This window comes from Amblyomma mixtum, chromosome 7 (genome assembly GCF_055824585.1).
Source record: "Amblyomma mixtum isolate Tamu chromosome 7, ASM5582458v1, whole genome shotgun sequence".
Taxonomy (NCBI): Eukaryota; Metazoa; Arthropoda; class Arachnida; order Ixodida; family Ixodidae; genus Amblyomma; species Amblyomma mixtum.
This window is the reverse complement of record NC_143018.1, coordinates 29204380-29348558: the sequence shown is the minus strand read 5'-3', so window position 1 is coordinate 29348558 and position 144179 is coordinate 29204380. Positions and strand designations below refer to the sequence as shown.

General features: G+C 45.9%; 4 protein-coding genes and 1 pseudogene across 8 annotated transcripts; 3 read left to right on the top strand and 2 right to left on the bottom strand.

Annotated features, from left to right (window-relative positions):
• Window positions 1–3993: 3993 nt before the first annotated feature.
• On the top strand, window positions 3994–5061 carry LOC149335490 (kelch domain-containing protein 3-like). Its single transcript, XM_089553932.1, has one exon. It carries the CDS (start codon window positions 3994–3996, stop codon window positions 5059–5061), a length of 1068 nt encoding a protein of 355 aa, XP_089410058.1.
• Window positions 5062–41864: 36803 nt separating this feature from the next.
• LOC149335489 (calcium-activated chloride channel regulator 1-like) lies at window positions 41865–80192 on the top strand. Of its 5 annotated transcripts, none has more exons than XM_089552157.1 (14): window positions 41865–41998; window positions 53841–54003; window positions 56625–56922; window positions 58420–58526; window positions 59777–59950; window positions 61196–61317; window positions 64784–64898; window positions 66656–66883; window positions 67675–67974; window positions 68843–69064; window positions 71136–71412; window positions 74079–74240; window positions 75827–76135; window positions 78441–80192. In XM_089552157.1, exons 1-14 carry the CDS (start codon window positions 41973–41975, stop codon window positions 78893–78895), a joined length of 2958 nt encoding a protein of 985 aa, XP_089408283.1. In that variant the 5' UTR covers window positions 41865–41972; the 3' UTR covers window positions 78896–80192. The 5 variants fall into 5 exon arrangements, with proteins under 5 accessions (XP_089408283.1, XP_089408287.1, XP_089408285.1 ...); XM_089552159.1 differs by lacking the exon at window positions 41865–41998 and adding an exon at window positions 47695–47830; XM_089552158.1 differs by lacking the exon at window positions 41865–41998 and adding an exon at window positions 47736–47835.
• Window positions 80193–82627: 2435 nt separating this feature from the next.
• LOC149335488 (kelch domain-containing protein 3 pseudogene) lies at window positions 82628–83161 on the bottom strand (annotated as a pseudogene).
• Window positions 83162–88226: 5065 nt separating this feature from the next.
• Window positions 88227–117646, bottom strand: LOC149335487 (calcium-activated chloride channel regulator 1-like). Its single transcript, XM_089553821.1, has 13 exons — window positions 117491–117646; window positions 115588–115885; window positions 112432–112538; window positions 111062–111238; window positions 109944–110071; window positions 108248–108362; window positions 107301–107528; window positions 99038–99340; window positions 96030–96248; window positions 94225–94498; window positions 92144–92323; window positions 89169–89456; window positions 88227–88901 (listed from the first exon to the last, which is right to left on the bottom strand). The coding sequence occupies exons 1-13, from the start codon at window positions 117644–117646 to the stop codon at window positions 88276–88278; spliced, it is 3099 nt and encodes a 1032-aa protein (XP_089409947.1). The 3' UTR covers window positions 88227–88275.
• A 13137-nt stretch (window positions 117647–130783) lies between these two features.
• Window positions 130784–134078, top strand: LOC149335486 (uncharacterized). Its single transcript, XM_089552156.1, has 2 exons — window positions 130784–131025; window positions 131211–134078. The coding sequence occupies exon 2, from the start codon at window positions 131676–131678 to the stop codon at window positions 132948–132950; it is 1275 nt and encodes a 424-aa protein (XP_089408282.1). The 5' UTR covers window positions 130784–131025; window positions 131211–131675; the 3' UTR covers window positions 132951–134078.
• Window positions 134079–144179: the final 10101 nt, after the last annotated feature.

Sequence of the window (144179 nt, the reverse complement as noted above, 5' to 3'; positions counted from 1 at the left end):
CTCAAATCTTTTTTTGTGCGAAGGAGATGAAGCCCGTACCTCAACAACATTTCATTGAAGGAGCTGGAGCCCTTTTCTCAAACTTTTTTCAGAGCAAATACGCAGCTCACTGCAATTTCTTTTCCAAACCTATCCTAGGGTTGCTAGCAAGTTTTTCCTTATTGAAATCTTTCACCGGCACAAAACCGGTCCTTGGGTCCATAGACGGAAGTAACAATCTGTTGAAATATGGAGTGGAAGCACTCGACCGGTTTACACCTAGCAACAGAAATACGTTTTTTACATAGGTGTCGAAAACAGCACAAGGAAAGGGACAAACACAGCTCTGATCGCCAGTGGTCGCTTGAGTACCGTGGTTACTAGGCCGTGGTAACTAGCTCGTGGTAACCAGCCCAGTCGACCACTGATCGCGGCAGCCCAGACAACAACGACACTGAAACCTCGTTAAGAAACAACGGTTGACGTTTCTGATCCCTTCATGCTTCTTTTCGCTGATATGGACATTAGTTCTCAGGAAGCAGAGTGCAATGAAGAAGGTATTGGCGGTTTAGTATTCATCCTTTAAGGGTGAGCGTGCTTCTTTTGAGTAGTCACAAAAAAACGGGGAAATAATCTCTTTTGCGTTTGATAGCTTAGTTGCATAAAGTGGCTTGCAAGCTTCCACGAAGTCAAAGAAAACAGTTATCCTTTTTCGCAAGGCCATCACCTCGACCTCCGCGCAGCTTCGCAAGCGATCATATAAGTGAATTTCTTTTAGGATAGGTTCCGTTCTTTTCTTCATCATTAACCGAGCCCCTTCAGGCAGTTCGACAATCCTGAGCGCAATGAAAGCATCGAAGGCGTCCTTCACGAGGAGTACCCCTATCTGTGATGATGATGATGATGATAGTGATTTTTTATTGCTCAAAAGCATCTGCGGCTAAAGAGCCCCTTGGCACACGGTATTTTCGCTTGCTCAAGGCAGCGTCACACATCGATTTCCCAAGAATTTCACCCTGAGTAAGCCGAGCACCAGACCAGGGGAAGCGTTTAGCCATTGTATCACCGGTCGGTAACCTGCGGCACTGGGGATTGAACCCCATACCTCCCGCATGCGACGAGGATCCTCAACCACTAGACCACCGGTGCGGTGAGTATTCTTATCTACTCACCGGAGTACTCTCAAGAGTTACGAACGCCTTTACGAACTGCCCATGCCCCTGAAACTTGTAAAGGCCTAGCATGAAAATCTCTTGTGCGAACTGATTCCGCACTGGGCAAGAGATCTTCAGAGTTCTCTTTACCTTGGAAAATTGCATTGCCTTTCGCCTTTCATAAATGACTTGTATTTGCGCCCTAATTCTGAAAACAAACCACCTTAGTGCTGTACTGATACGTAGACTTTATTGCAGCTTTACTGTACATTCCTTGGTTTGTCTCTGCAGAATCACAAGGAAAGGCTCGCATTAGGCTTAAGGCAGAAATGTGCCGGATTAAAAGCGTCACAGCGAAACATATCAGCGTTCCAGCAGAGGAATTCAGAAGATGCTTGGTCCGCAAGCTGCTCAAATTTTCATCCTTCCAAGTAAACCGCATTAATCCTAAACAAAAGAAAGGCTTAGCTTGGTTAAGCTCGGTAATTGCGAAAGCAATATCCGTACCTACGCCATGGTACAGCTGGTAGTAAAGCTGGTGGTGGTGCTTGTGGCTAGACTTGCGGTGATGCATCGGTTATACAATCCAATCCAAACCAATCCAATCCAATCCCATCCAATCCATTCCATTCCATTCCAATCCAATCCACTCCTATCTAATCCAATCAAATGTAATATACTATAATCTAATCTAATCTAATCCAATCCAATCCAGTACATTACAGTCCAATCCAATTCAGTCCAATTCAATATAATGTAATCCAATCTATATCCATCTAATCCAACTAATGAAGTCAAGGTCAAATGAAGGTCAATGATGGTCACAGCCGCGGCACGATTGTGGTCAACCAGCAAAGTGCAAGTAGTATTGCTTTCGCAATAAAACAGCTCTTTAGACTCACTGACGTTTATGGAGCTTTGACAGAGGACACGCTGAAGATTCCAGAAGCGGCTGCCCTCGTGGACGCATACACGGCACTGAACAATACCTCACTTCTTCTGACAACCTGGAATGACCCCCAATTCAAAACTAGAGAGGTGGACACTTTGCTCATTCCTGTTATGAGCACATACCTTATGATTCTAACCCTGTTTAGAGATGCGCAGTATCCTTCCGCAAAGATAAACTTTTTCTTCACTCAGCGTGGCACTGTCGTCCAAGTAGACCTATTCGATTGATGGATGTCGTTCACGTGGCTATTGGTCACATTAGGGGGTCTTGGGGCCTTGGTCTGCCTAGAGTGGACGATCAGAAGGAAGGTTTCTTTCAAGTCAGACCTTTGTTTCCCGGTCTCACGTTCGTCTCTTCCTACTCAGTGGTCTCCTGGGTAAGAGCCCTGCAGTGAGGATGCGCGACCAGAGCCTGATACTTGTGGCGTGATCCATCGGTACGCTCTTCGGTCCTTCGGTATGCTCAAATTTCCATCACGGCGATTCGGAGCATCCATTCGTTGTCCTCACTATCAAAAAATAGGACACTGTTTTGCCGCGGCCGCTGTATCAGGTTAATGCACAGAATATCTTATTCTCAGCAAGCATGAACGTTATTTTGTCATGACTCTGCCTTTCTCTTCACGCTTTTTGCTCACAATAAATTGCTCTTCAGTAGAACTTCAGTGCAAGAAGTCTGTTTGACATGCGCGTCAGCTACGAGAAGAAACTGGCGAGATGCGTCATACACCCGTGACGCCACCTCAGAGCAACCAAAAGGCATGTGATCGATGCGCAGTTCAACATACCTGTATAATCCGGGCACCATTAATTCTGCAACCGTAAGCGCAGTGCACAAACCATGACAGGCTACCAGTCACAGTTGTTTCGGTGCAGAGCCGCTGCATTCTCCTAAAGTCGGCTGGTGTTTACCTGTAAGCGGCTGCTTGGGCGAAAGAGGTCTGCGGTGTAACGAAAGATGCCGTAGTGAAAGGTTCCGGAAATTTTGACCACCTGCGGTTCCTTAACGTGCACTGACATCGCACAGTACATGGGCCTCTAGAATTCTGCCTCCACCGAAATTCAACTACCACGGCCGGGACCGAACCCGCGTCTTTCGGGTCATCAGCCGAGCAACACAATCCCTTAGCCACCATAGCGGCGCAAGAAGTGACTGAAAACAATGTTCGGGAAGAGACGAAGAACTTAGTTGAAGTCCTATAAACACACGGGATCTCGCACAACAGGTGTCGTGAAACATCAGAGCAAAGTCGTACATTTCTGCCCCAAAAAAACTGAGCAGGCTAGCAGCAGACACCACCAAATTAGGAGAGCATGCGACGGGTGCCACCGCCCCGATTGCGTACAGCGCAAAGTTAGCGTAGTGCATCGAAAACCGTTGAAGTGTTACATTCATTTGCATGCGACAAACGGGAATGAGCGTAAACGAACGCCTTGAGGAAATTTTAAAATCAGTGGAAAACTCACAAACTGAAATTCATTAAGTTCACTAGGGTTAATACTGGGCAATTCTGTTACATCCCCACAATCATCAAATTTTGCGGGAGTTGGTACAAACCATCCATATTTACAAATAACCAGATATGACTGTGCGCAACGCTTCTCTAGGGCTGACTGCGCGCTAGATTAGTCTCATATCAAGCGAAAGCCTGTATCAAATCGGGCGTGCTTCTTTTGAGGTGCTTTCATACGATGTTTCTTTTCAAGGTTAAGACGCATGCGTGGACTCCCACAGAATAGCATTTCAGTATGAAGTTTGCTATTAAAAACGGCAGTTCGCGGTTGCCTGCGAGTACGTTAGCTACTTTCGGACCGAGACACGCTTCAGATTTACGCTGAGTAGTCACGTGCTTTAAGCCAAAAAAATATACCTGAACCGCTTTTAACGGTGAATATTTGCTTCCTCGAAATGTGGACGTTGAAACTGCAAGGTGTTCCGAGAACTGTCAACCACACGGCTGTCGCTATTAATGGCAAGATATACTCTTTCGACATCAGCAGCCCGGAAGTGAACTTCGTCGACGTGCACATTTTCTGCCCTGCGCGTTACCGCTGGCATCTTGTGAGGACGCATCCGCAACCCCGCGATAGGCCGGTTCTGTTTTTTGACATTCAAGTTGTAGCCTACGGCGACTGTGCGTACGTGTGCGGTTTTTGGGGACAGGCCCAGCGACATGCCTCGCACGGCAACGTGTACCGCTTCGATACCTGCACAATGGCGTGGTGCCGTCCTCAGGTGTGCGGTGATGAGCCGAACTATCTCTGCCGCGCCGCGTGCGTGGTGCGGAATCATATGTACATCGTCGGCAGCCTACAGGTAGGTACGTTGCACTTCCTTGACCTGGACACCTACATGTGGCATCGAGTGCACACAACTGGAGACGTTCCACCGTGCCCGCCTTATAATTCGTGCTGTGCCATTGGTAGCCGGATGTATGTTTATGGAAGCACGCCTGTGAGCAATCCTGTGCATTACCTGGACACTGTGAACTTGACCTGGGTGCGCCCGCACGTAGAAGGCGTAGCCCCAACGGTGCTCCTCAGTCATAGCGTCTTCGCGTACAACGGAGAGATGTACATCTTTGGGGGTTACAACACAGAGCAGCACACACTCGTTACAGACCTGCACAAGTACGACCCAGGGAGGTCTCGCTGGACGCAAGTCAGGCCAAGGCGGTCGGGCCCTTGTGCCAGATTGCTCCAGGCCTGCTGTGTGATTGGAGACCGGGCGTTTCTGTTTCGTGGCCTTACAACGACGAGCATCAGAGAAGGTCACTCGCCTCCACGAAATCGGCAGCCCGTCCCGCCCTACCACTTCGCCCAAGTGCCAGTGAATGATCTGCACGCGCTAGACTTTGCACCCACATTGGAGACGTTGTGTCTTGCGGCGGTCATAGATGCCCGTTTGGAGATCGGCGTCGTGGCGCCGACCGTAATGGAGACGTATAATGCCATGACAGGTGAAGGCAACAGATGAACCCTGTCGGACTCTACGAGCAGACATTGCAACTGTGTTTGACAAACCCTATTATAGGGTGCCTCGGTAAGATGGATATCATGTGGGAATAAAACTTCTGTTTACCTGTCTAGCCAAGAAATGGCCTATTTTAGTTCTTTATTGAGCAAGCTTGTTGCTCTTTTATGTGCTTAGCGGACGTTATTAATTCGAGAACAGCCGCCGCGGTGGCTCAGCGGTTATGGTGCTCGGCTGCTGACCCGAAAGACGCGGGTTCGATCCCAGCCGCGGCGGCTAGAATTTCTTTGGAGGAGGAATTCTAGAGGCCCGTGTACTGTGCGATGTCAGTGCACGTTAAAGAACCCCAAGTGGTCGAATTTTCTGGAGCCCTCCACTACGGCGTCTCTCATAGCCTTAGTCGCTTTGGGACGTTAAACCCCATAAACCAAACCAATCCTAATTCGAGAACATTATATGGCTCTGTTGCGTCAGCAAAATGTGTCCGTAATTTCATCCGCACTTTCAGATCGTTCTCTTACGATAAATGTACGAACGTGTGACTGTGACGGATAGTGTGTGATAAAAGCCGGGGACCAGTGTGTCAGCCCACCTTTTCTTTTACTCAAAGTCAAGGATAACGATTTCCTCGAAAGCTGTTTATTATGTCTCAGCTTTGGGTTCTTGTGTTGTCTCTGCATTTCCGTTATACCTTTTTATTTTTTACTCCTTTTGGCCCGAACAGCCCCGTGCCTGTTGTTATGCGGAGCACTTATGACTCAGCTTTCGCTCTATTCTGTTATTCTTTTAAGGAATGCTTTCGTTTCGTTATCTTTTTACCTGTACGATACTGCTAGCTTTTACTTTTGACTTCACGTTTTTTTTTTTTTACTGCTCTGAATAGCGGCTTTCATTTTTTGCCCATAACCGCTGTTTGCTTGTTTTCTACTGGTCTTTGTTTCGGCTCACTGGGCCTGCTGCATGTGGAATTCTGGATGTACACGTGCCAAAGGTTTGATAAGACTATTGATCGATAGTGTTTTGATATGAAGATTGCCTTGTGTGCTGTTCCTGTTTTTTGGTGTCGCGTGGGTTCTGTCTGACATTTAAAAAGATGCTCATTGCTCTCAATAAATTTGGATGTTCGGCTCCTATGATGTTAACTTTAGTGTTCGTCCTCATCTTTTCGCGCTGCTTTCATTAGCCATGCAAGAAGACCAACAAGCAGAAACCAAAACTTGAGCAGATATAACTATTAGCCGCGATTCTCTAGCGCTGACTGCGTGCGAGATTACGGTTTTTTTATCAATTTTAAAGACTTTGTCAAAATTTCTCTGCATCTTTCGATGTGTTTTGATATGATGTTTGTTTTCAGGGTTATGAGGCATGCGTTGTTTGGGGCGGGATAGTATTTAACTCTGAAGGTTTCTAATAAGAACGCCAGTTTTTACTTCGTGTGTCACGTCTGTCAGCTTATAGGAAACTGAAACCTACCTCTGAATTATACTGTGTACGCTCCTGCTTTCAGCCATAAAACAACGGACAAGATCCAGTCTGAGAGTGAATATTTGTGTTTCCGAAATGTGGACGCTATAGCTGAAAGATGCTCCATGAACTGTCAATAGTCATGCTGTCGCTATTAAGGGCAACATCTACTCCTTCGACGTCAGCTACGCAGAAAGACATTTCATCGACGAGCGCGTTTTCAACCCTGCATACATTGTGTGGACGAAGCCGCTACCCGGCGGTAGACCAATGATGTTTTTAGACTTGAACGTAGTACCATATGGTGACTTTGCGGACCTGTGCGGTGGCTCGGGAGCCCAGATACCTGACTTGGACGCCAGCCTTTACCGATTCGATACCAACACAAAGACATGGAGCTGTCTTCAGGTGTGCGGTGATTAGCCGAGGATTCTGTCATTCGCCGTTTGGGTGGGGCACCGTATGTTCATCATTAGTAGCCAACCGCTGCGTTCTGTGCAGCATATCCACATTGTTGACCTGCATACCTACAAGTGGTATTGAGTTCAAAACTGGAAATGCTCCAATATACCCGCATTTAAACTCGCCCCGTTCCACTGGTGACCGGATGTACGTTTGGGGCAGCACGCCCTACAACAATTCTGCGTTTTACCTGGACACAGACAACTCGACCTGGGTTTGCCCGCACGTAGAAGGTGGGGCCCCTCAGATACGCTTAAGCCTCACTGTCTTCGTGTATAGAGGACCGGTGTACATATTCGGGGGATACAACCGGAAGCTGAGTATCCTATTTGCAGATCTGCGCAAGTACGACGCAGGGACGCCTTTCTGGACGCAAGTGAGACTGAAGCGGACAGGCCTCTTGTGCCAGTATGCTGAATGCCTGCTGTGGGATTGGGGACAGGGCATTCCTGTTCCGTGGCCATTCTTCGAAAGGTATCAAAGTTGGTCGATTCCCTCCAGGAGATTGACAGCTTGCCTTGCTCCAGCACTTCGCCGAAGAGCAGTTGGCTGATCTTCACGTTCTAGACTATGCACCCACCGTGCAGACGTTGTGCCTTGGTGCACTCATAGATGCCTGTGTGGCGTGAAGACAACAGCTCGCACCCATGGTACGCCACGGGCCGACGTTGCAACTGTGTGCAACAAAAATCTTAGATGGTGAAACAGCAGTTGGACATCATGTGTTAGTTAAAGGGTCAGTGAGGAGACCGCTATCAATATTTTTTTATTGCAAATACTGATAGTTCTGCATTTCAAGGCTTTGTTGCCACTTGGCCGGCAGCGAAAGATGCATTTATTTCTAAGAAATTGGGATTCGAATTTGAAAACGTTTTTCCCGCCGCTGATTCAAACTTGGGACTCTCTTATGACGACATAGGACTAGGTGACGTGCACATGACGTAACGCAGACTCCGTGATTTCTGGCGGCTAGCGGTGCGGGATAGCAGCCGCCGAAATGAAAGCTATCGCCGGCCGCACGTTGAAGGCATCTATCGGCTATTGCGGCCGTATCTACCGTCGCTTCGTTTACGTTTGCACCGGCGTTTTGCGAGTGTTACGATGGATCCTGTTCTCGAAGTCGTCAACGAAGTTCTCGCAAATAGACACTTTAAGGATACCATGTACCTTGTTACAGATAGCAGAGTACCGGGAGCCCGCCTACCGCCGGTGAACAGGCGCTGATTGGTCCCGATGCTGCAGGCGCGCGCGTAGCTGTTGGGTACGAGGCGCCATCTGGCGATGTCAAGGAGATTTGCGCATGCATTGGCTGCGCGCGGGATCCCGGAACTCGGGTACCGGTAACAAGAACACGGTACACGGTATGCTAAAAGTGTCTAATAACTTCGGCCTGCACTGCAGCGATCTCCGCCCCACAGAGCGTCAATTAGTTGGAAGTTCACTTCAGTTCACTTCACTTTATTACCTTAAAGGCCCACAGGATATGGGGTATTACATAAGGGGTGGGTTACATTGAAAAATCAGATTAAAAAAACAAAGAAAAACATAAGATACAAATATTATTCGCTGTTAAAGGTAGCAGCTAAACAGTTCGCTAATGTTGATGGGCAGGTGATTGCGGCGATGTCGTGTGGAAGGCTGTTCCAGTCCTTGATTGAGCGTGGAAAGATTGACGATGCAAATGTAGTTGTACGCGTACATGGCCGGGCTACTTGAAGGGGATGACCAATGCGGAGAGAAATGCGTGCCGGCGCATTGATGTAGGGAGGACGACGAAGTTAGCTGAAATAAAATTTGTGAAACAAGCCCATACTAGTAATACGACGCCTACCAGCCAGGGATGTTAAGCCTGCCGCTGCTTTTAGTGCTGATATACTGACATTATATGAATAGCACAAATGTATGAGTCTTGTGGCTCGATTTTGTACTGATTCTAGGGAATTTATTAGATAATTTTGGTTATGGCTCCAAATAGCAGAGGCATATTCTAATTTAGAACGAACTGATTTGTAGGCCAGCAATTTTAGGTTTTGTGGCGCATGACGTAGATGTCATTTTAAGAATCCAAGGCTTCTGTTAGCGGATGATATGATTTTAGTGACATGCGCGTTCCAGGTTAGATCATTGGACAATGTTACTCCGAGGTATTTGTAAGTCTGAGCTAATTCTACCGTGACGTGCGAGATTTTATAGGAGAAGAGGACAGGATTACGTTTTCGGGGAAATGACACGAGTTTTCATTTATTGGGGTTTATTTCCATGAGCCAGTTGTTACACCAGTCATGTACGCTGATTAAGTCATTCTGGAGGGCGAACTGATCAGAGGCGTTGTTGATAGTGCGATAGATGACACAGTCATCGGCAAAAATAAGGACGTTACAAGAGACATGCGTTGGAAGGTCATTAATGTATATTAAAAATAAACGCGGACCAAGGACTGATCCTTACGGTACACCTGATGTTACCGGAACAGAACTAGAGGCTTGATTATTAACGTAAACAAACTGGATGCGGTTAGCCAGGAATTCGCTTATCCACTGTAATATGTTAGGATGTAGGTTTAACCAGGACAGTTATAGTAGTAAGCGTTTGAGGGGTACTTTGTCAAATGCCTTCGCGAAGTCCAGGAATATTGCGTCAGTTTGTAGGTTACAGTCAAGGTTCGCATGCAGGTCATGGATGAAAATAGCCAACTGTGTATCGCACGATAGGTTCTTACGGAAGCCGTGTTGAGCAGGATGAAAAAAATTTAGAGTCAAGAAAGTTCATTACATGAGAATAAATGACATGTTCCATGATTTTGCATGGCACACTGGTTAAAGAGATGGGACGGTAATAGGACGGTGAGATGGGACGGTGACTTTTGTTACCTGATTTGAAGACCGGAACAACCTTCCCCACCTTCCAATCACTGGGTATGCTACCTGTGGAAAGTGATTGTGCAAACAGTTTTGACAGATACGCTACGGAAGCATGGCAAGTATTTTTTAGGAACTTCGGGTTGATACCATCAGCACCCGCAGAAGATGACATCTTGATATTTTCAATGATAGATATACTGCCGTGCACAGAAAAGATGATTGAAGGCAAGTGCGAACTCAGGTTGTCAGTGTCGGTACAAAGTGGCATATCAGTTTCGTGTGTGAAAACGGCTGAAAAAGCGGCGTTAAAAATATTAGCACATTCCATGCCACTGGTCATCTCGCCAAGTGAGTTAGCAAGTGTGATGACCAGCGCCTGTTCAGGGTTTAATACTTTCCAGAATTTCCTCGGGTTATTTGTTAGGATCTTGGGGAGGTCAGTTTGGAAAATGTGCGTTTCGCATCACGGATAGACTCCAGGTATGTTGACTCGGCTGCGTAATATTTGTTCCATGCGCATGCACTTGGGTTACGTTTAGCTGCGCGGAAAAATCTCATCTTTTTGTTTTCAAGTGTTTTCAAATGCCTTGTGAACCATGGTTTGTTGGGATTGGCACGAAATGTGATGGTGGGAATAAACTTCGCTTTAAGTTCTATAATTTTAGTTTTAAAATTAGGCCAGTTTTCCTCAATTTATCGATCACCGAAACCTGTATCAAAGTTTGGAAAGAACGCCATTAAATGATTATTGATTTCCTCGCAATTCGCTCTGTCATAAAGGCGAATCGTTTTATGGAATGTTTGGCGCGATTCGGGGATGAAGGTGAAAGCAGCGTGTAAAACTTTGTGGTCACTAATTTCGCGGAGAGAAGTAAGCGATGATAAACTTTCCGGGTGGTTACTTAGAATGAGGTCCAGGATATTGGAGGATTCATGCGTTACGCGTGTGGGTTCAGTTACTAACTGGGTGAGATTGAAATTCAAACGTCGACAAAGTTCTTCATTTCGGCATTGCCTGTTGGTGTTGGGTTCAGCCAGCCAATGGATGGGTAATTAAAATCACCGAAAAGAAGAATGTGCGCGTTGGGATATTTGCCAGTTATTTGATTTAGACTATCGCTTAACTTTGAGGAAAAGATTGGACTACTGGAGGGGGGTCGGTAGCAGGCGCCTCGTATGACGATTTGTGGTACGGAACGGCAGATTATCCAAAGTATTTCAAGCTCTGATTGGATGTTAATGATAGAACAAGGCAACAGCTGGTTAGTGGCAATAAGAACACCTCCTCTTCGTGCGCCTTTGCGGTCCTCTCGGAAAACGTTAAAATTTGGTAAATCAGCTAAAACTTCTGGATCGGTGACGTCGTCTGTTAGACACGTTTCTGTTAGTACAAGTATATTGCTGGAAGATGATGAAACAAGATTACAAATGTGTTCACGCTTGGGAAGGAAACTACGTATGTTGGTAAAGATAACAGAAAAAGAAAGATTTGCAAGTTTACCGCGTGGGCTGTTACGAGGAAGATTAGTGGCGCGACAATAAGACTTATGCTACGAGATTTCGTGTGCAGACTATGAAGACTCGTCGAATGCATAGCGTTTAGAACCGATACACAAAGTTTTGTAGCGCAAGGAAAATTTAGTGGTAGTAGCTTTGGCAAACTTTACGAGGTGCCTTCGCGCTTCTCGGACAGGGCGTGAAAAGTCCTCCCCTATGCTGTAATCGGTGCCTTTTAACTTATGGCCATTTGAAAGAATCATCTCCTTGGTTTTAAAAAATGTAAATTTCACTATTATTATTATTATTCCCTATTTCACTATTAAGTTGACTGGCACAACCGGGCACGTTTCGCCGGGCGAGCGTTAGAAGACTCAAGGTGTTCTTTACACTGCAAACTGCCTTGTACGATCACGGAAAATCGTGCCATCATAGTTTTTCATCGACCGTGGCGATCATGTGACCAACCTTAACAGGCTCCTTCGAACGTTAACTAGCATTTGGAGCGGCACACGGAGTTCCTCTGGTGTTCCGCGCTTGTAAATCGAGGCGTGTCAAAAACGAAGCCACGCGGGCATGCAGAGCGCATAGACGCGAAGCGCCATGATATACCGAAACTCATCTGGCCGCCTGTGCCGCCGCTAAGTATTGATTTTCTTCGCTTACAACATTCAGGTAGTCTTTTGTAGGTCTTTCTTGTGTGATAAAACGCACTCTTGGATTCAAAACAAAATTTACTTCAGTATTTAACCGCGCAACCTTCGTTTGTCAGCCTCAGTGGTTGGTGGCTTATCGTGCCCCAGTGTTGCTAGAACCATTGGTTCTAGCAACACTGTCTTGTCCTATGACGTCATCACGCTTGTACTCGCGAGTTTGGCCTGTGGCGGCGATAGCTATATTTTGGCTCTTGCTCTTTTCTACGTTACAAGGGCTTTGTTGTGAGTATGAGTGGCGTTTTTGTAATCAGGAGCGGGCAATTTATCGATACAAGCCAACTTCAATTTCTCCTCAGTGTCCCTTTAAGGTTTTGTTTCCCTGTCTAGATACGAAATGGCCTATTTTAATTCTTGACCGACCAGGCTTGTTGCCTTTTTTGTGCATGGGTATGTTATTGATTTCTCTTCTGGGCCTGCCTTTTATCTCGGGTAACTGTTCAATCTCTCCTCCAGTTTTTTTTACCATCTTTTATTTCATAATGTTCAGTCACCTAATCGACCATGATCTTGCGCTAACGCACTGACAATGCCTCGGGATTAAATAATCTGGGATTAAATATTTTTTCGGGGTTAAGCAGCACCGCAGTGCAGCTCGTTTCAAAGCTATAGCTGTTTGTGCCCAGACTGTACAGATCACGACGCCGTCGGGGTTCGGCAAAAAAGAAGAGAAAAGGAAAGACGAACCAAGCGCAGAGAACAACTGGCAAGGAGATGAAGTCTCTGAATATTAGAAACAGATATGTTTTAATGCTAGCAATTACCAGATCATGGTCGCTCGGTGAGATTCATTACAGTTGGACCAGGAAATTAATTATTTCAATGTAACAGCACGACATGAGCCACTAGTGCTCTGGAATAACCGCTCTTCGGTATGAGGCCGCTCTAGTTCCAGCATCATGATGGGTAAGGCTGGTTTCCTGTGCCTTACTGAACACCCAACAGAAAATGGGAGCGTATACTTGGACTGTCCAGCTTTGAGGTAAGAACTCGGTCATTCTTCAGCTAGTGCCATCGATGTACCAGTAACCAGCATGCCAGTGATTAACGAACATGCAAATAAAAGTCAAAGATATAAACTACGTCTGCACCAGGAACGTGAAAAATGTACTTGACCCTTATGAAACACGTCTGCTGCCTAAAAAATAAGCACTGCTCATTTCATCGCAGGTCGAGCAGCACACGAGGAAACGACCACACCGGCGCTATCTTTCCGCGCCAGCTAACTGGAGACAGCAGTGCAGCAAAAAATGTCCGTGGAATATGTATATATATATATATATATATATATATATATATATATATATATATATATATATATATATATATATATATATATTAAGCATTGAACAAGTGCCGAAAAAAGAAGAACACCGCGCCCGTTTCGCACAGTTCCGGCTCGTTACATAGTTCCTGGTTAACGGTTCCTGGTCCCACGTAGCGACTCAGGCTGCGTGGGACGCCGTAGTGAAGATGTCCGGAAATTTCGACCGCCTGATGTTCTTTAAGGTCTACTGACATGACACAGCCCACGGGCCTTCAGAATTTCGCCTCCAGCAAAACTGAACACCGCATGGTTAGTTTCTGTGCACTATTTCGCACTAGATAAAGATAAGTTGTGTCGATCATCAAGCGTTTTCTGATGTGTTTCCGTACCTCAATAGTTTCTTTGGTAGGAAACAGTCAAATATTTGTATCCGGGTTATATCAGCACCGTCTCTTAACTATCCCGGCTCGCAGCGTCTCGTGCACATCAGCAACCGGAGCTATCTGGCGGCTGTAAGAGGGGAAATGTTTTGAAGCTTGCCGTGTCGATGAGAACACCGCAATACACAGCCTCTTGGTCTGGTTTGGTTTGGTTTGGTTTATGGGGTTTAACGTCCCAAAGCGACTAAGACTATGAGAGACGCCGTAGTGGAGGGCTCCGGAAATTTCGACCACCTGGGGTTCTTTATCGTGCACTGACATCGCACAGTACACGGGCCTCTAGAATTTCTCCTCCAAAGAAATTCAACCGCCGCGGCCGGGATCGAACCCGCGTCTTTCGGGTCAGCAGCCGAGCACCATAACCACTGAGCCACCGCGGAGGGTCCTATCAACAGCCTCTTGATAGGAGGAATAAGATTTAGGCGCAGTCGTAGTGCTTTCCTACGCCACCTGCCTTCTCTTATAGCCAAAAGTATTCGCTTTATAGGCATTTATAGGCCGCAGGAAAGGGTGTTATCCTTTTTGTTCGCGACGCGAGAAGCGACCGGACTAATCTCGATTGATTACAGCCATGAAGAGCTGAATCTATGTTTTTCCAGTACTGTGCTATCAGCGTCAAATGAAATGCGAACAAAACACCTGAAACGCGAGCCCAAAAAATCAAGCATATTAGAGGCTGGAGGTGAAATAGAGGCGTGGCCTATTAACATTCCAGAAGAGCGGTCTTTTCGGCTTCGATGGGAAAATCAACTGCTCATGTATTTTCCTCCCTAGTATAATATCTGCGAGTTGTGCTGTTCGCGTTTCAATTGGCTTGTTCGCGTTTCAATTGACGCTGATAGTACATGATCTTGATTCGTTATCTCGAAGTTTCCTTGCCGGCTTTAATTTGAGCAATGCCGCGAGCGTCGGGCAATCGTAGTTCGGCGACTGACAAGCACGTTGTTGCTTAAGCGCTGCCGTGCTGTTAAGTTCTTTTGCGGGCGCAAGTCAGCCCAAATAAAGAGATTCGTTTGCAAATCATGTTGCTATCTTCCTGACCGCTGGACGGCCGTCACTACGACGTGAAAATATACAATACCATCGATCGCACATAACAATGAACACCACAACTCAGATTCGAAACCGGGGCCGCACATGGAGCGAGCACTCTTAACGCTACACCACAAAGCGGCAGGATGAAGGAGGTCGTCATTGCTTATTAATATGTACCCTGGTGCCGAACAGAATTGCGAACGGGTGAAACAAAAAGTATGAAAGACATGCACGCGCCAGCACGCATCTAATCTCATGATGTCAGTTCTGGGTTGCACACTGTGCGTCAGGCTTCATCCATCCGGTCACTGGGACTTATGAAGGTGATAGTTGACGCGGATTGCCCGCTTTTTGAGAGGCTATTGTCAAATCGTCTTTTGGAGGCCAGCATTCGTGTCCAATATTCTCGGACAAAAATTTTGAATATTGGAAAACTGTAAGACACTGTTATGGAAGCATTGAAGGCAAGGGTCCATTCTTCTGATAGGTAGCAAAATGTGTCTTTTAAATTGCTTTCATCGATCGCATCGAACAGTTAAGCCTAACATAGAAAACCAATGGCGAACGCTTTTTACGATAGGAAAAACGTTAACAGAAAAGAAAATCCAAGACTGCCGTGGGGTCACCTATGGATGTATGGAATGTTACAGTGAAATCGTGTATTAAACGAAAAAATTGCGTTCATAGACGTTTTAACAAACAAAAAATGCTGCCGTCCACCATTCTTGGGTACGTTCCTTCGCGGATTTCGCCGAAGTAAGTGGAAGCATAAACAAAAGGAAAACTCGAGGCATACAGATAACGTATTTCTCAAGAGAGTTGCCAGAAGAGTACAGATCAGAATTTTTAAGAGTAAATTATCCTAGCTCCATAGTTTTATGGCACGCTATATAATGCGCGATACTCTCCACAACTTATATTTACCGGCAAGCTTGTTGCAATAGTTAGCTGAGACCGTACGTTCCAAGATAACATAGATATAGTCGAACATAGCACGTTTTGTCCAGTTTTCCAGAACCTTATCTAAAGGCTTAACTAGGTTTCGTATTCCTTACTGTTGCCCAAGTAGTACATTTGGCAGGAACGAGCAACACTCGACAGCCGTGTTTTAAGACCATCTGCGCGCACGGCTTGTGCATATGCTTCAAACACGCTAACAGAGAGAGGACACACGCTGACCGTATTACCTTTCCAAGGCTTAAGAGATGAAGCGTGTGTCTTTGAATTTTTTTGTGCGTGACAGTAGGAAAGCAGTAGTCTCAAAGTTATTTTCAAAAAAAGCGAGATACGTCTCTCCAGCATTGATTTTTAAACTCATGTCGCTGGTTACATGTAAGTTGATCCTTATCTCTGTGATTGTGCGCGGAATCTCCCCGAATCAATACATGGATTCAATAGGGCTCATATGTTTGAAGTGGAGCTTGGCGACAGTTTCGATTGGCAGAAACAAGACACCGTTCCTTTTTAAAAATTATAAACAGCACACAATGACAGAAACATATAGCACTACATGTCCACTTTACGTCGCGTTGTCTGGGAGACGTGAGAGGCTGCGCCAGTTCAGAGTAGCTTTAAGAAAACACTCTCCTGGAGGCGCAAACTATAAGGGAAGTCGCAATAGTTTTTGCAAACCCTTCAGGCTGCCCTGATGGGCAAACCTTAATTTTCTCACCAACTTTTTCTATCCTAAAAAGGGGCTAATAGACGTACTTTCCTCGTGTGATATTTGGGTGGACTCGAAGACTTTTCGTAAAATGCATCTGTAAATGGTGTTTTTTGACCTCCTGGGGACACCAGATGAATAACTAGAAAAGCTAAGGAGTAGCACAAAGAGATATTTTTGGAGAAAAACATTTCCATGTCATACTGAGCAATGTTTCGTGAGCCATCGTCCTTCTCGTTTTTCTGTTTTGTTTTCGCCATCATTCCCCACCACACTCCTGCTAGCATAAGTTCCACAATGATTTCTGTTATGCAAGCATCGAAGGCTTCCCTTGCTAGAAGTATCCTCATTTACACCCCGGAGCACACCAATGAGCTTGGTGCGCGGCTTAACGACCTACCGATTCCACTGACTTTCGTAAAAGCTTCGTTAAGAGAGCTGTTTTGCGAATTCCAACCCTATAATGCAAAAGACGCCAAAATTTGCTTCGTATCGCGGAAAACTGCGTGGTCGTTTGGCTTTCAGAATAAGCTTGTATTTGCGCCCTGGTACTCGAGCCACAGCCTCGAAGTGCAGAAAGCTATCGAGGATTTTGCTGAAGGGGCTGTCTACGTGCGCTGGTTCGTTTCTGCTGAGAGACACGAAGATGCTCTAAGACTATTTCCCAAAGGACTTTGCCAGGTTACCAGCTTAACATCCACGGATATCAATGCTCCGGCTGACCGATTCAGAAGATGCCAAGCACGAGAAATCATGGAGCCTCATCAGCTTTTTATAAATCCAGGCGAACCAGGTGACTCCTTCCCCAAACAGAAAGACCTGATTTTGGGCACGGACTCTCTAGGCACTACGGTAGAGAATGCCCTGAGGACACCAGATGCCGCTGCCCTAGTCGACGCGCTTAGGGCGCTGAACAACAGTCTGCACTTCATAAGAACGTACGATGTAAAACTATTCAGGGCGGGAGTTGTAGACACTACTCTCCTTCCATTTCTGAGCAGCGTCCTTCTTATTCCAGGCTTGTTCATAGACGCCCAGTATCCTCCCGCAGAAATGTGTTTCTTCTCTCGGCAAGGTAGCGCCCTCGAACTAGCCTTCATTGACTCATGGATTTCGTTCATCTGGTTACTCATCGCTCTTATATCTATGGGAGCATTCGTGTCGCTCAGCCTGTGGGGCACCAGGAAGCTTTTCCTGAGACAAGCCCCCTTTTCAATGTCTAAGGTTTGTCTTTATCTAATTTGTTGCTTGTTATCCCAAAGTCCCCCAGACATGCTTGCTCAGCGCAGCTCCATGCTTGTAGCCTGGTCTGTCGGCATGTTCTTCCTCGGGAACTACATTCAGACGACGATCACAGCGATCCGAAGCGTTCCAACCATTTCAAAGGACATCGGTAGTTTAGCGGAGCTGAAGCTTCTCATCGAGAAGGGCTCCATGCTACCCTGTGCCACGAACCATTGGGCAGGAGTGTGGGATCTCTACACGTTCCGCGGCGAAATGTCACCCGACATAGAAGCGATTATGAAAGCTTTGGGGAAATGCTGGTATGGCTGCATTCAAGGAAATCGGGAGATAGACTACTGCTTCCGCTTGGGCGCCAAAGGCACTCACGCTGTGCTCTCCTCTTGTGGTGAGGACATTGTCGCCGAGGCGTCGTGGTGGAATCTCGTGCCTGGAGAGCGAATATTCATGGAGCACCAGGCGCTCCTCTTTTTAGAAACAAACCCACATCGGTAAGTGGATATTTCATATCATCCGGTGTGCCGCGGAATATGCCAAAGGGGTTTCTACACCTGTGCGTTCATGTTTGCTTTTGGTTTCTCCGTCCAGATAGGGCACCGTAAAACAGAATATGTCAACGCAGCGTATTCTGTGCCGCCTGCTCAAACATATTTACACCCCCCCCCCCCCAATCCACTCGGCATATGACATCGAGACTGGCGTCAAATGACGCGCACACGTGGAGATTTTATGTATCTGGGCAGGCGCTACCCTTAGGCAACGGACACATGCTCCTGGCCTCCAGGCTTTTAGACCTGCTTGCACGTGTTTTCTTTGTGGTCATATGAGCAACATTTTTGGACAAACAATTTGAATATTCAGAAAGAGTAAGGTACTGAAGATAACGGTCCAATATTCGCATACGCAGGAAAATCTTTCTTTTGTAGTATTTCCATCGCTCGCGTCGAACAGTTGAAACTGCCATAGAAACCAATCGGAAACACCTTGAGCTGTTTCATAACGGCTAATAGCAAAAGAAATGCAAGCCTTTCCACGCGCGATCTGCGGATATACCGAATATTAGAGAGAAATATTACAAATATGAAAGCATTACGCTCAAAAATTTTATCCCTTTGTGTGTCACGTCCACCACTGTGCTGGCTGCTGCTCGGCCGCTCATCTTCGCCAGTTGTGTCATGTGATGTGTCACGTGATTCGCTCTTGGGCTTGACAGTCGCGTCCGCCGCTGCGCAGACCGCTGCTGTGGACGCTCGGTCTTGCTCTTGTGGCGCCTGATGCATCAAGTGATTTGCTCTCGCTGAAACTATTCGCTCTCGCTGAAGTCTCGAAAAAATGACGATAAACCAAAGCTTAACTCTGTATAACAATGCTTAAAAGTGCTTTCGCTCTGTTCATCCTGGCTCGAGTGAGTTGAGCCACAGCCACATTTAATTTCTCTCTCTGTTAAGGTAAATTTGGACAACCCTGCAAGCCAGTCCCTTCGCAGCAATCCGCAGCGCTCAAATGTTGTCATTATTCTGGTAGCTGGGAGTGTGGTCCCCCCTGAGTATACTGCATTCTATGAACAGGAGCAAGTGCTACAGCGAGAGTTAGGTAAAAAGACCTCCTAGTGCCTCAGTTTTTTTCTTGTAAATATCCAAGGCGTCTTGCACGATGTAACTGTTCATTTTTGTCATCTTTATCATGCCAAGCAACTCAATTGTTTGTTTCAGAAGGAAGCTTTCTACCACTGCAACAAAAATAGAGTCAATAGATTACACCTGAAAAAGAGTAACGGTGAGCAAAGGAAAAGTATTGAGTTGTTTCTGCTGTGCCGTCTATACGAAGCACCGATTTCTAGTGCTACAGTAAGCACACTTTCCTTAGACATAGGCCATTTCGACAGTTTGGTGTTTTAAGACAACTGCGCGTGTACGCGTCTGTTCGCTGCTCTCACTCGGCGTTTCACTGCGTTGCTGCGTATCTGCCATCTTCCTCGCAGGTACCAACACCGTCGCACGCTGCGTGCCCTTTCTGAAGCCAGACTGGCCGCGCGACACCAAAAGCCGGCGGCTCCACGAAACAGAGAGCACATTCCCGCGCCGCAGCCTTTCCACGTGTACCTCTTCGTCTACGGCCTAGGCTGCGCGGCATCGGTCATGGCTCTGGTCAGCGAGCGGATATGGCATCAGCTTCACCGCAAGAGAGGAGAACCGGAAGTGACTTTTGTGCAGCGGAGGTTTCAGAGAGATTTGTGAACAGATTCGCGAAACCAACGCAACAGGTGTTTTCTACGAAATGAGGAAGTGCAAACTGACAAATCTACCTGATCTCAGTGATTTCACAGGGTCATTTTGGGCTCTGAAACACTTCTGAAGTGCAACCGGACGCTCCTATGGCGCCTGGAGCTATGTTCAGTGCTGGGAAAATTGTTTGTTTTTAAAACTATCGTCTGATATTGTTGCGATGAAGCAAGCCTGTGAGTAGGGGAGTCGCTGGTTACGCTCTTTCACAAAAAAAAAAAAACATGACATTAATATTGTGCCATCTCTTAAAAACCTCTGAATTTTTGCTGCAAAGTGCACGATTTATTTCCAAATGTCACTTCTTGAAGCCTTCATGAAAAAACATTACAACATGTTGGCGTACAATACTACATTCTAGCGTAAAGTCCCTGCAGAGGTTTCTTGGAGTTAGCTTCATTTTTTGTTATATTGTATTGGTACTAAATGACGAACATGTAATTAACGTAAAAATGAAAATTAAAACAACAATAACAATTTTTACGCTAATGCTTACAGAAAACTTCCAAGAACGCCGACAACAATTTGTAATGTAGCAAACAAGCTCACACGTCATCACCCCAGTTCCAGAGCGCTGTGGTTGCGGTGTCTCGCCCAGAAAGCAAATGGTGAGGCCGGATACAGAAATAGCATACAGAAATTATACAGAAATAGCGTATAAAAACAAACAAAACAAACTTTTTGCGATTTCGTCTGCTTTGCCTTTTTGTTTAGGCTCTGTGTAAGAAGAAATGAAGATTAATTTTGTGTGTGACACTGCTTTTGTGTGTGACACTTCTTTCTTCTGTGGTGACTACCTTCTTGTCTTTTCTGCTCATTTCACCAAGCATTTTTGCTGATATAAAACGTGTGACCTCCCTCGAATAAACCACTTGAGATTTGAAACTTTGTTTTTATTCGTGTATATTCGCGCTAAGTATTAGGAGATCAAATGTCTGCATTATATGAGTTCTTCTTTTCGCTTTCTATATTTACTGCGTAGCTTTTAATGAAAACTAAGAATTATCCGCACTCTACGAGTTTCAAAAGGCTGTCCCGACCGTATTCCCGAAGTGTTTCCCCATAACAGCACTGTAGCTCCTGTGATGCTCAGCACGACAGATGCCTGTCGTGGACTAACTCCTTAACCTCTTTTTGCATCACTCTTCTTGTTCGAAAAACTCAGGCGAGTAGTTTTCAGGTAATAAATATTTGCTTCTTCAAATATAGTATGAATGCTTCATTTTATATGAGCAGCGCATCGTCAACAATATTTTGTGCTCGAAAATAGTACCGCGGCGGGAAGTACCATTCGACATTAAGACAAAGAGCCCAGTGTGTTTGTCCATTGACACCTCGAAATAAAGTAGGAAGAGATAGACGACGAAGGGAGAATAACAAAAGGAGGGCTCACGCGATAGATTACCGTGATGCAAAAGCAACAAGACTAATTTGATCTAAAACATAGCTTTCATAACAAAGAAAAGCTCGAAAGCTCAGAAAGCTAAATTGAAATGCAGGTGTATTGTCACCACGGGCCGTTTCTCTAACCTAACTTTCCTGATATCAAAGCAGCTCATTGGGAACTAAGCCACATCAGTGGCGTTCGGTGCGCATGTGGTTTGAGAGGACATCATATTTTGTTGACTGTGCAAGCACATGAAGGACGGACAGGACCGTGTCACTTGTACCACAAAGCACGAGTATCAGTGCATACCCCGCGCTGCTCGTGCTGTTTGAAATATTGAGAAGCTTGAAAGATTTCGAAGTTAATCCTGATGTGCCGCTCAAATTGGAAAAAATCCCGTGTTCGCACTCTCTTTTCGTATTTTTCGGATATAGGACATGAGTTCTTTGAGTAGTATCGGAGCCTGCTCTCTTTGAACTGCCGTTCCATGCTAACTGTTTCCTGTCCAGTCAAATAGCAGCTCAAGGTGATTGTATTTTATAATTGAGAATCAAAGCTCGACAAACACACCTAGATAGCACCAGCATACTATGCGGATTTTCAGGTCGAACAACCAGTCGTAAGCGTTGACTGGACTGCCAGCAGAACACACTGAAACCAGGTAAAATCTGGCGCATGCTGAAAATCGGGTGAGTGGGCAGCGCAGGTAATCCAGTACAGTACCATTCATGTACAGCCTTTGTCAAAAGTTTAGAGCCCAGGGGGTCTGCTTCTGGGCCACACTGCTTTGCTCGTAATGCGTCCTGAGCGTCCCAAATCTCCTGAAGGTAAGAAGACTTTTGGTCCTGCTACCTCCGATGCGTAGGACTTCCATTAGTGCTACAGGAGCGCCACAATAGTGCTTAGAAGGAAACCCCCTGGGCTCTAAACTTTTGACAAAGGCTGTACGCTCTGACCGCTAGGCCATAGTGACGGTCAAAAATAGGCCTGCAGTTAACTCAAGTAGGAGAGCTTAGTTTCATAGACATCAGAACAAATCACCAACCTGTCGAAGCAGCTCATTTGACACGGTCATTTCCTAGGTGCAGTAGAGGTTCACGCAGACGCAAAACTAGTGGCGCAAATGTAGGTTTGTTTGGTTCTGCTTTGATTTGTTAGGCTTGAGTATCCGTTCCCACACTAATTATGGCTCTTAGCGCTCAAGTAACCCCGCGTCCGCCGCCCGACTACATCAATTTTCCCCAAGTCAATTTGGATCACACCCGTGGTGCGACCGCCCCGATGGTTAAATACATTCTGGACAATAATACCATAATCACCACTGTCGTAGATCCATATATTACTACCTGTAATGAATTTGTAGGAATTGCCTCCACTTTTCACAAAATCTTGTCTCCTGAAAACCCTCGGTGTGTCATAATGTTGCATAATCCTACCTTTAATATCTTTCCAACTTAAATTTTTCTGAAGTTGTTCCCATTTTATGTTCGACATCGACTGGTAAATTCCTTTTTATTGCAATATATATACCGCCTTGTGCGGATATCACAGTATCTCTGGCTTTGCTTACCCCTTGTATACAGACTTCCTTTACTGACAATTTTATCATTTGCGGTAATTTCAATGCAAAAAAAAAAACATTTTATTGACGGTAATATCACTGAGGCTAGAGGAATTCATGTTGAAGCTTTTGCGGCTTCTAATGCCCAGGTTCTTTTGAATAATCCGGACTCTTTACCAACCTACGAAACTCCGTACGCTTCAAGTTGGACTGACCTCAGCTTCGCTTCTCCTAATTTGCTTGCAAAGGGCTACTCTTGGTAGGTCATTCCTAATTCATCACTTTCCGAGCACAGATTTATTACATGCTCTTTTTTTTTTCAACCGTCGTCGCCGTTCAAGCGGCTCACCAGAGCCAGCTCCAGTCGTTGAATTTCCCAGTTAACTTCTCTGTCTTGGTTAAAATCTTTTTACAATCATCAATTTCCTCCAGCGCGTGCTCTTGGTCATGCCCTCTCTAAATTTAACGCCACCTTCATGACACTTTACAAGAAAAACTTGCGTTTGGTCAAACCAAATTTTCCAGAGGGTTCCATTTGGTGGACGGCTGATTTCAGCATGGAGAGGTCCTGTGTGTGCGCTCTTCGTCGCCGTTTCCAACGCATATCAGACCCACAGCTGAGAGTTATTCACCGTTCAATTTATTAGAAAGCTCTTGCAAAGTATCGCTCTAACATCAGAACCACACATGATAATTATATAAAACATATTGCTCCACAGCTACGCGTAGATATCTCTTTGGTAAGCCATATAAACATGCTTTTGGCAAGCTCAGGTGCCCTTCCATTATCCCTCCTCTACAGTCCGCCGATATCACATATACTGAAACGCTTCCTGACGCTATACAGTTGCTCCTTCGTACTCACACCGCTAAAGATGATTCTTCCCAAGATCTCCCTTTTCATGCTCACGTTAGGGACATTACTGCGCAGCCTTACAATAACTCAGTTCAAGATTTACCGTTCACTGCTGCGGAGATCGAAGCTGTCATCAATTCATTAGATTTGACTTCTTCTCCATGTCCTGATCTTATCTCTCCCCGTTTTGTTGTCGCCTTGTTTAGCGCTCACCCCTTCTTTTTCGTCTCCCTCTTTAATTCTGCCATGCACTTGGGTTACTTTCCTGAGACCTAGAGAATTGGCAGAATTGCTTTTATTCCCAAACCGAATAGACCAAAGCACCTTCCGAATTCTTACCGACCGATCTGCATTAATTCGTCTTTCGGTAAAGTGCTCGAGCGTTTACTATATGGTCGGCTGTATTACTTCCTGTGCCAAAACAAACTACTTCATAGAAATCAGTATGGTTTCACGCATGGCCGCAGTTCTGTTCAGGCTCTCTATCATTTCCGGGTGTTCTTGCATAGTTATAAAGAAAAAAAATTCCCGTGGTTATAATTTCTCTAGACTTCAGAGGAGCATTTGATAGTGTTTGGCACCCTCTGGTTGTACACTTTTTACGGAAATATAGTTGTCCCTGAAATCTATATTCCGTTTTGTCGTCTTTTCTTGATAACCGCCATTTGACCTATCAATCTCCTTCGTGTACTCTTTCTGTGCCTTCTTCCGTCGGCAGTCCACAGGGTTCACCATTTTCGCCATTGCTTTGGAACATTTTGCTATATGATCTCCTAAACCTTCCTGTCCCCTCACCTATCCACATTCAGGCATATGCAGATGACACCAATATACTCATCCCTGGCAAAACTAGCCGCGAGTTGTCAACGCTGGGCTCAAATGTTTTAACTTTAATACAAAATTGGTGTACTACATCTCGCGTTCAGTGAAACCCAGAAAAGTGTTCCTATGTTTTGTTTTTTAATGGAGTCTCGACGTTGCACAAGCGTAAGCCGGCTATTCGACTAGACACTTACAGTCTCAAATGTGAACCGAGTATTAAATTATTAGGTGTTGTCTTTGACTCTCACTTAAGCTTTATTTCCAATGTTAACCATTTGCAAACGAAAATTCTTGCATCTACCACCAAGCTGCTTAATCGGTTCCATTTCCATTTTCGTTGTGTCTCCTTCTCATATGCGCCAAATTTATCATCAGGTTATTCTTCCTTCAATTACCTATGCCGCCCCAGCTTGGTGGTTTTATCGCCCCATTTCCCGACCAAGAGATTACGTTTTATCGCTTCAACGAATGCCCCTTTTGGCTCTTACTGGTGCCTATAATATTACGCGAACCGCTGCTCTTCATGTTCTTGCAAACGTTCTTCCTTTGCCTATTTATCTAGACCAGTTATGTGCAGAGTTTATGCTTTTCACGTTACGCCAATCCGTAGTCTACGGCAATACCTTTTATGACCCCTCTCAAATTCAACCTTTATTTAATCCCTGGTCCGATCATCCTTCCTTGAAGTTCAAATTTCCTTTTGTTCAACAACTTAGTTCTCAGGTAGCTGTATTCTTTTCTTGTCAACGTGCGGCCTACAATACGTGCGGCCTACAATATGCTGTAATAGGAGTGGGGATCAAGCTGAGGGGTGGCTAGCGTGTGCGACCGCCCACTGCCCGGCGAAAGGCTTCAAAGACGAGCACATTCACTGAATAAAGATATTCGTCGTATTAGCGCACGTACTCAAGGAATAGATTTGCGTAACTTGTCATTTAAGCTTGTGTTTTACATGTGCGCTAGTTACGTATACGGTAAATTAAATATTTTATACAGCCACCAGTTCATTGTCTCGCTCTGTCGGGCTAAATCACGTGATCTCTTTTGGCAGCATAGTTCTGCGGTACATTTATTGATATCCACCAAGACTTGCGAGAGTTATGCAGTGTTGTGCCCAACAAAAACATATGGTGCGACAAAATGATGTGTATGATGCAGCATACTAATTGAACAAAAGGATGGGGAAATGAACTGAAACTAGAATAAGCTCCTCGCAGATAAATTTTTATTCACATAGTAATTTGGAGCCGAGTGGAATGTGGATGTTTTAATGCCTTATTTTATAGCCTTTCATTCACTCTCCGGCACCGATTACGCCTCCTACAGAAACTAATGCCTGCATGCTTGACATGCGTAAGATTGAGAAAAGATTACGAAATGCCTGGACTCTCGTGAGCAATGCTGCTTTAAGAACCTAATACCGCGCTGTGCAACCGAAGGCAGCATGCAGCATGTGACCGGATGTGTGTGAGGAAGAAGTCTTGTTCTGGGTGAAATGGTTTAGGCTGGTAACTCGCGAACTACCCTTTCCACAGATGTTCACGAGTTGTATGTATGTATCAGTGTGAAAATATCACAGTTAAAGAATTCTGGGCACTGTATGTCATTATTATTGGTTGCTAGGTGGTCCTCCCTGTGCAAGAATGGAAATTTCTGTGATAAAATGCCGTGTTTTCGTTTTGCGGCAGTCTTTCGGATTGAAAATTATATGATTAGACACAACACTGATGTAGCTAGCAATAGCTCCAGCTTTTTGGGTAACATTAGAAAGTTCTAATAAAGAGATCCATAAAGGCTCATTATAGCAGTAACGGGGGTTTGCAGACGTAAAGTATTAATAAGCTGAAACTTACCAACACCCATGTCATTTAAAGGAAGAAACAGCGCGACGAAACACGGACACACGAAGAAATGACACACACACGAGCGCTGGTGTGTGTCAGCGCTCGTGTGTGTGTCATTTCTTCGTGTGTCCGTGTTTCGTCGCGCTGTTTCTTCCTTTAAATGCATTACCAACAAGCCCGGAACCTTGCTCTTCTGAACCCATGCCATTTCTTGTGTGGCGCTGTTTTTAGCAACGATATCTAAATTAAAATGTTTAGAAAGTTTATAGCTGTAGATTAACTTAGCGTGATTTCCACTTGGCGGCAGATGTAAACTGGAAATGACATATTTCTTCACTCTTACTGATAGTATTTCAAAATAATCATTTTTGCATGTGTATTTTTTCATCAAATAAACTGTAATTTTTTTCGTTACCAAGTTAACCACAGTAAGCGACGACTTCAATGAACTAAAGACAAGACATTATTGCGGACATTGAAGAAAAGTCAGCATAATTTGTTTACGTTGTCCCAGCATAATGACGTGAATTTTGAAAGCATTCTCACTAAAAGGAATCTCCAAGCCTGCAACTTTCTTCATGGCTGTCCAGACATTTGAGTGGAAAAAAGTTAAGTCTGGTCTAATATATCCTTTTACTGGGATGTTTTCGCCAGGCTGTCTGATGAAACAGCCGTTGCAAAAAAACAGCAACAAAATAAAATATCAATGGGATGGGATTACCAGTCACTCATGCAGGCGTTTGGATCTGACAACATTTGCACCCCTTATTCGGTTCGCCTGGTAAAAACCTTCCCGTTGCTAAAACGGGCCAACCGAAAACTGTCACGTTAGCACAGCTTTCTGTCCAGCAGAAGTACACGCCTTTGTTTTGCCAGGTTTTCCTGAATGATCCCCGTCGACGTAGCATCCTTCAGTTTCAGCGGCTCTGCAATCATCCATTTCTCTCAGACTGCCTACTGAATCGTGCACTCATTCGACACGTTTTGTCATTCTTTGAAGGCAAGCTATGAATAGCTATGATGCTTGTTTGCGTAAGGTGCAGAAATTGGAAGATGCAGTCGCATTGACCTTCACAAGAAGGCCTCCATGATCAGTCTTGGAGATTCTATGGAATTCAAAGCTTTACTTTTTGTGGGTCATCCAACCTTTCTGAGATCTGATCTTATGGCACTAATTGTTTTATCATTGCTCACGTGCTCTTTCTTCTCCATCCGTCACTTTTTATTCTGTCACTGCGGTTTCTTGTTTGCCGTGACTAGTACTACAACTGAATTTATCAGATAACACACGATGAATTATATCAACAGCCGTCACTGTTTCTTTGACTTTTTTTCATTTTTCTTGGAGTATTGCAATGACAGCGTAATTAGGATTGTCGAGCACCTTTTTGCACTGTTCCCTCCCCCCCTCTCACTGAACAGCGGCACGGTGCTCTCACTACTAACCTTTTTAGTTTATATGTCCTTTCATAGACTACAGAGATATTTCCCATACGGTATGACCACAGCATTTTTGCATGTTACGTATTCAAACTCTAGGCCAAAAGACAACCCACAACCAAAACAGGAACCAAGAGAAAATCATGTTTCAAAATTTGAGGGCAGCAGACAGAAGTACAATGAAGCGAGGTAAAAAAAAAGCAGCCAGCCAAAGTAGCGCGCAATAAACACTAGTGTCAGTGCTTTCCTCTCCGTACCTCCTCATCTGCCCAAACATGGATCATGTCAATGTGGTCTGCCAGGTGTCACTGGCGTAGACTGCAAAGGTTTTGCGTACTGATCAGCTCCGCATGCTATGAGGTGTTCTTGGGCGCCTCGTAGGATATCAGCAGTCAATCCAAACAGGACAGCGATAACGAATACCGTTGCAGTGTTGTGTTCTGGTGCTCTTGTAACACGTGACCTTGGAAGCGAGCGCTGGTCGAACGAAAAGCGGGGTTATAAAATACAGATGTCTGCTGCCAGAGCTGTCCTTTTTCATGCCACCGTTACTGCCCAAATGCGTTCCTTTCTGCACAAATGCCTTTCATTCCTTCTCGGGGAACATGGTTTCGTTTGTTTTGTGAAAGCAAGCGCGAGGCCCAAGTCTCAGTATGTGTTGTGGGGTTTTAAATGGGGAGATAAACACGTTCTCCCCGCTTAACCACGGCTGACACAGTTCAAAGCCGCGCGGACCCCACCCCGTGGTCGCGTACGCTACCGAGCGCGCGGCGACCACGGCGGACCTTGCTCTGCGGGAACAAAGGAACGAAACACTGGCTGACACAAACAAGGCATTTATTGCTACAACAACAATAACGCCAGCTAGCAACAAAATACACTGAGGAGTCGAGGACGTCCGACTCACCAGCACGGTTACGAGCGAACGTTCGCCCACGCTAGGGCAAAGGCAGACTCCGAGGCCGGACGGGACGGGTTTGCGGGAACATGTCCCACAACGAGGTCGCCCACCGGCGAAGAGCGGAGCCGCGCGCGATATGTCCGCGTGCTTTCCCTGTCCGAAGGAGAAGAGAGCCGGCCCTCCCCCGCGCGCACGCAGCAAAACGCCATCCGTGGCGCTGATGTCGCTGCGACGCGAGCGCCCTCCCCTGTTAGTTAAATAACAAAACTGAGAAGAGTGCGTTGCGGGGGAGCTAACCACAGTTGGGGTGCATTGCGGGAAAGCGAACCACGGGGGGCGGCTAGTGCATCTCCACAGTGTGCACGGCGTGGTCACGTGATCGTGCCTCGAAAGGGTACCTACCCTCCTGCTTCTCTTCTTCCAGTCTCGTTAGGGTGCGTGACAGCCTTTGGACTACTACTGCGACTTGACGATGAGAAACAAGCTTTACCTGGTAACTTTTTCATTAAAAGCCACAGATGCAAAATAAAATATGCAATAATGGTTTTGAAACAATGAGAACTAGTCTGGTTGAAAAAACATGCCGATTGTCGGCAGTTATACAATAACCAGTCGCGCAGAAGGTAGTTAGTCTTGGCATATAATTAAAGTTGTTTTGAATGAGTATACCTTCCCGCGGTATTACTGGCAATGTTTTTTTCTCATTTATTTCCCACCACACTCCCGCGGAAAAGAATAAACGAGCAAAACAAAAGCTCCATAAACAGTACAAGCGTGGTCGGCTTGAGCACCGTTGGGTTATCATATATTATCAGCCGGTTCTGAGTGGGTGACCTGCACTTACAACATCCAGGAGCTTTCGACACTTAAGCAACGATAACTGAATAGAGCTCTACCGTCTAATTATCTGAAGTGGTCTGTGCGATTGTTCTACTGTTCCCTTAGTGAGTGCACGCTTGAATTGTTAGGTGCGGGGTTGACGTTAACCCGCCATGCGGGCACTTTCGCAGCCTTAGGCAGTTTTTAGAGGCGTGTGGTATTTGCGCGCACCGCAATTAAGACATCTGAATTGTTCCGTTTTTATATACCATGATAGTCTAGATGATTTTGGTCGCGTGTGCGCTGCTTTCTAGAGTCTTCAGAGCTTGAGTTAAAGAAAGCTCCTCCTAAGGAATAGCGTGTCCTTCCTTTTGGTAGCCCGGTTCAGGTCACTTGAGATGAATCTGCCATACGTTAGCCATTATTCCAATAGTGAGCTTTTGGCTTTAACGACCACAGAAATGCGCCCACTTTTCGAGTAATGTTTCCTGATTTTTCTACTTGAAAAGCGAATTATCGCGCAGTTCTGGGTGTTGTTTAAAAACTCAATTGACCTATGTGATGAGGCAGGTCATGCTGGATACAGCTGAAAAAATATTAAGCCCGCTTGGCCCTTGCTGTCGCGTTGTTTAATTTTTCGTGAAATATTACAGCGGATAATTATTCTGTCCAGCCTGATGGTAGGATATTGTAACGGCATACGACCTTCGCAACCAAGAGCGCGACGGTATACAAATAAAGAAGAGGCGCGGCGCGAGCGCGAGGGGAGAGCGCGCGGCGCTAGCGCGTGAGGCAGAGAACAAAGGTGAATCGCCGCGCCGGTTATGTCTGAGTCTCCTGTGTCTGAGTCTCTGTGCCTTTCTCTGCGCGGGCCCGCCGTCCCGTAACATTTGGTGGCAGCGGTGGGATCATGCCGCTCACCCGCTCCAAGAATCAAGTCCCCGACGTGCCAGTCGACAGGACTCCGCCACCAGCCGACGGCGCCGACGACGCCGCGGCCGGCATCGCTACACCTGGGCGCTCGGAGGGGCTCGGTTCTCCGCAGCGGCTGGACGCCGGTATTGAGCGCCTCCTCGATATTTTTACTCAGCGGATGGACGCATGGGAGGCCCGTCTGACTGTCCAGGCTGGGGAGATGGAGGCGATCCGGCGCGACTTCCGTCGCCTTCTGCCAGGCGAGCCGAACACGGGTCCGGTGCCTCTGGACGTCCCCGCCACCGCTGTACCCAGCTCTGCCGTCGCTGTACCTGCGGTCGTAGCCGCCAACAGCGTACTCGGCGCGGGCGCATCATTGGACGTCGTGGAGTTGCCCACGTTCGACGGCACCGTTTCGTGGGATGCTTACCGCATCCAGCTGGACAGTATTGCGGCGGCGAGAGGCTGGGACGAGCAGATGAAGGCACGGATGCTCGTTGCCAAACTGAGAGGCCGCGCGACTGAGCTGCTGCAGAACGTGCCACCTGACCAGCTGGGCTCTTATACTGTCCTGGCGGGCCTCCTCGCCGACCACTACAGTGCCTCAGGTCACCCCCGTGTGCAGTACCACCGCCTGCGAGTCCGCCGTCAAGAGCCCGGGGAGACATACCAGGACCTCGCCGCCGCCATTGAACGCCTGGCTCTGCAGTCGTTGCCGGGGGCGCCTCAGAACGCCGTGGCCCTGGTCGGCACCGAGGCATTCGTCGACGCCATCCGACTCCCTGAGGTGCAGCGCTTGGTCCGCTCTGGGCGTCCTGAGTCCGTCCGCGCCGCCATGGCGCTCGCCGTCGAGGCGGAATCGACTTTGCTGGCCACGCGGGGGTCGCCACCGTCTTCCGAGCACAGCGTCCCGGTGCAGGCTCCTCGGTTCTCAGTCCCCACAGCGGCCTCTACCCGACGCAGGCGTAATGACACCCGCACGACCTGCTTCCGCTGCGGCCTGAGGGGACACTACGCGAGGGACTGTGCTGGCCCTCCGACGTCGGAAAACGATTCGGTGGAACGGTGCCCCCGGATAAAGTCCGTCCCCGCACTCCTTAGTTCGCCGCGTCCCCTTCTTTCGTCGGCTTCGATGACAACGGAAGCTCCCTACGTGCTCGTTGACGTCGCTCTGCTTGATCGGCACGTAGCGGCCTTGGTCGACACTGGAGCGGCTGTTAATGTGCTCGACAAATCGCTTATTGTCAACGCGCCCCACCTGCTTCTTCCAGCCGCCAAAACCCGGCTCGTAGCTTTTAACGGCGCCCCGGTGGAGCAAGTCGGACGTGTTACCATCAACGTGACAGCACTCGGAAAGACCATCTCCACCGAGTTTGTTGTCGCGGACAGCCCTATTTGGCCAGTGGTCCTCGGGTGCGGGTGGTGCCAGCAAGCCGGAGTCGTTCTCAATTTTACCACCACAGAACCACGTGCGAGCCAAACTCTGTGTGGGCCGGGTTGGCTTAGCTGGATTTCCAGCGTCGGTGTCACCCTGTGGCAGTCCCTGGTGTCGGCGACCAAGCGTGCTTCAGGATCTGTGCGCTACCTCGGAACGAAGTGGCCACGTCGAGTCAAGCCAGTCGACGTCACTACCGTGACTGTGGCGACCGCCGTGACTCTGCCACCAGGTGCGGCAACTTGGGTGCATGCCAAGTCTGACAATCCGATCACAGCGGATGTGATTTTCGAACCTACCCGGTGTTCGGCTCCGGCCCGAGAGATGATCTCCCCTCGAAGCCTTCTGTCGGTGCTCAATGGAGAGGCCCACGTGTTAATGCTTAATATCAGCCGCGCACCGCTCGTGCTGACTCCCGGCACGCAATTGGGTGCAGCGTCAGTCTTGGACTCAGCATCACCGGTTGCGTCTTTGCAGCATGAAAAACCATCTCACCACACTCCAGCGCCGGCGGTCCTATCATGGGACGCATTTCACTTTGGGCCCACCCTGCCTGCGCGGAGCTCGCCTCTCTGAAGGCCTTGCTGCTCGAGCATCGCAGTTGCCTTGCTCTAAGCGCCAGTGAACTCGGGTGCACTTCCTGGGCCCAACACCGGATAAACACCGAAAACCGTGGGCCTATTCATCACCAACCTCGCCGTGTCGCGCCAGCTGAACGGAGAGTCATCCAGCAGCACGTATGCGACATGCTTGACCAGGGAATCATCGCCCCTTCTTGTAGCCCTTGGTCCTCCCCTGTCGTCCTTGTGCGCAAGAAGGATGGAACAGTCCGCTTCTGCGTAGATTACCGCAAGTTGAACGCTTTCACTCGTCTCGACGTGTACCCGCTGCCCCGCCTCGACGATGCACTTGACCGCCTGAAGGGGGCCCGTTATTTTTCCACCCTAGATCTGCTCTCGGGCTACTGGCAGGTGCCTGTTCACCCCGATGATGTGGAAAAGACAGCATTCGTGACTCCCGACGGCCTCTACCAATTCAACCGTATGCCGTTCGGTCTCTCAAATGCTCCAGCCACCTTTCAGCGCCTCATGGACCGCGTCTTAGGGCATATGAAGTGGACTATGGCGCTGGTCTACCTGGATGACGTCATTGTCTATGCGGCCACGTTTGATGAACACCAAAGGCGACTCAAACTCGTCCTCGAAGCCCTTACCTCTGCTGGGCTTCGCTTAAAACCAAAGAAATGTTTCTTCGGTTTCGCAGAGGTCACGTACTTGGGTCACGTTGTGAGCCGGCATGGCATCCGTCCCGACCCGGAGAAGCTAAAAGCGCTTACGGCTTACGAAGCTCCCACCACTGCCAATGAGCTCAAAAGTTTGCTCGGATTTGCTTCATACTTCCGTCGTTTTATACCCAACTTTGCCAAGCGAAGCGCTCCGTTGACCGCCCTACTGAAGAAGAATGCAGCGTGGAGTTGGACACCGGCCCAACAGCTCGCGTTCCTTGACGTCAAGCACGCGCTCCTCGAGCCTCCTACGTTGGCCCATTACAACGAATCGGCCCCCATCGTCCTCCACACGGATGCCAGCCAAGATGGGCTCGGCGCTGTCCTTCTGCAGGAAGACGAGTCTGGTGACCATAAAGTCCTAGCTTATGCCAGCCGCCAGCTTTCCGACGTTGAGCGCCGCCGCCACTCTTCAGAACTCGAGTGCCTCGCCGTTGTCTGGGCCGTCGAGAAGTTCCGTCCCTACTTGTACGGCCGTCACTTTACCATCGTCACGGACAATAGCGCTCTGACTTGGCTGCAGTCTGCCAAACACTTAAATGCCAAGATTGCACGCTGGTCCCTGCAACTTCAAGAGTATGATTTCACCATAGTGCATCGGCGCGGCTCTGCACATCAGGATGCCGATTTCCTTTCTCGCCACCCTTGTTCCGTGACAGCTTTGACGGACCTCAGGACTGCGCAAGCGCAAGATCCCGACGTTGCTGCCATAATCCACTCCCTTGGCACCGCCGTCGGCGCAGGTCTCCGCAAACTGCGCCGTGTCTATCAAATGAAGGATAACCTCTTGTGTCATGTGAAGTGGTCCCGTGGTCGACCACCCGTGTGGTTGCCAGTTGTGCCGGCAACACTGCGGTCGCAAATCTTGCGCGGCCTACACGACGCTCCCACGGCTGGTCACCTTGGTCGCAGCAAAACCTACGCACGAGTGTCGGAGCGCTTTTGGTGGCCTAATATGTCCAGAGACGTCAAAGAACACGTGGCGTCCTGCCAGACGTGCCAGTTCAGGAAGTCATCCACACGAGTAACCAAGCCACCCCCGCAGGCGTTTTCGCCGCCGAGTTCACCTTTCGAACTGGTTGGACTCGATCATTTGGGCCCGTTCCCGAAGACACGCGCCGGCAACCGGTATATTCTGGTTGCGGTCGACTACTTCTCCAAGTGGGTCGAAGCACTGCCCGTTCCCGACACGTCGTCCGCTCATGCCGTCTTGTTTGTGGAACAACATCTTGTTCTTCGGCATGGTGTGCCACAACGCCTCGTCACGGACCGCGGGAGCTGCTTTATGTCCCACGAATTTGAGCGTGCCCTCCGCTCCTTCGGCATTGCGCATTCCACTACATCCGTCAATCATCCCCAGTGCAATGGCCTCGTGGAGCGTGTCAACCGCACCCTTACGGATATACTCGCCTCCTACGTCGCTCCGTCCCACACAAACTGGGATCGTTTTGTTTCTACTGCAGCTTTTGCACTCAACACTGCGGCTCAAGAAACAACGCATGTCACGCCGTTCTCAGTCGTCTATGGCAGAACGCCCTCCATCCCTCTCGACGCGCAGTTGGGCCTTCGCCATCCTACTGCGTCACCGACTGACTGCGCCCAACGACTTCGTTCCGCCCGCCTCGACGCTCAGCGCAACCTTCTCACGGCCCATGCGCGTGCGCAAGTGGCCAATGCTGCAGCACCACCACCTCCCTCCTTTCGGTCCGGTGACTTGGTCCTCGTTCGCCGCACCATCCGCGCGACTGGCCGTGCCGCGAAGCTCTTGCCCCGATTCCGCGGCCCTTACCGTGTAGTTGCACGGCTCGGCCCCGTTACGTACCGTCTAGAAGACCTCCCCGAGCTTCGACCACGCGGTGTACACCACATTTTTCCGGAACATGTCTCCAACATGAAGAGCTATGTCTCCGGCACCCACCGTGATCCCGACTTGGCTCCCACGTCCTCCCTAATGCCGCCCTCCCGTACCAGCACCAGGCCTCCCTTCCTGAATGCCGCCCCTTAAGTGGAGCGCTGCTCCGTGAACGCAATCCCAAGTCCCGCGGTGCGAGAAGCCCTCGCACTTTTCGTACGGCGAGGAGTCGCCTACAAGCAGCCCCGGGATCTACCGGGACCGTCTCGTGTCAGACGACACTGTCATCACGACGTGACGATGCCTCCTGCGCACCAAGCTGCGCCGGTGCGAAGAACCTCAGCCCGGGCTCATCGGGACGAGTTCGATGCCGCCTGCAAAGCGAAGCACGCGCTAGGGGACACCAGCGGTGTCTTCCCCCCCCTTATCTTGGAGACCGGAAGAGACTCTTATCTTCCACCTCTTCCCCCCCCCCCCCCCCCCCCCCCGGTGGAAAGATGTAACGGCATACGACCTTCGCAACCAAGAGCGCGACGGTATACACATAAAGAAGAGGCGCGGCGCGAGCGTGAGGGGAGAGCGCGCGGCGCTAGCGCGTGAGGCAGAGAACAAAGGTGAATCGCCGCGCCGGTTATGTCTGAGTCTCCTGTGTCTGAGTCTCTGTGCCTTTCTCTGCGCGGGCCCGCCGTCCCGTAACAATATGGAGACAATAGGGTTCGGCAGCTTCCGCTCTCACAGCAGCTGCCCACCTCGTAACGTAATGATGTCATCATCCACTGCGAACGAAGGCATCTTCTCAAAACAAGCTTCTAACAGATAGCGTTGAAAACAAAACAAAAAAAAACAAAGTGCCTGGCCAGCAATGGTGACGCTGCGTTCTTACATGACTGCCCTCTAGCAACCACAATGGATCACGAGAGTACACAAGAAAGATTCTCGGAAATGCCCATTCCACTGCCCTTAGGGTACTTAAGGTAAGACACGCCCGGGCAACATTTCGCATCGGTCAGGAAATGGAGCTGGAACTGCCGGCTAAAATAAATTTCGAAATCGCGAGGCTAACGTTAGAATTGAATCTGGGTAGGCCAGCTAGAATGACGGGATATGGATGATTTAGTGATGCAGCCAGACACCTCCTGTCCGCCTCCCATTGTTCATGCTTATCTATCGAAACGTAAACGAATCAAAGAGCCATTCTAGCGGCGGAGCCTAAAATTATACTGGCCGTTTTGTGTAACTTGGGCTTTGATTTAAAAAGCGTCCACATTCTTTGTGAGCATTCGGGCAGTGCAAGTTTGTAGGCAATTGCTTTGACAAGGTTAAGATAATAAGTAAATTGACCTGATTTATAACTTAACAAAGCTAAATTATATATCTTTTTTATTAGTTTAAGTGAGAACTTTTCAAAGTAAAACCTATAGATGACATTGAGAAAACTTCGCATGAAAATACCTGGAAATAATAAACTCCACGAAACATGAAAATACCTCGCGAATAGGAGCGCCCGCATGGAAAACTGTGTATAATAATAGCCCGGGGACTTTTAAAGCGAAATGAACTAGGTAATTTTGTGAGACAGAAAGTGCATAATTCGATCAAGTGAATCGATCCAACTGAGGGGCGGAATGAATATCCGCAGGTTACGTAATGTGGAAAAACGGGAACAAGTGGCCCACTACACTCTAAACACGAATTAGCCTAAATAGGAGTGAACTAGCGCACTTCCTTTTAAATCTGCATAATATCTGGGGTAGATTTCAATCACTGAGATAATGGAAGATTTCCTGTCGGCAACACAATCAAATTCCTCTTCAAAACAGGAGAACCTTTAGCAGTTCCGAAGATATTAGACGAGGTTTTGATCCCCCTATTTTCTAACCTCAGTACATCCGGTACCGCGTTCAAATGCCTACTTTGACTACTAACTTCATTTCGTTAATGTGATTTCCGGTGATAATACGACTTCTTTGCCAGGAGTAAACATTCCGTATATTTAGTTATCGAAATAGACCCCTGGATATGGACAGCATACCCTGCCCTTGAAAGAAAGTGCGCTAGAAGAAAGCTTGCTCTCTTTTCACTCCCATATGGGCTAATTCGTGCTTAGAATGCAGGGCAACGCTCTGAATGCTAAGGGTACACAAACAAAACCGTAGGCAGCCAGATATAACTTGGAGGGATGAGGTCAGGAAATTTTCTGGTAGGGGGTTACGGGGGCGGCAGCCGCGAGAAAGGGTAATTAGAGATCAAAGCAGAAAACGCTGTCCTTCAGGGGGAGGAGTGCGCGACTTGTGATAGTTATGACACAAGGCTACGTAACCTAACCTCCAACCATTATTCGAACTAGCCAATCATACAGTGAGCCCACCAGTGCCAGAAGTTCCGCAGACCACATGACGCGGCCGCCGTAGCGCGCAATTATAGTCACAAAGCGAAACAAATTCTCGCACACAGTCGCGGTGAGAACGGCCAGGTTGGTTGCAGTGCGCGTTCTCGCCGAGACAATGCACGCTCATTTGAAGCTGCCGTTCCTTGTACACTGAATACTCAGCGCTTTTAGAGCCATAGCTTAGCATCTTCGTGAAGGATATTAGCGGTCCTATTTTGTGACGTTTTATCGAGAGGTGACGTCCATCGACACGAAGCTGATAACTAGATGGGCATGCAAACGACCAATAACTGGCAGGGCTGGCCTGGAGGTGGCGTCACAGTATACCTGTATCACCGCCGCGTCATGTCCGACAGCGCGAAAAATAAAGCAGCCACAGCTTGCGCATATATATTGGCGCGTACAATACAAAAACAGATGCTAACCAATGTATTTTAAGCGAATAGACTATAAATGTAATGCGATTTTTTAAAATGCCTCGTTTCAGAAAAACCCGGGTAAAAACGGCCGTATTTGAGTCGGTACAGCGTTAACGAAACAAAAAGAAAGGAGCTAATTTTTCTCCCACTTTTTGATTTGATTAAGCGTTAAATAACACAAAATTGCTACCAAAACTGTACTGTCGTGCCTGCTCTGCGCAGAAACATGCAATGGGCTGTCCTACCTCTGGTCGAATCGAGAATCTCGACTGAGTTAAGAGTAATAAGTGTTTGCGTACTTCAGCGCAACGCGCCGTATTCGTACGAGTGACGCTCTTGTTCCTATCGGATAAGAAGAGTGCATGTCTTTCTCAATGGCCTGCATACCAACTTCACTGACAATGCAGCGCGTTGCAGAGGTGTCTGCTCGAGAATGGTTGCTACGCACAATTGCCGCCGAAGGTTTTCACGGCGTGAAAGTAATCAGCGCAAAGCGGATCACAGATTAGGTTTTTGTACGGGGTATCACTAGGAACCACGTCACGCACACGCGGCAGCTGATTTGAGTGAGTGGGCGATAAGGTTAACAAAAACAGGGCACCTTATTTGCAACGTGCGCGCTCAGAATCGGAATAATCAAAGGAAAAAGTTCAGTGCATAAAAGACGAGGTATTTTTATTTCAAATTTTTGAGGAGCCGACCGAGGAGTTAAGGTATAAACATCTCAAACTAACGCGGATCAATTTCCGCGTACTGTCAGATCAAGCCAATCACGCCCAAATTGGCTTATGCAGCAATTTGTTGGAGCCTTGCTATGACAGTCCATTCTCTGTTGCCCGTTGTTCAGATCCGTTGCATAGATGCTGTCAGCCAGCAGAGAGTCACCGGACTCAATCCTACAATACCAACCTATCAGCGTCATCACCCAAGGTGGGAGTGCCCACCTTAGGACTTCATTGCGTTTGCATTACCCTCTCATTACCTCTTTATTTATCTCAGAACCTGGTGTAGCGACTGATAGAAACAACGCGCGTCACTGAAGACGTAGTACCTTGCTTTTACTCGCTTGCCGAAACACCCCTCCAATGTTTATGTTACTACGTCGAGCGGTTTCACAGCTTGCGCCTTGCTTATCTGTGACCATGACGCTCTTTCATCTGTGTTTCCTCTCGTGGTGGCACAGTCAATGCGAAGTTGGCCGAAGGCAGGGCTTCCCAGGCGCTCTCCTCACATGTACACCACTCGCAAGTAGTTCTGCGGACTGAACCCATCCCTGCCGTTCTTGCAAGCATATAATGCAAGATGACTGAAAGAGCCGTACGTTCAGTGCGAAATTTGGAGGCAATGCCGGATGCTTCACAAAAGCGTACGCAGTTCATATAACGCAGGTTGAGCAGCACACCGCAGCCCTTATAATAATGGTATATAGAGACTCTATAGACTTCTCATTGACACTATTGCATTCCTATTGATGATTTTGTCGATTCATAGTCTATCGACTGTCTATAAACAAAAGTCTACGGAAAGTGCATGGCCATAAGTGTATAGATTGTCATAGAGTGTCTATAGAAGTTGTATTGCCTATAGGCTGTTCTCTGGATTTTGTCAATAGGCAGTTCATAGACTCTAGACAGAAGTCTATGGACAGTCTATAGACACTATAAAGAAATTTTTGTAAGGTAAATACGTTACTTAAAAAATTGCCGCTGGGTACTCAGGTTCTGGGGAAGCGATAGAAAATGTTTCTGTGAGGTCGAGTGGAAAAATTGCCGAGCAAAGTGTATTAAGGCTATCCCTGCTGGCATATATATCCCTGCTGGCATATAGGTATAGTCATTTTCAAATGCCTCTGATGAGAACGAATTATGGTATATGCAGCACATTGATTACTTAATTCCTGATTTACTTAATAAACACCCACGTATTATGGAACTTCTGCAGCAGCCTCGTTCCCCCTGTAACTTCAAGAACAATGTTAAAATGTACCTTCTGTCTCTGTCTCCTCCATAAAGTGTCCAGTTTCTAGTTTTTTTTGTTTTTTTTACTCGCTGAGTGTATGTCCAGGTTCGCTATTTTTGGCTTTGTTGTCCTAAAGACGTAGGAGGCATGCGATGCGGTTTTCATTGTTTTTGGTTTGCGTGCTATTTATCCCCTTGCCTGTATGTTAATTCTGTGTATCTCATTGTTTGCTATTTCAATTTTTTTTGTCCTAGAGACATTTTAGCTATGCGTTGTTGTTTCCTTCATTTTTCATTGCATCTGTGTTAATTATGTGTAACTCATTGATCTTTACATATAATTCATGTAGTACGTATGCGATGTTGTTACTTTTCTTGTTTTTCTTTTGTGTACTTTACTGTGTAATTTGCCACCCCCCTGAGCAATGTAACGGGTGACGGGGCCACGTCAGGCAAAAAATGAATTGCCTTTTGTCCCGTCACCTCTGACAAATCGTTGTCAAAATAAACTTCACTTCACTTCACTTCACTTCATATTAGACCTTCAATATCTCGAAATAATGAAAATATCGGATTTACACAGCATTACGGTAGATAATATGCCCGCATTGAGAACACAATGTTACTAGCGGTTAAATTTTTAGGTTTTTATCTCAGAACCCAGTGTTCGGTTTCTTTACGAAGATTATTTTTTTCCTCCGGAGGAAAGAATTAAAGCATTGCTTGGCTTATTTAGAGTTGTGCTTTTTCAAGGATATGTTGCCGCCGTTATCGAAAGAAACCGAAGTTAAATGATTCAGCCGTCAAGACAAAACTTTGGGTCAAATTTGACCTCCTAAAGGCGCGATGCTGTATTCGATTTCGAATGTCGCACTGGGTTGAACAAGAAGACAATGGGGCATGGCACAGTCTGCGTGTCGACTCCAGCGATGGAACTGCTGCTTAACTGTCACGATAGCCGGAGTATGACACTTTTTCGTGACATTGATGCCTTTTCCGCGTCACATGTCCTTATATGCATTGGTGCAACCTATTTAATGAAGCAACTGGGATGACAACAGTGAGGAGAGGAGATGCGCGGAGTCTCTCAATATACAGAGGCGTGTCGGGTAGTGGAGCAATGACTCAAAATGAACAACTGCCCTGTTCAATTCAAAGGCACTAACATCTCACCAGGCACTAGGCTGGCGTGCATGATTCATTTCGTCCTTTGAATCTTTAATGCCTGCTTATGATCATGCAAGCTGTTTCAACCATGCCTCGGATACGTACCTTTTTCTGTCAAAACCAAATTTGGAAAATTGAATTCGGCGTACTATTTTGGCAACCAAAAATTCCAACCCCTAAATATAATAATTTGAGACATCAATTATCGGCAGTTGTAATAAGCAGTTTTTCTAATTCGTGCAGCTGGCCCAAGCACAGTGAAATATCAAATTTAAGGCCTGTAACGAAGTCTGAGGTATGCAACAGTAAGTAGTTTTTGATCCAATGAACGTCTGCGACTGCGAGTGCCCTTGTCTGGCGCTCGCAAATTCGGGCCTTTTTTTCACACCGCTTGCACCTAGCGGCGCCAAAAGCTTGAGCGTAATACACTGCCCACTGAAAATATGTTGACAAACAACTTTCTACGAAAGCTCTAAGCAATAATGAGTGCATGACTAAGAAATGACATGCCGCTAATACGCTACTAAGGAGTTAATGTCAGCATGTGAATGGAGTACTTAGTGGCCCGTGAAAACATTGCAGATGGAAATAGGTACCCCAAACAATGATATCAAGGGGCACGCGGCCAAACACGCAATAATGGGGAATAAGCCACCAGCGACGATAAGCATGTTGTTAGATGTGGACTTGGACCGCCATAGACATACTCTTTGGAGGACACTAGATGATAAAAGCCGGGTAAGTGGAACGCAGGCAGTGCCGCCAACCTGGAGCGTATGGTTAAGTTCAGGAGGCGTTGCTTCCACAAACAGGAGATTAGCAGGACCTTAAGATAGAGGCCTGAGTTTCTTTTCCTGAGTACACCCGTGTACACCGAGTCCAATCGTCTCACACCCACTTCCCAAGTACAATGGTGTTCCAAGGGCCATAGAGGACATATGGATCACGGAATGGGTGTCCCTAGGTATGTTACCTCTTCTTTTTATGCCAGCCTGGTGAATTTGGGCCATGTGGGAGTTATTGCCGCGCTCTGTTGGCAAGGGAAGTGGAACAACCGTCGCTGTCTCTTCTTCGGATCCAGGAATTAGGATTTTATGTCAGTGCATAAAATTCCGGTTATGCAGAAAAGCAGGCGTCGTCGCCATCGTCGTCTTCAGCAGCGACTGCATGAGCGAAAAATCCGGATTGGTAAAAAAGGTACGTTGCAAATTGGGTACGTTGCAAGTAGAGCAGAAATTTGAAAAGTGATGGAAACATCATAAAACTAGTCATTAGGGATTCGAACCGTGACTCAAAAGTCAGTAGGACACGTAAGTATACAAAGTGAATGAGTGGCGCTGAAACAAAAACTGGGCCAGTAAAACGTCGACCAGATTCCCGTCTGCAGCGCGCACGACAGTATCCTGTCAGCGGTGAAAACTGTCTTGATGTTCAGCGCGGTGGCGGGTGAGAACTTCTACCTCCTGCGGCGAATCGGCTCTAGCAGTGCATCTGTCGCATGCTTCGACTCATACGTCATGCGTGCTTGGCTAACGTTACCTCACGGTTGCGCTTTCTACCCTATCACTGCTTCACAGTTCCCGGGTGGTTACCCTGATTGTGGCTACCCTTCGCGCGCTTACCGATGTGTCAGGAGCACGTTGTAGCTCCGCTCGGGGAATACTGTGCATAAGAGCTCTTGAGAAAAAACACAGCGCACTCCTAAGACACGGACAAAGAAAGGCAAGACGATACAGCGCTGTGCAAGAAAAAAAAAATCCGTCTATATCTATAATAAGAGAAGGCGTAAGCATAAAATCCGTTGCAGGATGACTGTTGCTGATTATAGGACGGATCCAAAATGGCGGTAGATGAGGTCGGATATTGCTCAGGTCCCTTGCAAATACCCGGCTGAACGTGCTCATATCTTCTAAAGTCTTTCAAAGCGGACAGCACGTCTGCTCTGCCTGCCACCTTCGATGGCTTCAGCAGCCGCCGTCCTTAACCGCTTCTATTCTAGATGAATAACGGGCTTCTCGGTGGTTCTCAGGTGATCCTTTCTAAAGTTTTTGAGCAATTCCGCTTATTCGACCATCGACATACCTGATCGCTCAGATGATCTCGGGGCCAGTAGTAACTGCGACTCCGGCCGCAGTGACTGAACGACTAAGGGTTTACTTCTGACTACATAAAAATTTTCCGGTCTGACTGCCGGTTTCTCCCGCAGGATTCCACTGGTCACAAATTCCCCAAGCACCGCATGTAATGCTATTTCACAGCACCTTTATCGACGTTTTAAAGCCTTAAATAATGCGAGTATATTGTTCCTATCTTTTATTATGGACATTGTGATGTACCAAAAAACAAATGAGCACTTTAATATTATGGTAGTTTTTTTTTACTTTTTTTGCTTTGTGTCTTCTTGCACAAAACAAAACTGCGCATGTCAAGGAAGTGCGGCGCACAGAGACACCCGGCCACAAAGGAGTAGTTCTGACGTCACGCAGCGACGTAGGCTCTTGTGACGCAAGTTTGTGGAGGGCAACTCGGCCCTACATTGAACCCTTTGAAGCAGATATAAAATTTTCTTTTTTGAACACTAGAATATAAGTAATATTTTACAGCACTGGTAGCTGATACGCATGATGGGCAGCATATGTAGCGCTCCTACTTTTCGGTCTAGAGAGCCAAGGTGCCTGACAATAAAGCATTAAATTTGCTATCCTATTTGATTTATTTTTTCGTGGCCGAGAGTACGGCAATATTGACAGCTCATTTCAGCCAAATATTTCGTGCGCAGTTTTCGCTATGACAAAACAAGACGTGAACGCTAAACCAAATAAGGGTTCTCAGTTAAGGATTATAGTATTATTATTATTACTGTTATTAAAACGGATATGAACATTTGTGAAGTTTTAATGCCAAATGATTCAGGGAACATGTGACTTCTGCAATTTTTTTCTTTTAGGCAATGTATTTTCAACAGAATTTGTATTTTCGTTGGTGTGGAATTATCCTGACATATTTATTGACTTTGCTTTCAGCTAACCGATGTTGCCGGGCCTAGTCCTGCAAACCTCCAATTGGGTTTGACAGGCCCGAGTGTATGTATCATGTCTCGCCGCAATAAAAGTAGTAGTAGTAGACCTTTATTCGGCCATAATTTACAAGCCGAGCATGTCGACCGCCTGGGCGACCAGAAGTCGCTGTTCTTCGTTCCATTCAGCGCCAAGCTAGTCGAGCCAGGTGGTGATGGATAGAGAAGGTGGGGGTAGGAACCCGACTGCTGAGCAGCCGGGCAATAGAAGAGGCAATGGGCCAGGTTCGCATAGATACAGGGGCAGTTGGGACAGGAAGGGTCCGATCGATAGCGGCAGAGAAAGGTGCGGGACAGGGTGATGACTGCGTTCATCTGGATGTGCCGAAGAAGGCAAGCCTCCGGCACCGTGAGTGATGGATGAGGGGGAGGGTAAAGGCGTTTGTCGAGGCGAAGCTCGAGGTAGACCTCTTTTATGGTGCGGCGAAGGGTTAGTCTCCAACCGTCCTCCGAGGGCTTGGGCCAGGGGATTAACGGTGCCCTGAAAAGAGTGTCGCGGGCGAGCTGAAGGGCCAGCTCATTGCCATAAATCCCTGAATGCTCAGGGACCCAGCGGAGGAAAACGATGGAAGGCTGCAATGCGGTGACAGCTCGTTCGACCTCCTGTTGGAGAGAAGAGGTTAGGGTGCGGTTCTGTACGTGGTGTATAGCGGCTTTTGAGCCTGAATAGACTGTGTACCCTTGGAGAGAGGGAAGGAGGGCAAATGACTAGAGGGCATGGGCAATGGAGAGGACCTCGAGGTACAATGCGTCTGGAGGGCGTAGATGCAGCCCGCTGGTGTGGGTTTCAGGAGCGGGGATGTGGGGATGGTACAGGGCGTAGCCGTAGGAACCTCGGGTATCGCAACAAAATATTAATATTTTTATAAGCAGCAGTAGCAAGGTTAGTAGTGGCAGTAGTAGTTACGGAGGTGGCAGCGATTATTCCGGTCTGACCTTACAAGCCCTTACCGCAAACATTTTTTTCTCCTAACTCGGCACCGGCAATTCTTGCCTTCATTGATAACCAACTCTGCAACATACTGCAATTCTACTGTGTGCGTGAAATCGGTCAGGCGCCACTAAAGATAGAAGACCAAGCTACACGCCTTTCTTTCAAGCTGATCTCACGCCGGTATTCTCAATTCGTGACGTCGGCAACGTGCCCAGTCCAGGCTTTTTTCAGTCCGCTTGATTACCGCACGATACCGATTATGGTGCAACCACCATTCCTGTTTGTTATCTCGCACTGTGATTTGTGCTACGTATTTATTTCGTGCGCAGTTTTATCTTTACGCCGGTTAACGACGAGCTGATAAAGCAAGCGTGTTGCGCGAGCCAAGTATATGTGACGGTGACGTGAGTGCAATATCACCTTGCTCCTGGTGTTACAAAGGCTTAGGAAAGAAGGATTCAGTCCAGTTATCACAGAACATCGCAATTGGTAGATTTTCTTCCAAAATCCGCCGTTTGTCGCAAAGTCCTTGCGAAGCCTGGCCTTAACCACGTGGCAAAAAAAATAACAGAAAAAAGAGAGACAGGAAGATTCGGCGATATGATAAAAGCTTCTCGGATTCATAGTCAGCCTCTAATCAGAAGAACCGCGTACTACACTCCTTGAAACATATGGTTACTCTCACGATAAAGGCATGGTAATCCGAATCCATTAATTCGAACATTAACGCAGGGCCAGGGGTCCACAAATCTTCCGTGTAGCGCATGCTAAAGCGCACTGACCAAGGTGGGAAACAAGTTTCTGCATTTTTAAAACTGCAGTGCACGTGTACCTTTGAGCTATCCTGGTAGCGTATTTAGCGCGCCTCCAAGAGTGTTCGGCATCATTCACAATGTTGTTGATTGTCGTCGTCACATCACTGTTCTGAGAACTTAATCTCCGTGTTTTGGCAGGTCACCAAGCCTTTTGCACTCTCGTTTAAAGAAATCTGCCTGCAGCAGTGGATCGAGCTCAGCTTTGCTAGCGTACCCCGTGACGTCATGATCGCCGCGACGCCATTGCCGCACTACAGGGATGTATCGCAACCAAGTCGTCATGTGCGTCCAGAATAAAAAAAAAAACAAGACCTATATTTAAACATCTTAGTTTGCTTAGGGACGGCGACGTAACTACTGCTGAAGGAGTCGTCATCTGAAGCATCTGAAGGAGTCGTCATCGTCGCTGGATGAATGCGGTTAATGTGACGTGCGTGTTTTCTTTTAATCTTTCTTCTGAGATCTCTTTCAACCCTCTTCAGTCGGCTCGCGGCAGTGATTGTGTCCCAGCGGACAGGACCGCGCACTTTTTCTTTCGTTCTTTCTGGCGCCACTACTACCAGCCACCAGATATATCTTCATAGAAAGGTTAAGGGGCGTTTCCTCTTCGTGTCTCGTTGCTTACAGCATCGAATACCTGAAGCGAAGTAACGAAAAATTTAATCGTGTCACTACCACAAAACAATGAGGCATATTTACTTTCCTATTCTCTACTTGCAGAACCCGATCGAACATTACTGAAAGGGTGAAACGTGCATAAGAAATGGGAGACGTCATTATTAACAGTGATGTGTGAATATCAAGTAAATGCAGTTAATATAAAGGTTGCACACAGCCGAAATGCAACACATACCTACGTAGTACATTACATAAAAAAGTTCTACGTGTGTGAACTCATGTTACTTTTTTCAAAGCCGATACGACAGGAACATCCCAAGTGAAAAGAGCAGTAAAGAATACGACATCCAGTGATAATAATTGGTCGCAATACATGGCAAAAAAAACTATAAAATAGACAAAAAAACACCAACGGCCGTAATGCTATAGTAGTTGTATATATATCTACATATATTTTTTACTGACGCATAAGTAGAATCATGCCAGAAAATATTCTGCCCTGCCACGGTGGCTCAGTGGTTACGGCGCTCGGCTGCTGAACCGAAAGACGCGGGTTCGATTCCGGCCGGGGCGGTCGAATTTCGATGAAGGCGAAATTCTAGAGGCCCGTGTATTGTGCGATGTCAGTGTACGTTAAAGAACTCCAGGCAGTCGAAATTTCCGGAGCTCTTCACTACGGCGTCCCTCATAGTCTGAGTTGTTTCGGGACGTTAAACGCCAATAAACCAAACCTAAACCAGAAAATATTCTGTCCGACATCCGACCAACAAATAAATGACGTCATATATAGTGGAATAACTTATTCGCGTGTTAGCGATCGTAACGAAACATTCGTGTCCGGGAGCCGGTTAATGTGAAACTTCCTTCAGAGGTTGTGATTTAAGCATGTGGCCTGCGATACTTTCAGTCAACGCTTTCGGAACGGAGAAGAGAAGAATATGTCGTGGTACAGCGATCACAAATGTCACTTTGGCCACGAGCGGCCAGCAAAGTGTGGCCCCGAACATTTTTTTAACGCCCAGTGTTACGTTAGGCGGCATATATGGAGAGCATTACCTGTCCTTCTGTAGGCCGCTTATCTTATCTGCAGAGAATGCGCGTACGATGCCTGTGTTGCCGGTGTGTGAGTTGGCGTTCTTTCGCAAAGCTTGGTAAGCCGATAGGCCGGCTTTGCTTTCCAGAGATAAAAGAAAAGAATCTGAGTTGCGCATGTGTCGTGCGCAGAACAGGTGTAGCAATCAGCTTGCCTGCGAATGTTGCTTATATATACCTTGGGCATGAATATGACGCTGGCTAAGGCCTCTACGTACTGCTCTGAGTGCTTCTGCTTTCATCGACACCGGCGAGCAAGAGGTAAGGTAAGCTTCGCTTATATGCTCTCGATGTCACCGCTAAACTCGTCCAGCTCTCGTTCTCTCTTCTGCCTGATTCCCGACACCACACTCATGTCGTCCAATAACTGCTGTGGTAAAAGTTGTTTTAACTTCAGTTTTAGCTCCTTTCTGAAAACTACACTGATTATCTTCCGCTGTTTATAGACGCTGACTTGTTTTGTGGGGGGAGTTTAGACGTCGCCACTCCCATTGGAATGGAGAATAGAAACAACGATAGGGGTTCGTGTACATTGATAACCATGATCACGTATAGCACGTCTATCGCGACAGCACTATATTAGTGCGAAAACGCTACTCCTATGGGTAAACCCCGAGCAAGACCATACGGTGTTTGTGAGTTTGTGTGAAGTGAGGTAAATAAAAATAAATCAAATCATTATCCGTGATTTGGATTCGAATTCGCGGCGGCGCGAGCAAATCAGCTTCACTGGCCACTGCGCGAAAGCATTAGGCTATTTCTTTTTGATGATGATGATGATGATGTCCTCAGGCTACCTTCTCGCTCTGTGCATTCTACATCGTCTTCTTCATCAACTAATACTATTATGAAACTTATATTCGTGCTTAGAGCTATGTGGCAGCAGTGACAGAGAGATGTGCGCTGCATGCGTTGGCGCGGACAAAACAGCACTAGAGCAATACGCGTAGGCGTTGACAACATTGCAGCAGAAACGCGGCAATGGAGCAGAGGGCGCCAGCGTTCATTGGGTTAATGGGCCGATGAAAAAGTCTTAGACGCGCATCACTAGCTTTTTGGATCAATGCAGACTTCATTCCCGGTTTCAGGTACGTGGAAGTGGTGTCCACTTGCAAAAAACTGTGCTTTCCCACAATATTTCGTGCTTACAAATGTTGAAGCGCAAGCCATTTTTTTTTGTTTTCTATTCCATCGAACTAGATGAATAGGACTGAAAGAGACCATTCATAGGTTTTAGGGCTGGTTAGATGTCAGAACCTAGGCCGTGAAAACGGTGGCATAAGACAACGACGAAAACAGATATACTACTTCTGATTATAGTTGAAAAGGAAGGTCAATCATTAAAGCCTCAGAACGGATGTATTTTCACCTCCTGATGCTGTTCCTAAGCTATATGGGACACCGAAGTTTAAATATCTGAGTAGTGCCGACTTTCTAGTGCCTCTGTGCCATTTAATGTGCATTAAAGTGCGAGCAACGGAGCACTTTTCGACTTCGCTTCCATCGAAAGTGACAGTGTTGCCTAGGATGCAACTACTGAACTTGAACTCCGCAAGAGCTCTTTAATCAAACTGGCTACAAACCTCTCCGAAAAACAATGGTCTGGGGTAGGTGAAAGAAAGAGAAAACTAAGAAAGGAAGGCAAATAACATGTTTGTTGCCAACTACGTTGCCTGATCTCTGAATAAGAACTTATGCATAACCTTAGGCCACTTTTTGGTGACAACCAAATGAAACCTCCGCCCATTGAATGAAGCCTCCGAATCAGGAGTTCACTTAAATGTTACAGGTGGCGGGACAATCCCCAGATCTGTGGGCTGGGATTGATCAAGTAGACTATTTGCAATCATCTTTGCCATCGGGGCACTAGTTAAAAAACAATAAAGTTCTCACTGTAGTCTTCGTTTTTCTTCGCGAGAAATTAAAATATTAAGAATGTTTTCCTAACTGTTATATTTACTTAGCCATAGACATTAGGGCGATTATATTCACCCCAGCGCATTTAAATACATTAATAAAACTTTTTTTTGTTTTCTCCTTGACGAAAGCTTTCTCTGCTCTTAACATCATCGACTTCGAATGCGATTTTAAGAGTCTTTTGCACTCCAAAAGACCAGTAAAATTTTTCTGATCGGCTAATAAAGGACTTAGTACTAATAAACGTACAAGAAGCAAGAATATGATACACAATGATATGTGGAAGCACTCAAGGAAAAAGTGGGTTGTTTAGCACTCTGTATACCCAACAGGCATGAACCGTTTAATTTCTCGGGTACATAACCTGTAAAAAGCAGTATAAGCGCATTTTCACTTTTCATTCAACGAAGTTAACATTTTTTCACCTAAGAATGCGGTGGGACCCAGCTGGGCAAACTTTAGATGATATAAACCGTTATCTATAGCCTGGTTATACGTTAAAGATACGTTTCGCGCCAGATATGAATGCCTCCCTAACATGTCGCAGCGACTAAATGGCTGTACATTCTCTTGCAGAGCATTCCTGGTACGTGGAAAAACTGCCAGTTAAGCACGCATAAATCTGTGATAGAAAATCCGCAACTGTACAAACCGAACTGCAGAACGACATTTAATGCATATTCAGTCTGTATAACATACATTCATATTTCTAACTGTGTAACACACCTGCGTAGCATACATGCTCTCAACATCCCTCAAGTTTGTCCAGCGTCCTTTTTTTTTACGCTGAAATATTTAAAATGCGTATCCGAATACCCCAATTGTTTCTTCTGTTGAAAAGCAAGCATAGAAAATTTAACGATTAGCTCCTAGAGGTTAAGACAGAAAATTTCAGCTAAATTAAACCAAAGGCATTTCTAATCGCAATTTTTGTGAGTTCAGGTAATTGATAACTTACACCTTATACCGAAGAGGAGTCCTATTGATTTCACCATCCGTCTTGTACGCAAGATATATGGCAGTTCTATATTGGCGATGTCATTTTCCCATCATTTTCAAATGAATACAGTCGGTACAAGTGACCAGCATGGACAGCAGTTGAGACCAGCTCTTATCTAACGAATATCCCACAGCCTTCTTAAATGACTCCATCCGGAAGGCTTTCTGAATGAACACGAAGGAAACTCTCGAGGATCGTCTGCCGCGGAAGAAATAATCGTAAATGATCCTTACTATTACGATTCCTTCTGCTTTGCAACATGCTAAAAGTATCTTCACAAAAGTTTTAACATTACGAAACTAAGTTGTCATTTGTCTCTTATTTCTGCACAGGATACTTTGGATTCCATATTGTACACATAGAAAACAAGAGATACAAACTCGGTAAATACAAAACAGCCCCCACAAACATGCTGCCAAGCGATGTGTATGAAACTGGGTGTATAGGCCAGAGAGAAACATCGTTGCAGCTGTTAACCACAAACCACAAAGCCCACATTTTCAAAGTGAAAAAACGTTTTCTTCTCAGAAAGACAACTTAGAGCAAAAATTCATTTCATATCTTTTGCGTGCCCCCTCTGTAATTGAGCTTCCGCGCAACGTGCGCACGAGAGCTACAAAACAGAGCCATATTTTATTGAAAATCTGAAACATCAACGCACGGAAATGATGAACGCCTCGACAACCTTTTTCATAGAAGCCTGTCTGTTGTACAGGTTGAAAGCAGCACACAGGTGAATTGCGCAATGCAATTGCGCAATATAAAACCCGCGATATATTTTCTCCTTTTTTGTTCTGCGCCTTCTCCGGGCCAGACTCCCTCTTTTTTTCATTTTTCTTCCTGATCTCCTTTTCATCTTTCTAATAGCTTTTATTAAGTAACAGCTGCTTAGCTCGTCTCTGTCGAATTCCCACGAAAGGCTGGAGCTGGTCCTCTCCGAACTACATGCACTAAACTACGAATGTAGCCGCTGCGTTGTGTCGCCGCCCGCCTTATCGGCACTGGCGATACGAACACTAGGCTGCCTCCATAGGCAGACACGCCCTTGTGCAACAACAGCTCATCAACTGTATTTCATAACTCTACGAAAGTTGCACCGCCTAGATCGCTGGCCGCACTGTCTCCGGCATCCGCCCTCCCTGTGTGATTATTTCCTGTCTTTACGGCAATTTCTCTACTCACTTCTCTGTATATTTTTATTTTGTCTTCCTTGAGTGTCATTGCCGTTGTTCCAGGCTGTACAGGCGCGGACAAAATTAAACAGAGCACGCAACTGTCTTCGAATATTTTGCACGCGTCACCTAATTGAAATTTCCAGCAGTGGTACGCGCATGCTGGTAGAGGAGGTTGGTGGGCTTCCTTGTAGACAAACAACGCTTCGTCATTACCAATGGAGAAAGCGTGATTGCACTCCGAACGCAATGGCCGCGCCTGTACGTTCTCGGCTCACTAATTCAGGCTCCAGCTATCTTGAGGGTTACAGCCATCTTGCCCACTTCAACTGGATCTCATCTCGTCTCTATTGCTTTTTGTGTAAGCATTACGTTAAAATATAAATTGCTCCGGCCACCTTTCTGCGGGTAAAAAAAGGCTGTGGCTCAGCTCGACTGAGCCGGGGTATACGGAGCGAAAGGCAACCGAACCATGAGGCCGATGTCGACGCAGAGATGTTGGCAGCGTCCGCCGCCCTTTTCCGCTTGAGATACTCTGCCAAACTGCCGCCTCAACTACGGTTGTGGCGCACGCGAGCTCTGCTTTTTAGTCCTCCGACATATTATGAGGCATGCGACACAGCTGGCGAAGCGAGCAGAGGCGAGCGCATTGATGAGGCAGGCGCTGTGACGTCATACCAAACGGCGGCGGCGGCTCCGTGGGGAGGCGCACGGTGTGACGTCATGCCAGATGGCGCGGCGAGCGCGCGGCGTCTGCCAGTTGCGGCAGTTGCTAGGCAACGGCTCAAGGTCAATCTCTGTGCCTCCTCGGAACACCGCCACAGAAAAATCCCAAGTTCGTGGCCAATGTAGCTTTCGCTACAAAATGATGGGGCTCTGAACACCCCTGTACAAAATGTTAGCGTAATGCCTTCGCCTCTCTTTTCTACCTGGTATCAGCTTCATACGGGCCGACCAACCTGTTTGTATTTTTTTTTTTGGGGGGGGGGGGGGCGGACATTTCTTTCCGCTGATGCCGAACTGATTTTAACGTGATCGCAACGCGGCGACTTCACTTTTCTCTTCACACCATTCGCACTGCTTCTTAAAGGCTGCGAGGGTGTAGACTCCTTCTCCTCCTTCCCTTACCCACACTCACCATGACAGCTGCTTCACATTACGATCCACATCCTTCGCGCTCCTTCGCAAGTGCTGGCAGAGAGCTCAGCGGTTGCGATGTGTTCTAGTGAATACAGTAAACAGGGGGCTAATAAGAGCAGTTGTGAAAGTTTATGGCTCAGAGCGCGGAACTAGTCTGACTACACCCGATCTCGCAACCCTGACGCTAATCACACGGAGCGCTAACGAGCATATCATGAACTGTTCTATTCCAGGACTTGTTTGATTACGCGCTGGTAATACGAGCTACTAGCATTTCATACTATTTTGTTGTTGTGCTTTAACATATACTGCGCATCTCTTTTTTCTTATTCGCCTGTAAGGTTTATTACTCTGTTCTTTTTTCATGTGTGCATGTAAATCTGCTATGTACAGCATTTTCTTTTCAAATTCTTCTGCCTATTCTGTTCGAAAGTGTTCAATATTTGACGCCCCCTTACACAATGCCCTACGGACCTGTGAGGTATTTCAAAAAAATGAATAACGTACGATAAGCAAGAACTCTTGGACTCCCTGACTGCTTTCGTTCCAAAGGTCCCTAGCTGCGACAACGCTTCTCATTTTGGGTAGGGATCCTGTCCTTACAAAAATTTTTTAGACGGTCTAAAGGCTGTTCATCGACTTCTGTCCATAAAGTATGTAAGCTCTCTATACACAAATCCTGGAGAACAGTCTATATGCAATACGAATGCTGTATACAGCCTATAGAGGATCTATAGGTTTATTGCCATACACTTTTAGTACACTTCTGCCTATACACAGTCTGTAGTCTATGAATAGACGAAAAGAAATGCCTATAGGAAGGCAATAGAGTCTATAAGAAGCCTATAGACTGTTTATAGACCATTTTTATAAGGGTGAGCGGAAAGGCACCACCGAAAAACCTGGTGGTTTCTCCCTTGTCCGCGTTGGTCATGATGCAGGAGGAACTAAGAACTAAGCCGCTCACTTGCAGCCTAGGTATACCTTGCGCTCTATTACTCGGGTAACGCCGGTAAAAGTTTTCGATTTTTCCGCCACACAGGATGCGGTCCACTGCTCTGCTGCTCGTCGCGGCTGTATCGCAGCTGTGCTGGTCTCCCGGTCACAGCCTCCGCATAGACAAGGCCACCGGAGCCTACGAGGACATTGTGGTCGCTATACACCCGTCAGTGAAGCCCGACGAAAGAATCGTCGAAAACATCAAGGTGCTCATTTGGCTTCAGCTCCACAACAGTTTAAACCGGGCGCCGAAGTGCCAGTGACAGTTTTGGTTTTGTCTGATTCTGTTTTATAGCGGAGGTAACCGTAGCTTTATAAACGGTTAACATTTGAGCAAAAGTAGTGTGCGATCAGACAGGACAAAACGAAGAGGACACCATATACATCAGCTCGCCCAAACAGCTACCCCTAACCGTTAAATATCTTTTTCAAATGTGTAGAGGCAGCATTGAGACTCTAGGCGTACGCCAGGATAAGGCTCCCATTTAGGAACATTTAGTGGTTGGACATGACGTTAGCGATTGACTGGAATTGTTGATTCGGATAGTTCCTAAATCTTTTAATAGTACACAAATAGCTTTTAATCACTGAATTTGCTAATTAGTCGCAAATCACTCATTATATATCTGTGGCCTCTAGTGTCCTCGCCCCAAAATAGGGTGTCATATTCGGTAAAGCACTGTCTGCGTAATCTTTTGGTTGCCACCGCTGAAACAATGGCCACAGTGGTGGCTTGCCGCTCGTCGACAATCTTGACAGTGCGTTAGGGGAAGGCTCACTGTACTGAAATGTCGAAATCTCAACCAACTAAGCCGACCTTGTTAGCCGAGACGATACTTTCCGTCTCTTTGTTATAATATTTGAATATTAACTGGCCTGTGCGCCAGCTGAGGCAACTGTCGCTTATGGTGCAGGGAAGAGTCACTCTAATGACCCTTTAATTAAAACATTAACGTGAGCACGCTTCCACATGCATGTCATTGCTGCGCTCCGTTATAAACGCAGGCCGACTTCAATAGAATTTCGATTTAGGCTTGGAGTGCGACAAGACCTGTTTTACTTCTGCCTTCCCTTACTTAGTCGTAATAAGATAAATAAGATACGGTGTATACTTCAATAACACGTCCAGATCTTATGCTCCCCACTCTGAAGGGAGCCCATCCACCTGTCTGCCTTTCTGAAACGATTTCATTCAATCTGCAACTGATAAAAAAACAAAAACTATGATTCCCCGCTAGCTCGTCACCCACCTGCTAAGTGAGCACCAATCTGTGGAACATAACTTAGAAACAGAGACATTTGTATTCACTGAGAGGATAATTTTGCCTTGCGGTGGCTCGTAAAATTAATGCCATTATCGCCATCTACATCATGAGCCTAACTAGGCCCACTGCTAAGCAAAGGCCCCCTCCTTATATCTCTGATTAACCCATCCTCTGCCAGCTACAGCCACTTTATACCCGCAAACTCGCTTATCTCACTCGGCCACCTCTCTTTATGCCGCCCCTGCAATTTATTTATTTATTTATTTATTTAAATACCCTAAGGGCCCGGCTGGGCATTACATAGGGGGGGGGGGGGGACAGCAAATAACACAACTACTCAAGCTTCACTTCATGCATAATACAGATAGAGAACAAAAGAACTAGGTGTTAATTATCAAATACATCTTGGTCATGGTGCACTGGGCAATAAACAAAAATAATATGTACACGCATACGGCAAAGCAGGGTTACAAGGCGACAAGTTCAAACAGACGACAATGCTGCGCCTGATTCAAGAAATGTTAGTAGCGCTGAACGGAAAGATGATGGTTCAGTGATAGCTACAATGCTAGCAGGTAAACCATTCCACTCCCTTATAGCTAAGACTAACGGGGAATTCTGATATTTCTTTGTGCGGGCGAAAATTGTTTGAATTTTATGCGCATGGTCGGTTTGAGATGATATGTGATGTGCTGCTTTAATGTGCCTCCATGCAAAAGATGAATGGTTGTAGTAGAGGGAGTGGAACAACGATAGGCGAAAGAATTTGCGTCGTATGTTGAGGTCCAGAAGATTTAGAGACTGTTTTATTGCAGTAACGCTCTGAAATGGAGAGTACGACCGTAAAATAAAGCGTGCTGCCTTATTTTGCACTGATTCTATAGAGCTAGATAAGTTTTCTTGGTGGGGATGCCATACTACCGAACAATATTCCAATGATTCCAATATTCCAATATTCGAATGCTTTTCTTCCCTTGTAATTCAGTCAGTTATCCTTATCGCCGAACAAATATCTTTACTTTGCATTGCATATCCGGCCTATGCCCTGTTGTGCCTGCTTTTGAATAGGATGTCATGAAATATCCCCTGTCCCTTGAGCCGCTCTGCTCTATTCCTGTGCCTCAACATTACATACGCCATTTTAAATTTCAATAGCTCGCAGGGCTGTCCTGAATTTAAGATAAACTCACTCCATTACATACCACATTTTTGCCCCTCAGGTGAGTACCGTTAAGAGAAGCTGTTACATACTTAAATCTTTAAGGGCACTGGTGAACGGCTTTTCTTCAACTAAAAGCAACTGCCAAGTGCACCCAACCTTCTTCTTAATCTCTCCGTCATGGCACTTTCGTGATACGAATCTGCGGTCACTACGTGCCCAAAATATGCAAGCAGATTAAAACGAGCTGACATCTGTTGCCAACAGAGGCAATACTGAATGAACTTTGCGTAACATCTGCTCTTTCAAACTTCCGCCGTTCCGTCTACACGTCTTCTTTGGCCCAGTGTAGCTGTACATAAGGTGAACGCATTATTGAATGTCTACTTTCTCTCTATCCAAGGCATTATTTCGCTCTGCCTCGACCTTCCTCCATCGGGCCACTCGCGGATTGGTCCACTTCGGCAGCGTGACCATCGCCGTGCCGGACACATGGCCTCCGAGACCCGGTGCTGTCACCACGGCAGCCAGCCTGTTTCCCACGGCCGACGTGCGAGTGGCGGCCGAGAACCCGCAGTACGGCGACACGCCGTACACGCTGCAGCCACGAGGGTGTGGCGAGCGTGGGGAGTACATCCATTTAACACCCCGGTTCATGGCCGACATGAATGGATCCATAGCGGAAATCTACGGCAGTCCTGGTAAGGGTCCTAGGCTCGAGAAGCCTAAATATGCAGCGTATCAAGGGAATTGGTTCCCCGGAACTGTTAATGTCACAGAGAATGAAGTACCTTTGAAATTCTTATTTCAGTTTTGAATAAGATTGGAATATGTAAAGGAAGCCAATATGCAGTCCCTGAAGTTAAGGAAAGCAAGAATCAAAGTTTTTTTTCTTTATGCGCTCGGTTGATGGATGAGAAATTATTAACTTAACTTTTTATGCATTGCTCTTATAGAAAGGGTCTATAAACAGTCTATAGAATTCTTACAGACTCGGTTCTCTTTCAATAGATATTTCTTTTTCTCTATTCATAGTCTACAGACTGTAGACATAAGTCTACTAAAAGTGTATCGTCATAAATCTACTGATCATCTAGAAACATTTTGTCGTATTTGTATTGCGTATGAACTATTCTCTAGCATTTGTCTATAGACAGCCCATGGACTTTTAAACAGTAGTCTGCAGGCATTATATAGACTGTCTAAAGACATCTTTGTAAGGGTGGTTAACAACCATCGTTCAGTGCAAACGACTTACAGACACATTTCAAGCGCGAGTAGCATTGTGCATGAATTTTTCTGAAACGGCAGGCCTTATTACGGCATGTGTGCACGGTGATTTGTTATCTACATAGGGGGCGGGGCTGATATAATGATCTAATGCTAGTTCCGTTCAATTATGGATATTTTCCCTCTCCGCTACTGCTCCAAGGCTTCGTTCTGACTTGAATCATGTACGCTTATGGGGATTGGTAACAACCGAATTGAATCCGATGAAGAGGTTTCGTCATAGTGGCCTAACCTTCATCACGTGCTTTCCATCCACTGCTTTCGAACAGAGAGTGAAAGGCACGGTTGTTTCGACGCAATTTTATGCGAGGGCAGGCGATTTCATAGGTCTCGTTTTGCCCCTGTATCTGAAGTATCACACTGTCACGAATGTGTTGATATCGAAAGTAAAATGTCGGCATTAACAGTTATGAGCATAAAAATTGCAAATCTGTACAGATTCTCCGGTTAAAACTCGTGCTAACATGTCAGCATTTCTAGCTTTTTATTGAAAACCGCATGGTAGACGCTAAGCCTTGTTTACGTGCAGTTTACCTGACATTGACGCGTTGAGCAAGTTTGCGCCGTTGTGCTGTGAATTTTAAGGTTTCTCTAATGTGCGTGTCCACCTTAGAGTCGTTTTCACTCGTAAAGCATCAATTTCTACGTAGTTTCTCCTATATTTTTTTTACAGCGTCGATAAAGAAAGGACTGACTTACACGGGGTAGCACCAATCGACGAATAAACTAGAATTTAACGTGAAATTTTGCAACAAGAGGAATTATATCTGTGGTGCTCTCAGAAGCAGTTCCCCATAACACCAGCATGTTAAATCAAATGTGGTACAGTTTCCATGCCGTGCAAATCGCCAATATGTTCTATAGCAATGAGCGCAATTTCCGTGTTTTAAACGCACTGTCTTTTGCAGCTTACCAGCTGGTGCATGAGTGGGCTCATTACCGGTACGGCGTGTTCGATGAGTACGGTGACCCCGAGAGCTTCCGATACCCGAGTCTCTACTGCGAGTTCGGCATGGTGAGGAAGCGAGCGAAGCTACATTTTGGATGGTCGAGTCCATGCTAGCAGTTAATTGTGCAAGAAAGTACTGAGCGGAGCCTCTTTTAATCAAACGGCAGCCTAATCTCTGCTGTACATTCATGCTTGCGTCTACCTGGCTTTCAATGTTGGCAAGCACGCCGATCTGTTATCGTGTCTCGTAGGACAGATTCTTAACTGTTTGGAAAAGCTGAGAATTTTTGAGCACCTAGAACACGTGATGCCATTGAATGCTGGAGGGGCCTCCAACTGCCTCCGTTATATAAACCGGGCTGACTCAGTTGCTGCTATTTTTATCCACAGCTTCGCCACTATCGCGAGGAAAAAAAAATTCATCTGTGTTCGGTACCTAGCAAAGAAGTTAAACTCAATATAAGCCAACATGACAAGCCTACACAGCGCAGTGCGTGTCGCATTCTCTCTGCCATGTGTTGCTTAAATCGTGGCAGGCAGAAATACAGTGCAGTTCCTTATATTGGCCGTAGAGTAGTCAATCAGGCCATTTTTAATACCAGACTTGAAAAGATACTAACGCTTGCGTATTTATGTACACTTCAGGAAACCTGTTTACCATAGGTTGGAATGAATCGAAATGGTAACGGGAAACGCTTGCAGAAACGCAATGCCATGTCGAAAGACGAACATGGACATCTAAATGTGACTAACGGTGGAAGTCAGAGATACATAAGGCAAAAAAGGGCAGACGTGGGCCCTGTACAAGTAGAGGATTTATAATACCCTCTCTGGTTGCAGCTTGAAGCCTTAGTCTACATACAAAAGTTTAAAACATGGTTATTAAAAAAGGCAGCAGTCGTGTATTTCTTTAGAACATGCTACGCTTCCTGGCACTCTGACGGCCAAATCGCATCACTCAGATGAGATGAAGATTCAATTTTATTAAAGAAGTTTTCGTGAGACTCCTTCCTCTCTCCCCATAAAACATGCCAGAAAGTACTCTAAGCACAACTTACTTGACTTCACAACTTTTCTAGTTCCCGTCTGTTTCAAAGAGCACTGGGTCCTTTTGAGAGCAAATTATAGCCCTTCTGAATCTTTCTCGAGTGTTCTGGACTTTATATTGTTTACGAAGTACAGGAGAAAATTATGTATTTGTAACTGCTAATGCCAAGCTCAACGAGGACTCTGAATTTCTGGTTGCCAGAACTTACAATTTGTTCAAATTCAAGCCTTTTCTGAGTGTAAAGTGTGTCATTTCTCGCTCCTAACAGGTGCGTGCCAGTGCCTGCTCGGAGAACATCAGATTCACGGCATCGACGGATTCGGGTGAGCCGTGCCGCATTTACAAGGGCTGCCGCGTCTCATCCAAATGCCAACCACAATTCTCGCAAAGCGACAAGGACCCGGTCACGTCGTCCATTATGTTTATGCCGTACCTCAAGGGCGTAAGTATGTGTAATGCACCTGCGTAGTACTGGAGAAGATAATGTTGCAGAGTTATAGTATTATAATTGTACCACCGAATCCCCTAAGCAAATAAAACTACGGGTGTCATAATGAAATGAAGGTTTTCGATGCAAGAAGCTCTTGTCTAATTCAACATTAGCAACACTATTCTATGTCGCGAGAACCCTCTACGCTATAGAATGCGCTGGCGCCATTTCGGAATGCTCGGCATAAGAATCAGTGACCGCTAAGCTGGTAGAAAGCTCGATATAAAAGCTTTAATGCCCTTCTCTTATAACGATATGTCACAAGAAACACTCAAGCGGGCATTCGAAAGATGGATTCCTGACAGTGACGGCGCCAAATGCTGCAATCGTATACACTGGTTAAGACCTAACACAGCTGTCGATTTAAAGCACTGGCCAGTTCAGCCTCATCTGCGATTTACTAGCCGCCCTGGTTATCATAGTTGGTAGAGTAAAAATGCAGGTCTTTATGGTAGTGGTCATTGTTGATCACCGAAGATATCTAAAAAAGTATCATCATTACATATTCTTTCTACGCCTGTTTGTCTGAGACGCTATGGTATTGAACACTGCAATAATTACCGACGTCAGGGAAGCTATAGACATTTCTTGTTTCAGATTGTGCTCTTTCGTTCTCTTATAGTGATCCAAACCCTTATAAGATTGGTACGGAACCTATAGAGAAAATACACCGACTTATAGAGTAATTGCTTGCAGAAACCTTCATCTCTGTGAAACTCATTTCAGTGCTAATTCATGACTGCTCCCTCTACTGAGGCACTGCGGATAACAAGGTAGGGGTCAGCTCGGTATGATAAACTGAGCGGAGCAAGTCATTCTTCAAGCTGTTTGTTTTCCACTCAAAAGATACCTAAGCTTCTGTGAAGTAACCGCTAAAGCATCGGAAAGTTAGAATACGAGAGCGAGGTAAACCACTTTTCCACCTGTTTCCATGCATATAGAGCTTGTTTTTTTATTTAAGGAGGCTCAGTAAAAAGGTTTAAGTTGAGATGGCAAGAAATCCATAAATCTTGACAGCGTAGAACAAAAGTTTACCAAGATAGCAATTTCTGTTTTGTCAGGCAAGGGGATATGAAAATGCCTGCTTGTTTAGACGACGACCGCGATCCTTGAGAACTTTTACATCTAGTCTAAAATAAAAACAAATTGTGATAATCAATGTTTTGAATGAACTATAACAACAATATTCCGTGGCAGGTGACAGAATTCTGCGACAGCGCAGAGAAGAAGCACAACATATTCGCTCCCAACAAGCACAACCACCTCTGCGACCGCAAGTCCACATTGGAAGTGATTTCCGCCAACGAGGATTTTAGGCAGTGAGTACGAACTGCCTCTTACTTCTTTAAGCTAACGCAATACCGGCATCACACTCTATTAAAAGACCTAATAATACCCGCAACCTTTATGGTGCTATTTTATGAGACGCAGTAGGGTAAAATGTCAGTGGCAACTTGCTGTTCCTTTCCATCCGCCCGCTCTAAAAAAGAAAGGCCGCTTTAAATGTACCGTCTTTGTCAAAAGTAACCAGGCTGCATGGTTTGCTTCTAGCTTGTATAGTGGAGCCCTCGTGGCTTTCCTTAAGATCAAAAGGTGCTGGAAGATAAGAAGACCCCCAGTCCTTACCTTTAACGACCATTTCAGCTTCAGCGAAGCTGTAAGAGCTCCACTGCATGAGCTAGAAGTAAACCATGCAGCCTGGTTACTTTTGACAAAGACTGTACCATGTTTCTTTCCTTGCCAGTACAAAGCACTGTATCTCGTTCTTCGCCCCAATATACGTACAGTGTCGTGTACAGGACAAGTTTAGCCTTATAAAGTTAGGGTTTATGTCCACGTGCCTACGCATGCGTAGAGCAATACTTTTACAAGCCTTTCCCAAAGAGCACAGGTAATCGGCCGAAGGTCGTAAATGTCTGGTTTCACTCTGGTCCTTTACAAGACCGGCATTTTCCAATGCATTTCCAATATTGGGCTGATTATATATGCTGCTCGGTTCATACTTGCATTAGCCTCCAGGAAATTGGGTTGAAGCGGGTTGTCCTCTCATCTCAACTGTACTCACTTTCATCAGGCAGCTCCACAGTCGCCTGTGGAGCTGTCTGATCGCGCTGATCGCGCTGATGTGTACAATGCCCTCGCTTATCTCCCTGTGAGGTACTCATGATAAACATCACAAAAAAACGCACGCAGCCCTGTGTATATTTTAAATGTGGTGTACCCGTGAGCGATAGCAACATGCCTTGCGACTCAGCCCATTATGTAGACGTTGTTTTTACGTCGGCCCAGCCTTTTATATAACATTTTTATTCATTCCTTACGCGAAGGGGCCCAATAGAGATAAGAAGCATTACTGGCGTGGGCAAACAGATTTGTAAAAAACTGTCCAGAGAGTTTCGGTACACCGCTTGCGCAGGTGATCCACTGTAATTTCAATTAGTCGCAGGAAAAGAATAATTTCAGTATTTTTTTCTCGAGGCCTACGTCCGAACATGGCAGTTATGAGCTATCTTAGAGGGAAGATAATGTGACGACTGAAGATATGAGGATACAGGCTTTCCCCTTTGGTTGTGGCAAGTGAAGAAAGAACGTTTTGACTGTAGTTTATTCGCACGTTCAATTAATACCACGATGTCAAGTTTTTCTTTAACACTCTTGAATTCAGGAACATATCGTACCTACCAAAGACAGAACGAGAGCAACAGGCTGTTTTCTGAGCTGCATCAATGATTTATGAAGTGCATATGATAACACCGTCGAGATATAAATATCGTTACTTTAGAACTAAGAGGAAGAATGGCTATTGGCATGTTAGAGCTCTGGAACCGTTTCCGATAAGACGAAGTTGAAGCTCTTCGTTTTTAAGAGCAAGTCTATAGCAGGAAATGTTTCGATAAATATCAAAATCAAACTATCTCATATTTCAAAACAGTCAAGGTCAAACTCTTCATAAGCCCCAAAGTAAATAAATAAAAAATGAAAAAATATGTCAATGTAAGCGCTTTGAAGCCCATGGAAATACACTGCGTATACATGGACATGGTTTTGGAGGTATACGCCAGAAGGCATACATGGTCTGTTCTGAAAGTAGTACTACTCATTTTTTTAAATAAAACTTTTTCAAGAGAATAGTACAAACGATTAGAATTTTTCATAGTAGCACCCTTCCGCACGTACACGCTGCTGACAATGAGATTTCCAGTTTTCGTACGCCTCCAGGAACGCCTGGGCCGGAATGCTGTTTAGCTACCTCGTCACGGCCTGTTGAACCGCCTCTACCAATCCGTGATGTTTCCCCTTGAGCGTCGATTTTATTCTCGGGGAAAAAAAAAAGTCTGGCGGGGCCAAGTCGGGGCTGTAGGGGGCCTGAGGCAGTGTTGCCACCTTGTGCTCGGCAAAAAATCGGGGTCCTCATTCACATGATGAAGATCCTGGCAGATCACTTTCCGGTTGCCCTTTTGTTCCTCTGACAACAGTCCCGGCACCAACTTCACGCACACTTTCCTCATGGCTAAGTTTTCTGTCCCGATCTCAAAAACTTGGGTTTAAGGAATCCTCAAGTCATCAACAAAGATTCTGATACTAATCCTACAATCACTGTTCAGTAAATGGTTCACTCGCTACACATTTTCATTGGGCTTGATGGTCGAAGGGCGTCCGGAGCGGTCGTCGTCTTCCACTCTTTCCTGACCTTCTCGGAACAGCTTGTGCCACTCAAAAAACACCTGATTTACCCATGGCAGCGTCACTGTAGGCCTCTCTAATAATGTCGTGAGTCTCTTTGCTCGTTTTACTAAGATTTACACAAAATTTGATAGCGTATCACTGGTCCATTTAACGCTCTATGATTCTGCGTGACGAGACGTTTCGACAGGGGTACACAGTACAAGCGACCTGCTCGCTTCAACGGCCGAGAGCCGACTGCCGATTTTCTCCAGTATTCCCAATATCCTCCAACTATCCTGCACGCGCAGACCGCCTCTCGTCCGCCCGTTCGCCCGGGAAAAAACCAGTACTACTACTTTCAGAACAGACCGTGTATATGCTTCTACATGCATATATTCTTATATCTGTTCATAAATTTTGCGAATACGTGTGAAGAATGAAAAGGAAGCGTGGAAGTGACATTCCTGTTGCAGTGACATGGCAGCAACACTGGCCTAGAAAACCTGATTAGTCGCGAAGAAAATTGCGAGGACACTTTGGCAGCTGAAGTGTTCAGAGGCGAAAGCCGAGGACCCTATGCCCTGACGACTGCCGGTGTATGTAACGTCACACCGTTCCCGTGGCTACATCGATACCAAAATTATATATCTTTCGGGGATATTAAGTGTTAATTACGCTTAATTACACATTTTCCCGTCTAATTTGACACAAACCCGGCGTTTTTTCTGACCATTCTGTGACAATTTTCACTATGCCGTGACGACTTCCGATGGCTGTGACGTCACACCGTTCCCGTGGCTATATCAACTTCGTTATTTCGACGGAATTTTGACATTTTTTACTATAATTAATGAACTAATTTCACTACAGTCATGAAACGCTGATTCTAGGTCTATTTTTCGTCCTCTATCTGAAGCAACCATTCGTTTTCTCGTAGCTTTTTTAGTTACCGAGTTAACACGCTGCCAATGGTGTGACACCCTCTGCTAAAGGACGACAGTATTAGCCATTACTGGCTTTCGCATTACTATGGGCAGGCACACGTCATTATGGGTTATATCGCTACCTGTGTTCGCCGCAACCAAATGGAAGTCCTTTATGCCGTCTCCTTTGTCGCAGGCTGCCTCGCGCTGACCTCGGGAGAGCTATTACGGTGAAATTCACAGAAGTGCAGAGGAGAAAAGGCGCCCTGGGACGTGTGATTTTTGCCCTGGACATCTCGGGTAGTATGAATGTGAGTATAACGGGCAAACAGCAATGCGAGATGGTTATGAGCAAACACGCGACATGGATGCCTATTCCGCCAAGTGCCTTTAGAGTCTGCGCCAGTCTAGATGGCGCAGTAATTATAAACAACAATTTTTCAGGACAGGAACAATGCGCGAGAAGATTATGAAGGACAATAAGCGGCACTTGAGTGCAGAACATTAATTGAACCCGGAATCGATACTTCAATCAAGTACGTGCAATGTCCTAGAAAAATTTCAACGCAAATGAAGGCAAGCGTAGCGGCTGGCCGGAGAGGGCCGGGCGGGCGGATGAGGTTCAGCAGTTTGTGAGGATAAGGTGGCCGCAGCTCTCGCAGAACAGAGTTACTAATTGCAAGGATATGGGAGAGTTCATTGTTCGGCAGTGGACACAGTTATACTGCTGCTGCTGCTGCTGATGATGATGATGTACGACGTGTCACTTTCTGAGACCAACGACTGTACGGTGACCACATGGCTATGTAGAATATAAGCTTTACCATTTCGATTCCTCCGTGGCGATTGGAGAGTGTGGTGAAGCACAAGCCGGCAACCCAAAATGATTTTAAGCACGCCTCACTCCTGCAGAATAATAATGAAATGAAAGATCCGATCCTTCCTAAAAGGGACAGCTTTTTCTTGTGAAGTGGTCATGGAAATAAGGGGAAAAGCAGAAAAGCCCCTAAGTATTATAAAGACTAGTTGGATAAAACAGAATAGTTGCGAACTAACGAACCTGCGGTTGGATTAAAGTACCAGATGATCCCAAATGGGTGATCTGAACAAAGCTGCGTCGGTGACATGCTATGAAGGAAGATTTCGTGAAAAGCGCTGGATTTAGGAATGAAAGAATCCAAGTACTAATTGGCGCTGCTAATCAGTACGCCAACATTGAATTCGTGGCCGCCTCTAGATGTCACCTACTACTGCTTCTGACGAAGAGAACTATGTTGTGGTTTGTAGTAGTGACAACTTTTGTAGGAGAGGCAAAGTCGAGACGACTTATGTTGCCGTGAAACGACCGCTAACAGAGGAGTCGACTTCATCATTTCGGTTTTAGATGTGAAAATAGAGTTGTAAGAAATGAAATGCGCTGAGCTACTCCTCATGCTTTCAGTGGTAGTGTCGAGGGTGTTTTTGTGAAGGTCCAAGAGTGATGAATCATGGAATCGGAACTTGTATTTGTCCATCTCTCAAGCACCTCAAATTTTTGGATGTCAGAGGAACCAGCGCAAAAGGACAACGGACAAGAATGAAGGAGGACGATACGGACTGAACATTCGGAGTTTTGTGATACTTTTGCCCGTTGTCTTTTATCGCTGGTTCTTCTGAGATAATGGCTCACCAACTAGCCCAAGTACAAGTGTTGCTAAAATTTGAGCAATATGGAAGAATTATAGCTGTCTTTTTCCAGCAACGAAACGCGGGACGCTGTGGGCGAGAGTTTCTTGTAACAGCTGATAAGCTTCGAAAAGTTGCCAAGTTTGGACGTTTCTATCGGACCTAAAGTTGCAGTGTCATGGCTTAGCCGTCCATCCCTGAATCAAGACATGAAGACTCTGGTGGCTTCACTAAAAGATTCGGGTGTTGCTAGCTGTGTTTCGACTTGTCAATACACATTTGAATTTATTTACTTGCTCTTCACTGCACTCTACATGTTTATACCACATATGTACTCTAACATAAAAAGGCATGCCCTGATGACCATTTCTGCATCTGCTCGTGTACTCCATAATATGTCTAGGGTCAAAACCGTATTGGCCATTTAAGAGAAGCGGCTGGCCACTTCATCAAGGTTCTTATACCGGACGGGTTGGAGGTGGGAATCGTCACATTCAGCACTGGCATCGACTCAGTATCTCCTCTGACTTCCATGCAAACGTCGGTGAGGAAAAAATTTGCTGACGAAGTGGAGAAGCTAACAACTAGCGGATTGACATGCAATGGATGCGCCCTGCAAAAGGCTCTGGAGGTAAGGATCGTTCCTCCGCTCATTATGTTTTAGATTTGAAACACTATGTCTTGGACACAGCTTCAATTTTCACACGTTCTTTCACATCACCTGATGGCCGCGTGCAGGGCTGAATGATATTTAGTTTCTAATAAGTAGGCTTGCCTTTGAGTGTGTAGGCAAATGTTCATCAAGCTTCCCTCATTTTTATTTCTTTTATTTTATTTACATGATAGTGCAGACCTTTTTGGTCCAATCAGGGTGCCATTGTTTCATGGATGGAAGTAAGGATTTAAATTGTAATCGGTTTGAATGAGGGAAGGGGGATAGGTTGGCCGGACTACGTCTGCTGTATGACAATGACCTATCTGATATCCCTCCAGTTGATACTTGTTATATGCCAGCTCTATTATCTCGTTATAAACAACTTAGTTAAAACAATCTCAGGCAATATCTGCCATTTCCACTGCCACACTAACGAAGAAGGGACCAAAAACACTCCACGCAATCTACCGAAAAGACTATGAGTCTCAATATACGATTGAACTGTGGCAGGAGAAAATGTTGTCCAGCTCCGACCCAGAAGTTCAACAAGAACTGACCTAAAGGGCAAGAGCGGCTGCAAGGTCCACTGGACTCCAGTAATAGGGGACCTACCACCAATATTACTTCCCATTAAAATGCTTTCATCATCACATCAACATCTCTGAGAGATATCGTTTCAATACGAAATAGCGCTTCATTAAGTTACAATGATTTTACGTTGTTATGTATATGCAGTAGCACCACTTTCTCTTTCCGTACTCGATCAGATGTTCAGGGCGAACCAACAACGCGTCGAGGGCTCTGTGATCATCCTCATGACCGATGGTGAGGAGAACGTGGATCCACGCATTGCGGACGTCGTCGACGAGTTAATCGCCGCTCAAGTGGTGGTCAACACGATCGCCTTTGGCACCTCTGCCGAGGCAACGCTGGAGGCGCTCGCCCTGCGCACTGGCGGGAAGCCGTTTGCGCTGCGGGACGGCCAATCTAACGTCGCGGTTGCTCTGGAGTCGGCGTTTCTAGATTCAACCATAGCCCTGCTGGATGACGATAAGAGGCCTGTCGTGGTGAGCAAGTCGAACTTGAATTTACTCTTCATGCCTCAGAATCCCGTGACCAGACATTTAAATACGCTATAGAACACAGAAACGAACCTTTTAAGAGCACTACAAGGAATAATCTCTGAAATGAAAAGCTTATATTAATTTGCGAGTCTGGTTTCTTTGGATTAAATAAACTTCGACGCGGGGTATATCCCATAGAAAGAATCCAGGTGCATGCCTCCGCACATCCGATAGCACTGTATGCATTTGTCATTTTAAGAAAGTTAGGCTCCTAATACGCCGAAGGCTTACTCAGAGGTCAAAAGTCAGTTTACCCGGTCCATTGTTAAAGTCATAGAGCGCGAAGGCATATCAGGATAAGGAATATCAGGATCATAACATTCATCTTATTATGTGTATGGATTACACTGGACGAATTCCTTACCGAAGACCACATCACAGTTATACAGAAATAAAGTATTCTTTTTTAGGAACGGTTCGATTCGGATGTATTTTTGATGGGCTAGTTGCTGCAATTGAGAACGAAACAAAGATAGCCGTCTTGTGCATTCATAACCCTCCTTTTGCTGATAGCTGTGAGCATGCGCTGATATCTATGACTGAGAAGCACAGAAGCGTTTTGGCGTGGCCGGAAAATAACTTTGGAAGTTACCTTCTTGATGCTCTCTTAGCTCACCGCAATTACAATGGTTTGAGTGTTGTCTATAATGTGAAATCAACATTAAAAAGGCATTTCTCGTATCGGGAAATAGGAACCCCCAGATGAAAATGAAATCAAACAAGGAAAATGGCGTTTCTGACCACGCGGTATTCGTCGCACGATCGAGGGCTCGTATTCTGAATGATATTTGTGACATTTTCTTATCCGCAGGTTTTCGAGCAATCGGCTAAAGTGGTGCAAAAGCAGGAGTTCCAGATCGTCGTCGACGCCGACGTGGGCAACGAGACCGTAATCTCGGTGCTCTCGGATGACGCAGCAAACCTCAATGTAGAGCTCCGCTACCCGGACGGAAAGGACTGTCAGGACTGCCTGGAGTCCGGCCCAGCGATGTCCGGCAAATACATAACTTTCAAGATCCCGGGAATAGCAACGGTATGTGAATGACGGACAGCTACCAAAGGCATGACTGTGAACTCCTATTTCAAAAAATGATACAGAAAACCACGCTTGAACATCTCACACGTTTCAAACAACTCTACGCCAGAGACCAATTCCTGAATACTAACGTGCGGAGTTAAGATCTCATTGTTTCGCTTCACCGGCTTCTGGAAATAAAAGTATGGCTACCACAATCTGAGAAAACTATTTTGTAGATATCAGTTTGCTTTTAAGGGGGCATTTATTGCGCTTTAAAATAATCACAACCACAAACAAAGAGCTCTTTGATATCCGGTCGAGGCTGTTTCTATGGTGGGGACATCTAATAGTCACGACTATTGCACTGCCTGGCTTACGGGCTAAATTTTTGTATGAATCACACGTGTGTGTTTTGGAGAAAGTGTTGTGAAGAATTTCAAACTGTTCGAATGAGGTGATGGCACCAGTTGCATTTGCGGATGACTATTCGCATACTGCACTTCGCAGAAAGCAATAAGTGATGAGCTTGTGTACAACAACCTTGTAATGGTTTCCCGATCGAAATGTAATTACTTTTTTTTTCAGCGTTTCATATGTAACGCCACGTACGTGCATGTACGAGCTCAAGGCACGGTAGGAAGTTCTGCCGGAATCAGCAAGCATCCGTAGCTAAACATGTCTACTCAGAATATTGGTCAGGTCACAAATACATGAACTTGGCTCTTGTCCAGAGGGCTGCAGTAACCCCACAATGCTGCATTAAGGCCAGCATTACAACTTGACAAGAAATAGTTTCTGTGCCTGACTCCAGATAGAATTTTTGGATGAACGTTTGGCTCAAAACATTTTCAGTAAACAGAAAAACGGGTACATGACACGGTCATTAGCCGGAAGTCGAAAACATGAAGAGGGTAGGAAGAGCAAAGGAGGCGGTCGTCGTCCCCAACAATTCTCCCGAGTGGCCAGCATCAAACCCCTCCACCCAGTGTCTCCTACTGCTTGCACGCAGATCAGATTTCTGACAAAGTGTTGAATTTTAGGATGTTATCGATTTAAACGGCACTGGAGTTGAGATATCTGGATTGCTATCAAACCGTAAAGCATTTAATTTGAACAACATAGAACAATAATCACCCAACAGAATTCGTTTATTTTCGTACCCTTGTTCATGGGCATGATGAGCAGAATTAGAACAAACTATGTATGAAAATTTCATAGCAGTTGTCTCCACTCAGGTGTGCATCTTTATTAAGCTACCAATTTCAACTGAAGCTGTATATACATTAACAAATAATGTTTTCAGCAGTGCAATCAGTGCAATGTGAAATATCGACAAAAAGAAAAAAATATTAAATATTTCAATAAAACAGAATAAATACACAAATAACTGAACCAACTTGACGCCTCCCCGCCCCCCATTCAAAAGATAAAGTTCTCGACTCCCTGTCTATTAGCCGATATTCAATCAAAGATCACGCTCCTTCGAAACCGGTGCCTTCTCCACTACACTACAGCCTGCAGGCAAAGAGAGAAATTTTAGATGCTTGCGTTGTTTTAAAAGATACCACTTTTTTGTTGCTAGTCTTGATAAAATTAGTTCCCCTAATTTGGAATCAAACTGCTACTTGAACAGAAATGTAAATGAAAAAAATTATTAACCAATTAATTTCACCGGGGCGCTGTCACCTGTCGCCTGTATATAAAAAGGTCAAAATGCTTCATTTTCATATGCATGTCATTTCGCAGCGATTAATGAAACTTTTATCGCTGCAAATCTGCTCTCAGCGAAAACTGTCTGCCTGCCCGTGCGTATGAACGGCGACCGCTTGATAAGTGTTCTGCGTCTTGCAATTGTTGGCAATGCAACCACAGTGAAACTGGGCCGAGTAATATTTCTCTAAAAGTCATGGCTTCAATTACTCTACGGGCTCTCTCCATATACGCGTATACGAGCTGAGATTCTTGAACAAGCAATAAATCAATAACCACTTTAGCGAACAGACAAATAATAACTTCGCGGTGCGACAAATCGCTGCCAAACACGGATCAACGTTGACCGATTTTTCACATTCACGTGTTTACGTAGCCGGGCACCTGGAGGCTCATCGTGTCCCACAGGCTGAGTGACCGCGAGGCTGTCGTCCACATCCGTGCCACTTCCCTGGCCAGCGGTTCCACGGAGGAGCCCGTGCTTGTGCGGGCCTTTCTCAAGAAGACCGAGGTGGCGAAAGCGTCCGAGGCGGTCATCTACGCCGAGGTCACCAAGGGTCCGAACGTGGTGCTGCACGCCAGGGTCACGGCCACCGTCATCAGGCCAAAGGCGCCTTACGAGGTCGAAGTGGAGCTCTTCGACGATGGACTCGGTACGCCACTGGCTTCAATCCAATTAGGATTTTATTGCGAAAGCAATACTACTTGCACTTTGCAGAGTGACCACCATCGTGCCGCGGCGGTGACCACCATTGACCTTCATTTGACCTTGATTTGCCTTACATTGGATTATATTGGATTACGTTAGATTGGATTGGACTGGACTGGACTGGATTGGATTAGATTAGATTAGATTACATTAGCTTAGAGTAGATTACATTGGATTGGATTCGATTGGATTGGATTGAATAGGAGGGGATTTGATTGGATTGGATTGTACTGGATTGGATTGGAATGGAATGAATTGGATTGGATTGTATGGGATTGGGTTCGGTTGGAATGGATTGGATTGCATTGCATTGTATAACCGATGCATCACCACAAGTCTAACCACAAGCACCACCACCAGCTACACTACCAGCTGTACCATGGCGTAGGTACGAATATTGCTTTCGCAATTACCAGGCTTAACCAAGCTAAGCCACAGCGAATTTTTTTTTAGTTTGCTTACCTATTCTTTTACTGACACCTGCAATGACCGCTGTCGAATTATAATAGCAGAGATGGGTCGTTAAACCATATCGATAACTGTTGCAGTGAACGCTTTGAGGTGTGCAATAATAGTGGGATGAACCGCGTCAGGATGAGAGGCGATGTCAGTCCTTGGCTGCTTGGAGAAAGGGAGTGTGAAGATGCGCAGTAGAATTCGCAGATTGCGAGAAAACTCGTTTAGCCTGATTGAGGCGGTCAGAAAGGCCGTGAGCTAGTGTGATAACACAATTTTCATGTGTTGAGCGCTAAAATGCGTGCGCAAGACATAGTCTGGCTATAGGTTATATGGGTTCCTTCACCGCATCATACAAAGCACAGCCTCTCACGTACGCAAAAAAACCTACATAACGTTCGTCGGACGGCCGCTAGACTACGCTTCAACCACCTCGTCAGCTCATCAGAAATCCTTAATAGACACGTTCGGAGCAATTCAGAACACGGCTTGTCATTTTATTTTGCGGGATTATAACTTCCAAATCAGCGTAATCTTACTGAAGCTCAATGTTTCACTCCACCAGTCAAGAAATCTTACATATATTAGCTCTCTCTGTACATATTTACATATTTACCTCTCTCTCACAAATTCGCCTATGCCGCATGCTTACCCCTAGCACATCCACAACGTCCCTCCAACTTACCACATAGATTAAACATTAACTGTGCCTCCGCGGAAGGTCAGTGCTTATTGTGCTCGGCTGCTGACCCGAAGGACGCGGGTTCGATCCCGGCCACGGCGGCCGAATTTCGATGGAGGCGAAAAGCTAGAGGCTCGTATACTGTGCGATGTCAGTGCACGTTAGTTCAAGCCCCAGGTGGTAAAAATTCCTCGAGCCTTCCGCTACGGCATGAAGTTTTCTCAAGGAGAGAAACAGTACTTGTCCGCAGGATTTGCGCTCGATTAAATGTAATCAGTGAGGTTTTACTGAAAATTATGGACATGAACCATGCGCTGCACCATGATTGTATCTAGTTCATTTCATCTTGCAGTATTAAGGTAATACTGCTGTCAGTGATAGCAGGGTGTGTTAGGAAGTCAGCGGGGAATAATCGGATGCCGAAATCATACGAGACGTTGGGTGAATGCTGCAGATTAGTAGTAGCACAGGGCAGTGTTCTGTACCTTGTAGCAAACTGGATGCGACGAGGGTCGAAGAAAGGAAATACCTATGCCACACCCGGCTTGGTACCATTATAGCTTCTGTAATCGCTGTGAATGAACTACTTTTTATGGTTCGGTAGCAGCGTTCTCTCCACACACCACTATTTCACTGGCAAGATATTTGTAAATATTGAACACGCAGTTAGCATCTAATATACTTTGGTTTGTAGTCGAGTAGACATTGCTAGCGACTGTTGGCATTTGCAGCAGATGGCTCCACTTGCATCACACTCCGCGTCTCCGGCTGATTTAGGTCTCGCGGAAACCAAATGCTAGAAAGCAAGGAACGGTTAGCAACCTGCCTGATTCACGGCGAAAGTATTCTATTGGAGAGTGCAACTGGCCTTATTATAGTGCCTAGAAATGGCAGTGACTACGTTCCCTCCATAGAAGAATGGTTCCCGTAGGCTAAGGGTGTGGTTTAAAAAATAATGTTGATGCCTTTGGGATCAAAGAAGGAGACATGCGCGGAAGACGTTTCTTTTGGCCATGAAAGATGCCAGGAACTGAATTTTTCTTTGAGGGCATCATGGCTGGGGTGTAGGCTGTGATTCAAATCCTTTACTTACTTTCACCACACATAAATTTTACCGTAGGACTCCTTTCTCCATCCAATTTATATCCGCTCTTCACTTCCTCTACGCGGAAGATAGCAAACCAGGTCACTTGCCTGGTCAACCACCGCCCGTTTCCACCGCCTCGTTCTCTTTCTTAGGCGCACATGTAGGAACATAACGTTCGTTCATAACTGACGACGGCGACACTACGGAAGCACAAGCCGTAGTGATGAGTCAGCGAACTTACATTTCGCCCCGTTAGGTAGAACTTTCAGTACGAAGTGACCTCGCATTTGGTCTGGTATGCTATCGGTGACGCGCTTTACCCCAACGGGTTCGGGACATCTTTGAGCAGTGTATATAGCCTCTCATTAGATCTATATCTCTGCAGGCGCTGATGTGACGGCCAACGATGGAATCTACAGCGGATACTTCACGGAGTTCGACGGCGTAGGTCGTTACTCGGTGTCGGCTCGCATTGTCAGCGGCAATGATTCAGTCATTGTTCGAGGGCGAAAGGCTTCAGGAGGTCTTCCTGCGCCGCAGTCATTAGGTATGCGTTTTCTGTCTTCTGCCATATTAATGTAACTTACTGCGCAGCAGATGCGACGGCGCAAAGTAACAAAGTGGGAAAAGGTAATACTCCCAACTCTTAATTGCGAAGTCATTCATTGGTGATTGTAGGCCACCTCTAGTTTGTTTTCTCTATTTCTAAACAACATGGCAGCACAGTTAACAGACGTATCGACAGCTCAACCTCACTGTGCCGAAGTAAAGATGTTACTGGCGCTTCGTGATGGGGTAAACCATTCACTCAGACTGTAGTTGCTATTAGCTAGCTCCGCATCAGGTTCCCAGAGTTTAAGCGAGAAAAATAAAGGTAGGTTGCATTAACTGTTACAGCCCGCGAGAACCTTAGTCAGTTATACTCTTTCGACCCCCGTACTTTGATACGAAAGAATGCCATGATCATAACATACAGCGCTCAAGCCGTAACTGAAACTTGAACAGCGGCAGCAAAGCGTGCGGTTTGCGCAGGTGATGTATCTGTATAATGGGAACCCAGTTCTAATATATAAGACGCCGTCATGTCCCTGGAAGCATGGAGAGCTTCGGTTTCTTGACGCGCTGCAGAAAAGCTGTTACCACAGCATGCCAGATAGTTTTCTGCAGCAAGAGCAACGTATGAAAGGAGCAGGGTTCCCTATGCACATAATAAAAGGTATTTCCGAAAAGCTCCTGAAGATAGTTAACGCGAGACAGACGGAGCCGGCAGATAGAAGCAGGACGGGAAAATGTGAAGTTATGTTTTCGCGCATCGCTTTCGCAGAACATCAAGAAAGTCGCGAATCTCCAATGCGTTCAGGTTTTTTTTTCAGCCCCATGTGAACTATCTAGTTTGTGCAGATGCATTGGTAAGAAAGAAAATTCGCAGGGCGCTGTAAATCACGAGTTTAAGTACGTTCCCTGTGCCACGCAAGTCATTTATTGTTTGCCTTTATCTTGCGGAAAGATATATGTGGGCCAAACTAAACGGTGCCTGAGCTTTCGGCTACGAGAACATGAAAGGTCCGTGCCTTCTGAAGATGGGAATAGTTTGCCTAAACACAGCCGGGAGCATCACTGACATCTTTGCTTAAGAACACCCCCATTATGAGTGGAGGCAAAACAAAAGGCCAACGCGATATTTCGGAGGCATATCAGGTCATCAAAAACAAAGGTAATTGTGTTAGTGACACGTCTGTGATATTGTATCAAAAAAGAGTATCGCTTCTTAAGCACTTTAGAGAACCCGTAGATAACTTATCATGCGGTGACGAGAATTTTTATCTTTATTTTCGTTGTTATCGTACGTGTGATGCATGGTGTGCGCATGTGGTAGCACTTTGTTGAAGGGTATTTATATGCGTCTTTCCAGTTGCAAGTCCAACGCTTTTCTTTGTCCCTTTTTGTGTCTGCGTCCTTCCGTTGATGTTTTCTTTAGAACAGTGTCAACAAGGTCTCCAAGAATGTTAACTTGTTCGCTTTTACGTATGCCTTTTACTAAAACGCATGCTGCGGGGATTTTCTGACCTCCGTTTCGTTCGTAGTGCTAGCGACGAGCGCCCATGAGTTCTGCGCTGTTTTCATATTCCGCAGGTCCCGCCAATACTGCGGCGCCCGTGCAGACAGAATATTTTCGGGGCATTCCTCTCGATAAGTTCGTCTACGTGGACGAGGACATCGAGGACGCCGAACCGAACACTGTGCCCAGTGAAAAGGCGCCCGCGTTCGTGCGACACGCAGAGGGAGGCTCGTTCCGTCTCACACAAGACATCAAGACCTCCACAATTCCGCCGGGTTCCATCCAGGACCTGAAAGTGGAGGACGCCTCTGTGACAGACAACGGGACGCACATAGTCGTCATGGTCTGGACATGCCCAGGAGCCCATCTGAACTCTGGCAATGGTGAGCACACAGCTATGGTAATTCGGACGCTAAATGAAAAGCTTGCAACGAGACTGAGCATGGCAGAGCGAGCGAAAAACGGGCTATGATCGATGTAAAGCTAACAAATACAAGGAGAGGAGCACATATTATGGATCTACTTCTGTTTGATGAAATTCAAGCGAAAATTAGTAGGGGGGGGGGGGGGGGGGGGGGGATCCGGATCGACCTCCTTGCATAGATGAAGTAACGAAAAAGCTGGCTTCAACGCCGTACCTGCGCTCTCTCACTGCCCATCTACTTTTCACCCTTCAAAACAGAAAACCTATGCATCCTAACTGGTCGGCGAGAGCTTTTTTATGAGCATGAAATGGTTCGCAGGACAGGCGCTGGTTTCGGAGCCAATTGCACTGCTCCTCTGCGGTTCATGGCTCACTTTCGCCGTAGTTTGCCGGGAATGGGAGCTATAAGTATTCTATATTAAACAACTAAAGGATATCATGTGCTAGACACGTTTGGGCGAGTATATAAATGCCGTCTGCAGAGTATCAGGTGCGGTTTACTTAGGCTGTAGCAGTGTAGTTTGCTTTTTATATGCACTTATCGAAAACAAATATACAAGAAATGTCCAAAATATGAGCAATAAAAATGATGAGGTAGAGAAATTACAGTCCGAAATATGTTACAATTCCTTTCCTATCGCGCTGTCAGCGCTGTATGTTGCCTTGCCAACCCGCTTGGAAAGAGTTCCTAGCTAGCCCATTCCTCGTGCGATCATACTGCTGCAGAATATGCGTATACTGCCGTAAACAGCTGCAGTAAATGTTATATGCCAAGGTTAGCTCCCATCGTTTGCAGGTCATTCGGCGAAGCGCACGGTATCGTCACCGCTTTCTTGGTTTCATCGCGCTTCAGCGCAACCGCTACTCGCAGCAACACTCTCAAGTATCGTGCGGGCTATCGCTTTCCTTATCGGAGCTTGCACCTCCTCTCCACTAAATGTCTCTTCCAAGAAATGTTGCTACAGGTAAATTACCTGCAAGCAGATGCTGTAAATAAAAAATCAAATATAATTAATTAAAAAGAAAGAAATTCGAAAGATTAATTTTAGCAATAATCGCTTGGGTAGTTGACGGTTGATGTTGCAAAAATGTACAAATTATGCAGTGTGCTCAAATGCTGATCAGGCGTCTACTTCATCGTCTGACACTAAATCGTTATATTACTTAGAGTGACATGAAAAGGGTGTTTGAGATTGGCTAATATGCTTGCAGCATAAGCCAACGAGCGTTCATGGCGCGTACGAGACCTCATAAGCGAGCCGATCATTGACAACGTATTTTAAAAAATACGCGCTTCTACGCCTCGGGGCGACCAGCGGTGCCTGGTTTTCGCCCAAATCTGCGCACAACGCGTCATGCAGCGATCGTTACGTTAGCAGTGGAGGGCTATCATTGGTTCACCGGGCCAACTTTTTCTGACGTCACGCATCTATTATGGCCGTGGCCAGAAGCTCCGCCCCCCGGGCAACTCCCGCGCGCGTGTTTGCAGCCGGCGTACGGGCCGAGCGGGAGGGGCCCACGGGGGAGCGCCGATATTTCAGTGTGCAAAAGTCACAAGAGGAGAGATTTGGTTTTCGTTTTGGTGGGGTTTAACGTCCCAAAGCGACTAAGGCTATGAGAGACGCCGCAGTGGAGGGCTCCGGAAATTTCGACCACCTGGGGTTCTTTAACGTGCACTGACATCGCACAGTACACGGGCCTCTAGAATTGAAAGGCGCGAAAGCATAGAAATTCAAATGTTCATCATCATCATCATCATCCTGACTACGCCCACTGCAGAGCAAAGGCCTCTCCCATGTGTCTCCAATTAACCCTGCCCTTTGCCAGTTTCGGCAACCGTACCCAGCAAACTTCCAGCGGTTATCTTGCCTTCGCATTACATGTCCTGCCCAAGCCCATTTCTTCCTCTTGATTTCAACTAGGATGTCATTAAGCCGCGTTTGTTCTCTCACCCGCTCCGCCCTCTTCCGATCTCTTAACGTTACACCTATCATTTTTCTTTCCATAGCTCGCTGCGTTGTCCTTAACTTAAGCTGAACCCTCTTTGTTAGCCTCCACGTTTCTTCCCCATAGGTGAGTACCGGCAAGATAAAGCTGTTGTATTCAAAAGTGAACTACAGATAACTCAGCTTCCCCAAAGCGCATTAAAAAAATTCTTAGTGGAGGATATTTGTGATGCGGAGTCCTTTAACATGCTATGCATACCGCAGCAACATTAAGAGCTCCCTTCAGAGCCCCTTTATGTGTTGTTATCACACGTGCAGCCTCCCGCATCGAGCTGAGGGTGAGCCCGCAACTGGAAGGTCTTGTGAAGGACTTCGACACTGCGCTGGAGATCAGCACCGCGGGAGGAAACATATTGGCGGCATCCGTCGGATCCAGACAGCGGCTCGAATTCGAGCTACCCAAGGAATTGCTCAGCGCCGACGACAACAGTTCCGTGCATGACTTCTACTTCGCTGCAAGAGTCTGGAATGAGCAAAGACTCTACTCAGCGGTGTCCAACATCGCGAGGGTTACGTTTGAAAGGCCTCCGCCGCTGATGGTTTCGTCCGGAGGTGGGCTGGCAAAATGGGTTATTGCTGTGATTGTTGCGGCAGTTGTTGTCGTCTTGGCCCTGATAATTGGCTTCTTGGTTTCAGTCTATACTAAGCGCAAGATCAGAAAAGACGTGATATCAGGATCAGGCGCCCACGATTCTAAAAACACTCACTTGTAGGCTAGTGGGGATCTTGGAAAGAAAATTCTTTTATTAAGACGTTTCGGCAGGCTAGGTGGAGAATTCTTGGGTGCGTTACGATACGCAGCAGTCTTCATACTAGTATGACTAGCTTTGAAGGTGTGACTCATATCGTCTGTTTGATTCTTCCATGTTTCTCTTCAACAGCGAAAAGAAACAGAGTAGCCTGGCCCGATAACGTATTGTAAATACAGTATTACGCAGGTATAAAATGCGAACGAAACGAATAGAACCCAACCAGAAAAAATCATTAAATGAAATTATGTACACAAGGGGTTCGTTGTCGCTTCTTTTGAGCAATGAAGACAATTGCCAAGCGGTAACAAACCACTCTGTAACTTTAGCTCTCCAAAGCGAGATGTTCTTGTTCTGCAAGTACCTTTGCATGGTATTGTTCTCATCAGTTCTCTGCGCTATGGTATTTGCGGTATGTGGGGGCCGAAGGCCAAGAATTAAAAAAAAGTCCGGCCTTCGGTGCTGGAGAGAGCACAAATTGGACCATGTTTTGTTACCCTGCTTTTTGTACTTCTTTAATCGTGCGTTTAATATATGTTCGCACTGCAGGCCTATCTAACTGCCATGTCGCAGGATGTATACTGCTGGCACACTGGGCTATGCAACTTCGCTGAGGCTCATCGCAAATGAATGTTGGCAAAATATCTTTCCAAATGCCAGCTTGTCCCAGGTAATTGAGTTCAGACAGGAAGAGTGAATCTCGCAGCATTGGTCTCATAGGCTCGCTGTGGCGCAGTTACTAGAATACTGTGTTCACAGAAAGAAAGTCCGAACAATGTAGGGGCGATTTGTTCATAGGCTGCGGAAAGCAGAGGCAAGATTTAGCTTACTAAAGGAAGTGAGCGAGTGACCTAGATGCTTTCACTTACATTCAATGCTCGTTTATTTGCTCGACTGCACCCTTCGTATTTTGTGATCAGACAACTGCCCTTATATTTTGTGCGCGGCCAGGCATAGAAAGAGGCCCGAAAGAAGAAGCTTGACAGATACCGGTTTCTGTGCGTATTTGACACGAGGCCTGTTGAAGATAGAATTGTTGTGTAACGATTTTATATACGCGCTCAGACAAACTCAACAGAGTGTTACTCGCCGATGTCTACGATTGCTTGCACAATGTCTACACGGTATCTACACAGTGATCTAGTAGGGATATTCATTGTTTTAATTTCTTTAAGGATATCTCAGACAGCAGGTCATCGAGCATCCATGTTTGGTGGATGCATCTTTTACATAAAAGTATAATAAATGTTTTGTACAGAAACCGGTGTAGTGTCTGTCTCTCGTCTTACTCAACAGTTTTATTGGTATTTCAAACTGGTTTCATTTACCGGTTAACCTGCCGCCTTCCTTCCTCCTCTTCCTCCTCCTCCTCCTTCAAGGAATTATCATCATTATTAGTGACGACTTCTATAGGTCGTGAGAAATTTGAATTCACAGAAAGTCTCTGACGCTACATACAATGTGCACCAAAGTGTTCATTGTGGAGGAAATAGGTTAATTAGGCGGCGCCCAACCTTTTTGTTCCGAGGACTTGCATTGTGGCGTAAGATGGGGCAGTGAATATGCTACATAAGGTCGTGGAAGCTATCTTCGATCACAAACCTGACCAGGCTCCTTCTCTTAGTGTAGCCCGTCAGCCATAGGGTAAAGCCTTCCTCCCTGGTAGCTGTTAGACCAACGATACTCAGTCCTATTGTTCTTAAAGCCCTTGTTCCGGGATACGTGCACAGCAGGAGGCTAACAACCACGTCCGCGCCAGGCGTGTAATATTTAGACCTTGGATCAGGACTCTCTCTTTGTGCAAACTTACTAGCACGTCCCTGGTAGGGGCCGTCCCATCCTTAGCCCTCCTAAGGGACATGTCCTACAATCTCGTTTAATCCTGAGGGAGGGTGAAGTTTGGTTTAGCTTGGTTTGGTTTATTGGGGTTTAACGTCCCAAAGCAACTTAGGCTATGAGGGACGCCGTAGGGAAGGACTCCTGAAATTTTGACCACCAGGGGTTCTTTAACCTGCACTGACATCGCACAGTACACGGGCCTCCAGAATTTCGTCTTCATCGAAATTCGGCCGCCGCGGCTGGGACCGAACCCGCCTCTTTCGGGTCAGCAGCCGAGCGCCGTAACCACTGAGCCACCGCGGCGGGGGAGGGGTAAGTTTACAGGGGAATTCGGGCACGTGTACTTCTACTGAAATAGGACTGAAGACAGGAATAGCGGAGCGGATATCAAAAGGGAAGTTCACATTGGAGGTATTCGTGCTTGAGTCTCGGTTTGTTAAATCGCCTGCTCTCCTCTGGTGAGCGTTCTGCACATCATCTTGTGTACACTGTATCTGAGTGTGTACCTGCGCCCGAACATGCGCAAAAAAGCCCAAACACACAAATCATTTGCCCAACCATCGGCAAAAATAAATCTCGCATTCCGCAAAGCAAACCAATGAGAAGCCACTTGGCAGATACCGGAGTCAAAGCTTGTATTGAGCAGGGAATGATTTGTTTCTGCTGGCAACACGTTCTCTTAGCGCTGTGACTAGTCAAACTAGTTTCTCGTCCTTGTAGATGCTAGGCGAGTGACGCTTACATCTGGTCAACGATTATTACCGCTACTAACTTTTTCGGCCTAGATATCACTACTGAAAACCACTGCACCCGCTTTTTTCCGCATAGATTACGACCATGTCGGAGGTGTTACTTTAAATGTTGCCGTCAGTGTACCCATCACTGTTTTTCTTTCTGTCACATTCGCAGCACCAACGAACGCGGCTGCGTTCTGGAGTTCTATGTTTAAGATCACCGGGGTCGTGCCACACAAGTGTAATGTCCCGTTGCTTTGTTTCGTCTTTCTTATTACGGTGCATTTTTTTAGACACAAGAAAACCGACCTGAATAGTGTTTATAATTAAAAATGAATACTTATTCAGTTTTATTCAGTTTTCGATCTGGAAATTAGAGGACAAGTTTTCGGTTTATTTACAAGCCGAAGTACTCCGAAAATTCAACAATTATTCCTCAATATGAACAGGTCAACAACATGCTTGGATTAATCTGTTGGTGACCGGATTATTTTTAAACCTTGTCTGAATTTAACTGACACACCTGACATGTTTCGCATCTGTGGACAGTGCGCTCTACGCATAATCTTAACATTCGAAGATGTACAGCATGCAGGCTGCATCCTGGAGAATGCTTTAAAAGTTCGAAATGAAGATATTAAATCTCTGAAATCACTGTAGTCGGAAATTAGTCCTCATCAAGGGCTTGAGCGCTGTATCAGTACCTAAGAGTAGAAGCCGCAATAGTAGTTCAACTAACCTTGACTGCCAGCAGGTGCTAGAGTGATGCAAAATTGATCAAATAAGCAGTTTAGAATTTGCAGAATTTTCGAAAGGAAACGCTTAAAATGAAGTGAAAAAAGAAAGAACCTCTTTCCAAACGTAATTAATCGTTCTTCTTTGCGTTGCGGAGATCCAAAGCTCAACCACAAAGAAATCAAAAATTAAAGAACATACATGACTGACTGCCGCCTCTGTAGACGAGCAAAGCACAAAGGAGGCAGCGGTTACACGAAAGTAACGTTCTTTGCTGGAGCGACGACACACTAGTCACGTTCAGTCATCATCACTATTGTTTGACTTCATCGTAGCCGCTCCATCATTACCGGGTGCAGCGCCAGTCTATTGACTGCGATGTGCACGATCAGCCGCTGTGGGTAGTTATGGCAGTCACCTCTCTTCTAATGGCCGGCGGCAGGTAGTCTAAATTGAGACGTGCTTCTATGAGAGCGAGCAGACACATCGTCCTTAAAGTCGGAGCGAAGTCTAGTACATGCATATCCGTCAGCTCCTGTTCTTCGTCCTGCATCCCCTGGTGGTAACGCGCAGTGGATGTAAGGCCCACGCCGCTGAAGAAGAACACCCTTTCGTCGATCACACAGCAGCCCAAGTACCTCCTGTTAGAGGGGCCCGATCGCTTGGGCCTCACTAGGCTCCAGCAAGAATTCTCGGGGTTATACTTGTGGAGATCGCCAAAGTATCTCAGCAGGTCGTAGTCCATACCTCCAAATATGTACAGCTCCCCTTTGTACACGAAGGCTGAGTGGTCTTCGCGGGCCGCCGGGGGAGGGCCATTGACGCGCGGGCGCACCCATGTCAAGGTGGCCGTGTCCAGAAAGAAGAGGGTTCGGTCGTAGACTTGGAAAAGATCCGCAGAGTGGCCGCCCCAGATGTACATGCGGCTTCCGATGGCAGACGCCGAATGGAAGATACGCCTGCGTGGGAAATCGCCGCTGGTTGGCACGCGGTGCCACTGCAGGGTCTTCAGGTCGAGGAAGTCTATATTCGGCAAGGGCGTGGTGTACGGCGGAAGTCCCCCAAAGATGTACACTCGATGGCCCACCAAGCACGCCGTGTGGCCGCATCGCACTTCTGGCCTTTGGCCGGACACGTTAGGACGGCTCCACGTCATGCTCTTGGTGTCAAAGCGGTAAAGGATGTTACGAACTTCGGGATCACCCCTGGTGACCCAGAGATAAGCACAGTCTCCGTAGGCTACGACTGCGTGACAAATGACATCCGATCGGGTCCCGTTGTGGAGGAACTGCGTCTCAAGGAGGTCCCAGTGGTAGGATACAGGGTTGAACACGTAAACGTCAACGGGTTCGCGATTGCTTAGATTCAAGCCCGAGTCGTAGGAATCGAAGGAGTAGATCTTGCCGTTAATGGAGACAGCCAAGTGGTTGACGCGTTCTGGAACACCTTTCAGCCGCAAGGTCCACATCGTCGAGACTGAAAATTGCTGCCGAGAAGGATGCTGACCTTTTCTTCTTTTGTCAATGATTGCTGCGACACGCGCTGAGATACTGCCCGGTGGGCGTTCGTCTTTTTGGGCCTTCGTCTTTTTGGGCCGCTGGTTATTTTTAACTAACCTTTATGCAGTCGTTGTTAGAAAAATTATTTCTTTTGCACATCACATAGGAGAATTCAAAAGTTAGTGACAAATACGTGGTGCCTTTCTTTACCAAAGCTTCTGCAACTTATAGGCTTGGTCTGAAGTACGCTGGTGTGCAAATGCGTCGTTTAGGCGTGATAGGTTTTTACCTCTAAAGTGCGCACTCTCTGTCTAAAGCAATGCATCACGAGTATTTTGTTCGCCTCAAACAAGAGTCGGCACAGTGCAGTGAAACTGGTCAAGAAGACAGCACAGAGACCATTAAGAGAAGGAATAAGAACGCGGAACCAACATCGACATCGGGATCCCCGGACAAGCGCAAGAAAACAGCGCCTCCAGCTGTGAGTAGGCAACTTGGCAACATCAGCGTGAGTTACTGATACCATTTGCGCTGCAGCTGTGCGTGTGTGCATGTGCATGTGCATGTGCATGTACATGTGTGTGTGTGTGCGTGTGTGCGTGCGTGCGTGTGCGTGTGCGTGCTTGTGCGTGTGCGTGTGTGTGTGTGTGTGTGTGTGTGTGTGTGTGTGTGTGTGTGTGTGTGTGTGTGTGTGTGTGTGTGTGTGTGTGTGTGTGTGTGTGTGTGTGTGTGTGTGTGTGTGTGTGTGTGTGTGTGTGTGTGTGTGTGTGTGTGTCCTTCACATGCTGCGTGTTGCTTGCTGTAATTGAGTGCTCGCGGAAACAGCGCGAGTGTACCTTCAATTCGCTCTAGCAGCGCAGAGCAGGTTTCACAGAAAGGTCACCGTAGCCGCGAGGCTTAACCTCGCACTCACCTTCGATGACGACTCCCTGGCTCGGAGGTGTATTCCTCAACCGCCGTAAATTGGTCCCGAGTGTAACGGTTTCCACGGGTATCCGCTGGAAGGTTAGCACGACACCAACCGAACGGCATCGGGCACGAAACCATGTCAAAAAGCACTGGCGCTTGTACTGCGGAGAAAATAAGCTCCAAGGCTTGCACTAACCAAGGAAAACGACGGTCTGACGGTCTCATTTTTCGCCCGCGAGTCAGCTGCTTGCGCGTGAGCGTTGCAGTCGGCTACGGGACTTTTAAAAGGCCATCGGGCGATCTGCGTTGTCGTACTTATCAGCTATAGAAAATTTCCCGAGGCGCGGAGACATGGAACAGTGACGTGTGCACTTCGCCGCACCGCTGCTTCCATGGGCAGACGGCGCGTCGTCACGTTTTCTGCTGCCATACTTTTTTTCTTTTTGTTTGTTTTCGTTGGCTGTCTCTGGCCCGTCTAGATGAAGTGATATCAAGACTGCTTTAGTCGCGCAAGTTTCGCCATGCATGCGCAGGCCAAACTCGAAAGGCGCCCCAACTGTCGTACTCCATGCCGGCCGGGTTGCCGAGATAAGCAAACTGGTGTGTTTTCTTGTACAGGTGCGGCCAGAATAATACGGAGCACAGGAAGGGTTGCGGAGCAGCGGAAACGTGCTTATCCGCGCTGCCTAGCAGTGGCGACAGGAACTATCTTAATTTGGACGCGGCGAGATGGCGCCGGTAGCACGGACCCACTTTTTCCGCAGGCCTATCAACATCACAGCATATAGCATGCAGTCCTTTGCTCTGTGATCGACTGATACTCTGCTGACAGCGCCATGCGTTTCGTTGCCCCGTTTCTCGCATCGGGGAGCGGCGCGCGCTGTAAACGGGCGCAGACGGCCGTTTTGGCATTACGTGTTATCTCGGCCCTTCAGTCCGCGCGGCTGGCCGATTCACACGACGGACCGTTCGCCCGCGGCCCGCGCACTACGTGTGCATGCGTCAGCACATTGAGGGGCGCGCTGTCGGCCGCCATCCATCCATGCATCTAGCGCGCCTCTCAAAGTGCTGACGTATGCACACGTACTGCGCGGGCCGCGGACGAACGGTCCGTCGTGTGAATCGGCCTTTTAGTCGACGGCGCGCGACACCGAGGCAAAAGTGAGCACGCCTGGATGAAGGCAGCACCTGGCGGTGTTGCCTGAACCAGCTCAGCATCTTTATAACAGTGATAACGGCAGGGTTGCAGCAAAGAGGGGGGATCGGCGGCAGGCACTCTCGCTGCGCGCGGATAGCCAGGGGTGTCTTTGTTGTGCTGATAGGTGGCGCTTAGATGCAGTTTCTGCTAGCTTGGCCGCCTTTCGCGTGCTCCGTGTTATTCTGACAGCACCTGTACGCGTGTGAGACCGCAGCCACGAGTGAAAGGTGGAAAAACAGGCAAAACAGGCCCAGGTGATAGACGTGAAATTAAACTGCGTTCCACGATTGTCGGCCGCTGCAAACGTAAAGAGAGAGCTACAGCGCTTAGAAAAAGCGTGGTGTCGCTGGTGGTGGTATACTCCTTAGCGCCGTGTTCATGCCTGCTACAAGAAGCAGCCATGCAATAGTGTCCAAGGAACGGTGATCCAATCCTTTGATACGCGAAGCAACGCTCCCGCAGCCCACAACAGAGTTGCTGGCAAAATCTAATAGGAAATGTAGCTTTCCGGCTCCTTATCAAAGTGGCGGCGTAAGCCGTGAAGCGCCCAAGCTTGTCGACTCATCGTGTGGACGGCTTCTCGCACCGAGCACAAGGAAGGCAGAGCACAGACTTCTAGACGAGCACCCCTTGGTGCACGAAACCTCAAAGCGCCATTCTCGGGCCATTAGATGAATCTAGTGATGCAACGATGCATTTGGCCAGCGCTGGGGCGTCTTGGACAACTCTGTACCTGGTAGCACAAGCTACGCCTCGGGAGGAACAAGTGCAAAATCCGCTAAGTGCATCTTCATTAGAGCAGTGCATCTAATGGCACACGCCCTCGGTGCCATCGGTTTTCATAAAGCTGGTCCACAGATGTTTCGTTTCGAGTTACCGTCGTAAAGATATTACCGTGCACTGCTGGAATTCTGAAGCCTCGTAGAAACCTAGAGGGATCAGCTCTCATTCGATAATTCCAAGGACGGCTGTTTAAACCAAGTTCTACTTTCACATTTAAGGCCTCAGCTGTCATATTAGCGAGCTTTCTCATGTTACGCAACATGCTGCGGACAGTTCTTTTTTGTCTGCTGAATTGTGGCATCCTTATTTGGTACTCAGTGATTTAGAAGATACTGTCTTCGATTCACCCGCTTTGTGCTCAGCGCCCGGAATGCGATGCAAACATTTCATCGATGGAGAGGTTGTACGCGTCAGACTTTGCTGCATCATTTCGATAAACTTCGTTGGCTGACGTAACCAATGTCGAAATAATATTCGCAATCACAGTCGTGACTTACGACAACATGGTCTGTCTGGAGAATAGATTTTTCTCCACCCTTACAGTAGAGTTCCGCCTTTGGGAGCGGTGAAGAGTGACTCCTGCTCCGTGCAGTTCACGCAGCCGCTATTTCAGCCAGGAACATAGAAATTCTTGCCCCCATTTAAGACTTAATTAATCATTTCTCGCAGTAGCGAAACGCACAAGAACTGAAGGCACCGGATGAAAACACGTATCTGCAGTCGAAGGGAATGGATGAGACAGTCCTACACATCGCCGTGCAGCGGCCGGTCTCCTGGTGACGGACTGTTATCGGCGGTAAGGTGACTTGAAACCTATTGTTTAATCGACGAGGCGATAAACAAACCACTGTATGCGCCTCCGGTGCCCGCTCCAAGGCGCCGAAGAGGCGAGCGCCGGGCGTCGTTCCGCTCGAGCAAACGACGCGTTTCACAGGTCGAAAATCAATTGGTCTATTTAAACACTAAGCGCTATGAAAGACTCTACCAGCTCAGAATTGAGCGATTAAACAAATAAAACAGGCATATGCAGAGTTTGGGGTCTTTGAACGCTGGCTGAAGTTGCAAATGTTTTGCGTGTTTGCCGCTGCTCCATAGGAAAGCGTCCAGTGTTCACAGATGGCAGTTGTTCGGATAGCGGTAACTGGTTAATTGCCATAGTGGTCATTCTCTCCTTCATAGATTCATAGATTCCTGACACACAACTTGGCACAAAGCAGGCTTCATACAAAGAGGCTAACACGTCTCTTAAATGAGGGTAACCGTCATAATAAGTACTAGCGCACTAAAAAAAAAAAATTAGAAATGTATTGTTATGTTCTCCTGATTCCAGTTGACTAGTCGTAGCAGTAAATCAACTATACTTACCTACAAATTTTAACAATTTTTTAACCCACACACGCATTGCAAACAATTTTTTAGTGCTACCTTCACAGTATTTTTTTCTTTTCAGTGCATCGGTGAATAATTTGACGGAAGCTTTAGTTCACAGCACCTAGGCTCTAGCCACTTTTATGTCTCCTATGAACCAGTTGTTTTTTGGTGAATGCATTGACGTTCAAAAAACAAATGATCGCGTCACACATACGAAACACAATTGCAGTTCCGCGCCCTACTGTTAAACGGGCCGCGGCAGTTCCTCCGGTCTGATCACGGCACTTGTGCCCTCCCCTGTGACCTACCGACGAGGAAGTCGTAGATCCTCTTATTTCTTGAGCTCATTTTCATCAACACTCCGACCACGATGGCGATTACTACGACTGCGGCGATAGCGCCAATCAAAATCCACACCCATAGTTTTGTAAACGGACCCGAGGTCTGCCGGTCTTGGGTAACGTCGCTAGGTGTAGACGCGGCTGTGGTAGTGGCAGGTTCTGTGGTAGTCTGTTCGGTCGTGGTCGCCACTGTTGTGGTTGCCATGGTTGTGGTTGCCTCTGTCGTTGTTGCCTGTGTGGTCGTAGCAACTGTGGTTGTAGCCGCAGTGGTCGTTACGTCGGGAGGAGTGTAATACACTGGCACAATGTTCGACGTCGTGGAATTGAGTCCGTCACTGTTGAATACGCGAGCCGCAAGGAAGGCACGCCAGTTGACAGCGCCGTCTGCACGAGGCGTGGCGAAGGCCTGGGGCAGAGACAAGGTAACTTCGTGCTTGGTGCCAGATGGGAGCGGGGTGAGATTGCCCTCGATGACATCCGCTGTTGTAATTTCCACTTGCTTCTCGAAGTCGGTTTTCAATTTCGCGTCATCTTTGCTAGCGCGGATCTGTATGGAAGAAGCTGGAAAGTACAAATATAGAAAGTTACAGCAGTTAAGCCTGCCTCATAGTATGAAATTGTGAGCTCAACTTTCATCGCTCAAATATTGAGCAGTGTTGTGCGAAAGAAAAAAAATCCCTTCAAGGTAGGTGTTCGGAAGTTCTGGAGATCTTCCGATATCGCAAAATTATGCAATGCCCCACGGAATCAATGCGAACTAACTACATATCGACGTCCAGTGCAAATTGTATGCTTGTTCACCTCATCCGTCCACGTAATAAAGCTTACCTTTTCCAGATGATAAATGAGCTCCGGGCCACGTCCAAGTAAGTTTCACCAGGAGAGTGTTGTTCTGTTCGGGACGTATTTCGGACGCAGCGAGGTCCCGAATGTCCCCGGGAGGCACCTGTTCCTCCAGAATTTCTTCCGTCACCTGGAACGATCCTCCTGACGCCACCCTCTGGAAGGGGTCAACCGCTTGCCCTCCTGCCGAGGTCGCGTTCTCCGCTTCGGAGGTGGTGTTGACGATTATGAAGTCGTCTCTCGTGTACTCGTGGTCCGCATCAAGGTCAGGATCTGTGTCGTGTGTATAGCGGCTAAAGTCAGGGCAGTAGGAGCTCGAAGTACATAAAAAAGCTAGCAAGCGCTCATGTGCACCCGGCATGATAGTGTTATTGTACTCTGTAGTGTACTCTGTAGATGTGCACCATTTCCCTTTTATCTAGTTTCAATTTGCAACACTTTCAACCTAACACAGGAAGCAAACCTTACAAGATTGCAAGAAGACGGGAGTCACACAGGAAGCAGACCTTATAAGATTACAAGCAGACGGAAGTCAGAAAAATTTGGTTACCATAAACGTTCTACACCGTGTCGTTATTTTTACTAAAGTCTAAGAATATAGGGAACTGCTGATGACTACTTGCGATTTCTGATTCCCTATGTTAAACAATGCGCATGTCTCATCTCTAGATTTCCGCATTAAGAAATATCCTGAATTATATTTCACAGTTAACTATACGGACAACAGCAGAAGCAGACTTTCAGTAAAGATTTCTTACGGCTATGACATCATATATATCTTCGTTTTTTGCAAGTTCATAAGTGCGATGCCAATTTCAGGTTCATTAGCTAGCTGAACTAAAGTGGTCTCTGCGTTGAATTTCAGTCTGTTGTTCTCATGAAGAGAAATGTCTTGTAACGAAGATTGCCATACGTACTATTTTAAATAATGCGCTTCCTGTCGTTTCCTTTTTTCTTACTCTAAAGTTCACCAAAATGATATTTGAGATTAATTTTTTCTTCTACGCACCTGCATACTTTATATCGCTTTATATCAAACTTTACCCGGCTCCTGAGAAACATTACCAAATGTTCATTTATAGTGAACAAACTTCGTGCCTAAGTTATTTATACAAAACTGATTAAAAAGTGTTGAAAAACACTGATTGCCATTTTTATTTTCATGTGCCAAAAAAGCTGCTAGTGGTGATTTTTATTTAGACCAGCTTTAAAAGTTTCTTAGCTACTCTTAGTGGTTTTGCCTCCTTGGAAGGGGACTGAACCTTTGAGTAAAATATGTTCTTAAGGATTATCTTAGAGCCCTCCGACGCATAATTCGGTTGCTAGCATGTTGTTCTGAGCATAACCATTTGTATTACATTTTATGTTTTACCGACTCTGTTCTTTGCAGCCTGTTATTGTAATGCACTGAGCAGGAAATTTTATTTCCCGTTGCACTGTGATCTACTCATTCGGATACAGGGAACTAATCGGGAAAGGGCGCGTCCGATCTTTCCGCACTCAACGACGCCCCGTCAGAGGCGTTGCTTTCAGTTTTGACTCCATCGCCCACTTCATTGTTTTCATCCCGTCAAATACGTGGTACAATCGAACGTGGCTACATTCTCGAATTTCGCGTGTGAGAGAGCTGCCGCTGCGGCGCGCAATCGCCTGATCCCGAATTTTTTGCACATTTCACGTGCTTTCTTTTCAAACGTGGAAAATAATCATCTATTGCATGCATCAAAATAAAAATTGGTGAATTCGACGTTTCTTGTCATGGTCTTCAAATTGGCGATGAAACTTTCCCCAGACACATTATAGCGAAGAAGTTAATTATTACAATTTCTTTAATTATTTAACTGAACAAATTAAAAAATACTCCCTGTAACTATATACAATAGTCGACCACACAGTTCAAGTTGCGTCCACCTATCTTGCCCCGGTATATTGTTGCTGCCATCATGTCTGGTGCTGGTTACTGGGCTGATACACCGCTTTTTGAATAAATCATTCTAGTGATGTAACAACTCGGTCTGGCGAAGCCATCGGGAATGTGAACAAATAGCCATGGTTAACCGAGTTAATCGATGATGACCCAGTGAGGGCTAAAGACGAGCAAATGCGGCCTCATCATTCCGGAAGAGACGACATCGCACCATCTGAGTTTCGGCTGGAAGCGCCTTCTCTCCGCGTATCAAGACAGAGCGTTCCTCTGGGAAGCGGGTTCTGATCTATTCCGATGTCACCCGAATAGATCAGTGAAACTTGCTACCCTGATCCTCATAGACCAGTGGAACGCGCACTCTCCGCCTAAAAACTGCTCTGGATCTACCAGTGGAACTCCCTCGTTAGTGTACACTTCCTACCAGAGAGGGCGAGACACGGCCGATCAAGCATATGAGAGTTGTGGAAAGTCACAACTACTGAAATTCTCATGGTAAACGAATGAACATTCGGTCATGAATTGCGAAGCATTTGATGAACCTTTTGCAATAGTTAGTAGTTACTCCTTTTACAACGAAACGTCTACTTACATAATAAGGCTGAAAAACGCGCCTGCACAAGGACAAGGGAAGATGAGACAAGACAGCACTGGGGGGATTATAAAGGCCTGGGAGATTATGAAGTTAGGCAAGAGGTGTGTTAGTACTGCTTCTAAAGCCATCTGAAAAAAAAAAGAACATGATTATTTCGTACCGTTGTAGCCCTGTTCTTATCCAGGCTATTTACTTGAACGGTGGCGCCCTGAATAAATTATTCGCTTGAAAGTCAGCGCTGTGTATTGACTCATCTCCATTCGTCCTTGTGGGGGTGCGTTGTTTTACCCTTAGTATGTCGTACTAACTTCCCCTTCAGTCTGCATTGCCTACTCATAATTAAGAGTGATGCGTTTTCGTTAACAATTTTGCAGTGTGTTCTTCTCTACAGGAGGCCCTCAAATTTCTACTGGCAAACTGACGAACAGCAGCGGAACTTACCCAGAGTTGTAGACAGCACGGAGGTGGTGGTGGCGAATGAACTGCCAGAACCGGGCCTCGGATCCGCCAGCCGAGTCTTATTGTGGCCAGTCACGTGACCAGTAACGGTGTACCTGCCTTTACCGTTGAAGGCGGTGAAGTATGCGCTGTATGTGCCGTCATTCGCTTCGTTGTCTGGATCTACAGCGGAAGTGTTCAGAAAGATTAGCGCAAGCTGAATAAGTATAAAACTGAGGAACCAAGTGCTTGACTAAACACGTTGCAATTAAGCTACTGACATCAACAAAGATTGGACGCGAAATGACCACTCTTCCTTTGCACCGTTTTAATTTCTGTGTTTAGTGAAGTGATTCTTCAGAAGGGAACCGCATTATTCCCAAGAAGTGCGAACATCTCTTACGTCAGCGAAGGTTTTGTACTCTACCACTACAGTCATATACCTCTCAAGAACACAGCGGCAAATGCGGCACAAAAGAGGTCCCCCAGCCAGTGGCTCAAAAGAGGTTCACCAGCCAGTGGCTTAAAAGAATGTCCTGTTGTGATAGTTCGAAATTTTTCATCGTTGGTTAAAGGCGTGAAACACACACAGACACAAGGAAGGTAGACGGAACTAAGCATCTGTTTTTTAATTTCAATATTGGGTTTTGTGAGGATCTGGTTTTGTTGGGGGTATGCTCCACGTGCTAAAAAAGGGGCTTCGCCCAAATGACTCGGCTCATTCAAAGCTGATAAAAATGGGGATTGCATCAAATTGCCTAGAATCCGCCCAGAAGAAATTATGTCCTACAGAACGTGCACTTAAGTTTTCAAAACCAACTGGAAAGTATGCGTTCAGCTGGGTTTTCTAATTCACTTGTGACGGCGGTCGCCGAAAGCTTGCTAGAGGAAATGAAGAGAAGGGCAGGGTGAAGACGTTCCTCGAAAAAAGGAGATGACACCTGCGGTGGTGCCCTATGTGCCCAATTTAACCAACAATCTAAAAAAGGTTGCGTGCAGTCATCGTGGGCCGCTTGTCTTTTTTACCCCAAGGAAGCCCGGTAGCCTTTGTTTCGTACCGAAAGAGGAGGAAGAGATGAAAGAGGTTGCGGTATTAAGCACAGGCGACCACTTATGAAGAGCTCCGAAGCTGCGGAGTGGAATCTCTCTCGCGCGCGTCCACTCCTATATAGGACAGACCACGCGCTACGTTCACGACCGAATCAGGGAGCAGGAAAAAAATGTTGAGCAAGATAAAGAGAGATATGGGAGACGGCTTTGGCCTGCACTGGACGTAGTTAGGCAGAAGATGACTGTCACGGCGATGAACTTGCTCATTCACGAAGGGAGAAAATTGGGCCAGAAACTATTATGCGCGTCATTTATATCCTAGCTGATACCAAAGGAAAGAATTGAACATCGGCAAGGCATGCATAGTGATGGGAAAATAGTCGATGTGATTTGAGAGCAACGGAGCGGATTTTAAGACAAGGCAAACATAGCAGGAGGCGGCAGAGTCAGTGGGCGTATGAGATTAGGAAGTTTGCTGGGATAGAGGGTGGGGGGGGGGGGGGAAGGGAGGGGGAAGCCTTTGGCTTGGGTGGACGCGTCTAGGCTACTGACGGTGAACTTGACAATAAATTTAATCGAATTAATTTCCAAATACAAAGCACATAGCAGTTGCCAGCAATCTGTCACTGAGATCTGCACAGTGGACGTAACACGTTGCTTCTGCCTTTTTTCTCGTTTATTTATTTGAGCTCCGCGACTTTTGTTTCCAGGTGCGGCCGTTGGCGTACGGCGATGGAAAGTACTCCAAGCGTAATTAATTTAAAAGTTCATGTATGTATTTGGTTTTACCGAAATGTCGCCACAAAGAAGCGATTCTCTTTGTCTTGGTCAAGTTTGCGCTATGCTGGGTTTACGATATCTCAGCGCATGGGCAGCGAGGCGCTTAAACCTAGGATGTTGATAATCGTATTCTACGGTACACCACGTGCGAAACTGTACTCCGCTTAAATATCCCTTCCTGGGGCAGAGCGGCTATACTGCGCAACCTTTGGAAATATCTGCAAAGGTGTCAAGTCCAGGGTGTGAATTCATACCTTTGCCGTTGTCGAAGAGAGGGACCGTAACTTTGTGCGGAGGCTTCGGTCTGAAGACATCCGCAGTCACTTCAGCGTTCAGCACTATCTTCTTTCCCTTCCTGACATCGGTCAGTATAATCGCTTGGTGCGGTTTCGCCACATTCAGGCTGGCCATTCGGCAGAAGGACCGAATGGGCTCGTCATTTGGGTCCTTAGCTTGAGACTTGACCTGAATGTTGACATCTACTTTGTCAGAGCTCGAAGTCTCCACGTGAAGGACCCATTTTCCGGGCTTTTGAAAAATAAACCAGAAAGTAATTAATAAGAGAGACGAAAAGACAGGAGAAACGAAGCCAGAAAGTTCAACCCCGCCGAATATGGTTGAAGTCCTCGACAAAATTTGATTGAATCAATCATCCGATCAGAGCAATGAACAGTTAACAAACAATACCAATAGATTATTGACTAATCAACCTGCCTTATAATCAATTTGTATTGAAAATGCCACCAATACAAGAACGAGGGCGACCAGCAAGGCTCCAGCTGCTAAGCCTTCACGGCAAACGTAAAAAGGTGAGAAATAAACGTTCGCTTTGTTTTTACATTTCCAAAGCATTGCGAGCATGAACATTAAGTACTAATGTTAAGGAACAACCAAAGGGGCGCTAGTACATTGCAAAACCAATGAAAAATATAGCTAGACTCCTGCTATCATATGGCTAAAATTAACACCATGATTCCGCATGGTATATAATTAAACTGTGAAGTCATACGGATCATTACATGGTTCCTTGTAACTATTAACCGGAGATAATCTAGTTATCGGAAGGTCAAAACCCTTGTTATGTGTCTGAACAAAAAATACACATGCACAAAAACAGCGGAGGACGTGAAATGTCTTTTTTTATATAATATAATTTTTTAGCCCCAAATACAAAAGCAGGCGGAGTCGGAGGTGGAAAGAGACCTCTGAGTTAAAACTCTTTCGCGCTTGAAACATCGCCAGAGCGTCATTTCTGGCAGCGTTGATGTCAAGAGTTCAAATATTTCATAGAGGTTAAAAAATTATTTAAATGCAGTGGAAAGAACCGCTCATTCTCTTAACTTCAGGAAACGGCCACCTCGTACAAAATTCCTCACAAATTTTTGGATGCAGCCTGACTCCAGATTTCAAAAACTGGGATTTCTCGCGATTCAGGAATGCCTGCAGTGGAATCCTGAGTCAATTTATAGGTCCGCACGTAGAGAAAGCAGTTTTGTTTATAAAAAATAGTACTTGTCATCGATAAATATGTATAAAGTAGCATGCGTGGGGAGCTAAGTGTACGAAACTGCAACCTAATTATGGCAAATTTCTCCGTTCACAGAAAAATAACTGTGTGGCTAGGAAATACATGTCTAAAGTAGGCATATTTCATGATCAGCAATCGATACATCAGAATACTTACATATAATCAGATTAGATGTATCAAGTTTAGGTTACACGCAAAAAACAGAATACCCCCGAATGCAGAAGATTGGACAGCAGTCACGGTAGCTCATTTGGTAGACAACCTGGTGCGATATTCGGAGGTCGTGGTTTCGTATCCTACCGGCTGCATGTGGTTGTTTTTTTCTTTTGCTCTTTGATCGGTTATTATGCAAAGCTAATATATTTCCATCATTAAATTAGCATTGGTCAACACATTGCAAGTTGAAAAATATAGAAGCATTCCCCTGTGCTTTTTGGTTTTGGTGACTGTTTGCATTCTTGGTTTATATATATATAGCATATATGAGTGTGAATGCGGCAGCAAGTCTTCAGATATATGATACGGCCTTACCTTTGCTGGGCTGGGTATGGAGATTGTGTTCAATTGACCTCTGGTGTTTACACGACAAGCATGGCATCTATTTCCGCTGGGATCAACGAGCCAGACTGTGATGGGCGCCGTGCTGGTTGCAACACGCTCTACTAGGACAACGGTGTTGTTGCCCAAACTGCTCTCAAGTATGAACTCCTTCATCAGCCTTTTCGTAAACTCCTCTTGGCTGTCCACGACCTGCCATTGAATACACGCAAAACAGAACAGAAATATTTTAAGTGCATATTATTACACTGCGTTAATTCGGTTCTCAAGAAAAAAAATAAAAGACATCTATCATTTGCAACTACAGACAGTGGTTCCGTTATATGGATGTTCGAAGCGAGAAAGCAAGGAAAAGAATTACTCTGCTGGCATAAGCACACTATCATGACGATTATAGTCTACACGTTGACAATGTAATGCGATATTCGGATGAGTACGTCACGTAGTGAAGGGAAATGGTATGTTCTATGAAACATAAGCATTGAGAAATCTTATGGCAAGCTGACAAATACACAAAGAAGTTATTAGGTCTTATGTTTGACATGCTTGTACTCAGAAAATAATTGGCAACATTAAACGAACAAAACGTTTCAGCTTTTTCCAAAAATCAGTGTTCGGTAACCCCTGCATATAACAGTGCTGACTTTTTACCGATGGATTCTATTATCTTTAGTCCTGCTGGAGTGGAAAAAATAATCGAAAAACAAAAGGTTTCTTCATCATGTGGTGTTGATAACATTAGTTCTAAGTTCTTGATTAAAACCGAAGTACACAGCGCAATAATACTCTCTAACCTATTTCAGCAATCTCTTGAAATAGCATGCATACCTGATGACTGGAAGGTCGGGAAGGTGATTCCCTTGCATAAATCTGGTGATCAACATTCCCCGCATAATTATCGACCCATCTCACTTACCAGCATTCCGTGTAAAATTATGGAGCATGTTATTTACTCTCACCTTGCATCGTTCCTTGATTCTAATGCCTTTTTACTGACAGTCAACATGGATTTCGGAAATGGTTTTCTTGCGAAACACAGCTTTTAACCTTCACGCATGATCTAAACTCATTCCTCGACAGGGGTTCCGTTGTCGACTGCATATGCCTCGATTTCTCAAAGGCGTTTGACAAGGTCTCTCATCAACTCCTTTTTTTTAAACTTAGTAAACTTAACCTCGACCCTAACGTTCTTAGGTGGCTGCATTCGTTTCTCACTAATCGTTCACAATTTGTCACCGCTAATAATGCTTCTTCCTTCACTTCTCCAGCTGGATCTGGAGTGCCACAAGGCTCTGTTCTAGGGCCTCTGCTTTTTCTTATATATATCAATGACTTACCTGACAATCTATGTTCAACAATAAATATTTTTGCTGATGACTGCGTCATATACCGCGAAATTAACAGTGACTCTGATATAGCTCTTCTTCAATCGGATATTGATCATTCTCTTGAATGGACTAACAAATGGAACATGGAACTAAACATAAAAAAGTGCAAGTACAGGCGCGGACAAAAGTAAACGGAGCCCGCAACTATCTTCGAATATTTTTCACGCGTCACCTAATTGAAATTTCCAACAGTGGTGCGCGTATGCTGGTAGCGGAGGTTGGTGGGCTTTCTTGTAGAGAAACAGCGCTTCTTCATTACCAATGGAGAATGCGTGATTGCACTTCGAACGCAATCGCGTGCTCCATTTACTTATGGCCGCGCCTGTACATGCGGGTTTCTCGTCGTAACACCACATTGCCTTCATATCGTCTTAATAATTGCAGCCTTGAGTCGGTGCCTTTTTATAAATATTTAGGTGTCTTCATTTCCCATAATCTTTCTTGGAAAGTACACGTAGACCATGTAAGCAATAACGCTAACCGCATGCTGGGCTACATACGCCGTAACTTTAAACTTTCTTCTAGCTCCGTAAAACTGCTTCTCTACAAGTCGTTGGTTCGTAGTAAACTAGAATATGCTGCATCTATCTGGGACCCCTATCAATAGACACTGATATACCAACTCGAATCTATACAGAAACGTGCGCCCCGTTTCATTCTATCGAATTATCACCGTAACTCTAGCGTCAGTGCCATGAAATCAAGCTTATCAGTCCCACTACTGTCACAACGTAGAAATATATCCCGCCTTTGTCTATTCCATAAGATTTACTATGATAACCCCATCCTTAAGAGAAAATTTATAACGCCACCTTGCTACGTTTCAGCTCGCATCGATAATCGTCATAAAGTTGGTATTCTTTCATGCCAAACAAACCACTTTTACAACTCATTCATACCCAGCACATCGGCACATTGGAATTACCTTCCCCGATCGGTCGTCGAAATAAGTGACCATTCTGTGTTTAAACCGGCTTTAACTAACTTGATGGTAACATAGTACATGTAATTCTTGCGCCCTGCCGTTTAATCTTTTCAGCTTATGTGGTAGTTCAAACAGACCTGGTCTCCCCCCCCCCCCCTTCACAAATTCTGCTGTTTAAGGGCATGACAGAATGTGTGCACCAATGTTTTCCTGCCATTTTCAACAACTTCCTCGTGTTTTTTTTTTTTTGCGTGGTATGCTTACTTTTATTCTTTGCTCATAATTTCATGTTAAATGACTGTTGATTTGTTTCATTGTATTTGCTGTAACCTACTGATTTGCGCGAGCCATATTTTTGTTCACATTTTGTGTTACTTGTGACTGCTGTTCTTTTGTCATTTTGTCTATTGTACCCCACTCCCCTCTGTAATGCCCTCGGGCCCTGAGGGTACTGAAATAAATAAATAAATAAATAAATAAAACTGTCCATTACATTTGGCCCTGTGTGCCGATTATGCACTGAAAGTCTAAGCGCGTTTTTTTTTTCATAATTGTGTAAACTAACACCTTGAATTTCAACATACTTTTCCGCTAAACAATAGCCCTTGGAAACATTGAGTCAGCCGTGGCTTTGATGGGTGCGCCCCAGACAAGCTGGCAGTACATACCTGAGTGTTTCGTCCCGCAGCCTCGTCATTTACAGCAGTGGTCGCGGCCACGAACGCGCTCTCCATCTGAGCAGCAGTATTCCCTTGGAGGTCCTGGAAGGCGAATGCTTTTGCTTTCGTTTCAATGGCCAGCTCTTCGAGCTTGTTATCCGCCGTGGCTCCCAATGCCATCGTGCTGACGTCCACTTTGGCTGCCACAAGCTTCGGCTTCATGTCCTTAATGTAGGGCGGTTTGTTCTCCGCGCCGTCGCTCATGAGCACGATGACGCCACCTTCCGGGGTCTCGTCGCGAGTAGTCAGCACCTGAAACAAAGTAGACTGATGTGAAGCTGTATTTCCTGGCCAAAGGCACGTAACATGGGCTCAGCAATGAGGAGGACTGCTGTGTCTTACAGTAGATATTGCCTTATAAAGCTGCCCGCGAGAGCATCCTTGTTGATTTCCATCTGCGAAGCTTTACCCGAAATCGATGAGCCGATTGACGCGCAGATACAAACCGAGGAAAGATAGAGAGAGAATTCAGGTAATGAGACACGAGTTTAAGCGTTAGAGCACTGTTACAAGGCTTACTGCATTGCTGCTTTCACAGTTAAAAACGTAATGTTGATTATTCTTCTCTTTGTATTTTACTACAGTTTTATACATGTTTGGCCTCTCTCTGTGATGGGTTTATGTACATTTTCTCCTTATATCCTGCCAGTATATGTATCTGGCACTGATTGTGGCTTGTTGTATTATTATGATGAAACGCTCCCCCCCCCCCCCCCCCCACTTTATGTGACTCCACACAACCCAGGGGTCTTTAAGGGTCAATGAATGACAATGATGAGGTATAGAAAGGGTGATGTTTATTTCAAAAGGGTTTAATATTCGTCACATGACCCGTGATAACTGCAGCGACAATGGTCATGTGTGGTGACGTCATTTCTTGCGAACATAGGCATCTCCGTAAGTTACTTTTGCGCAGCTGCCACTGCAAAGTTCCATCGCTTTCCAGGAATGCACAACCCAGAGCTGTAGTTTTACTGCAACCGCTCAGAAACAGCTCACCTCTCCCACCCAGACATCCGGCTATCAGTGAAACGTGTACTTGTTGTCCTTCCAGGCCTTTCAGAACCACATGACCAAACCATGGCCAATATAGCCTATACGACTGAGGCTACTTGAATAAATTAATCTCTCGGCAGGATATCTGCTCCGAATATCGATCTTACTTCCTCCAGAGGAATTCGCTGATCCAGCAATCCGTGCACAATTGATATCAAAATTTTCACGACACCATGTTCTTATTGGGAGAAAAGTGTTGCGAAGTTTCCCAATATATTAAATCAGTTTTGCTTCCTGCAAATCACGCGGCAAAGGACGTCACACTCGTGGTTCCATCGGTATCGCACGGCAAACTTAAAGTGGCACGGCAGAGAGACTGGGCCGCGGTCAACCTTGTTGTATGGATACACTGCACAAGCTTGTTTCCATATCTCACAAGTGTCAAACCTTGCCAGGCCTCCGAAGTCATTTATCCCAGATTGTGATTGGTAATTAGCCACAGTTTCCTTCGAGAACGTCCACAAACCACGAAGCGCATGTCGAACATTGCTAGACAAAATTTTGAAAAAAAAAATTCACAGGGCACTTTGACTGTCTAAAGTGCGTAAAAGCGAAAGCGTTTTCCGCACCACTTTGCCTATGTGACACTGGTGACGTCACCACTGTATGACGTCACACATAATTGATGGCGAAGTAATGAGAAATTACTGATTAATCACTCAGCATTAATTGACTGCTAATCAATGTCGCTTCAGCTTCGCCTTTAGGAGTGGAACGCGACAGCGTGTTGTAGCGCTGCGAGCGAGTCCACGGAACGCCACCATCCGTTCGGCGCGATGCCTTGCCCTTTGAACGCAACGCTTTTTGAGGAAAGGAAAAGGCGCTGTAATTCTCAGTCACCTCGGTGGAGACCTTAACCGCACCGTACAGGAAGAAAGGAAGTGGTAGTGAAAGAAGAAAGAGGGGCCGTAATGGAGAAACTGAAAATTGTATTTGAGGAAAGGAAATTACGCAATAACTGTCACATATATCGGTGGACACCCGTCAAAACGCGGACACATCTGTCGACACGGCTGCCGACACGGCTGCCGACACGGCTGTTGACATTGCCGCAGACACGGCTGCCGACACGGATGCTAACGACAGCATGAGGCATTAAAGGCTTTCGCCTTAATGCTGGAATATTGTAAGGTACTGCTCGGTCAGTATCGAAGGAAATGGTCCATCCTTCCCATGCATAGCAAAATCTTTTGAAGCGAAAAGCTTCACTAGGCTAGTAAACACCGCGCTTGGCGTGAGCCGGAGCCTAGATTTGCAACTTTAGCGCATGCGCAAAACGGAGTGGCGTCATGCACGGCGCAGGAGGCCGCCATCGCCGCCGCCGCCGCTGACACAAACAAAATTAAAAAAGACGTGACAGAAACAAAATATCACATATAAAAAATAAATAAAAGAGAGAAAGTGTGCCAGGACACACTCATATATCGGTGGACACCTCAACCGCGCCGTACGGGAAGGCAAATAAAAAGAAAATTGGTTTTAAGGAAAGGAAGCGACGCCTGTCTCTCATATCTCGGTGGATACCCGAACCGCGCCTTAAGAGCCTTAAGGAAAATGAAATTAAATGAAAATTGCTTTTAAGGAAAGCAAATGCCTGTCTCTTGGCGTACACCGAAAAGGAATGCACACCACAGTACATGCCTCTAAAGCAACCTTCTAAGACAGCACCGTATTCACTGCACGCGCGTCTCCTCCTCCGCCTTCGTAAGAACTTTGCCAAGACTGCCATACGCAACTTCTCGCGCGGTAGAATATCCCTAGCTGCTAGAAACATCCTCACAAATCATCATCTTTATCATCAGCCTGACTACACCCACTGCAGGGCAAAGGCCTCTCCCATGTCTCTTCAATTAACCCTGTCCTTTGTCAGTTGCCGCCACTGTATCCCCGCAAACTTCTTAATCTCATCCGCCCACCTAACTTTCGGCCGTCCCCTGCTACGTTTGCTTTCTCTTGGAATCCACTCCATTACCCTTAAGGACCAGCGGTTATCGTGCCTTCGCATTACATGCCCTGCCCAAGCCCATTTCTTCCTCTTGATTTCAACTAAGATGTCATTAACCCGCGTTTGTTCCCTCACCCACACCGCCCTCTTCTGATCTCTTAGCGTTCCACCTATCATTTTCCTTTCCATAGCTCGCTGCGTTGTTCTTAACTTAAGCTGAACCCTCTTTGTTAGCCTCCATGTGTCTGCCCCATAGGTGAGTACCGGTAGGATACAGCTGTTGTATACTTTTCTCTTCAGGGATATTGGTAAGCTACCATTCATAATCTGAGAGAACCTGCCATATGCGCTCCACCCCATTTTTATTCTTCTAGTTATTTCCCTCTCATGATCCGGATCTGCGGTCACTACCTGCCCTAAGGAGACATATTCTCTTACTGCTTCCAGCACCTCGCTGCAATTGCGAACTGCTGTTCCCTTGCTAGGCTGTTGAACATTACTTTGGTTTTCTGCATGTTAATTCTTAGCCTCACCGTTCTGCTCTGCCAGTCTAACTGATTGATCATTCTTTGCAGTTCTTGTCCAGAGTGGCTTACCAAGGCAATGTCATCAGCGAATCGCAAATTACTCAGGTATTCTCCATTAACACTTATCCCCAACTGTTCCCATTCCAGTCCCCGGAATACCTCCTGTAAGCAGGCAGTGAAGAGCATTGGCGAGATTGTGTGTCCCTGCCTGACACCTTTCCGTATTGGAATTTTATTGCTGACTTTGTGAAGAACTATAGTAGCTGTGCAATTGTTATAAATATCTTCCAATATTTACATATAAAACTCTTTCACACCCTGACTCCGCAATACCTGCATGACAGCTGAGGTTTCCACTGAGTCAAATGCTTTCTCGTAATCAATGAAGGCTATATATAGGGGTTGGTTATATTCTGCGCATTTCTCTATCACCTGATTGATAGTGTGAATGAGGTCTATTGTCGAGTATCCTTTACGAAAGCCTGCCTGATCATTTGGTTGACTGAAGTCCAAGGTTGTCCTGACTCTATTAGCGATTACCTTAGTAAATACCTTGTAGGCAACGGGCAATAAGCTGATCGGTCTGTAATTCTTCAAGCCCTTGACGTCTCCTTTCTTATGAATTAAGATAATGTTAGCGTTCTTCCAAGCTTCTGGTACTCTCGAGGTCACAAGGCATTGCGTATACAGGGTGGCTAGTTTTTGTAGCACAATCTCTCCTCCGTCCTTCAACAAATCTGCTGTTACCTGATCCCCACCAGCTGCTTTCCCTCTTTGCATTGCTCCTAAAGCTTTCTTTACTTCTTCCTTCGTTACTCGCGGGATGTCCCATTGCTGTGCCCGACTGCCTCCCTCAGTAACATGATGATTACATTCGCTACTGCATAGATTTGTGTAGAACTATTCAGCTAATTCAACTATCTTTACCATATTGCTGATGACATTATTACACAAATATTACACTGCAACGAGAAATAGAACTGGTATGGACTTCTGCCCATTCTGGGAACCCAGGGAACGAAGCAGCCCACCATCACGCTCGAGGTTTTGTCGGCCGAGCGGTGGGCTTTCGTCCAGGGGGATCCGTGATGGATGCAGTGATTTCGTACCGGGACATTACCCAATTCTACAAACTCTGTAGAAGAATCTATCCTCCCCCGCACAAGTCACTCTCCAAACACCAAGAGGTGGCTTGGAGAAGACTTCAAACCCATTCTTACGTACATTTACGCCCACATCTACCCCGATCTCATAGACCCCACACCTGCAAAAACTGCGGTAGCACTGCCACCCTCGATCATATGCTATGGGGCTGCCCTGAGGATCCTCCTCCGGAAGCCCTTATAGAAGCTCCCTCACCAGACGCCTAGGAAGAAGTGCTGCGCAGCTCGTACCCCGCCGTCCAGGCAGGAGCCATCGAGCGCGCCGAAGAGGTCGCCGCCAGCTATCAGCTAACGGCCACCTGGCCCTTCTGCTAAGCATCCAGAAACCCTTCTTTTCCAACAATAAAGTTTTCTCTCTCTGCTAAGATAATACGTTTCGGAAAAGCCAGCCATAAGCTAAACCACGAGCATCACCACAGCTTTTCGCTTCGAGATATCCAGGCTTAACCTTAGCTAAGCCACAGGCATTTTTTTTTAAGCTTTCCCATTGCTCGCATCTAGCAGTTAACTCTGCCATAGTGAATCAATGTAGAATGCTTTTGACGATAGGAAAAAAAGTGTAAGCTTTCCGATGAGAGGTCTACGGAGGTATTGATTGTTATAGTGAAATCTTATATCATTAAATTGCGATCATAAACTCTTCCCCGTTGGAAAATCCTTTTGTCCAGAATTTCTCGCTATGATTTTCGTCTTTTCCTGTGAACACCTGATACCCGCAAATGAATGAATATTACGTGAAGCTTTCTTTCTCAGGATTCAGATTTTCAGGATTGTTCTGTCCCTATAACCTTTGTATTTATTTGAGGGTCGGTACACGGGTCGACTCAGTGCGTTTGCTGAGATAAAACTGCCCCTGCTTTTCGAGTATCAGGGCTTCGTTCAAAGTAACCGTCCTGCTATTTAACAGTGCACTGTACTACACTTTGATCATAGCCCTGTACTGCGGCGAGCCATGTACCTCTTGGGGCAAAAGAGACTCAAAATCTTGGTTAGTATGCCTTGAGCGAAGTGTACTACACTTCGGTGCAGCATCCATATAAACTGCAGAAGAACTTGCTTTGTGGCTAGTTGGTTCATGATTGTAGTTCAGAATGGCGCAAAAGACACACACACAGGAAAAAAGGGGATGACACAAAGAGCGCCTACTACCAACTGAATTTATTTCAGAAACACCCTCTTTTATAAGGCAAGACATATCAACCACGAACCGGAAGCAGAAAAAACACATATTCATGGTTTGAATTCATATTTCGAAACACCATCGGCAGAAAAGAAAACCACAAGAACAAAAAACAGAAACTAGAACTACACGTGCCCGTCCAAGAAACCCAGCTCCTGGCGGCATAGTTTAATCGATGAAGTGCTAATGCACGTGGACCCAGCTTTCTGTATATGGTATGCTTCTATAATCTCTCTTTCAAATCGCTCCTTGCCTCTGCCGATAAACGTTGCCTGTTCCAGCATCGGTCCGCAATCTCTGCACTCCCTACAGTGATCCGGCAGGTTGCCCCTATCATTGTTTTTAATTGTTCTTCTGTGCTCGCTAGCTCTCTCGTTGAAACACCGGCCAGTCTGGCCAATGTAGGCGGATCCACAGCTGAGCGGTATGCAATACACGACTTCGGACTTGCATTCGGTGAACCGTATCTGATGTTTGATAGCGCATCTTCGGGGTCGTCTGTTCGGTCGGGGTCGTCGGAAAGAGGAACGTGGCAATCCCATATCTCCCATTTCCTACAACGCTCTTTGAAGCATCTTTGTGTGGATGACCCTTTCCTTATCCGGAATTCTGACTCCGTTTTGACTGAAATGAAAGCAGGGTTGGACAAGGCATCGTGTGCCTTTTCAATAGATGTAGAAAACCTTTATTACTCTGTTCCTCACAATGGCCTCTTTACAGCTATTCGTGAGAAGTTAAACGAGTCTGATGAAGTAGAATTTCAAAACGCCTGTGGCATAACCAGTGACCACTTTATGTCATTGCTAGAATTTTATCTTCACTCTACTGTCATTGATTTTAACCAGAAGTTTTATTTGCAAAAAGATGGAATATGCATTGGCTCGTCTATTGCCCCTATTTTAACCGACATCTTTTTATCATTTATTGACAAGCGCATTAGTGCGCAGTTGAATGGGACACCTGTTAGACGGGTTTTCCGCTTTGTTGATGACTATTTTATTCTTTTTGACGGGACCTCTCCTTTTATCTTTGACGATGCTGTTGCTGATGTTCTTAACATTTTTAGAGACAGTTCTCAAGGCCTTACGTTTACTTGGGAACTGCCTCAAGAGGGCAAAATACAGTTCCTGACATTCTGTGCTGGCTACCCGTGTATGATGATAACAGCGATATGTGAATCTCTGCTACAAAAAATCAAGGTCACTTCTAGCGGTGATACGCAAAGCAAGCAGGAAGACAAGAGGCCTGTGGTGGTAATTCCGTACATGCATAAGATAGCGCACAATATCAAGAAGGTAGGGGGTCGATATGGTGTAAATGTGTTGTTTTCAGCACCATGCAAGCTTGCAAAAGTTTGCTCCATGATGAACAGACGACCCCGAAGATGCGCTATCAAACATCAGATACGGTTCACCGAATGCAAGTCCGAAGTCGTGTATCGCATACCGCTCAGCTGTGTATCCGCCTACATTGGCCAGACTGGCCGGTGTTTCAACGAGAGAGCTAGCGAGCACAGAAGAACAATTAAAAACAATGATAGGGGCAACCTGCCGGATCACTGTAGGGAGTGCAGAGATTGCGGACCGATGCTGGAACAGGCAACGTTTATCGGCAGAGGCAAGGAGCGATTTGAAAGAGAGATTATAGAAGCATACCATATACAGAAAGCTGGGTCCACGTGCATTAGCACTTCATCGATTAAACTATGCCGCCAGGAGCTGGGTTTCTTGGACGGGCACGTGTAGTTCTAGTTTCTGTTTTTTGTTCTTGTGGTTTTCTTTTCTGCCGATGGTGTTTCGAAATATGAATTCAAACCATGAATATGTGTTTTTTCTGCTTCCGGTTCGTGGTTGATATGTCTTGCCTTATAAAATAGGGTGTTTCCGAAATAAATTCAGTTGGTAGTAGGCGCTTTGTGTCATCCCCTTTTTTCCTGTGTGTGTGTCTTTTGCGCCATTCTGAACTACAATCATATAAACTGGACGGTGCGAATCTGTTGTCATCAGAAAGGCTGGCGCCAATCAGGAATATTTTTTTCTCAGTTAAGCGCCAACTGTCAAAGTTTCCCTACACGGAGCGTAATCTTATTTCTGGCAGTATTCGCAACGTTGTTTTAAATACCACGGTTAATCAAATAGGACTGCGCCCGTTATCAAGGCACTTTAAAAGCCAGTCTGACCATGCAGTGGCTTAAAGTCTTGGTCTCGACGTTGTTGTGTTGCCGCCTATTCTTGCATGACAGAACACATTTCGTCACTTTACTGCATTTTTCGCACATTAACTCCCCTCCTTCTCTCTCTCTCTCTCCGAACTTCACTCAGATATAAATAATGGTGCTTACCTCAAGAGCTTTCGTTAGGCCACAGCCAATGCATGTCCAATACACAGTTGCCAGGTTCTTGACAGCATTCAGGAATCCCTGCCTCGTGTTTATGTTCACGGGCATCAGGGGGTGCTCAACTTTGGCTTCTGTGCTGAAAGAAACGATGGCTAGTCGCATTGAGCCGTCAGGTATATCCCTGATGTAGCGTTCTGCCGCGTCTTTGAGAAACTCGAGCCGCTTGTTGTCCTAAGGAAAAGAAGAAGGATGGTTGTTCAATCGTTTGGCATGTGGGATGAGGGCTTTGATATGAAAACCACAGATACCTACAGGCAAGCATTTATTTATGGACCGCGCTGTGCAATTCGCGATATCGCACTCGCAAGTATATGCTGGTTTGAGTACGTAAATTTAGCAATGTTTGCCCTTTTAAATTGATTATTACAGAGCAGTTCTTTTTTCAGCAGAGGTGGCAAGCATGCAAGGAAGAACGCAAGCAAGCACCGTCGAGCCAAGAAGAGATCATAGTTCACCGTCAGCTGCTTTTCTCTGAATCGCTAAACCTAGCTGTGACATAAAAGTGAGATAAGCGCCCAGTTACAGAAAATGTCTGGCCTCAATACTAAAATTTCTTCTAACAAAAGAATAGCTGACAATAGTACCTTGCATGATCGCTATCGGCAACCTGGAGAAAAGGCTCCAGCTAACCATATTATTCTTCGCGACTGTTTTTGAGGCTTCAACACCCGATCCATTGACGTTCGCTGTAGGTCACACAGCCCTGCCATATATTAGTGTGCCTAAGTTTTAGGGACAAAAAAAGATAATAAAGGCGATGCGTTCACGCTAAGGCATTTGGTGCCAAGTGTCAGCGACATGGGCCGCTGAGATACATTTTCCACTGGAAAACTGGACGATGAAAGTTAATGTTACAAAACCGGTGTAAAGCAGAGGCTTAAGTAACTTACTCGCATGCTCTGAGAGACATCGAGGACCAGCACAACTCGCTGAGGCAGGACTTCTTTCTGCTGCGTCTCATCAAAGGACACCCGAATGCTCTTGGACATGTCGGGCCTCGGGAGCCTGCGCAAGTAGCAGCAATCAAAACAAATTGTAAATTGTTTTTTTTTGAAACAAAATGGCGCAGTATATGTCTCACATATCTCGGCGGACACCTGAACCGCGCCGTAAGGGAAGAGAGGAAGGTGGGAGTGAAGGAAGAAAGAGAGAAAGAGGTGCCGTAATAGAGGTCTACGGAATAATTCCGACCACATGGGGATCTTTAACATGTACTGACATCGCACAACAAATGAGCGCCTTTTGCGTTCTGCCTCCATGCTCGCAATGCTGAATAACTGACATTTTTGTTGTCAGCATTACACAGTATCCAATCTACAGGGTTTTTTGTTTAATTTACACATTTTAATTTAAAAACTGTGATAGATACGTCGGGGCGGTCGGTTGAGCTGGATTGCACAGCAAGATGGACATTATGAACTCATATCGATCAATAATTAGACGATTAATTACTAATGTTAAGTAATAAACTTTTTATTTTTGATTCCAAAGGCAAGGTCATATTGCGAAATCGATGGCCTTAAAGTACGAAGGTGAGATGTGTTTTAAATTTTCTTAACCGGCGGTGTGTATCAAAATATCGAAAATCAAATATACGCATTTTAAAGCTCGTTGAATAGGCTTTCCCGCATTGCATACCTCTAGAATGGCATCTACCATACTTCTTAAGCATCAAATGCAGGCGCATTGGTGTATTTGATGATGTAGGAGTTCACTTCATTCTGGCGACTGTACCACGCACAGCAACGCCATTTCATAATTGGGTAAAGAAAGGTAAAGAAGCTAACTCAACCAGCTTTGCAATGCGTTTTTCTTTTCGTTCGATGTTTCAAACCAGATTACCAATTAATAAGATTTAAAACAGAGTTAACCTTCGATGTTGACGCCTATCGATCCCGCTATATAACCCTGCCCTCTAAAATCCACATAAAAGGTTTATTAGTTAAGTTAATTACCGTGTGATTACTGACATTTATCACGTACATAAAGTACGCATTGCTGTTCATTTCAACTCAACAGACGGCACCGGCGTACCTCTCGTAGTTGCTTAGAAGAAAAGCTTTCAAGTGTAATAAAAACCGCGGTGCATATTCTAATGCAATACAGAGTGTATTTTATTGTATCCTATAAAACATTCAGTGCAAAGACAAAACAGACTCTATTTTAGATCTAATGTAAAATCCTTGAACGGCTTTTGGAGTGAGAGATGGCCATTAGAAAGGCTTTTATGTGCTAACAGCGTAATCCCATTATTACATGCTTGTTATAACAGAAAACGACGTCACAATTCAGAATTCACGACACCACATCAAGAATTTGCGTCTGTTTACATGTGGCGTTTCAAGACATCTCTTTAATCTATGTTAAGGCGTTCACAATGAGTGATGATACACCGGTCGCTGACCTGTCTTCCTACCGGTGGCTTTTTCTTTCATCCCCTGAACGTATGCAGAACACCCGCTTGACTGGTGTACAGATTACTACTAATTGAAAAGTTGATTGAAAAATTAAAACAGAACCAAGCTTTGAGACAAGTTTGGAAACGCTTTGTTCTGCCATGATAGCCAGATGATTGAATGAACTCACTTCCGGAAGTCTTCGTTTTCGAAGATGACATCCCATGTCGACCTGCCGTTACAGATCCTATTGTGCCTGTTGGGAGCGAACTGATTGTGCCCACGACTTCCTTTCATAGAGTCACAAAACTGGCTGATCTGAAAAAATAATTATTGCGGTGTCATGAGGAATAGATGTACAATAATATATATATTCTCATGCACAAGATAAGAAATTTTCATAAGCAACCTACGCTGAAGCATTCCATGTCCATCACAGGGCATTAGCACACAGCCTATCGACAGATCCAAGCATTTTCTGGCGCGCCCATTGTGCTTATTAACATCACTCACCAGCGCTTATATGCATGAGCCTCGAAGCTCTGTCGGAGCAAAACGTGGTCTAATTCAGATACCTGGGTTTAGTCGAGAGCTCCACGGAAAGAAGTGTTATCGAACACCGCTTCTGATCGTTCAGAATGTGGTCTGTCGTCCGTAGCTGCATTATCGCCTGACGAGAGCACTTTTTAGGCGCGCAGTGGAATAATTGCAGAGTCGCCTGAGCCCTACAGGTTGTACATAGCTGCTACATCCGCTAACAGCTACTTTCATTCAAGCACCCCTATCTACGTAAACCCTCATCCAGTGCGCCTTTGTGCACCTGCCATCAGTTGCGACATCGATACTGTTGTTGTTTTTTTTTGTCTTTCACTGTACATATCTTATAGACTTCACTAGTTGTAACAGTAATGTGTGTAGTGTTTCAAGACGACCGCGGGCCAGACTTTTTCCTTCTTTATCGGTACATTCATGGACTACCTCACTTCAATATTTAGTTTAAATTTGCAAGCTGAAAATGCGTACATCCAAGGCGCTGCTATCGTACAAAGGAACAAGAAGTCATTCTTATTAACACGTGTGTTTCTCTACGTATAATTTCTATAAACTTTTTTCTTCTTAAGCATGAAATGGTCATTCGTAATGTGCCGCTGGTTGAGAAGCCTAGCGTAAGAAGGCACACTAGTTGCGTACTTGGTTAAAATAGAATGTACTATCTAGTTTAAAGCATTGAAACAATACCTACAGACATTGTAACTATATATAATGAGGTCAGCACATAAATACTATGAACAGGTAATCAGTACTTACGTTGCTCTGATACGGCATGAACATGATGGAGGACTCGATAACGCTCCGTCTGGGCACAAATATTTTCACAGTGCAGTTCTTGAAGAACTGGCAGTTCTCCTTCAAATGCGTGCATCTTTCACCGGTGGCCGTCGTTGCTACGAAGCGGATGTTTTTCGAGCAAGAATTGAGCCTGACCTGAAAGCAGAACAGAGAGAACAACGTATGAGCAAGCACCGTTTTAAAAAAACAACACGTTGGTGAAACTGTGATTGCAGGACGCAATCACAGCGCGGGGAAGGAGGGGGGAAATGTTCGGAGGCAATGTTGAATAAGTTTGTTTTGCAACTTAGGCTCAGCTGAATTTCTTACAGCGGATGATTTTACAGTATGTTTGTAATGCAGATGTGCACAGATCTATTCGCCTCCAAAATTTCAAGCCAGTTACTTGGACAGTGTATGCAACACCGTGTTAGCATGTGTTATGCTTTTCTCTGGGCTTTGGGTGGTGTTTAGAGACACGTTTGTGCGGTTCATTATGCCTGCTACAAATGCGAGCCATAGTTTTGTTATGCATCTATGCGTACAGACTTCGCAAGAACTTATTTAGCTGCATTCATTTGCCTCACTGCTTAGTGACTCCTTTGCGTGAAGTCTTCCGCCAACAGTATTCATATTTTATAACTACTCCGTTATATGTGCCCTGGAATCTTACTACTTTTGACGCTACACACCAATTTTAGGAACATTCTATTGACTATTGCCAAAGTAAATAGATGCTCCCTGACTTTGTGTTTAGCGTTGATAATAAAAATAAATTTGAATTTTACTGAGTTTTGGACTTTCAGGAAAAGGTCACCTTACTCTTAGGCAGCTCGCATAAAAATGCATCTACTCTTTATTTAGCTTTTTGTGCCAACACTTCTTTCTGGCGCTCCCTCCTACTTTAACGGAGCCCTGGCACGTCTCTGGCATCGATGTTTCTCACCGAAATTCTGGCCTCAGCTGTGGCAATTCTATGCAGCAAAAAGACGCGGGCTGTGCTTATAATCTGTCCACAGTGAGCTACTGACGGCGCTAACGAGGCTTTCCTTCCTTTGCTTTAAACACAAAATTAATGTGTTTTAATAAACTGTGGAAAGTTTACCTGAATGTTGCTCTTAAAGTGACTCTGACCTTAGATGAGAACTATCTACCAAACAGACTGCTGTATTCTGATCAAATGACCTAGTGGGAAGCCAAGAAACTGTGATGGCCAGAACTGAGTTTTCGGGGATAGGCTACCACCTAACCACAAAGCCGTGCTAATAGTAGCCACGGAACCTGCACATTTTATGCGCTCTCTATATCAGTATATCTCGATTATGGAACTTAACATCGATCATCCTCACCTTGCGATCAGCACAGTACGTCAGGGGAAAGGTGTCATCGTCCTGACTGCCGTACTCGTCGAATACGCCGTACCGATAGTGGGCCCACTCATGCACGAAGACGTACGCTGAGATAAAGACGTGATGAAGAAATCACCAATTTAGTTCGGTACTCGGCTTTGGCTTGTTCACAATAGATAATGAGGTAACTTTTAGCTGGAATTCGAGTTCGCTGCCCACCTGATTCAGCTTTTCGGCGCTCTAAGAAGAGCGACATCCGAAAATACGAACGAGCCAAAAACCAGGTACACAAATGCAAACGGTACCATCGACAACTCTGACAATGTGTCTGTCAGTATTTTTCACGTAGTCTCCAATGCCAATCCAGATAGGGTATTTATGGACCTCCTCTGGTATGTCGGGCGCTAACGACTAATTTAACTGCCGGGAAGTGAAAGAGGCTGTAAATATTTTCAGTGCAATGAAGCCATCAAGTACTGCAATTTACTCTGCAGGTAAGAAGTTAATTCAATTAGTTCCTTTCTCGTGGTAATGATCTACACACTTTTATCTTGTGTCTTTCATTTAATTTAACTTTTCAGTGGGCTCAAAAAATCTTCCTTTTCAGTAATTTTACATAGAAGTGGTTCATTCTCGTCTTCGCGGGAAGGCATGGTGTCTAGTAGGGAGGATGGAAAATACAAAGAAAAGTGAATGGTAATCTGTTCTCTACCTAAAAATCTTTGCAGTGTGCTTAACGATTACGCATACCCATTCCATCGCAAGGTCATAACGAAATAACAAGCACCCAGAAAGGACAAAAAACGACAGGACAATCGTACAGGCTATGGAAAGGCCGCAGAAGGGAAGAAAGATACTGTACTTAAGGTATTCTAGACTCTCTCCGCGTCTTGTCCTGTGCTTTCCTCTCTTCGTCCTGCGTCGTTTTGCGCGGTTGCAATATGCACTCCATTTTCAACCACCAACTAGCCCGCCTTCACTTGTTACATTCTAGACTCGCAAGGAGGGGAACTTCCTCGTCCGCGAGGCAGGCAAAGAAAGAAACGAATTTTATGCGCAAGCGAACGGCAATCATTAAGCAACTGTTGTTGAGGGCTTATGCATATACGCATATATGTGATGTGAGCACGTGTTATAGATATAGTGCAGTATAGCGGCTGTATTCTCATTTTGGGTCCATTCTTCTTTAGTTGTTTTGTTATAGTCGGATACAACTAAAGAACAAAGAGGCCAATGCTGCTCAAAGGAGCCCAGCGAGCCAATGGCGCCGACCAACTTTCATTACGCCGCTGTTAATCCCCTCTCATCTGCCATCTCCTGCGATCTCACGCTAGCAGGTCCGAGGGGATTACAACACCACTGGCTAGAGGGCATCCTTTGAAGGGCATCTGAAGCTTCGTTCTTGAGTTGTATCTGACAGCAGTAATTATGATTTTAGCAAGCCAATAACACGCTCAACTAAACACTTTAACGAGTACCCCTGCCTCATTCAGCAGAGTATTTATTTCTAGGTTGTGTTTCCTTCACCTACGAGAGTGACTAGCGTTGTCGCCACTTGACATCACTGGCTTTTACCGACAGCAGATAATGGCCAACTATCCAAGGCCATACCTTTTTGCGACGTGACCTCAAGAAGGTGCCGCATGTGCACAGGCGAAATAGTAGTTAAAACGTCTGTAGAAAGGCACTTCCAACGAATGTCCAAAGAAGAAAGTTATTACATCATGATATTGTGCATCGTTTGCTAATTTCTCCTCTTCTTCACCGTTCTGTTGATTTAAAGAAACCGAGATAACGCGCATACCCTATCGCCCCACCTACGAGGGAAAGACTGCTGTATTCATTATATCAGGCGATGTATCAGGGCTTTATTGGCAACAATGTATGCTTGGACTAGGTTATCTCATCAAGCGAGCTGCGTTCCGAGCGCGCAAGTGGCATAACTAGTAGACGATTTTCTGTTGTAAATTAATAATAATATTAATAATAATAATAATAATAATAATAATAATAATAATAATAATAATAATAATAATAATAATAATGCTTTATTTCCACCAAATCAAATACAATTTGATGGAGGAGGGGAGAAAAAAAGCGGCTATCCGCTTGACGGAGTTCTCCTCTCCTGTTCAGACGGCAGTGACAGAAAACGAGGAACTAAATTTAACATCAAGTCATCAAGTCATTAAGAACATAAAACGAGGAACTAAATTGAACATCAAGTCATAGATGAATAAAAACATCAATATAAACAATGTCTGTAACCGAACAGAATACGCAGAAATCAAAAGAGGGTATCAGCAACGAAAAAGGGGTATCAGCACAGTAGACGACCAGTCATCAAATAACAAAAAGGGTGGAGAGCAATTCATAACACAGGAGTTGATGTATTAGCACTTAACCAAATGAACAATCATACTACGCAGAGAGGAGATGGTGATTTCACGGAGGTTTACGCCTGCTTCAATTAACTGGTTTTGTAAATACGGTAGTTGGTAATTAATTCTTTGACGACCGTAGCTAGTTCTTGTGAATGGTAAAACCCATTGTGGTTTGTGGCGATGCAGATATGGTGAATCGGACTGATGCAAAGGAGCCATAGAGGAAATGGTTCTTGTCCAATTTCCATAGAGGAAATTGGACAAGAAAGCCAGATAGATGTTCTGCCATACTGCGGGCAGCACTGAAATTAGCGGCCCAGAATTAGGGATATCTTCAGAAGATAGCAGCTATGCGTCTGATGGGCAATAGCTGATGAACGCTTCACTTCACACAGCGAAAGATTCAATGCCTACTGCAAAACCGATGAAACTAAGTCAGACATTTTACAGTTAGTGAAGCGAGCAATCTTTTTTTTTTTTAATTTAGAATTTCCTAGATATCTCCAAGTCTCCTGGTCGTGTTACTGATCGCATACAATGCTAAGAGCCAGAGTAAAATCAATAGCTGGAATTCGGACGCTCTTTTGCAACCTTGATAAGTGCGAAGCGCTGGCCAAGCGGCCGTTCCTGCACTAAACGTATTTAGCCAAATTTTCACCTTTGAACGCCTATGACCGCTCACACAACTGCCAGTTCCGTCCAAAGGCGTAGTACAGGGCTAGATGATGTTTTAGAGGAAGCGCTGTGGCTCATTACTTGAACACAAGCCTACCTGGATTGATATACTTAGCGGCAGTTGATCCTTTGAGTTCGGCGAAGAATGCGGGAGGGATTTGTATGAAGTCTCCAGGCTGCCCGCAGGGTCTCGGCTGCTTCGTGAAGGGTCGATCTTCGTGAGCAGATCCTGGACGTTCAACGCGGACATCACTCCTGTCGAAGGAGCTCGAAGACAAGGGTCGGGCGCTGCTTCTCTTGGGCCAAGTGTTGGGGAAGTGGATGGTCACGTGTTTGAAATACACGCGCCCATTGGTGGCCCGGTGCAGGAACTCGGAGGAAGACTGCAGCAGCTCCTAAGTATGGCAACACAAGTTTTCCATCATCTCTTGTTAGACCAAAATTAGAATATACCTCACCCATTTGGGATCCGCACCAAGCTTACCTTATAAATACACTCGAATCAGTCCAAAGCAGAGCAGCCAGATTCATCCATTCATCGTATTCTTACGACATCAGTGTATCAGCGTTGAAAGCTGAATCCGACTTATTGTCCTTATCACTTCGTCGCCGCATTGCCAGCCTTTGCTTGTTCCATAAATTTTTCCATAGTTTACTAGGCCGCGCACCCTACATCGTCCCTCCAGCCCGCATATCTCATCACACTCGTCATCCTTTTCAAGTTTCCAGACCTCGTGCCCGTACTACCACCTTTGCTGCATCATTTTTCCCCGTACTGCAGCACACTGGAACTACCTACCCAACGACATCGCAGCCATCATGTGTTCATCCAACTTTGCTAATAATGTTACCAGTCATGTTTCTTTGTGTTAACACTTGCTCACCAAAATATATGTACCCACCCCTTATGTAATACCCCTCGTGGGTGTTTCAGGTAATAAAATGAAATCAAATGAAATGAAATTCAAGTTTGCTGTTTCTCTCTTACATGGGCTTTGAAAGCAACATGAGTTCAGTAGTAAGAGACGTTTACGATAAAAAAAAACTTGGTGTTGTATTCAAAGCCGCACGGTGGCCGTCAATAAAACCCTCACTAGTCAAAAACTTCCCAGACTCTGCGACCTTCCTTAGGGAGCCAGTATGGTAACGAGCAGTCCTTATACAGGGTCTTGAATATTTGGGGGCTGGGTTTTAAAAAAAATTCTATGCGAAATCTACTACCCCATTCGAGCTGAAATAACGTTCACAAAGTAGCAAAATGTGGTCTACGTTATCTGATAAGTGATTCAACATCGGTGCTTGCCTAGATTTTTCGGAATGGGCGGAAAACTGCTCTCGGCGGCGTGCAGAATTTTCGCAGAAGAGCGAGAAGCTGCGTTGACATGGAGCGCCATCTGTCGATCTGCACCTTCGAAGCAAGAGCGCCAACGGCCTTGCCGGAGATGGCGATTGCCTCGCCGCTCGATAGATGGCGCACCATGTCAACACTGCCTCTCGACTCGCTTTTGCGAAAATTGTGCACGCCGTCGAGAGCAGTTTTCCGCCCATTCCGAAAAATCTAAGCAAGTACCGATGTTGAATCACCTATCAGATAATGTAGACCACATTTTTCAACTTTGTGAACGTTATTTCAGCTCGAATGGGATAGTAGATTTTGCATAGGAATTTTTTAAAACCCGGCCCCCAAATATTCAAGACCCTAGATGGCATGACAGCATATTTCATACACACCAGTGCGTACACTCCCTAGCACTCTTTTCGTGCTTAGTAGCATCAATGCTACTTTTTCAACTGCGACATATTCCTTCCGGGGTGGTGCCGCAGTCAGGAGGCGCCTCACATAGTTTCTCATTGACCGCCCTTTAAGTCCCTAATTTCTGCTCGTCATAAACGCTTTATGAGTCTCCCAGTTTTATAAGGAACTCAGTGAAATCTTCTAAACTTCTTCTCCACAAACTATGCGAGAAAGTGAAACAGGTAAATAATCATCCGTCCCCCACCTTGATGTTCGTGACGATAGACTCATTGTAAGGGACGTCCTTCTGGATAGCAATCAGTAGATTCTTGTACCCGCCGTCCGTCGTGTCGATATCAAGCGACGCTACATTCATCAGCAGGTAGAGAAGCGCAGTTGCAATCTGCAACCGCCGTCCCATGTTTGCCTTCTTTTTTCCCCTGCAAGACAACAATAGATAGGCGTGAATTTTTGTCTCTACGAATCATTCTGCATAGCAGTGGCCATCGAGTTGCTGCAGTAAGCGACAATCTTTCACACTTAATAACAGCCGCGAACATGTGTACTAAGCTCTTAAGTGCTAACGAAACACAACCCAATATGAGACATGTTGTAAGGTATGGCACGGAATTAACTTGCTGCCATGTGGGCTTTTTATAGTACACGATGATCTGAAAGAATGGCCGCTTTGGTGATTTTCTTGCATCGAAATAGGTTTCTTAAAGGGTATATACGTTACATTTGTTTTCACGCGCAAAAAGTCTTCGCATTTTTCTTTATTTGGATAGGTCATTAGAGTACCCATTTGTGTATTTGTAGACACTCCTGTTCACTTCGATTTTGCCCTAATGACTTCTTAGATAGGTGCTAGGGGCCCTGTAAAGCTATTTATATAACCTAAACAATTATTCTTTTTGAGAACAAAAATGATTGAAACTTCATACCTGAAACATCTTCCCAAAGCAATGAAATAAAGGGCATGAAGCAAATATCTACCTAAGGCACTGGGATAAAGAGCACGCTGCAATGTTTTTGGTTTTGTTCGTACATTTCATTTCTGCGCGTCGTAGCAGCTGCGATGGAAAGATATATTGTTACACTTAACTCTAGTGTTTCACTGTTTTCATACTTTCTTCATACAGCCAGCGCTTGCCTACTCTCAAAATTGTCGCTACCCGAAGTGCTAGGAAGACAATAGCAGCAGCGTCCTTAATTGAAATCGAATTGCTGGAATACATACCCAGAAACGCATAATATTTTAAGAGACACCGGAGCGAATTCTACCCAATTATTTTTTCCCTTAAAAAGGTAGTCTCTGGAACTTTCTGGCCATACAGATATTTGTTCAGCAGTAAAACACACATCTGTCGCTGGGAAAATGCTCTGCAAAAATTTTTCCGGAGCCCTTCACTACAGCGTCTCTTGAATATAATGTCAAGCTTTTGGGACGTGGAACCGCACATACCACAATCTAAGGGTCCAGCCCAAGGGAACGGGATTGTAGCAATGGGCGGTAGAGTCGGGTGCGGGATGGGATTAAGAACCTTGGGCCGTTACAATGGCTTTTTCAAGCAAACATCACGGGGAACTGGAAAACAGTGAAGGCAGCATTCATCCTGCTGCAGTGGACGTGGCTGGGCTGAACGTGGCGACTCTAACGAAGTGTATGGACTGCGATCGTAAGTGCACAAGGAACATATAGCGAGGTAGGAATTAGGAGAGATTAAAAGCAGCCAAGGCGCTTTTTAAAGAAGGTATAAACCAGAGGAGATTAAAGGATTGGTAGAAGACGAGGTTGCAGACCAGCCAGCGAGCAGTTTTTAATGAGCATCAACAAGTGAAACGCGAGAACACACGCCCATTGTCAAGGTGGGAGTGGCCCGTCTCTGTCAAAATAAAAAAGGGAAACTGCTAAGTCGTAATCTGTTTCACTATCTCCTCCACTGGCGTGTTAATGCGCAACCTATTGTTCAGTTTCTAAATTTGGAGGCCAAGGGTAGCGTATTAATTATGTCGCCTTCACCAGCATTTCCCTTCCCTCGTAACGATAGCTTGTGATGTACTAATTCAACCCACGAAGGCTTTGTTAAATCGTAACGTCAACGTGAGCTGTGTCGTTTCAACAAGAAATAGATAAATACATCTTTAAATGAAAGTATATAAGCTCCAGTGTGAAATTACATCGCGAACTTATACTAAAGGCAGTTATTTCTATCGTACATTCCCTGCACAGCCGCGTAATAATTCTTTTGAAAGTACCATATATATAAATTCAGCATCAACCCACGCGCGTCCAAGCGGCCGCCAGTATCACTCAATTTTTGAGTACACATCTAAACACATTGATGAAATGGAGTTGCCTCGATACCATAGGGAAAACGAAGTACGGCACATACCTTTCCACACTCGCGAACACGGCAACCAACTTGCTTGATGTAACGCCGTTCCAGCCGAACACTGCAGAGCAGAATTCAGTGAACGGCTATATGGTAGCGGGAAGACGCCTGATAACATTGTGTTGAAAGGGTTCATGATGATAAACGTGCATGAACAACGGTAATTGGCTTCGTTTTTTGTGATTATGAAACCAAGTTGGAGCTTTATTGCTCATACAGGGATAGATAGCGAGTGTTGTTTTTTTTAATCTGCAGAAATTTTGCTTTCACAAGGTATGAAATATACGGCAGATTGGTTCCGGCAGTTAGTCTGCTTGGCATTGCGGCAATCATGACCGTGTTAGTAGCTAAGTAAAAAAATTGAAAATTATCCTCAATTAATTAACTTATCTTTTTTGTTTCAGGACACAACAATATAAGGCGGAATGGACTGCAAGCAACATCTTAAGCGGGCGCAGTTTTAAGATTTCGAAATCAACATTGTGGCTCCAGATCTCGAATGTTTCATTATTCGCTCAAAACGAGCCGATACAGATACCAATGCCCGAAACGCCCCGGAAGTGGCATAACCGCGTTTCAGGACTATATGGGACACGTTTAAAGGCCAAAAAACAGAAGGGTTTTCCTTGTGCGTCGGGCCGACAGGTCTCTTTGTTCTCTCCGCCACCGGAGACAAGTCGTCAACTTTAGGCAGACGACGCACCGAGAAGACGCTATTGCATACAAATGCTGCTCTGCTTCGGGAGCAATTTACAAATCGGAAGCAGTGTTCCACGTGTCAATGCCGCAGAGGAAAAGGCACTGGCGTGGCTCATTATAAGTGAGGAGACTGGCGAGTCTGGCATTCTTTATTGACTTTGCTTTAATTTATCGCCTCTGCTTTAATATCAACAGCAGCGCAGTGGAACCTAATGTAGCATATTCCTGCATGGATACGCCCTGTAATGTGGCCAAGTCATCTGCAACTAGCGTTGAACGGTAAGTCTGATGCGCGCCTCACACAATTTATTTTGTGGGCATTCTTTATTTTCTGACCGGGAGTCCTCCAGCTTGAAACTGAGCTGCACGGCTTCCGACGCATGTCGCGTAGCAGTTGCGGTGACTCAGTGGTTATGGCACTTGGCAGCTGCTGACCCGAAGGATGAGAGTTCGATCCCGGCCGCGGCGGTCGAATTTCGGTGGAAACCCGTGTTCTGTGCGATGTCAGTGCACGCTAAAGAACCCCAGGTGGTAGAAAATTCCACAGCCATTCACGACGACGTCACTCATAGCCTGAGTCGCTTTGGGCCGTTAAACCCTCATAAACAAACGAAAGAGCACGCACGTTGCGCGCCTGTTTTCGTATCAGGTGGTTTTGAGCATTCAGTTGCAAGTTTGATATACTGAGCCCCAATGAAAATTTAACATTTAAAAAGCTGCACCTGCCTATGATGTTGAAAGTCTCCAATACCGAAAATTTGTCGATTAGTAAGCTACAAATTATGAGCTGTTTAATAACAGTTAACGTATTTAGAGGTAACAACAAGCCCAAATGGTAAAAATTTTGTGTTAGGAATTGCGAATTCAAACCGATAAACTTACTAGTTTTAATTTTTGAGCTACACCAATAATGAAAAGATCATTCCGACTATTTCAGTAGTAAAGTGTGGAGGTGGTGAGGATAATAAACCATCTTCGAACACTTCTACCGAAGAGATACACATTGCAGCTGTACTGCTCTTTAGTCCACCCTACGTACATTATGACTGCTCATACAGGATACAAAACAGTGATTGATACAGCAAAATGGTTTTTGCTGCAGAAAAAGAGCTATCTGTGTTGTATTAAACCTTTTACTTATCCAACAGAAAGGGAAAGCTTTGAAAAAAGCACAATTTATTTACAGTTTCAGACAAATTGATAGAGTATACATATTTACATTTTCAAATACTACAAAGTAAAAAATACTTGAAAACCTATACCTTGACGCCAACAGTTGGCTACATGCGATCAGATAAAGTTTTCTATACAAAAACAAAAAACTTCCCTGTTGCAAAGTCCCGTACGAATTATGACGTTGGCGTTTCCGATAGTGCGATCCACACCAGGAACAGCATTGAACACATGACGTTATTAGGTTCGTCGATGGTATCAGTAAGCCTGCAGCGGCTTCTAATTACGCAGTCGCGGAAAAGCGCCTCTTTATTACGCAAGCAAATAATTAATTATCCCCAACTCCACTAATTCACCCTTCTTCTCATGTTTCAGGTAACAACAGCGACAGCATTCACACATACACCATCTGATTTATTAACGGTGAATTGCAAAACAAGAGCCAATATCGGATGCATACATTTGAAGATAGCGGCACACCCGAACCCTTTGTCAGGCGAGGCCAGTGAAAGCAAACGACGATAAAATGCTGTGATGATGAACTAAGTTGCAGCAAGCATCTGAAAAATATTGCAGCTATGACCACTCTCAGTTCACTCTTGCGCGGGATACTTTTGATAACGAGGCCTTAGGATATTATTTATGAACTCGCTGGTACTTCGGTCGAAGTTTGTCTTCCTCTAAAAGAGATGAAAGAAGCCAACAGCCACAGAAACCAAAGGGGCACAGGGGATTTTTTAATTTATTCATTTATTTTGTGGTGTTGATCAATTTAGAATATTACTGAATATGTTATCGCTTAAAGCTAACATAAATACCCACGAAAGCAGAAGATTTGACAGCCGTCGCCGCAGCTCAGCGGTAGAGCACCGGACGCGTAATTCGGAGGTCGTGGGTTCCGATCCCACCGGCGGCATGTGGTTGTTTTTTCTTCTGCTTTTCTAATCAATTAGCTTTAAGCGATAACATATTCAGTAATGTTCTAAATTTATCAAGACTACAAAATAAATAAATAAATTAAAAATCCCCTGTGCCCCTTTGGTTTCTGTGGCTGTTGGCTTCTTTCATATTTATAATGAGCCCCTCATTCCCCTTCCCTTGTTTGCTTAATTCCTCTAAAAGGGGTGCAGGAGAACCCCCTTGAGTCGCGAATATAGTATTCAAGTGTTGGAACCAAAGGTTGCACTCAGACAGGTCTGCGGTGTTCAAAGCTACCCGCAAAGTGCGAGAAAAAGTGACGACGCCACAATATTACTGCATGTGCGAGTGCATCTCAACATAGAGTCAGAGGGGTTGATTTCGTAGTAGTAGTGAATTTTTCGCGCCTTCGATACGTTCGGAATGTGTACTGCATACCCCATTTCTCCTAAATGTTTATGCATGTGCTGAAATCATCATGTACAGGAACTTCTCCTCAGACATTTTTAGCAGATATCTGCAAGCGACTAATACCGATGGCACTTTCGCGGTGATGTGAAGGTAAACACCGACTATATAATGGTGGCGCGCTGAAGCCTTGGAATACGGTGGGCGAATGATTATTTTTGTGACCCGTTTCTAATATATCCCCTTTTTGGCTTGTGTGCATCATATGAGTAGTTCGTTGCGTAAAACAAGGTACTCGTTGTCGAAAACTCTTTTATTTGATGTCGAACTCAGCTGCACATTCCCGCTATATTCGTGTGTATATTGATGTTTTCCGACGCCATCTATGTTCAATCCACGTCATCCTTTCCCCATACTGTGGTAGCACACAATTCATACTCCCTATTGATACAACGTGCCGGGTTTATAAGAAGCAGCAGCAGTTCAATTCACTGGACAGAGCACTGATTCTGTTAGCCCGCCGACGAACATTCAGTGCATGGTCTGACGGAAGTCACCACGTGGATCTGCTTCAGTGATGAAGCAAGTGTAGGATGACCTGTCCCCGATTACCTGTACTGTATGCGGTGCTTGGATCTATGTGAATACGTCTAGGCGATTTAGTGGGCAAATCATCTGGTTGACAAAACGAGAAAGCGCTCCGGAAACTGAATGCTGCAGAATCTCTGATACTGTTTGTCAAAGCGAATAAGAGAGTGGTTTATGGTTTATGGGGGTTTAGCGTCCCAAAGCGACTAACACTATGAGGGCCGCCGTAGTGAAGGGCTCCGGAAATTTCGACCACCTGGGGTCCAATCACGTGCACTGACATCCCACAGTACACGGGCCAATAGAATTTTGCCTCCATCGAAATTCGACCGCCGTGGCCGGGATCGAACCCACGTCTTTCGGGTCAGCAGCCGAGGGTCATAAGCACTGAGCCACTGCTGCGGTCGAATAAGAGATAGCGTACGAGAAAACCGTTCTCTTTTATCAAATATACAAGAAATTAATGGTAAAAGTTCCCCTTACTAGTGTACTCCATCGGCACTTCTACAATTAAGCGTTCTCGCTGCTTCGACCGGGTGTATGTGCTGAGAGGCTAGACACCAAAGAAATTGTATTTATTACATGATATCGAGCCAAAGTAATTGCCACTTTGGAGAATATAGAGAAGCTGTAACTAGGGAAGCGAGCACATTTAGCGGTGCATAAAATTTGTAGGCAAGCATGTCAAAGACTGGCGTTGCTAAAACCATTTGCGGTTCGATTTCGAGTACGCACGAAGAAGCTCAGTAGACTTTTTTTTCATTATCATGACGGCGAAAAGCATGGTGCATAGAAGGGAGTCGAAAAACATAAATCTCGCGAAGTGCGCAAGGGTTGCCTGAGCAGACGGCAAAATATTCGGCTGTTTAAAACATAGACATATGTCAGCACGAATGGAGTAGACGGCAGTGTGGAGTTTTACTATCTGTGCCATGTCGCCGCCTACTGGACTCGGCGTCTCGGAAAACTGTAGTACTACGTACAGGCTACGTTATATTAATAATCCTAAACGAATTAGCGAATAATACATCATGTTCAAGGTTGGCCAGAGTTTACCGCGCTCGTACAAACAGGAAAAAAATATCAGCAATAAATTTCATACCGTTATTTTTTAATGTGCGTTAGACTGCCCTATTTGATGCACGTTAAGACGTTTCAGCGCCATTTTCCTTTTTAATCTGAGGAAGCAAGGCACACAGTGCATGCAGTGCTCCTGACTGAGCACTGCATGCATGGTAAACAAGGAAACTTTGGTGACCCCTACTCTAGCTACTTTACAGGTTGCGCTGATAAGCCCATATTATCTTGTACTGTACACTCGTATAATGCACAATCCCTGTGCGACATTTATTTAGACGAACAGACCCAATCTACCTACCCCGTTTTGCAGCACAAAACGGCAAGCCCTGATTGTGTATATCACTCAACGACAGATATAGCAAATTTAACCTTGGTTTTCAGGATGTCAGAATATTAAAACAGTGTATAGAAAGCTTTGAAGAGAAGTTTATTGGACCCATTATTCATACAAAGGGACTATAGTCCCTCACAAAGACAAAAACAACAAGGCAGCGACTAGTGTCGCTTGGTACAAACAAGCTATGAATTAAGTACACGACGGCGACTGCTGTCGCCGTTCACACAAAATCATTCACAGAGAGGAAAGCATATTATTACAGGTGGTTGTCTACTGAGTACTAAGGAGTAAACTCGATATAAAGAGGAAACAGTACGAACTTCTTGAGCAATGCAGCCACGATATTCACTGTGTTGGCAATTCCAGCGGACGGCGGTAGTTGCTAGTTCTTTATATGAGCGACAGACAACGCAAAAAAATGGCTCTTTGCACCCATTTCTACGTAGGTAGGGGGTTTGTTCAAATTAAGGATCTGTGGACAATGTTTAATTACGGGGCCGAAGTCACGTATTCAAGTTGTGACCAGTTATCATTATTCTTGCTGTTCTTAACCACCCGAGGTGCCGTACAATATAAGAACAAGAGAAGTATGGTTGGTGCCGTTTTCCCGCACGAATCATGGTCACAACAGACTACAATACATTATGCCTACTTTACTTAACAACTATCATAATTCAAACACAGACATCCACACACTATCGAAACAACACCTTAAGTGTTTGTTCACTCACAATTTAGGGAGGTAACGTCAATGTTTTGAAATCTTGTTTTATTATTGCAGCCTTTTGTGCACGTATTTTTAATGGTGGCTGCATTACACTGTCTGTGGTAAAACTGTGGTCTGTGCTTCTATGCCTGCAAATGTAGCAGGAAATGTTTTTAGTCCTGTATAGCCATATATCAATTTCGCCGTTAGATGTTCTTCAGTGTGCAAAATATTGGTGATTAAGTATTAGTATTCGTCTTATTGAATCCATGTCTATCAGTTACATTGAACCAGTATTATTACTTTTTACTAATATGCAGCATTTTTGTTTGGAATTACTATGTATATTATGTATTCTGTGTTTACTATATATTTTGTGTTTACAGTTTCTATGTATACTACATGCTCTTATCTTCGTACAATTTTAATCGCAGCTTTGTATTATTTCTGCTGTTATCCGTTGCCAAGAGAAAACAAGGGGTAAGAACCGTTGTCAAGCTGCTCGAGAAGCAGCTTTTTGTTCTTATCCTTGCATTTATTTCTGTATTGAAAGAAATGCTAAATAAATTGATTTGATTTGATTTGATTTGATTTGATTTGAATAAGACAGGAAGTGGCCTAACCGGAAATGACAGGATAGAGATAAAGACAGAGAAGGACTTTCATTTCTGTTCCGCGGTTTTGTCCTGAACTACATACCTTCCAGAAATACTAACGCTGCATTGGAGTGCCGTATAGGGAGGAATATATTTTACGCAGATGTTTTTCTAACTCTGCTTCCTGTTATTTAAATGCAGGCACTTCTCGAAGCCGAATCTGCAGACATACAACGCACTGTATAGGTGGTACGTCAAAAGAACAAACGTACGTGTTCACTATGAGAAGAACTTATTTTCAGAAGATTTCGATTATTTCTTTCTCTTGCATAGATAGCTCCACATCTCTGAAATGAAACGAAAAAATTTCCCACCTTTTGCATTAAGTTCGATAAGAACTATTGCGGCGGAAAAGAGGCGCAGTTTCCACTCAAATGCACTTACCATAGCGTAAGTGCAGTAACACTCGACTAGCGAAATACAAAAGCCAAACAACTCAGTTTTCACCCTCATGAGGCAGCCTGCAAAGATCAGCATTCTTCTCAGAAGAACCTGCTCACCAAATCAAGCAAAAATCTCACTGTTCCATGTACCCGTTCCTCCACCCACGTGATTTTTAGGACAACTCCACTCCCGTGCAATTTCTACCTTATGATAGCTCAACGAGACGGAACTCAGTGCCGCTTAGGTGGATAGATGCACGAGTGTCTCTTTCCTCTACTCGTATTGGGCCGTTGGAGCTCACAAGGAAAACTAAGGCCCAGCACACGTCCCATATGTGCAAAAATATTTTAGACTCCAGGCCACTAGTGAATAAAGCTTCTTCACGTGCATGACGCATAAAAATGAGAACCAGAGCATGCTCAGGGCCTTGATAAATATCATAGCGATTTAAGTATAGGTCGGACTAGACTCAAGTTAAGTCTTTCAGCTAATATGACGTTTCTCTTAATTAGAAGGCACAGCTGTCATATTAGCTGAAAGACTTGAGTTAAGTCTTTCAGCTAATATGACAGCTGTGCCTCCTAATTAAGAGAAACCTTTCTTCTGTCCCTGTTCAAAATATGAAAGTCCACAGAAATATCTCTTCCTATTGGCACTCCACCGGCTAAGTTCGCGAACCACCTGGGACTCAGTGCGAGATAGGCTGCCTTGTTGAACATTGCATCTCTTGAGGTTGCGCGGCAGCGACTAAGTTCGCCAGGAACGCATAGTCGCCTAGTACTAAATGATTCCGATCCCCGACAATAAGCGGATTCAGGCACAGAGACATTACAACACGGCTAGTGTTGTGTTTCCATTGCGGCGTGTAGGGGAACTGAGCGGGCCGGCTATATAAAAAAACAGCTCTATTTTCTGACAAATTCTTCCATCGTAAGTCATACAGCTAGTTCGCTCAGTAAAAAAGAAATACAAAATAAGCGGCAATGAGAGAACAGGTCGGCTGAAGCACCAGCGCGTTTGCGAACAGCAAGTGATAAGATTAGAGCACTCGATAAGAAAAGCTTGTCAAGTGCTTTCGAACGCTACCTGTGTACCTGGGATGAACAGCTCCCGGGCTTGAATTCTTTGCCTCTTTGAGCAGATTACCACTGGCTTCTGTGAGGGAACACGAGCTTACGCATGCGAGTTTATGTCTATGTATTAGGTACAAATGTGCGCAAAATAAAAAAGGCCCACTTCTAGGCGGGCATACATTCATGTGTCACGTACACGCTCATGTGTCACGTACACGACAATATACGAGCACATTTTCAACGCCACTGATACACTAACTTTCAGATAGAACTCCCAGTGAGAAACCCGCACATATGGGACGTGCCTTCGTTCCATGATTATGCGTATGTCATTATCGTGAGCGGTCTTTGTTTTGCCTAACAATAGAACGCCCACTCTTTGCAAACGTAGATCAGACATCATTGCATAACATGGTCAAGTATGTCTTGTCAGTGCCTATGCTTAACCTGAAAGGGGAATTCCCGCAGAAATACTCACAAATAATAACGTAATATAAAACACCAGCACTGAAAACATTTCCTCTGAGCGCTTAATCTTTTGGGTGTCAAAAGAATGGCATTCCAATGCACTGCATCTATAGCAGCTACCTGCATCAATCGCAATGCAGAGTACATTTTCGGCAGATTGCGCGCATAGTATCTCACATAATATTTGCCACTCGAAAGCCGATATGCATGAGATCTGAATCACGCAGAACAGGTTTCTCCGAATATTCCATGTTTCGTCTAACAAGACACCACCCCCACTTACGCCAACAGGAATCTGACCCGGTTGCGTCACACGACCATCCAGACACCTCTACAGCCCCAGCACGTAACTCACCTGAAAAGTGCGACTAAAAATTGACATGTAAAACACCTTTATAGAACGCATCTTCATTAAGAGCCCGTTTCTTGAGTGCGCATTCGTTTGGTCATTAAGATAATGGACACATTGATGGCCTACATGGAACCAACCGGCCAGCATTTACAGCCATGGAGGGTACACTTTCGGAAGCCTCCATAATCTTAACATCACATAAAAGCTCCCACTCAAGAACTCACATCATTTGCTCTGCGTGGGTAGCGAAATTACGCAGAACATATAATAATGTTAGCTTTAGAATCCCCATTTTAAGCATCCACCGGTGTTGGCGTATGCAGGATTGTGAACACGAAAGGCACACCTACCACTTGCCATGAATGGCAAGTTGCAAAATGGAGGAAGGTAAGTCACCCTCTCGTTCTCTCTCCTTTTCTAAAGGAGAGGAGGAGGCTGGAAGATGGCTGCAACGGGAAGAAAACCTCATTATAAAAATTAAATTAAAAAGTGATAAAATAAAAACGCAATTAATGAAATGACTGTAAAATAGGTAATCACATACAGCGACAAAGAATGACTCGGCAGTAATGAAAGTGACGATGAATTGCTAAGAAAAATGAGTTAGAAAATACAATATGGCGGAGAAGAAGAATGAACCCGCAGTCGCGATGAAACCTCTAATCGGTCCAGGCTTTTTTGTCATCTAAAAAATTCAGGGGGCACTTTGACTGTCTAAAGTGGGTAGAGGCGGAAGCGTTTTCCGCACCACCTTCGCTGTTTCTGTGGCACTGGTGGCGTCACATGTAATTGAGTACTAATTACTAAGTGATGACAAATCACTAATTAATGGTTAATTACTGATTAATGCTTGAATACTAATTAACTGCTAATTAATGACGCTTAAGCTTCGCCTTTAGGAGTGGAACGCGACAGCGCGTTGTAGCGCTGCCAGGGAGACCACGGAACGCCACCACCCGTTCGGCGCGATGCCTTGCCCTTTGAACGCAACGCTTTTTGAGGAAAGGAAATGGCGCAGTAATTCTCTGTCATCTCGGTGGACACCTGAACCGCACCGTAGAGGAAGGGAGGAAGTGGGAGTGAAAGAAGATAGATAAAGAGGAGCCGTAATGAAGAAAATGAAAATTGTATTTGAGGAAAGGAAATTACGCAGTAACTGTGTCACAAAATTCAGGGGGGCACTTTTTTGACCTAAAGTGTGGTCACTGATGTGTGGTTAAGATGTTAAGCTTCGCCCCTAAGAGTGGAACGCGACAGCGTCTTTGCAACGCTGCCAAGGAGTCCATAGAACGTCATCGCCCATTCGGTTCTACGCCTCGCTCGTCGGTAAATTGGTTTTTGAGGAAAGGAAATGTATCTGTCTCTCATTTGTCGGTGGACACCTAAACCTCGCCGGAAGGGAATGGAGGAGGATGAGAGTGAGTGAAGACACCGTATTCACTAGACGTGCCTTTGTTCATTCCAAACCATCGAGCTGGCATGGCGGAGTGGATAGCATGCTCGTCTCACACGCCGAAGACCGGGGTTCGATTCCTGAGCTCGACCAATTTCTTAATCGGTTTTATTTATTTATATGGCCTGACTATAAAGCCAATTAAGCTAATTGGCTAATTAAGCAATTAACTAAGCTCAGTCCCACTTACTTGGAGCATCACTATACGATCCCTTCAATTGGTTGCATGGTTACTAGCCGAAGTACAATTGGCCCCGTTTGAAATTCGCGCACTGTGACGTCACGACCGTTTCCACCAATTGAAAAGCGTGACATTTTCTGTCGACAACTGCTGCTTACAACGATGAGACATTAAAGGCTTCCGCCTTAAAATAAAAATGTATAATCAGAACTGTGTGTCCTTTCTACTTTGTAGTACTCTGCAAATTCACAGGTCTAGCATCCTTTTCGGCTGAGTATCCAAGGAAGTCTCTAGAGTGTGTGTAAGGTATCGGTAGCGTTCGCGGGGGTCATTGGAACGCGGCTGGGGGCACTCAAAGCGGAGCGTCTCCTTTCTTGGAACGCGGCCGCTCGCGAACGCGCCGGGAAGTACGGGTGTCCACCCGCCCCGCGGTACCGATTCGCGCACGTACTGGCACGTGTGTGTTTGTGTTTGTTTTTATTTTTATTTTGTGGTGGAGAGGGTGCTTCACCCTACCGTAGTTGGAGGGCTGGCCATGCTCTCGATTAGCGAATCATATGAATAGTCTAAAATGATTGGGTGCTACCAAATGTGGGCCGGGCCTTGAGGTCTTTAAAACCGGGTTCCGGCGCCAGAAAAAAAAAAAAAAAAAAAAAAAAGGGGGGTGTGGAGGAGTATCTGTTCTCGCTTCGGCGAGCGCGGCTTCGGCCGCTTCTTTTTGAGCAGCGTCCGCTCCGGCGGACGCAGTTGTTGCTGCGACGCGCGTCTTTTCTGTCCTTTTTCTCTTTCCTCTGATCTTTTAACTCTCCTCTATCTGCACGTGGCAGCGGTGGTGGCTTGGCTCGAGCCAGTAGCAGGCCCGTGCAATTTCCTCTTCATCCTTCTCTCAGTCACAACAACAACAACAGAAAAAGGGTTCTGCGCTAAGGTGAGATGCAATGCATCTTCGGCTCTGCCGAGTAAGGGGCCTCCCCTAGTATTAGCCAGATCCACCTTTTTGTTGTTTTGTATATTTGTGCCGTTAATTTGTCTCGAGTGTCTAAATTTCTGTACGCTGTAAATATCTGTACATAAACCTCAGTTATTGCCTTTTTTTATCCCTGTGTCTTCAAGTTGAAACCACCCGTCTCTGGCGGGGCACCTATGGTGCAAAGAAGAAGAAGAAGAAGAAGTAGAACCTGATATTTACTGGCGCAGTCGACAGGATCCTGCGGCCATCGGAAGACGGCGCAGGAAGAATACAAGGCAGGGAGAAAGGTGACGACAAGGCGACAGGTCAGCGTTCGTGAACGGACCTGCGGAGACACGGCGGCAAGGACGCAAGGACCACGGCAGTAGTCCAGCGACGCGGGACTGCGTCCGGTCAAGGAAGCAGCGCGTCGGGAACTCGACGATCACCGGCGGCGGACCAGCGGCGTGCGACAGCTCATCGCAGCGTCCGGGGAAAGTGGCGGTGGACCCCGACGCCAAGGAGCTGGCAATGCGGATCGACGCATCGAAACCGTGAGTTTCCTTGGTCGCATTGTTCACGTCCCTGTGTTCGAGCCGATAGGACATCTGAGGGGTACGGAAGGCGGTATGGAGAGCTATCCAAGCCTGCCCTCACTTGATGTGAGGTACCAAGTGGAATTAGCGAAGGCGCGCTTAGCGTACTTTCAGGCTGAACTTGCGAAAGTGAATGGAGGAAGGGCGCCGCTGTGCGAGGAGAAACCTCAGGATGTTAAGTGCGTCTTGGAGGAATTAGAAGCAAAGCGCCAGCAGCTAGCGCTGGAGCTCGCTGAGCTCAAGGAGGCTAAGAGAGCTAGTGAACTAGCGAGGGACAACTACTCCGATTCCCGAGAGGAGAGGCCACCTGTGCTGGAAGGTAAAGCCTTATGCTTGTCAAGCACAGGTCAAAAAAACAGCCTAGCAGAAGTAAAAAGTGAGCCCGATTTCTGCGAAGCTGGAGTCGCAGTTCAAGAAAGCAGCCTGACGGAACGCAGCGTCGCGGTATCAGAGGCGGTGAACGCGCACGCCGACGACACGGCCGCCCAGGTTAGCTCAATCCCAAATGACACCAGGGACGCGGACGCGTACTCAGGATTGAAGGAAGTGAGTCTCACAATTCCAAAAACGCAGTCTCAAGCAAGCTGCGGAAAAGAGCATTTAGCTCAGCAGGGAACGGCCAGCGACGACAGATGTCAGATCGCGGACCTAGTGACAGGAGAAAGTCTAGCGTTGCTGGAACCGCACACTGTGTCGGTCATAGGGCATGAAGGGCCCCGTAGCGTCATTGATGGAAAGAGCGTTCCATGCGAGCCAGGGAACGGAGGCGGGCTTGCTGGGCCGACCGGGCAGAGCGCCGCGCAGTTGTCGAACGCACCCGGTGTGTGTCCGGCCAGGTCATTTGAGGACCCGGAAACGAGTGGCGACTTGCCGCAAGGCAAGCTCGGGTCAAGCGACGGCGAGTCAGCTCGTGCAGCAGACGATGCCATGAAGCCGGCCAGCGTCTATCAAGCAGGGAGCGGCGATTTAAATGTTTGCCCGTGCAGGAACGGTGCAAATAGCTCCAAACGCTCCAAAGTACCAGGGGACAGGCGCATAGCCTTCACAGTGAATGTCGGCGTGTGGAACAGTACGTTCCGTGCTGCGGTACGCCAAATTATGTTCAGCAAAGCCGGCCGCACTGTTACAGCTGAACTCGGCAAGAGAGATGTTCCTTACGCAGCACGCGCTTCGTACCGGCGCGCCAGAGAGAGCGGGCCCTCAGGTGCGTCGTGTAGTGAGGGGTTTGGACCCATCAAAACCCGGGACGTTTTTGATCCTGGAGGGCACCATCTTTTCAGTTCGCGCCCCGTTGTGGCGCCAGCCTAATGAGTGAGTTACCGTTTAGGCGTTAATTGTGTTTGTATGGGCCCCCAGGCACCTTTCAAGCTGTCGTAGATCAGCTTTTACGCCTGGGGGCCTTCAACCTCGAGTTGAAAATAAACGAATTACTGACAACACGTGGTGGCTCGAATGTACACAGGGACGCTCGGTGCGACTAAGGAGGCTCACGTGGGCATTGGGCGAGTGCTGTGAACGCTCCAGTCGCGAGTGTCTGTGTCTGTGTGCTCATTCGCGAGCAGGACGACGGCGTGCATGCAGGCGAACTGGGTGCAACGCACCAACTTGGACGCTGTGTTACGGCGCACGGCAGGCATGCCACTGTGTGTATTTAAGTGTGCATTTTGCGTGATGGTGTGTTGGTGCCCGTGTGCATTTTGTTGTTTTTGGTTTTGTTCGTGCAACTGGTCGCAGCGCGACAGCTTGGACTTCGGTGAATGCGCTGGTTTTACAGGTGTGAAACGCGCATTTGAATGTGTACGTTTTGTTTATGTTATGTCACCCGAAGGGTAGTTTCGTGTCAGACACCGATCCCTTTTGTTTGTAATTCTAAAAGTGGCATTTGAGCCCTTTGTAGAATCTTGGGAAGGGCGTGTAAGGTATCGGTAGCGTTCGCGGGGGTCATTGGAACGCGGCTGGGGGCACTCAAAGCGGAGCGTCTCCTTTCTTGGAACGCGGCCGCTCGCGAACGCGCCGGGAAGTACGGGTGTCCACCCGCCCCGCGGTACCGATTCGCGCACGTACTGGCACGTGTGTGTTTGTGTTTGTTTTTATTTTTATTTTGTGGTGGAGAGGGTGCTTCACCCTACCGTAGTTGGAGGGCTGGCCATGCTCTCGATTAGCGAATCATATGAATAGTCTAAAATGATTGGGTGCTACCAAATGTGGGCCGGGCCTTGAGGTCTTTAAAACCGGGTTCCGGCGCCAGAAAAAGGGTTCTGCGCTAAGGTGAGATGCAATGCATCTTCGGCTCTGCCGAGTAAGGGGCCTCCCCTAGTATTAGCCAGATCCACCTTTTTGTTGTTTTGTATATTTGTGCCGTTAATTTGTCTCGAGTGTCTAAACTTCTGTACGCTGTAAATATCTGTACATAAACCTCAGTTATTGCCTTTTTTTATCCCTGTGTCTTCAAGTTGAAACCACCCGTCTCTGGCGGGGCACCTATGGTGCAAAGAAGAAGAAGAAGAAGAAGAAGAACCTGATCTTTACTGTGTGGTTCAACAACATCACCCAAAAAATCACTCTGTCCTACTGCAGAGGGTGATTTTTAGTGCGAAAAAACTATTTAAAGCACTCCCAGCCAAGAATAACGTGTGAAGACTTAGGTAAGTTCGTGTCAGTTCGCAGGAGCGCCGCGCAAGCTGCAGACAATGGGAGGAAGCTCGGGTAAGTGTGCAGGAGCATTGCGCCACGTGTAGCCAATGGGGAGGTGACCTAGAGGATGAACTTGACCAAATCTTGCATAGCAACAGGCCATGCAGAAATAGTATAAATATTGCCACAACTCAGCTTCGCACCCGCGGCGGCACGAGGAGATTGGATTGGATTGGAGTAAACTTTATTTGTGCCTGCAGTTGGACGCTCGCGCGCCCCGACGAGGGCCTACGTCGTCTACGAGGCTGCCGTTACTCGGCGCGGGTCTCCGCTCGCCGTTGCCGGCTCGCTGGATCCCTGCCTTTCGAGCGCCCCGAGGACCTGCTGGACGGCCCATAGCTGTTGGTCATGGTCGTTGCTTTTCGCGGCTGCCTCCAGCCGCGGCGGGATTGTTCTTCTCTGTACATAATTGTAAAACGTTTATTGCATAAAATGGTTGGGTGGGCCGCCATTCCAGGAGTCCATCGCACGACAGAACTATGCTATCGCCGCACATGATTACGCCCCGTGTTAAACTGGAACACTCTCCCTTTCTCTGCATTTCGTCATCTTCATGAACTTCGATCTGCGGCGCTAGCAGATCAGAACTGCTTAACCTCGATCAAATGCTAACCTGTGTCTAATATACTCGCCTCACGTGCTACGACACAGCAAAGCAAAACCACGAGCCAAACAGGCTATACACATGCTTTCGCACGTATACTAGGTTTAACTATGCGAAAAACCTACCACTTTTTTTAACCCTTGCCAGATTTTATCTTCGAAACTTTGCGAGATACGTCGAGGTGGTCTGCTGAGCTGGATTATACCGAAAGGCGGACATTACGTACCTGATATGGGCCAATAATTAGACGACTAATTAGTTTAAATGAACTAAAAGCTTTATATTGTTCTTTTGAGGGGAAAGGTTATTTTGAGAAATTCATGGGTGTCAGTATCGATGGTAAGCCATTTTTTTTATTCTTTTTAATCGGCCATGTCGTTCGAAACGCGCATTAGAATAATGCGTTTTAGAAATCTTGCTCAGTTGGGTTCTTCTCTGTACATAATTGTAAAACGTTTATTGCATAAAATGGTTGGGTGGGCCGCCATTCCAGGAGTCCATTATCTTTTGCCTCCGCTCTTGTACGGTTCACTATCAGCGCTGTACGGCTCACATGTTGCCGAAATAAATTTAACTTCTTCTACATCATCAAATACGCCAACGGCGCCTGTATCTGACGCTTGAGAAGTGCGGGAGATACCATTTTGTAAATATGCAATGCGGGAAAGGCAACATAGCGAGAGCTTTTAAATGTTTTTTTTTTTTTTTGGCGTTCGATATTTCGAACCACATTGCCGAATTAGAAAAGTTAAAAACAGGACTCACCTTCGGTGCTGACGGCCATCGATTTCTCAATAAAGACTTGCTCCTGAATTTAAAAAATAAAAATTGATTGGTTCATTCCAATTATTAATCATCTAATTATTGATCCATATCAGGTACGTGATGTCCGCATTGCTGTACAATCTAGGTCAACAGACTGTACCGACGGATCTCTAAGAATTTTTCAAATGAATATCTATAAGGGTTAAAAAGAATCATCCTGTAATCGGCCTTCGCCTATCTGCTCTTCTCCGCGAGCTTCGAAGCCAATTTTGCTGTCACTTCGCCGCTGCATAATATCTTGCTCATTCTTGATTCTTTGCTGTCATTCATAAGCCTGAGCACAACATCCTACACATGTGTTTTCGTCTTTTGTGACCACTTCTTCATTTTTTGCCGATACCTCTAACTTTTTTCTGTTAATTAACATCACCCGTAACCTGTAATTGTGTGTCCTTGTGTTGTTCTTTATTTTTGAGAGCTCTTTTTATGCCGTGAAGAAGTTGCTGTTCACCGCTTAGCATAACCACCACTTTTGTTTTTATTGTAAGTACCTTCTAGAAACATGCATACGCGCAATGTTTTTTTAGAAAGGCTGGATAAAGCGTCACACCCACATTTAGTGGTGCATCTAAGGAACGTATCTTTTAAATCCGATTTATCCTGAATTTCTTCGAAGCGTTCGTTTCCGGCAGTTTTGTGATGGCGTGAAGGACGGACGGCTAGAAATTAGTGGATAATGCTTGATTAAGATGCAGACGTAGATGCGTTCGTACATTAGAAGGCCGCAAGGTTAGGACTAACCTGCGCAGCATAGAAACGCTAGGGCCGTTTTGGAGCTTTGACAGTACTGCAGTAAGCTGGCACGTGACAACGGATGCTGTTGACGACATCTACACTCAACAGGAAAATATGCGGCTCTTTCGCGTACCTGAAACTGGAACCCGAGTATAATAGAGGAACTTCATGTAACAGAAATCACCACCCTCGTTGCGATTGCAGCAGCATGGTTCGATAAAAATTTTAGCAATGTGGACGATGGGGAAGCATTTCAAAGATACCGCTATAGGGGCGTTTCATAGGGGGTGATAAGAAATAAATGTGCGAGGGAGTGTTAAGTGGTATGGTGCTATCCGCAGTTCATCCGTTCTGACAGAGACATAGATGGTGTTGCAACGCGCCTATGGCAACTGAAGGGCAACGACAATGATAACACGTTTCCATAAGGACGAATGTTGGAGGGATCGCGACCTGCGCAAAGCACCTATTCAATGCAGGCTATTTTTACTGCGAAGCTGCACACTGCGCCCTTTCAGAACTGAATTGTTTTCAAGAGTTGAGATATTTTTTTTTCCGGTATTCAGCTTCTATACCAGCCAGGGAATTTGTAGAAGGGAAAAATTGATGGTGTGCTCACGGGTACTAATGCTGCAAACGCAACCTTTTAACAGGGCAGCAGTGTCGATTCGTCAAAACAATTTTAAACACGCCAAGTCATCTTTTACTTATCTTACTTACCGCATAAATAGAAATTAAATGATGATGATAATACTAACTTTATTTTGCACCAGATAAGGAGGCCCCCTACTCCCCGTCCCCGGCACGCAGGCCTGGGTGACGGGGCCCGGGATCTCCTCGATTAGAAGCAGAAGTTCCCAGCTTGAGGGGGCGCCATGCGATTGCCTCCCTATTGTTTACACTTTTATCCCGTGGTGTCACCACTCTCCTCTGTAACGTATAATTTTCGACAATCTTCGTATAAGTTTGCAGAAGCTCGGCCATGTTCCGGCAGTCGGGCGGCTGCACAGCTACCCGGAAGTAAAGAGCTCGGGCTAACTCGTGGTCCGCGTCGTTGCCAGGAACGGACGCGTGTCCGGGAGCCATTTTGCTATCGCTAATTATAAGCATTCGATACAGTCAAAACCTCAGCAGTCATGCAGACAATTTGGAATCTGGTTGTAGATTGCCTTATGTAAAAATACTGGAAGATATCTATAGCGGCTTCCCAAAGTCAGAAATAAAATCTTAGGGGAAATTTAAGCTCCACCTTTAGAGTAAGACGCTATAGCGTGGTGATTTAATTTCCATTCCAACGCAAGCGACCGCTATCGCAGCTGAAAAAGTCGCGATAGCGCTCGCAACTTCTTTGCGAGCTTTGCGATTGCCGTGATATTTACTGACACACGTAGACATTCCCGCACACTCAATGTGGTTGCATATATCAAGTACAGGATGTGTGGAATGAACTCGCATTTTTTTTTTTGCATATTCTAGCGGCGCTGGTATCGGCAGCGGCGACGGTGACCAAAGGGTTGAAAACAGAAGCGTGAGTTCGTACGCTCACGGATCTCGGAACAGATGCCCGCATATCACTGATCCACCGCCGTCCTCCGCCTCTCTGCGCAATGATAACTCCTTATCCCGCTGCAATGAAGCGCACCCGGTTACGTCGGCTTTATCGTGCCTGCTTGAAATCAAGTCAGCTTTGGTTTCGTCATTTTAAAATACGTTAAGGCGCTATACGATGCAAGTAGGTTAATCCGGGCTTTTATTTTTCCGCGAAAAAAAATATTATTCCTGTGATGGATATCCTTATCTCCGAAGGAATTTAAAAGCTCAGTATTTGGTTTTTATGTTTATTACATTTCCCCCTGCTTCCCTGGGATTTCTTAGCGTCTCGGTTTCTAAAATAATCGTCAGCGTTTCGTTATACTGTTTTCAGGTAAACGCAGGACCTATAGGTCAATGAATCTCGGTCATGCGTACTGTCAATCAAACTAAAGAATGTTTCTATTATTTGCTTTTGATAGCTGCCTGTACCCTTCTTGCATGCATAGAAAGTCTTCTGCCAGCTTTTCACACACAAAACTTTGATACCTCTGCTCTTTTAATAGCATGAAAAAACGCCGAAAGAAGTAGAAAGTTCGGCCTGTTGTTGCGTGACAAACATCGATTCATTGTTTTTGGAGTACTTTTGTGCAAAGGATAAGCTGCAGCTCTGCGTATAACTTACGCTAGCGAAATAAGAGGTATATTGGCTGCCATTTGGCGCTTCTAAAGATTGCTGCGGTGATTTTTTTTGCTGACATTCCCTCGTTTACGCGTCTTATATATACCGCTGTGTGTCCTCATTCACTTAGTCTGTTTAACATCAAATTCAATTTTTTCGCTAAATGATTGCACCCCTAATTAAGGTAAAGCGATTTACATAGATCCCAGTAAACGGTGTGAGATACCACCTAAACTGCAAATATTAGCCATAACGATGATAAAATTGCCCTGCACGAGGTTCATAACATGAAATAGGCTGACATTTGGCTTGTGGCTATAACACGCGCTAAATGTTTCACAGCAAGGTTAAACCACGATTACTCGGTGGATAAAACTAAATGGTTTCAACTTTATTTTATGACTGCGCTTGAAACTCTTGATTGAATGGCGAAGATCGACTGCGAAAAACGACAATGTTTGGATGAGTGGCTCTGAGAATTAATAGTCATTTAAGCATAACTTGTCACTGGAACCTGAAGGTTTAACACAAGAAGCATCTCTGATCTCCAGTGACAGATCTGTGCCTTTCCACAAATGAACGTCAGTTAAGCATAACACCGATGTAGCAAAACATTGACATGCACAGAGAAACATAGCGCGAATGCCAAAGTGAGTTCGGTCCGCACAGAAACCCGAGTACGAATCGCACGCATGGCTCACAAAAGGAACAGCTCCTACACGTGATTCTCGCGAAAACAGATAGCTGTTCAGCAAAATTGCGGCGAAGAAAAGCAGCGCTGCTCGTATCACGCCAGTGCTGCATTATGCAAGACCATCACATGCTTGCAGCTTATCGTGACACGGCCGTCGGTATCAGATGCTTGCCCACCTCCGCGCAACACTTTCTGGACAGAAGCTCGGGTGCAAACTGGATTCAGGCCGTGCTGAACACTCCAAGGCAATAGAGGGCGCAGTACCACCGATTGCTAGAAACAAAAGACTTCTACACTCATCATGTTAGGCCACGCACCTTGCCTGTGGACCATACCACGGCATGAATTTAGAACACAAAACACGTTCTTGTCTTCGGTGGCTGCCGCCACTTGAGCTTTGTGCTCAAGTGGTTATGGTGAACTAAATTCATTCCATGTTATGTGCTAAATTCATTCCATGTTATGTGCTAAATTATGTGCTAAATTCCATGTGCTAAATTCATTCCATGTTATGGTGAACCGGGCAAAGTACGTGATGTCACAGGAGGAGCGCAGAGACCTTTTCTTTATAGGAGGCACTGGCAGTATACATTGCACGCACATGGAAAGTACTAAAATTCTCAACTACTGCAAAATCAGCGGACCTGAAGGCAGCTTCTCAAGCGCTTACACATGCAGTGTAACTGTTACGACGTGCCTTTGGATCCGATTGTGTGGGTCACTGCGGAAAACTAAACAAAGAGCTGACAGGTAGAAGTCGTGGCTACTGGGAAGAGAGACCTGAGAGTATCCATTGCGGCAAGGTTATTGAGATATTTAGTCTGATTTCGTCGTAATGTTAGCAGCACTTTATCAGTGTTCTCTTTCGACGCTCTATTTTGCGTACCTTTAACCTGGAAGGGGTGGGCTAACTATCATATCTTGTTTTACTGCTGCTCTTTAACCAAACATCCTCTAAGAGGGAGAATGTGGTTCATAATTTCAATCCTCAAGCCTCTGTACCAGAACTAAAGTGGAAGAGTAACCTCAGAGCGGCCGTTGAGACACTGTTCTCGGGCACTCGACCAATTTGGTCCTAATTCTAGATATTTCATCAGCCTTCAGTTTCTTAGCGCTTGAAGCTTAAACCAACGGCAGTTCTGTTATCTCAGAACACGTGTGTCCGTTATCTTCCCTCGTTTTAAAATTAAGCTTCACTCAAGCAAGCTTGAATGGGCGAATTTGGTCGCTCGTGCTACGCGCAACTATTTCCAGCAGACCAAACCGGGTTCAATGGGCTGGGTAATGGGCAATGAATTTAATGGATGTTTTAATCTGAAATTCAACGGGTGCTATTAGAGAGCTCCCTAATTACAAAAGCCAATGGAAATTTTCTGTTGCTATCGACGAACTTTGTTTCGTCACTTGTTCGAAGCTCTTACCAGTTCCGCTTTCCCCCAGCTTGTCCTGGCTTGCGCTTAAGAGTGCAATTCAAATGTTATCTCCGTGTATGTCCTTAATCTCCCACTGTATTTCACAAACGGTTGCAATGCAGTCGAATGTCGCATTTCAGTTGGGATTATCGTGAGGAAATTTATAGCACAATGTTATCAGGAATCCTCCGACGAGCATATAGCAGTGGCTCAAAGGAACACCTCTTAGTCAGCGCTTGATATCAAGACTTTACCAACCCTGCTGAAAGCAAGCTGGTTGCCGTGGCTCCGAACGTGGAGAGGTAAGTAGAATACGTTTCTCCTCTTAGACTGAGTCAACCACTGTATATATTAGCCATGACCGTTTTTGGCGCTTTTTTTTTCGCACAACCGCTTTTGACCCGTTATAAAGCATGCGAACTCTTTCTATTATTCTTCCTTTGCGGAGCTTGAGTTGCGTCCTTTTCTTGTTTCTTGTCTTGTCCGTTTACGACTGCTCTGTAATCTTCGTATGCACAATAAACGAGAGCCATTGCATTTTAAGCATATTCGTGCTTTTTGAGTGTAGAGGATGATTCTCCCGGCCGACTGTTATAAGAACTCGTAATTATGACAATTATGATTGAGTAAACGTTCAAAGTTTAAAAGAACTGCAGAATGGGCTAGTTTGTGTAGATTCATAACGCTGGTTCAACAGCGCAAACACACACAGACCAAAAAAGAGAGGAGACACACACACTCGTACGCAAGAAGCCATTGTGATGAGAAGAAGAAAACTGCTTCCAGACACAGCTTTACCATTACCGAAGGTTGATTCTGAAGACGGTGCGAATGGAACCAGGACAAAGAAGGCACCAGAAAACAACGGGACAGGCGCCAACTTTCGCTCGGATAATCTTGCCACTTAGTCCATCAAGTTTGCTTACATCTGTTTCGAATGGCGTGGTCTCTTCTGCTGAATGGTTTCTCCGCTGTTCAGCAAAAAACGCCAATAGACTGTATGTCTGATTATTGTTGTTTTTTTTTGCGACAGGCTTCGGGGATACGGCTCAGGTGCTTCATAAAAATGCAAGGCTTTCGGCGAATAACTTTCATCTCAAAGTCTGCGCCTGTCGCGTTGTTTTCTTGTGCCTTCCTCATCCTTGTCTCTTTTGCGCCGTATTCCGAATCAACATTAGCTATGAGCCAACTCGCCCAAACAAGAGTACTTCTTATCATTACCGCGCCCTGTCTTTACATAAAAATATTTTGTGCCAACGCAGCAGTCAGCCGCAACGCGGCACTCGACGCGATAGATAAGGAGAGGAAGATGTAGTACCTCACTCCTTTAATCGAGAGTGACAGCTTACAACCTAGGGATAAGCATGCATTGTAGTAGTGAATTGCAAGCCGCACATTATAATTAGCCTCCTGATTATTAAATATGCAACATGCACCAAGCAGCACCGGTAATCGGACCAATATTGTAAATGTATTGGCAAAGCTTGGTTCTACAAAGGACCAGAGTAAAATATTCATTTTCGATGTTTGGCTGATTCCGTGTGTTGCCTAAGGTAGCGAACACTATGTCCTAAAAATGTTGCTTGGTGAATCCGGTGATCGACAGCACGATCCTCCACACGAGAACTGAGGCCTTTCTCATGACGTTGTCACACAGAATAAACATGCCTTTTTGGAAAAGGAACTCAGACTTTTGCCTCCACATTCAAGACACTATTGTAATATTGATGCTCGAGCATCATTAACACAGTTTTCTTGAGTGTATCCTGAGTTGTAACTTTGAAAACGGTATCTGAGTGAAGAAATCTGACCTCCTACCTTCTATCCGGCAAATCGTACAGTAAAAAGTTTGCTTGTTAGCATGGAATGTGAAAAGCAGGTAAGAGTCTCTACTGCGTGAAATAAATTAATAAAATTGAAGTTTAACTCCAGCATATCATTTCTTCAGAGCCGCCTCACACGCGCAGAGATAGAATACACGCAAGAATCAGATCATCATCAGCCTGACTACGCCCACTGCAGAGCAAAGACCTTTCCCATGTCTCTACAATTAACCCTGACCGTATTCCCGAAAACTTCTTAATCTTATCGGCCCACCTAACTTTCTTTCTGACTCCCTCTGCTATGCTTGCCTTCTCTTGGAATCTACTCCGTTAGCTTTAAGGACCACTGGTTACCTTGCCTTCTCATTACATGCCCTGGCCAAGCCCATTTGTTCTTGATTTCTACTAGGATGTCATTAACTCGCGCTTGTTCCCTCAGCCACTCCGCCCGCTTCCAATCTCTTAAAGTTGCACCTATCATTTTTCTTTCCATAGCTCGCTGCGTTGTCTATAACTTAAGTTGAACAGTTTCGTTATCCTCCATGTTTCTGCCCCATAGGTGGGTACTGGCAAGATAAAGTTGCTACAAGAGATATTGGTAAAGTACCATTCATGATCTGATAGAACCTGCTATATGCACTCATGCAGGCGTCCCCCGGGCGCCGCCTGCTAAACCGCTTACACATCCAACACGACTTCACTCCAGAAGAGGCGTAGCGTATCCCAGAACTGTGGCGCCATATGCTCTGGGTCTCCCCGCTCCCCCGTAACATGGACATCGACGTGCACGAAAACAGACGACAAGCGCGGGCTCGGGCTCTTGAGAGACAACACGGCTCCCGACCCGGTGTATATTATGTAGACGTAGCAGGGCCATCGCCCACGGGATTTTACACGGCCGCTGTCGTTCACCAGGAAATGCACGTTGATGGACTCTCCTTTCGAGCCCCGAATTCAATGCGAGCCGAGGAAGTAGCGATAGCGCTTGCTGCCGCCCACGCCAATTCGAGAATCACCATCACGCACTCCCGAAAAGAATGTGATCATAACTTGGCAGGGGAGATCTCCCCCTTAGCTGCTAGTATTCTCAGACAGACTGCCACTGATCCATCACCTAAAAGAATCATTTCGGCTCCTGGCCACCAGGGCTTACGAGGTAAGGAGGTCGCGGACGCGGCTGCCCGAGCGCCTACTCACCGGGCTCCTCATCCCAGCTCTTCTGGCTCAGAGAATAAACAGCCGCTGCTGTGGTTCATGGAAATAATAACGCATTATAGCGGCAACCACCGCCTTTTCCCGGCCCCTGCAAAGGGGCTAAGTAAGACGGAGGAGCGAACTTTAAGGCGCCTGCAGACAGGTAGTCTACTCTGTCCTGCATTCATCAAACATTACGATCCTAACACGGATGGGCGATGCCCGCACTGTGGGGAGACCTGTGATATCTTCCACATGGTGTGGGCATGTACTCAAAATCCCCACCTCCCCCCTTCTCCTACCCCTTCCCGAGAGGCATGGGAGACTGCCCTCCTTAACTGCTC

Coding starts and splice junctions, on each gene's coding strand:
- LOC149335487 (XM_089553821.1), bottom strand. CDS start 117,646: ATGGGACGGCGGTTGCAGATTGCAACTGCGCTTCTCTACCTGCTGATG. Junction 112,539..115,587: donor CGCTAAGTATATCAATCCAG/GTAGGCTTGTGT, acceptor TCTTTATCTCAG/CGTACGTCTTCGTGCATGAG. Junction 89,457..92,143: donor CGTGCTGTCTACAACTCTGG/GTAAGTTCCGCT, acceptor CACACGACACAG/ATCCTGACCTTGATGCGGAC.
- LOC149335486 (XM_089552156.1), top strand. CDS start 131,676: ATGGAGAGCTATCCAAGCCTGCCCTCACTTGATGTGAGGTACCAAGTG.
- LOC149335489 (XM_089552157.1), top strand. CDS start 41,973: ATGGATCACGGAATGGGTGTCCCTAG. Junction 64,899..66,655: donor ACATCTCGGGTAGTATGAAT/GTGAGTATAACG, acceptor TAATATGTCTAG/GGTCAAAACCGTATTGGCCA. Junction 74,241..75,826: donor TCCTGCGCCGCAGTCATTAG/GTATGCGTTTTC, acceptor CATATTCCGCAG/GTCCCGCCAATACTGCGGCG.
- LOC149335490 (XM_089553932.1), top strand. CDS start 3,994: ATGTGGACGTTGAAACTGCAAGGTGTTCCGAGAACTGTCAACCACACG.